The 144179-nt window shown below is 45.0% G+C and overlaps 2 protein-coding genes and 1 long non-coding RNA gene across 5 annotated transcripts in view; all 3 read left to right on the top strand.

Annotated features, from left to right (window-relative positions):
• neurl4 (neuralized E3 ubiquitin protein ligase 4) overlaps window positions 1-59531 on the top strand; it is a 127713-nt gene extending 68182 nt beyond the window's left edge. The window contains exons 13-28 of one of the 2 annotated variants that reach the window (XM_072258272.1): window positions 2517-2595; window positions 6455-6624; window positions 8314-8442; window positions 11488-11633; window positions 13528-13740; window positions 16568-16666; window positions 19417-19560; window positions 23473-23637; window positions 25396-25554; window positions 28648-28827; window positions 35537-35630; window positions 42020-42127; window positions 50610-50754; window positions 50945-51057; window positions 57483-57642; window positions 58641-59531. In XM_072258272.1, coding sequence (XP_072114373.1) covers window positions 2517-2595; window positions 6455-6624; window positions 8314-8442; window positions 11488-11633; window positions 13528-13740; window positions 16568-16666; window positions 19417-19560; window positions 23473-23637; window positions 25396-25554; window positions 28648-28827; window positions 35537-35630; window positions 42020-42127; window positions 50610-50754; window positions 50945-51057; window positions 57483-57642; window positions 58641-58845 — 2309 coding nt within the window. In that variant the 3' untranslated portion in view covers window positions 58846-59531. Of the gene's footprint in view, window positions 1-2516; window positions 2596-6454; window positions 6625-8313; window positions 8443-11487; window positions 11634-13527; window positions 13741-16567; window positions 16667-19416; window positions 19561-23472; window positions 23638-25395; window positions 25555-28647; window positions 28828-35536; window positions 35631-42019; window positions 42128-50609; window positions 50755-50944; window positions 51058-57479; window positions 57643-58640 lie in introns of both variants that reach the window. The other variant, XM_072258271.1, reaches the window with a different exon arrangement.
• Window positions 59532-71057: 11526 nt separating this feature from the next.
• On the top strand, window positions 71058-79645 carry LOC140197808 (uncharacterized). Its single transcript, XR_011886029.1, has 7 exons — window positions 71058-71201; window positions 71988-72133; window positions 73963-74032; window positions 74513-74580; window positions 76409-76476; window positions 77867-77925; window positions 79512-79645. It is a non-coding gene; the product is annotated as an uncharacterized lncRNA (long non-coding RNA).
• Window positions 79646-92998: 13353 nt separating this feature from the next.
• On the top strand, window positions 92999-140835 carry LOC140197285 (protein phosphatase inhibitor 2-like). 2 transcript variants are annotated; one of them, XM_072257220.1, is made up of 7 exons: window positions 92999-93264; window positions 95087-95194; window positions 103650-103718; window positions 110631-110728; window positions 112718-112834; window positions 116465-116521; window positions 140557-140835. In XM_072257220.1, exons 1-7 carry the CDS (start codon window positions 93179-93181, stop codon window positions 140652-140654), a joined length of 633 nt encoding a protein of 210 aa, XP_072113321.1. In that variant the 5' UTR covers window positions 92999-93178; the 3' UTR covers window positions 140655-140835. The 2 variants fall into 2 exon arrangements, with proteins under 2 accessions (XP_072113321.1, XP_072113320.1); XM_072257219.1 differs by lacking the exon at window positions 116465-116521 and adding an exon at window positions 127223-127324 and having other exon boundaries at window positions 93000-93264; window positions 140557-140645.
• The last annotated feature ends 3344 nt before the right edge of the window (window positions 140836-144179 follow it).

The raw sequence follows: 144179 nt of genomic DNA, 5'->3' as shown, positions 1-144179 counted from the left end.
GCCCCTGCACTAGAGGCATATTAAATTTGCATATACACAGTATTACCACCTGGAAGCATACAAGGCAGTTACTTCTATTTAATCAATAGCCGTAGCAGTTAACATTACAGAGAAACCCTATATATATAAAATACAAGCAGATAATTACAGTCAAATCTATCAATGGGAAGTGGGTGGGGGCCATCTTGGCTTGAGTTTCTCTCCCCATATCCATTTACTGGCACTTCGCTCTGTTGTAATGGACCATGTCCTGGAATGATGGTGGAAGTCGATTTTCTGAGGTACTACTCCTTGGAGATGTCTTGGATACTACGGAGGCTAGTGCCCATGATGGAGCTGACTAATTTTACAAATCTCAGCAGCTTACTTCGATCCTGTGCAGTAACTCCCCCCACTCCCCCCGCCTCCATACCAGATGGTGACGCAGCTTGTTAGAATGCTCTCCACCATACACCTGCAGAGGTTTTTGTGTGTTTTAGAGGACATACCAAATCTCTTCAAACTCCTGATGAAAAACAGTTACTGGCCACTGTCTAGCCGCCTTTCTAGCTGAATAAATACCTTCCCTTTTAATCTCCTGGGCAGGTTCAAGTAGTTTAAATAAAATGCTGAATTTTATTGTGCAAAACATACACAAAGTGCTGTAGGAACTCAGTGACTCAGGCTGAGGCAAATAAACAGTCAGTGTTTTGGGCTCAACCCTTCATCTGTGTTCAGATCCAGTCACCCCATTATACAAAGGATGTGGAAGTTTTAGTGGGGGTACAGAGGAGATTTACCAGGATGCTGCCTAGATTAGAGGGCATGCATTATGATGCCATAACCCCAGAAGACATAGGAGCAGAATTAGGCCATTTGGACCATTGAGTCTGCTCCACTATTTCATCGTATCTGATCTATTTTCCCTCTCAGCCCCAATCTCCTGCCTTCTCTCCGTATCCCTTCGTACCTTGACTAATCAAGAATCTATCAATCTCTGCCTTAAATATACCCTGTGGCAATGAATTCTATAGATTTACCACTCTCTAGCTGAAGAAACTCCTCCTCATCTCTGTTCTGAATGGACATCCCTCTGTTCTGAGGCTGTGCCCTCTTGTCTTAGTCACCCCACCATAGGAAACATCCTCTCCACATACACTCTATTGAGGCCCATTCAATGAGGAATGGTTGAGCAAGCTAGGGCTTTTTTCTTTGAAGCAAAGTGAGGCTTAGAGGTGACTTGATAAAGGTGTTTGAGATGGTAAGAAGCATAGATCAGTGGGACATGCAGTGCCTTTCTCCCAAAGTGGAAATGCTAATAAAAGAGGGCGTAATTTTATTTGGAGGAAAGTATAGGGGAATGTCAGAGGAAGGTTTACAGAGTGCGTGGAACGCACTGCTGGGGCGGTGGTAGAGGCGGATATATTAGGGACATTTAAGAGACTCTAGATGGCCACGTGGATGATAGAGAAATGGAGGACTATGTAGGCGGTGAGGGCTGAATTGATTTTGGAGTAGGTTAACTGGTTGGCACATCATCATGGGCCAAAGGGCCTATACTGTGCTGAGCAACACGCACAAAATGAGGAGCATTTGATAGCTCTGGGCCTGTACTCACTGGAATTCAGAAGAATGAATGACCTCATTGAAACCTACCGAATGCTGAAAGGCCTCGATAGAGTGGACGTGGAAAGGATGTTTCCTGTGGTGAAGGAGTATGAGACCAGAGGGGAAAGCCTCATTATAGAAGGGTGTCCTTTTAGAATGGAGAGGTGAAATTTCTTTAGCCAGAGACTGGTGAATCTGTGAAATCCATTGCCACAGGCGGCAGTGGAAGCCAAGTCATTGGGTATATTTAAGGCAGAGGTTCCTAAGTTCTTGATTAGTCAGGGCATGAAGGAATACGGGGAGAAGGCAGGAGACTGGGGCTGGGAGAGAAATGGATCAGCCATGATGAAATGGCAGAGCAGGCTCGATGGGCCAAATAGCCTAATTATGCTCCTATATCTTATGGTCTCATGGTCTAAAATGCCGGAGGACCTCAGCAGGTCAGGAGGCATCTATGAAAATGAATAAACAGTCCCAACCCTTCTTCAGTCTTGATGAAGGGTCTTGCCCCGAAACATCTACTATCTATTCATTTCCATAGATGCTGCCTGACCTGCTGAGTATCTCCAGTATTTTGTGTGTTGCTTTGGATTTCCAGCATCTGCAGACTTTCTCATATTTATGTTCTATGCTGAGCAGTCCATGCTTACACAAGGGATCAGTCTATATTGAACTAAAATCTATTAAATAACTAATCATAAGTTAGTTATTGAGATTCTATCTCCATAAATGTGGGAGATCCTAATGGATATATGTTTCTGCATATATCTATAGTGGATGTACTAATGAAGATAAGTCATTGATTAAATATCTGAGTTACCTACTTACACCAAATTATCTTGTGTTTATCTTGTCTAATTTTCCTCATATTGTCTGATTTAATGACATTTTTCCTGCCATTGTTAATATTAAACCTCTCCCTTATTTAGGTGTTACAGCAATTCGTCCAGAGGACCTCGAATTTCCCAGTACCATGACAGATATAGACTATGACACCTGGATGCTGAGGTAATGATAATATGTGCACACCGTCTGTGATAAGGGTGGGTTAAGATATTCTGTGATGACTCGAAATGGGCAGTAATTTCAATTCTCTCTCCTCCATGTCCAGAAGGGGATTCTGTTTTGGGTTCTATGCAGATCTAGTGTGCAACACTAATAAAACCAAGTTTACTACCTATCCATGGTTATCCTGTCTGAATAGTGGATTTAAGAAGTCCCTACAAAGAACTGTGAGTACGGCCAAGAGGATCATAGGGGTCTCCCTACCATCCATCTGGGACCTTTATCAGGAGCGCTGTGTACTTAGGCCCTTTATATTATTAAGGATCCCACCCATCCATCCAGCATCCTCTTTGACTTTCTACCATCAGGCAGGAGACTCTAATGCATAAGGACAAGAACAGTCAGGAAAGGAACAGTTTCTTCCCTCAGGCCATTGGCTTCAGATCTCCCTGCCGCATCACATTTGAAGTGTCACTGGTTAATTTGCTCTGTACTTTACAATATTTAATTTATGCACTTTAATTTGTTTAATTATGCATAATTCATTTGTAGATTTTATTCTTGCTTTCCCAAGATATTGTGTGTTATACATACTATTGTGCTTTACACCCTGGTCTGGAGAAATGTCAGGATTGACAGTATACATGTATATAGTTAACTGACAATAAACATGACTTCCAGTTGCCATGCACTGGGGCAGGATTTTGGGAGAGGCAGAGCTGGAGAGGTGAAATGTGCTTGACCAGGTTCAAATTCAGTCAAAGAACTTAAACTTACCCCTTAGATTTCTATTAAATCTCTAACCTCTCATCTTAAACTTTAACTCAAGGGTGTAACTTTTTGACCCAGAGAGCTTGGTCAGTATGTGCAGCAAGCTGCTAGAGGAAGTGGTTGAAATAGGTACATTAACAACATATAGAGCACACTGGGAGGTTTAGAGAATATGGGCCAAACAGGGGTAAATGAGACTGGCTTAGATAGTAATGTTGGTCAGCAAGGACCAGTTGTGCTGAAGGGCTTGTTTACATACTCTATGAATCGTAAAATAATATGGAATAAAAAGCTGGAATGTTGTCATGAAAATGCACCTCATCCACCGTGAAAGGACATCATTCCTGCTTACCTATAACTTGTAACATGATTTGTTGTGACTGTAGAGACATTGAAGCTGGTGGATATAGAAGTCTGTATCTGCCTGTTTTGCCAGATACCATACTGGAGACACTTTTCGAATAGGCACCGTTATCCAATATTATATGTTACTTTTATATGTATAGTCAAATGTAACAGCAGGACAATTCTGTAGTTAAAATGTATCCACAATGCTTCCTTTGAATTACATATAATTTTCAGATGCCTAGATCTTCACACCAACACTCCAAACACCCAAAATGAATGCTAATCACAGTTGTCTCTGAGATGCATTCATGCATATCCAGACATTGCAGGTCAATTAGTGATTTTTGGTTTGAAGTCGACCCTAGTATGAACACCATTGTTCTGAACTGCATTTTAAAATTCAATCTACAATCCACATTCAGATCTAAAGACTGGTTGTTGCTGAAATTAATATTTGCTGTTTACCATAACTCCAGAATACACTCTAACATGGTTAACTCTTGATAGCCTCCTCATTTCAGGAGCAGTGAGGGATGGTCAGTCAGTGCTAGCCTTGTCACAAACCACCTCCCACCTCCCTCCTTACCATGTTTAGGGGTATTTTGGAGATGCAATATAGCAAATATTTATTCGACTTCGACACCGACCAGTCTTCAGACCTGAATATGAATTGTGGATTGAATTCAAAATGCAGCTCAGAACAGTAAATTGCAGACCAGGAAGCGCCCAATAGACTGATGTATGTCTGCACATGCATGAATGTAGTCAACACCCCATTGAGTGAATAGGGCTCAGATGACAACAGGTGGAGTAAATTGTAGACTAGGAGACATCCAGTTGACTGACATATTGACATATGCATAAATGCAATCAACATCCCATTGCATGAATAAGTTTCAGATGACAGCAGTAATTAATACTCATTTTGGGTGTGTTGGTGGGAAGAACCAGGAATTTGAAAAGTACATGCAACTCAAAAGAAGCATTATGAATACATTGTAACTATAGAAACTGTGCTGCTACTTTTGTTCTTTAACATATAAAAATGTGTTGTAATGTTGGATCGTGGCCTCTCTTGAGTGACTCTGAAGGCTGTTAATTTGTGTGTGTCCTGAATTAAAAAAAACTATATGTACCAGCAATGTTCTCTTCAGTGACTTTGTTCACAGTTACAACAGCTCGATGCTGAAGGGCTAATTGGTCGCAGTGAGTTGTCCCTAGATTCATGGAGAGGTAGACACAGAGTTATACAGGATAGAAACAGTCCTTCAGCACAACTTGCCCATGCTGACCATGATGGGTATCTAGGTTAGTTCCGTTTGATCACACTTCAAAGGTCAAAGTAAATTGTTTTGTATATATCACCATATTCTACTCTGAGATTTATTTTCTTGTAGGCATTCATAGTAAAGTCCAAACTAAATTTTTGAGTGAACCTGGTGGTGTGAGTCCCGAGGCTCCTGTACCAACTTCCTGATGGCGGCAGCGGGAAGAGAGTGTGACCTGGGTGGTGGTGTCCCTGATGGATTCTGATTTCCTGCAACAACGCTTTGTGTGGATGTGCTCAATGGTGGGGAGGGCTGTACGTGTGATGAACAAAGAAATACAATGGAACCAATGAAAAACTAGAATCGATGCAGTTGTGTTGTCAGTGGAATAGAAATATATTGCCACTGCTCAGACAACAAGATTGTGGTGATCCATGTACCTTTCCACATATTTTTTTAATACATTGACTTCATAGGCATCTCTACTGCTTCCTCTGACAGCTTGTTCCACAAGCCCACCACCCCCTATGTGGACTAAGTTTCCCTGTAGGTCAGAATCAGGTTTAATATCACTGGCATATGTCATGAAATTTGTTATTATGTGGCAGCAATACATACGAATAGAGAAAAAACTGTGAATTGTAGTAAGTATATATGGATTAAATGTTTGAATTAAATAAGTAGTGCAGAAAATAGAAATAAAAAAGTAGTGAGGTAGTGTTCATGGGTTCAATGTTCATTCAGAAATCAGATGGCAGAGGGGAAGAAGCTATTCCTGAATCACTGAGTGTGAGTCTTCAGGCCTCTGTACCTCCTCCCTGATGGTAGCAATGAGAACAAGGCATGTCCTGGGTGATGGGGGTCCTTAATGATGGATGCCGCCTTTTTGAGGCACCACTGCTTGAAGATGTCCTGGTTACTATAGAGGCTGGTACTTATAATGGAGCTGACTGATTTTGCAACTCTCTGCAGTGTATTTCGATGCTGTGCCCTCCCCCCCCCACCCAACAACAGTAACAGTGTTGCCGCCTGTTAGAATGCTTTCTACAATACATCTGTAGAAATCTTCTCGCCCCTCAAATCTATGCCCTTAGTTTTAGACCTCCCTACCCTGAGCTAAACAGTGTGACTGTTCACACCTCATTATTTTATAAAACAGTATTTTTAGATTTTGATGACTGAAGTGTGAAGCCCAAGTGGATCTACAAATAAGCCCATTCAGCCCATGGAGGTCAGTCTTACCCACAATGGCTGAAAGCTGACTGAGGAGATGTTGCCAACCCAAGGTGGTTTGGCTGAGACCGAGATGAGTTCGCCCCACTGTCCCTGCTTGAGTGACAGGGACTGATTCTCCTTCCCACCCCTTTCAGCTGGGCTGTCACTTGACGACCTTTGGTAGTAAAGCAGGTTCCCCACCACTGACTCCTCTCTGGTTGACTTATTTTCTCCACCTCACTCCATCCCACCATTCCCAGTGGCACGGCCATCATGCAAGATGGGAACACGATGCGGAACAACTACGGCTGTGACCTGGACTCGCTGACCACCGGTTCGCGGATCGGGATGATGCGCAGCACGAACGGTGATCTCCACTATTACATCAACGGGGTGGACCAGGGTGTTGCCTGCTCAGGGCTGCCGCCAGGTAAGACCACAAAGAGTGCCGGACCTGAGTACTTTTGTCACATGTAGCAAGGTGCAATGGAAAGAATAGTTTTGCATACCATCCATACAAATCATTTCATCGCATCAGTCCGAAGGAAAACATAGCAGAATGGATGTTGCGTCCTAGCTGCCTCCACAAGCCAGGGCAGTATGCTGTCGGAGAGCTGTTGCCTGTGTAACAGGCTCCACCTCTCCATATAGCTGATGAATCCAAAAGCATTGCAGGAGTCGCCGGTCAGTTTTGAACTCAACGTAGGACTGCCTTAGGGATTCCAGCTCCAGATTTTTCCCTCGGGGGCTTCCTCCTGGAGCCTTCTGTATGAGTGGGTATAGCTGCAAGGCAGCAGAGGTTTGAGATCAGAGTTTTCCTTCTCCTAGTTGAGCTGCCAACCACAGCTGACAAGCCCCTTCTGCCTGAACCCACTTTGGCCCCTTCTGCCGGGCTTACTATCTAAGCTACACATTAAGGCCAGAAGCTGGACTTGGTTGTCAGAGGCTATTTGAGGAGCACGCCTTTGGGAGCATTTAATAGGTAGTGCGAACTTGTCCCCACTACTGATCCCCAGCTATGACAACCTTAAGGAACCACATCAAGGTAGTACAAGGGAATAGCAATAGCAAAATGCAGAATAAAGCGTAACAATTAGTGAAAGTGCATTGTAGGCAGACAGCAAGCACAAGGGCAATGATGAGGTGGACCACTCTCAGACTGGTCTCTACCCTTTGAACTATTTGGCATGGGAAGAGTCAAAATATAAAGCCCTGACTCCAGCCAACGTGGCTTTCCAGATCACTGAGACATGCAAGTCTTCAAACCCTATGACAAGGCTGTAGTCCTCTTAGAGGACTACTCCACCCTACCAGCATACCAATGTGATATAATGCTGGGTTTGAGTGCTACAGCCCAAACACTGACTGTTGGTGGATTGCCCTTGATCAAAAAGCCTGAGATGAAAGCACACACAAAATGCTGGAAGAACTCAGCAGCTCAGGCAGCATCTATGAAGCAGAATAAACAGTTGTCGTTTTGAACCAATACCAATTCATCAGGAATGGAAAGGAAGGAAGCAGAAGCCAGAATAAGAAGGTGGGGGGAGGAGTAGAAGTACAAGCTCATCATCACCCTCTGGTTCCCCACCTCCTTCCCTTTATTCCATGGTTTGCTGCCAATTTTATTAGATTCCTCCTTCAGTCCTTTACCTCTTCCACCTATCAATTGCCAGCTTGTCAGTTTATCCCACTTTTGCCCTCACCTGATCTCAACTAATACATCCCAGCTTGTACTCCTCTCTCTCCCCCCCCCCCCCACTTTCTTATTCTGACTTCTGCCCCCTTCCTTTCAAGTCCAGACAGAGGGTCTTGGCCCAGAGTGTCAACTGTTTATTCTCCCCTGTAGATGCTGCCTGACCTGATGAGTTCCTCCAGTATTTTGTGTGTGTAGCTCAAGATTTCCAGCGTCTGCAGATCAAAACAGCCTGCTCAAATGTACCTTCAGCTGCCCTGAGGGAGGGTCCCGATCCCAGATTCTCCTCACCCACTCAGATTCGAGTTGATATGATGACCCATATTCCCTGCTTCTGAGAGAGCTGGTGGAGAGAAGAGGGGAAAAGTATGTTTTGAATGCGGTGTGTGTATTGTAATGACTGCCTTCCTGTTTTCATCTTTGCAGAGCTGTACGCTGTGGTTGATCTATATGGGCAGTGCGTCCAAGTGTCCATTACCAGTGGCTCATTACCAGTAGACAACAGCCTGTCCCTGAGCAACGCCACTGAGAAATCTTTCCCAATACACTCTCCAGGTAAGCGCACACACTGTACTCCCCATATTCCCCTGACCCAGTGGTGTTGCCCTGCGAAGAAGTGTTCGCTCCCTTCAAAGAAGTATTAACTAAAATGTCTTTACCGTTTTCTATGTCCCGTACGTTTGCCTGCACCCCATCCACCCCTCCAACCCAGATTTAATGGATAGAGTTTCTCAAGTCCTCACCTACCAACCCATGAGCCTAGGCATCCAATGTATACCTACTGCCCATTAAACCGCTGGCATTTGGGGCACCAGTGAAGGTCCTCCATTTCTGGTGGTGTTCAGGGCTTCTTCATCGTGTCAGTAGCTTCCTCTCAGTTTTCACTCCTGTCAGTCATGCAAGTCCCTGTTGGAGATACAGAAATGCCGTCACACTCAGATGTGGAAGGATTCTTCATTACTGTTCCAGTAACAATTTTGTTTGACCAATCAAGGTTGTTAGCCCTGACCTGAACCTCCGAACCTGGAGGACCGGTGGACCACTCTTAGTCTGGCCTCTACCCTTTAACCTGTTTGGCATGGTGACCCTACCAAGAGCCAAAACACAAAGCCCCGACTCCAGCAACAAAGCAGCATTGAGGCATCCAAGCCTCCAAACCAAGACATGTCATCTGAGCAACTTCCACCCTCTCCAACAGGATGGAACACATCTTAGTCTCCCATCCTCTCCACTTTCCAGAGGGATTGATCTCTCTATGACTCCCTTGTCACTTGTCCCACCCCACTAATTTCCCCCTTCAGCCACTTACCTCTGCAACCACACTACGTGTGTTATAGCTGCCCCTGTATCACAGATCTGTATAGTACTCCCAGGTGAGGCATTTCTTTACATTTGAATCTATCAGTGTCATTTGTGCATCTGGTGCTTTCCAGTGCAGTCTCCTCTACATCAGTGAGACCCAGTGGAGAATGGGGAATCATTATGAGGACCTTTGCTCTGTCTGCTGTACCAGTCAGGATCTCCCAGTGGCCATACATGTTAACTCCATACATGACTCCCACACTAATATGTCTGTCTATGTTTACCTGTACTGCTAAGTTGTTGCTGAATGTAGGTTAAAGGAAAAGCAAACACGAGGAAATTTGCAGATGCTGGAGTTTCAAGCAACACATATAAAAGTTGCTGGTGAACGCAGCAGGCGAAGGGTCTCGGCCTGAAACATCGACTGTACCTCCTCCTAGAGATGCTGCCTGGCCTGCTGCGTTCACCAGCAACTTTTAAAAGGAAAGCATCTCATCTTCTGCCATAGAACTCTTCAACCTGATGGCATTCGCATTGATTTTGTTAACTTCTAGCAACCACTTCTCCATTCCCCCCCCCACCTTTTTCTCCTTATCCTACTTGCCCATATCACCTCTTCCCTTTTTCCCCTCTTCTGCCCAGTCTACCCATCACTTACCCATTCCTCTGTCTGCTCCCTCTCTTCTGTTTGCCTTTATTCCGTGGTCCACTGTCTTCCCCTATCAGATTCTATCTTCTTGCTTCCACCTATCACCTCCCAGCTTCTTGCATCATTCCTACTGTCCCCCCCCCCCCCCTCCCCGGTTTGGATTTGCCTATCACCCTCCTCAGCTGGATCTGCCTTGCTCCCTCTCCCGGAGTCTACAATCAGTTCCTTAGTCTTATTGACATTGAGTGAGAGGTAGTTGTTATTACGCCACTCAGCCAAATTTTCAATCTCCTTCTGTATGCTTGTTCATCACTACCTTTGGTGTCATCAGTGACCTGGAGTTGTGGAGCTGTGCATAAGCTGTACTTCTGGTGTTGGAGCTGTACTTAGCCATCAGACGTAGGTGTGAGGTGAGTGGAGCAGGGGGCTAAGCACACATCCCTGTGGTGGTCCTGTGCTGATGGAGATTGTAGAGAAGTTTTTGCAACCTGACCTGACTGACAAAATAACACTCCTGTTATTTAGAGGTACAGCACAGTTACAAGCCCTTCCAACCCAACAAGCCCACACTGCCCAGTTGCACCCATGTGACCAGTTAATCTACTAACCCATACATTTATTTATTTATTGAGTTGCAGTACAATCAGGGTCACTTGAAACCATGGGAGTAGGGGGTGGATGGCCGTATGAGCAGCTGGTGTATACCACAAGCCTTGGTGACACCAGAAAGACAATCTCTGAAGAGTATTGATAATGGCTGGGGTCACCCATCTTGTAAAGACACTGCCCGGAAGAAGGTAGTTCTGTAAAACCACTTCTGCAGAAAAAAAATTGCCAAGAGCAATCATTGTCGTGAAAAGACCATGACCGCCTACGTCATACTACATGGCACATAACAGAAGAATCTTTTCACTTTGAATCAGCAATGGAATGTTAGTCTGCAATGCTGGAGACACTCACTGCTCCTGTAGTCAGGGAGGGTAATTTTTTTTAATAATGACAGCACTGGGAAAACTCAGCAGGTCAGACAGCATCTGTGGAGAAGCAAACAGAGGTTTGAGAATAAAAGTTGCAGTCAGAGCTTCCTTGTTTAACAGACCAGGAAGTATGTCATTTAGACTTTGTAACAGCTGTTTTCAAAGATGGTAATATCATTAAGACATGTCCTTCATGTATGTTTTTCGTTGCTTGGGTTAAGAGATTGTCGTATACTTTTTGCTAGGTCATATCACAAAGAACCAAACAATTAGAGTGGACCTGTTCAAAAGCATGTTTATTACTTGAAAGGAGAAGCAGTTCCACTCCTTATGGATGGCAGTCAGCTTCTGTTATCCAGCTTTCAAAGTTCATTTTTCAGGCTATTCTTTGGCTGTTAACTGCTCTGGGAGTCAGCTCGTCCACTGAGCAGTTGCGGTATTCAAGGCCACACAGTACATCTACCTCCCTTAGTTACACAATGAACAATGATCAGGACATTGCTTGCCTGCTACCACATACACACTTAGCTTACAGCAAAGCATTTTGGGATCATACAGGTTCCATTTTGTCACATTACAAGATTAGATACATTAAAAATCTTAGTTTTGAAAATATTTCCACAAGATGCTTCATTGTCCCAGGGCTGACCTGGCCTTTCTGTTCCTTTCCAGTCCCCGGCATCACACACCGTTTCCATACCAACTGCGGGAAGTACGTGTCACTTCAGAACGACGGCTGCCGAGCAGTAAGAGTCCACGGATTCTCCCACGGGATTGTCTTCAGCATGAAGGAACTGAAGCCTGATGAAATCTTTGAGGTAACTCGATTGGTGCTGGAGAAGGGGAAGTTGGGAAGAGTGTCTGATAGAACCGCTTCGCAGTGGAAAGGGATTAGAAAGGGTTACCTGCACTAACTCCAGGTGAGTTTATTGTTATTTTGCACAGGTACGGGGAAGTATAGGTAGAAGGAAAACCTTGCAGGAGCATCATCGGCATTACTTGATAAAGATTCAAGATTTAAAGTAAATTTATTATCAAAATGTTTATACAAGGATGTAATGTTGAAGCTTTATAAAGCACTGGTGAGACCTCACCTGGAGTATCGTGAGCAGTTTTAGGCCCCTTTTGAAGAAAGGATGTGCTGACATTGGAGAGGTTTCAAAGGAGGTTTACAAGAATGATTATATAATTGAAAGGCTCATTATATGAAGAACGTTTGATGGCTCTGGGTCTGTACTTGCTGGAATTCAGAAGAATGAGGGGGTGACCTCATTGAAACCTATCAAATGTTGTGAGGCCTTATCAGTGCCTTATAAAGCTTCAACATTACATCCTTGCTTTTATGTTCTTGTCCCCTCAACTTCTGTATCTCATGCCTGGCGGTAGCAGTGAGAAGATGGCACGGCCCAAGTGGCAGGGAAGGCACAATGTATAACGGACCAGACTACCAGCAACCAGAAATTTCAAATGGTAAAAAAAATGTGTAGATGGTGGGTTAATTGGCCACAATAAGTTGTTCCTAATTTGCTGGTAGAATCTGGTGGGATTTGAAGATAATTTGGGGAGAATAAAATGGGGCTGCTATAAAATAGGTAGTTGACGGTTAGCATGGAGCCTGTGGGCTGAAGACTCTGTTTCTGTGCTGTATCTCTCTGTGACAAAAGAATCACAAGGCTAAGATTTTTTTTGTATGAAAATCTTCAATCAAACCCGAAAGATTCTGGACGAAGATGACCAAGGACACGGTCCTCCAGGTGATATAAGAAACTACTTCTTGTACATCTCTTTACATCAACCGAATGTGGTTGCACTGCTGTTGGAGCCTGTGGTCTACATTTTAGTGGTGTTCTTTTTGGGCTGATTGAGTGATTTGGTGCTTTGTTATCTGGAAGAAGGTTCCGTAAGGTTTTGAGCAAAACATGGAGACGGCGTGAGCCTATGATCGACTCCATTTCTTGTCGATCTTGCTGAGGAAGGTTGAAATCTTCGAGGCGAGTGTGGAAGGCAAGTCAGTGTTCAGTGCCGTCTGCCATACTCTCACTCGCTGCTCCCAGAGGAATGTGCCTACATTCGATTGGTCTCTCCCTCTTGCTCGATGGTGCAGAGGTCTTGGGCAAGGTTTAATCAATGCAGTTTGTGGAATGGACTCTATAGTTATGATGTGTTTCTGGTTTCTGATATTGCTCCTTTTGTTGCTATTTTGGGCAATTTTGGTCAGTGCAGTCTGCAGAAAACGAGCAACACAGCACTTGATTGAACGGCACTGAAAATGCCTTAACTCTTTTGAATTTGTGTTTTATATTCTATGTTTTATCGCCCTTTTGTTTGCAGGATTTGTTTTATTTTGTGTTGGGTTGGTGTTTTTCTTGAACGGTAATGGCTGTCTGTGGGAGGACTGCATACATACTTTGGTAATAAATGTACTTTGAATCTTTGAGCACTCAGTAGGTCATGTAGGATTTGCGGTGGAAGAAGCAGTTGGAAATGTTTTCTCTGCTCCTCTTTCCACAGATGCTACCTGACTTGCCAAGTCTTTCGAGCACCTTTTGTTGTTAATTAGCGTAGTGAGGCATTGTACAATCCCATTCTGACTGGAGTTATCGGAATCCAGGCTGCCTGGATCTGATGGGAAAAGTGCAGAGTACCGATTGTGATTAGCAATGTATTCCGCTTAGCGTCCCTCTCACAAGCCCCTGCTCTTGATGCCCACAGGTTAAGATTGATGAGATTGACGAGCAGTGGTCCGGCTCGTTGCACATCGGGCTGTCCACTCTTCAGCCATATGAGATTTGTGCCTCATCCGGGTTGCCCTCTTCATTGCTGGAGCTGAGGTCGAAGGTCAGCTGGCTGGTCAGCGGCTCGGAGGTCAGGCGTAATGGTGCTCTGCAGAAACAGAACTACGGCTTTTCACTGGAGCGGCTGACAGTGAGTGTGGATGGGGAGGGGGCGTTGGCCAGTGAGATTGGCATTGCTTACCATTATCCATCACGCTGAATGTGTGTACATCCCAAACTGAGAGTGAATCGAGAGACCTCACCGTCGGGCGTCTTACTGTCGCTCCCCGCTCACCATCGGACTCCTCGCTCTCAAACCCCTTCCCCTCCCCTTCCCCATCTGGCCCCTGGCTCTCTTCAGGCTTTGTCAGTGACATGTTGCTTCTCTGTGACTTAGTTGGGACATTTTGTTTCCTTTGATAAAGCCGCATGTTGAAAGTCCATTTCAAAAATTCAAGCACCCATCAGCATGATTCACAATGAATACTAGAGCCCTGGTGGGTGTTACAGAACAGAGGGATCTCAGGGTTACAAGTACACGGTTCCCTGCAAGTGGAGTCACAGGTAGACAGAGTGGTGAAGAAAGATGTCGGTACGCTGGTCTTCAGTCAGGGCACTGGCTACGGAAGTTGGGAAGTTATATTGCAGTTGTAGAAGACATCGGTGAGGCCCGATTTGGAATATATTTTGTTCAGTTTTAGTTGCTTTGTAATAGGAAAGATGTTGCTAAGCTGGAAGAGTACAGAGAAGATTTCAAAGTTCTAAGTAAATTTTATTATCAGATTATATATATTTCATCATTTCTGAGAACATGAGATAAAGAGTCCTTAAAGTGAGATCGTTGGTTGTGAGAACAACACAATGGATGAGCAAGTGAGTAGTTATCCCCTTTTGTTCAAGAGCCTGATGGTTGAGGGCTAGTAACTGTTCTTGAACCTGTGGTGTGAGTCTTGAGGCTCTTGTACTTTCTACAGTGAGAAGAGAGCATGACCTGGGTGGTGTTTGTCTCTTATAATGGAAGCTGCTTTCCTTTGACAGTGTTTCATGTAGATGATCTCAATGGATGGGAGAGCTTTACCTGTGATAGACTGGGCCAAATCCACTACCTTTTTGTAAGATTTTCCGTTCAGATGCATTGGTGATTTATAAGCGTGTTGCCAGAACTTGAGGGAAGGAGCGCTTTACATCTCCTTTGTTGAGACACATCTCTACCCACCCCCACCGCCCCATCTCAGCTGCCTGTGCATAGTAAATATCCCTCCGTTTCCTGCATATTTATGTGTCTGTCTAAGAGCTTTTTAAATGCCCTATCATATCTGCTGCCACCCTCAACTCTGGCAGCATAATCCAGGCACCTACCATTCTCAGAATAGCAAAAAAAAAACTGTCCTACACACCTCCAACTACCCACCCCCACCTACCACCTTGAATTCATGCCCTTCAGTTTTAGACAATTTAACCTAGGGTGTGGGGGATATACCAACTGTCTATCAATGCATCTCATCATTAGATAAGATCATTTGTTATATGTACATTGAAACATAGTGAAATATATTATTCGAGTCAGTGGCCTATGCAGTCCAAAGAAGAGCTGAGGGCAGACAGCAAGCACTGTTAATTTTATGTGGGAACCTCTTCATGCATTACACCAGTGTCCCTGCTTTTCTTGTGTTTCATTGGCTGGAAGAAGCGTGAATCATCCCAGGTTTGAGGCAATGCCAGATCTGCCAAGTAAGCAGTTAGGCACTTGGCGACACATTCAAAATGCTGTTGGAACTCAGCAGGCCAGGCAGCATCTATGGAGAAGAGTAAACGTTTCGGGCCGAGACCCTTCATCAGGACTGAAAATAAAGGAGAGAAGTCAGAGTAAGAAGGTGGAGGAGGGGAGGAATAAGTACAAGGTAGAGGTTATAGGTGAATCCAAGAGGGGGGAGGGGATGAGGTAAATATAAGGTGTTGCTCCTCCAACCTGTATGTGGCCTCATCGCAGCAGTAGAGGCAGGCAAGGACTGATTTGTCAGAATGGGAAGTGGAATTGAAATTTGGTGGCTACAGGGAAATCCCACTTTTTCAGACCGGCGGAGCATATGCTGTGTTCCTACGTAACCACACAAGTCTTAGATACTTGTCTTTCTGAGCCATTGAGCCAAATAGATCAAACATTCCCCCCAACCCCTCCCCCCTTTCTCCTCACACTGCCTAGCCTGTGGAAAGTTTGTGGATCTCTACAGAGGATGTGATGTTGGGGGAACAGAAGCTTGTGCTAAGGCTCCCTGCTCTGCTAACTATCCCTCAACAGCTCCTGCACAATCAGGGAGCTGGTGAGATGGTGTATACCAAATAAGGGAACTGTTAGGATCATGTATACGCTGTCCCACAGCTTTCCCAGCCAGCTGAGATGCTCTTCCGCACAATGATGGGATAGTTCACACAGTCTGGTCATGACTATGCCTTCTCGTATTAGCCATTCCTGCCCTGGAAAAAGGTGGTGGCTGTCTACTCTATCCTATACCTCTTACCATCCTTAAAGATGAAAGATTATCTTTTTTTGTAAGATGTACTTCGAAGCAAACGGTAAAATATGTCATTTACGTCAACAATCAATACAGTCCAAGGGTTTGCTGGGGGCAGCCTGCAAGTGTTGCTTCAGTCAACTCACCCTCTCACACTCTTGCACTCCAAAGAGAAAAGCCCTGGTTCACTTAAACCTTGGAAGGGATGTTCTCTAAACTAGGCAGCATCCTGGTAAGTCTGCTCTGTGCCCTCTCTAAAGCTTCCACACCTTTCCTATAATGAGGTGACCAGAAGTGAAGACTATATTCCAAGTGTGGTCTAACCAAAGATTTATGGAGCTGCAACATTACCTCACGGCTCTTGAACTCAATTCCCCTGACTAAGACACCTTTTTAACCACCCAATCGACTTGCAGGGAAACTTCGAAGAGTCACAGCTCTTATGCCACGTTTTTCCCTCCACAGGTAGGAAACAGAGTTGGTGTGAAACGGGGCGGCGATGACACCATGCACATCTTCGTTGATGGAGAGGACATGGGTGTGGCAGCAGCAGGTATTGCCAAGGTGAGTGTCCACCGATCAAAAGAGAGCCAAGGAGCAAGTAGGCAGCATGGTATGAGGTCCCCTTGGTTCTAAGTACAGAGGTACTGTGGCATGCAAAGGTTTGGGTACCCCGGGTCAAAATTTCTGTTACTGTGAATAGAAGATGAACTGATCTCCAAAAGTCATAAAGTTAAAGATGAAACATCCTTTTCAACATTTTAAGCAAGATTAGTGTATTATTTTTGTTTTGTACAATTTTAGAGTGGAAAAAAAGGAAAGGAGCGCCATGCAAAAGTTTGGGCACCCCAAGAGATTTGAGCTCTCAGATAACTTTTACCAAGGTCTCAGACCTTAATTAGCTTGTTAGGGCTATGTCTTGTTCACAGTCATCGTTAGGAAAGGCCAGGTGATGCAAATTTCAAAGCTTTATAAATGCCCTGACTCCTTAAACCTTGTCCCAACAGTCAGCGGTCATGGGCTCCTCTAAGCAGCTGCCTAGCACTCTGAAAATTAAAATAAATGATGCCCACAAAGCAGGATAAGGCTATAAGAAGATAGCAAAGTGTTTTCAGGTAGCCGTTTCCTCAGTTCGTAATGTAATTAAGAAATGGCAGTTAACAGGAACGCTGGAGGTCAAGTTAAGGTCTGGAAGACCAAGAAAACTTTCCGAGAGAAGTACTTGCAAGATTGCTAGAAAGGCAAATCAAAACCCCCGTTTGACTGCAAAAGACCTTCAGGAAGATTTAGCAGACTGTGGAGTGGTGTGCGACACCTGGATAAATATGACCTTCATGGAAGAGTCATCAGAAGAAAACCTTTCCTGCATCCTCACCACAAAATTCAGCATCAGAAATTTGCAAAGGAACATATAAACAAGCCTGATGCATTTTGGAAACAAGTCCTGTGGACTGATGAAGTTAAAATAGAACTTATTGGCCGCAATGAGCAAAGGTATGTTTGGAGAAAAAAGAGTGCAGAATTTCATGAAAAGAACACCTCTCCAACTGTTAAGCAGGGGGGTGGATCAATCATGCTTTGGGCTTGTGTTGCAGCCAGTGGCATGGGGAACATTTCACTGGTAGAGGGAAGAATGAAATCAATTAAATACCAGCAAATTCTGGAAGCAAACATCACACCGTCTGTAAAAAAGCTGAAGCTGAAAAGAGGATGGCTTCTACAACAGGAGAATGATCTTAAACACACCTCAAAATCCACAATGGACTACCTCAAGAGGCGCAAGCTGAAGGTTTTGCCATGGCCCTCACAGTCCCCCGACCTAAACATCATTGGAAATGGATAGACCTGAAAAGAGCAGTGCATGCAAGATGGCCCAAGAATCTCACAGAACTAGAAGCCCTTTGGAAGGAAGAATGGGTGAAAATCCCCCAAACAAGAATTGAAAGACTCTTAGCTGGCTCCAAAAAGCATTTACAAGTTGTGATACTTGCCAAAGGGGGTGTTACTAAGTACTGCCATGCAGGGTGCCCAAACTTTTGCTTTGGGCCCTTTTCCTTTTTTGTTATTTTGAAACTGTAAAAAATGGAAATAAAAAAAGTAATCTTGCTTAAAGTATTAAAGAAATGTGTCATCTTTAACTTTATGCCTTTTTGGAAATCAGTTCATCTTTTACTCGCTTAGCTATTCACAGTAACAGAAATTTTGACCGGGGTGCCCAAACTTTCGCATGTCACTGTATGTTCCATTTGTTGAAACAGCAAAACCAGGCTGGTGCACAAAGACTTGTTGGTTAAGTTTATTGCCAGCAATGCATTCCATGCACTCACCACATTCTGTGTGGGGAGAAAAAAAACTACCTCTTACATTCTCCCCCACCTAGACTTTCCTTCAATCACATTAAAAGTATATCCTCTCATATTAGCCGTTGCCCTAGAAATTAGCCTCTGACCTTCCGCTCAATCCATGCCTCTTATCGTTTTGCACAGCTCTATCAAGTCGGAATATCACTGGTATACATTGTGAAATTTGCTGTTTTACAGCTGCAGTACAATGCAATACATAATGAAAATGTTATAAATTACTGCAATTATACATTACAAATTATGAAATATGTATTTTTAAAAAATTAAATAAGTAGTGCAAAAAGAGCAAAAGGTTTAAAAAAAAAACAACAACAGTCGATATTTCAGAGATTATCTCTTCTATTTATCACCTCCCAGAGTTTTTTCTCCTTCCCCCTCACTGGATCTCACCGATCATCTGCCAGATTAACAAAATTCACGACATATGCCAATGATATTAAATCTGATTATGAATCTTCCCCCCCTTTTTCCACTTTCTTATTCTGGCTTCGTCCCCCTTCCTTTCCAGTCATGAAGGATCTTGGCCCAAAGCATCAACTCTTTATTCCCCTCCTTAGATGCTGCTTGGCTGCTGAATTTGTTCAGCATCTTTAGTGTGAGTCAAATACTGTAGTCTTGATCTCACTGTGTGAAGTATTCAGAGTTACAGCATGGAAAAAGCCCTTTGGCCCACAGAGTCCATGCTGACCACCAACCAACCAATTTCTTTTACCAAAACCAACAGGGTCTGTAACAAGGGTTCCCAACCTTTATGTCATGGAGCCTTACCATTAACTGAGGGGTCAGTTGGCCCCAAGTTGGGAACCCTTGGTCTCCAGTCATAGACCACCACAGCACAGAAGCAGGCCCTTTGGCCCTTCTAGTCTATGCTGCCCTGGTCTTCTGCCTTATCCCATCTACCTGCACCTGTTGTGACTGATTGCTGTTTCCTTATGTCCTCACCCCCACCAGAATGTTTTTGCAGTCGTGGACCTGTATGGGAAAGTAGTGGCTGTGTCCATCGTGAGCTCCAGCACCCTGGAAGAGAGCGAGGGCACCAAGCCGCCCTCAATGTCATCGGCCAGCTGCAGTGAAGAGGAGGAAGACCTGAGCCCGGTAAGGAAAGGATCGGCTCTGTTTTCCCTCCCTTCTCCCGTGAAGTCGCTGACTCTCACTTGGGTGTTATCAGGAGAGCTTCTGATCCCCTGCTGACACTTCCCTCTGAGAGACCTCTACTCTGATTTCAAAATTTAAAGTAAATGTTATTATCAAAGTACATACATGTCACCAAATAAAGCCCTGACATTCATCTTCCTGCGAGCAAATCTATAGAACAGAAGTCTGCGGAGATTCGGCATGTTATCGGAAATTGTGCTGACTGGCTGTGTTACAGCCTGGTATGGGAATACTGGTGCCTTTGGATGGAAAATCCTACAAAAGATAGTGGATTCAGCCCAGTACATCATGCATAAAATCCTCCCAACCATTTAGCAATAAATTACAAGCATGAAACAAGATAAGAGTCCTTAAAGTGAGACCATCAGTTGTGAGAACACCAGAAAGAGAATGAGTAGAGTTATCCCCTCTTGTTCAAGAGCCTGATGGTTGAGGGGCAGTAATTGTTCTTGAACCTGCTGGTGGAAGTCCTGAGGCTCTTGTACCTTCTACCTGATGGCAGCAGTGAGAAGAAAGCATGTTCTGTGTGATGGGGATCTTTGATGATAGATGTTGCTTTTCTACGGCAGTGTTTCATGTAGATGTGCTCAATGGTTGGGTGGATTCTACCTGTGATGTACTGGGCCAAATTCACTACCTTTTGTAGGATTTTCCGTACCAAGCCATGATGCAGCCAGTCAGCACACTTTCCACCACACATCCACAGAAGTTTGTCTAAGTTTTAGATGTGGTGCCGAATCTCCACAGACTCCTAAGGAGGTCTGCTTTCCTTGCAACTTCTGGTCCGTGAACTTCCCTCTCGTGCAAGGAGAGGACTTTCCACTCAAACACCTTGACTTCATAATGTGCACCAACCACAAGGCCAGTGGATGATAGACTTGAGGGCAAGAGCTATGCCTCCCAGTTCTTCAGACTGACCCATTCACCACAGAGCAAGCTTAAAACCCAATGCTGTTTTGGTGTTGCATAACAGCATCAGTGTTACCCTGAGGTTCTCCTGTCATCAGACTAGAATTAAAATAGAAAGGTTTAATCAAATGAATGTCTGTGTTGTGGTTAAGTTGCCCTTTATAAAGTCATGCTTATTAGCCCTTCCCTTTATAGATGTATATAAATTAAAAATTTCTCCAATAATTCACCCTCTTCTAACAAGAGGATCACTAGCCTGTAGTTACCTTGGCTCCAGAGTAGTGTAGTGGATAGCGTGACACTATTACAGCTTGGGGTGTTAAAGTTCAGAGTTCAGGTCTGACGTCAACTATACAGAGTATGTATATTCTCTTTGTGAAAATGTGGGTTTACCCCAGGTGCTCCGCTTTCCTCCCACATTCCAGAGATGTACTGGTTAATAGGTCATTGGAAATTGTCCCTGATTAGGCTAGGGTTAAATTAGTGGGTTGCTGGCAGTGAGGCTCAAAGGACTGGAAGGACCAATTTCTTGTTGTATCTTTAGATGGGTAGATGCTACCTTCCCTCCCTCCCTCCCTTCTGGTACCCCACCTATGACTGAATAACATGCAAAAATCTCTGCCCTGCGCATTAATCTCCTGACATAGATCTCCTCTGGCCCTGGATGGGTTGTCCCCAGGGACACACACAAGTGCAGATCACCAACTCGATGAAGGACGTCCTTCGGTCTGCCAATGCATTGAGATGCTCTTAGAGGAGGGCAGCCGGTTGGCACGTTCCAGGCTGCAGGAGTAGGTGCTGAGAGATGCCCTGAAGCTCGGTGCAGCCAGCACAGGGGTTCGGTGGGGGAAGGCCATGGTATAGAGTTCCTCTGCTACTGGAGAGGGAGGAGCCAGGTTGGGTGCGGAAGTCCCTCTCCAGGGGCCACATGGGTGGCAACAGTGCTAATAGTTTTTAACAAATGAACACCACTCAAAACATTGACTGTGAACGTAAAAATGTGGAGGCTATTTTTCATTCACCGTTTGTTGTAATTTTTTTCATTTTGAATGTTTATTTTAATACATAAATACAGCAATCTGGTTCCACACATGGATATCCCTTTGGTCCCTAAAAGCACTCACTCTTTCCCTGCTTACTTGTGGAGTGTGTGATTGGACAGTCTAAGGTAAGTTTTAACTCCTAGCTAATCCACATGTTCCACACGCTAGGAGCATGTGCTGAACGGTATTGTGGAAGCTTCACTTTTTATCAAACCTGTGCTGTCCCTGCCCTGTGTGTGTGTGTGAGAGAGAGAGAGGGGACAGTGTAGAGGGAGCTTTCGAAGATCGATGTAAAATTTATTATCTAATTACATATTTGTCACCATATGCAACCCAAAACCTATTTTCTTATGGGCATACTCAATAAATCTATAGAATAGTAACCATGACAGAATCAGTGAAAGACCACCCAACTAGGGTGTTCAACCAGAGCACAGAAAACTGTGCAAATACAAAAAGAAGAAATAATAATAAATAAGCAATAAGTATTGAGAATATGAGAAGAAGATTCCTTGAAAGTGAGTCTATTGGTTGTGGGAACATTTCAATGATGGGGTAAGTAGAACTGAGTGAAGTTATTTCCTTTGGTTCAAGAGCCTAATGGTTTTAGGGGTAATAACTGTTCCTGAACCTGGTGGTGTGCGTCTTCTGTATCTAACCCATGCTGTCCGTACCCTGTTTGTGAGTGGTGCGTTAGTGCAGAGGGAGATTCACCCTATTTCTAACCTGTGCTACCTTTACAATTTGACAACATAGGGGGGGCTTCACTCTGTATCCTTTGAATGGAAAATCCAACAAAAGGTTGTGGATTCGGCCTAGCACATCATGGGTAAAGCCCTCCCAAACATCAAGCACATCTACATGAAATGCCACGTCCATCATCAGAGATTTCCCCCACTGCCCAGCTCATGCTGTCTTCTCTCTGATGCCATCAGGTAGAAGAGTCAAGTGCCTCAGGACTCGTACCACCAGGTTCAAGAACAGTTACTCCCCTCAACCATCAGGTTCTTGAACAAAAGGGGATAGCTGCACTCACTTGCATACCCATTGAAATGCTCCCACAACCAATGATCTCACTTTAAGGACTCTTTATCTCGTTATCTCATGTTCTCATTGTTTATTGTTATTTATTTATATTTGCATTTGCACAGTTTGTTGTCTTCTGCACTCTGGTTGATCTTTCATTATTTCAGAATCTGATTTAATATTACCGGCATTTGTTGTGAAATTTGTTAACTTTACAACAGCAGTACAATGAAATACATGATAAATAAATAAAGAGAAAAAGCTGAGTTACTTTAAGTATATATATGTTAAGTTAAAAAAGTAGTGCAAAAAAAAACAAATAAAAAAAGTAGTGAAGGAGTGTCCAAGGGTTCAATGTCCATTCAGAAATCAGATGGTGGAGGGGAAGAAGCTGTTCCTGAATCGCTGAGTGTGTGCCTTCAGGCTCCTGTACCTCCTCCCTGATGGAAACAGTGTGAAAAGGGCCTGTCCTGGGTGGTGGGGGTCCTCCATGATGGACACCGCCATCCTAAGGCACCACTCCTTCGAGATGTCTTGGATACTAGAGTATTCAATTCCATAAAATTACTGAGTATGCCCGCAGGAAAATAAATCTCAAGGTTGTATATGGTTGTAAACACACACACACAGTCCCTGCCCAGGGAGTATGTGATAGTTTAAATGAAATATTTTATCTCCCAGGCTCTGACATTCCTGCATTCAAGGTCTCAGGCCCTAAATCCATCAGCCATTCACACAAAAAAGGCAGAGCATGCCTCTTCAAATTTAGAATGGGACAGAGTGGGGCTAGGAGTTGGTGCACTTTATTCTTGTCTGTTACTCTGCAAGAATCATTCCTACATACCTTAACGACTGGTTGTTCCTCCTCTTTCAGTGTGAGAATGAGGCATCAGTGTTCATGTCAACCATCGAGTTCATGGAGAACCATGGCAGGAACATCCTGTTGTCCAACGATGGGCACACTGCTACCCGTGTAGCCAGCTACAACCAAGGTGTGGTGGCATCCGCACAGCCATTGCCCAGGCAGCTGCTTTTTCAGGTATGGAGGACTGGGACAAGTGGGTAAACGAGCAGCATATTGCTTTTTTTTAAACGAGTTAATTGGCCATTAATCAGCAATGCCTTAACAGGAGAGGCGTGGGATCTGTGCTCAATCATGTGGACTCTCACAGTTCACAAATCCATCTATTTGCAGTAATCATAGAGCTGCGGGTTTCTCTAAGGATCGTCACCTTGTCATAGTGGAGAGGCTCGTGTGTTCCTGAGATTCCATCTGACACTTAGCTCCTGGAGGGGTCACACTTGGCAGTCAGGTGAAGAGGGGAGTTCCAGACAAAGAACAATCCAACAGTAGAGCTGGCAGAAGATGATGACACATCACAGTGACAGTGAAGATGGAGGAAGACCACAGTGATGAAGGGTCCCCAGTCGTCTTGCACTCCGTGCCGCTGGACCCTGACCCCGATCTGTCAAGGACTGTGCTGCCCATGCATCAGCCTCCACATGTTAAACAAAGTGAGACGTAGGCGTTCTCCATTAAGTGAATAACCCCTCAGGAGAGCATCATACTCGACTCGAGTGATCGACTTGCACCACTACTGGAGTTGTACAGATGTACAATATGTCCCAATTTGTCTAAGTCCTTCTGTAGCCTACCTGTTTCCTGAACACTACCTGCCCCTCCACCAATCTTCATATCATCTGCAAACTTGGCAACAAAACCATCTATTCCATCGTCTAAATCATTGATATACAGCATAAAAGGAAGCAGTTCCAACACCAACTCCTGCAGAATACCACTAGTCACCGGCAGCCAACCAGTAAAGGATCCTTTAATTCCCACTCGCTACCTCCTACCAATCAGCCAATGCTGTAGCCGTGCCAGTAACTTTCCTGTCATACCATGGGCTCTTAACTTGGTAAGCACACTCATTTGTGGCACCTTGTCAAAGGCCTTCTGAAAATCCAAATATACAACATCCACTGCAAGTATCAAGTATCTATCCTACTTGTAATCTCCTCAAAGAGTTTTAACAGGTTTGTCAGGCAAGATTTTCCCTTAAGGAAGCCATGCTGACTTTGTCCTTTCTTGTCCTGTTTCACTGAGTACTCCATAACCTCATCCTTAACAATTGACTCTAACATCTTCCCAACCCCTGAGGTCAGGCTAACTGGTCTATAATTTCCTTTCTGCTGCCTTCCTCCTTTCTTAAAGAGTGGAGTGACATTTACAATTTTCTAGACTTCTGGAACCATGCCAGAATCCAATGATTTTTGAAAGATCATTACTAATTCCTCCACAATCTCTACCGCTACCTCTTTCAGAACCCTAGGGTGCAGTTCATCTGGTCCAGGTGACTTGTGTATCCTTAGGTCTTTCAGCTTTTTGGGCATCTTCTGTCCTGTAATAGTAACTGCACTCACTTCCCTTCCCTCACACCCTTCAACATCTGTAACACTGCTAGAGTCTTCCACAGTGAAGACTGATGCAATATACTCATTTAATTCATCTGCCATCTCCTTGTCCCCCATTATTATTTCTCCGGCGTCATTTTCTAGCGTTCCTATATCGATTCTCGTCGCTTTTATTTTAATATACTTGAAAAAGCTTTTTCTATCCACCTTGTATGTTTTCTGTGTATTACTCTGGATTTCCAGCATCTGCAGAATCTGTTGTGTTTATCATATCCTTCTTATATTGTGACCAGAACTGAATGCAATTGGTTCAGAACTGCTACTTTGTCTCAACAGTGGCGGGGTAAATCAATAACTTTGCTTCATCTTTGTGACTTCTCAGATTAGGATTGACCGTTTAAACACCCAGTGGACCTCATCGCTCTCGTTGGGTGTAATTGGACATTGCCCTGAGCGGTTTAATTTCCCAGGCACCGCCTCTTCAATCAAACGTTCTGCTTGGCTGATTCAGCGAGGCTCTGTGTTTCATAATTCCTTAAAGGTGAGGTCCCATTTCCCTTCATTTCTCCTTCCTTGGACTACCCAAAGGCTGTAACCTGATTAGCAATCAACATTCATGCCTATAATGTAATCAGGAGTGTTGGATCATTCCCAGATAATCACTGGATTCCATTTTTACAGACATCTGTAGTTGATATATGTTCACAAGACAAAATTCACAAAAATCTCTTGGTATGGTAACTATACCTCCATAATATTGGTACTGGTTTATTATTGACCCTCCAGGAGGACCACCATGACCCAGAGAGCTATGTTGGCTGGAGTCAGGTACTTTATGTTTTGTCTCTTGGTAGGGTCAGCCATGCCAAACAGGTCAAGGGTTAGAGGCCAGGCTAAGAGTGGTCCACCGGTCCTCCAGGTTCAGGGGTTCAGCTCAGGGCTAACAACCCTGATATTCAAAAATACTTGCTACAGAAACAGCAATGAAGATGACCAAGGAAAGACAGAGATGGAAGACCTTCACCGCTGCCCTAAATGCCAGTGGCGTAATGAGCAGTAGCTAACTTACTATTGTCACGTCAAGATACAGTGCAAAACTTGATTTGAAAGCTGTTTTACAGATCAAATCATTACACAGTGCATTTAACTAGAATAAGCTAAAACATTGGATGGTGGGATAGGGCAAAGTCTACCAAAAGAGGTGTAAGGTGCTTCTTTCCGCCGCTAACCTTTAAGTCATCCTTGGGCAAGGTGTAGCACCCGCTTTGACCTCCCCTCCCCCCCCCCCCCCCAACCCGATCAGGGTCACGTGAAGCCATGGGAGCAGGTGGTGGATGGTCATATGAGCAGTTGGTGCAGATCACAAGTCCTAGTTGTGTGACCACTGACACCAGACAAACAATCTCTGAAGAGTATTGATAATGGTTGGGGTCACATGTCTTGTAAAGACACTGCCCAGAAGAAGACAATGGCAAATAACTTCAGTAGGAAAATTTACCCAGAACAGTTGTGGTCATGGAAAGACCATGGTCACCTACATCATGTGACACAGCACATAACAATAACAATGCAGAATAAAATGCAGCAGCTGCAAAAAAAGTGCCGTGCAGATAGACGATAAAGTGTAAGATCATACGGAGGCCAAGAGTTTATTTTATTGTACAAGTGGTTCATTCAAGAGTCTGATAACAGTGGGGTAGAAGCTGTCCTTGAGCGTGAAGTTACATGCTTTCAGGCGCTTGTATCTTCTGCCCAGTGAGAGAGGGAAGAAGAAAGAATTTCCGGCGTGGGTGGGTTTTTGATTATGCTGGCTGATTTACTGAGGCAGCGAGAAGCATAGACTACCCGTGGAGGAGAGGCTGTTTCCTCTGATGAGCAGTTGCCGTACCGAGTTGTGATGAATCCAGACAGAATACTTTCTATGATGCATTAATAAAAATTGGGAGGAGTCGACAGGGACATGCCGAATTTCTTTAGCTTTCCCAGGGAGTAGAGATGACTTGGCTGTGACATCAACATGATTTTAATGTGTGGAATAAAAAGCATAAAGTCAAGGTAAAATTTATTACCAGATTACATATGTCACCACATACAACCCTGAGATTCTTTTTCCTGCAGGCATACTTAGCTAATCTATAGAACAGAAACTGTAAACAGGATCGATCAACAACAAACTGTGCAAATGCAAATATAAATAAATAGCAATAAATAACAAGAGCAAGAAGTAACAGGATAAGAAGTCCTTAAAGTGAGACCATCAGTTGTAGGAACACCAGAAGTAGAATGAGTGTCGTTATCCCCTTTTGTTCAGGAGGGTAGTAACCGTTCTTGAACCTGACGGTGTGAGTCCTGAGGCTCTTGTATCTTTTATCTAATAGCAGCAGTGAGAAAAGAGCATGTCCTGGGTGGTGAGGACAAAGGACTAAAAGTGGAAAGAGTGGAAAAGAATTCCATCGAATACGTGTGGAAACGTAAAACAGTTCCTTACTCTCCCCATCTGGATAAAGAGTATTGGATCTAAAACAGTAGCTTGCGCTTTCTCTTCCACGCGCTTTCTCTCCATGGAGACAAATTAGTTTACCAACATCTGAATTCTTCTATGATTTTGTCTTCTAACAGCTTCTGTAACTAACAACCCCAATCCTCACATTATTGTCTGTCACTCCTCCTCCTCCTCCTCCTCCTCCCTCCTCTCCACTCCAGCTTTGTCTGTGTGATTCCCTGTCATTGTCCTCCCAGCATGGTCTGTCACTCCCCTCTCCTTGTCCCCCGTTGTGGCCTTGTCACACCTTCCTCCCTGTTCCTCTGCTGTGACCTGTCTCTCCAGCTTCCCTTACCCTCTGCCGTGGCCTGTCACTCCCTCATCGTTGTCCCATCCTTCCATTCGTGGCCTGTCACTCCCCTGTCCCTGTTCCATCCTTCCAGTCGTGGCCTGTCACTCCCCTGTCCCTGTCCCATCCTTCCAGTCGTGGCCTGTCACTCGCCTGTCCCTGTCCCATCCTTCCAATCCTGGCCTGTCACTCCCCTGTCCCTGTCCCATCCTTCCAGTCGTGGCCTGTCACTCCCCTGTCCATCCTTCTAGTCGTAGCCTGTCACTCCCCCGTCCCTGTCCCATCACTCCAGTCGTGGCCAATCACTTCCCCGCTCCCCACCCTTGCTCCCTGTCTTGGCCTGTCACTCCACTTCCCCGTCTGCGCACTGTGGCCTGTTGTTCCCCCCCTCCCCATCCCTCCCCCACCATGTCCTGTCACTTACCCCACCCCATTGTCCCATCGTGGCCTGTCACCACCCCCCCCCCATGCCCCCATCAACATGGTCTGTCGGTCCTCCCTCCCTGTCCCGTACATCCAGCCGTGGCCTGTCACTCCCTCTTCCCGCCATTCGTGGCTTGTCACTCCCCCTCTCTGTCATTCCATTGTTAGCTGTCACTTCCTCATCTTGCCCCTCACACCAGTGCCTCTAATTCTCACCCCTCTCCTCCCAGCATTTTCTGTCACTTCCACTCCCCCTCCTTGTTCTTGCGTTGTCTCTGAAATGATTTACTCGTTTTACATCTCCTGCTCTCTATTGTCAGCAAGGCAAAGGTCTGTGAACACATGGTTGAAAATCACATTTTTTTTCCAATTTTGATTAGATTTGTGACAATTATGGTCCCAATCTGGACACATGCCCTGAAGGAACTGTCCTTGGGCTCCTAGTGGACAACACGCAAGGTCTGCACCTGTATGTTAATGGGATGGACCAAGGCATTGCTGCCCAAGACATTCCTAACCCTTGTTTCGTAGTCGTCGACCTGTACGGTCAGTGTGAACAGGTGAGAGTCTCTACTGGAACATGGGGAGCCCTCTGGTTAAATAGACCAAATGAAAAGCTGTCTTTCATTGGATCAATATTTTACATTTACTCACTCCTTTTGTATGATATATAACTGGACAAATCCTTCATCTTACAGAGAAAGAGCTGTCCCCGATCACAACTCTTTTTCTATAAAATGTCTTTCCCCTAATTACACCTACACAACAGATTCTGCAGATACTGGAAACATAATCGACCTGAGTTACTGAGTTCAGAATCAGGTTTAATATCACTGGCATAGGTCGTGAAATTTGTTGTTATGCGGCAACAGTACTCCGCAATACATAATAATAAAACTGAGAATTACCACATATATCTTTGTCTGTCCATCCTGTCTGGGGAGGAGGAGAGTAGTGAGGTCAGCTCCATCATGACCACTAGCACCTGTAGTATCCAGGACAGCTTCAAGGAGCGATGCCTCAAAAAGGCGGCGTCCATCATAAAGGACCCTCAGCACTTCGGTCATGCCTTGTTCTCAGTGCTACCATCTGGGAGGAGGTACAGAGGCTTGAAGGCACCCACTAGCGATTCAGGAACAGCTTCTTCCCCTCTGCTATCTGATTTCTGAATGGACATTGAACCCATGAACGCCACGTCACTACTTTTTTTTCCTCTATTTTGCACTACTTATTTACTGTAATTGTTTGATACATATTTACTGTAATTCACAGTTTCTTTCTATTATCATTTATTGCATTGTGCTTCTGCCGCAAAGACGACAAATTTCATGACAATGCCAGTGAAGTTAAACCTGATTCTGATTTAGAATGAGAGCGGATTGTAACTGATACGTTCAGACGCCTGGTTGAGACAAACAGATTCACACAGATGGTCTTAAAGCTTATGGGAACAGAGAACCAGACGCCCAAGATGGGTGTTGTGAGGGCTGCATCAATCATCATCAGGTGCCATGCCCAGTTTGAGCTTTGACTGCCATGGCCCACACACTCCTGTTTCGGGTCAAGTGGATCAATTCATTGGTATTCATTTCCAGTTCTCTGGCTGCATCATCATTTGTCTTTGTCTTCCTCTTGCTTTCCTCCCTTCAGTCTTTCCCATAATTACCGTGCATTCTAACTCCTCTTTCCTAATCACATGTCCAATGAATTGCTGTGTCAATATCGTCATTATTAAGGTTGTCATAGCCAGGATGGTCATGGGGACAAGTTCCCACTACCTACTAAATGCTCCAAATGGTGTGCACCTCAAATAGTCTCTGACAACCAAGTCCAGCTCCTGGCCTTCACATGTGGCTTAGCTACTGAGCCCGGCAGAATCGTTTCGACGGACAGGAGAAGGGGCAAAGGTGGGTTGCTGGCACCTTAAAACCAGTCGCTTCAGGCAGATGGGGCTCATCAGCCATGGTTGGCAGCTCATCTTGGAGAAGGAAAACTCTGATCTCAAACCTCTGCTGCCTTGCAGCTATGCCCACTCATCGGGAAGGCTTCAGGATTAAACCCCGAGGGGAGAAATCCAGAGTTGGAGTCCCAAAGGCAGTCCTACATTGAGTTCAGTGGTGACTGGCAACTTCTGTGATGCTGCTGGTACCAAACTGTTTCAGTCCCTGCCATTTTTTGGGTTCGTCAAATGTGTGGAGAGGGGGAGCTTCCCACATGGGCAACAGCTTGCTCTCCATATCATACTGCCCAGGCTTGTACATCTGGACAGCTAGGATGCATATATCCATGGTCAACTCTGACCGACAGAGGCCCACACCTCACCGTAGATACAAATCTGTCAGTGGAGAATCGGCAGAGAGACAGATGGAATACAGTGTCGGGAAGTACATGGTCGTGCACCTTGGTAGAAGAAATAAAAGTGTAGACTATTCTCTAAATGGAGAGAAAATTCAAAAATCTGAGGTGCAAAGGGACTTGGGAGTCCTCGTGCAGGATTCCTTAAAGGTTAATTTGCAGGTCGAGTTGGTGGTGAGGAAAACAAATGCGATGTTAGCATTCATTTCGAGAGGACTAGGATATTAAAAAAAGGATGTAATGTTGAGTTTTATAAGGCACTGGTGAGGCCTCTCTTGGAGTATTATGAGCATCCCTACCTTAGAAAGGATATGCTGAAACTGGAGAGGGCTTAAAGGAGTTTACTAAAATGATTCCAGATTGAAAGGCATGTCATATGGGGAACATTTGATGGCTCTGGGCCTCTACTCACTAGAATTGAGAAGAGCAAGGGATGATCTCATTGAAACCTGTTGAATGTTGGAAGGCCTTGATAGTGTGGATGCAGAGCAGATGTTTCATATGGTTGGGGAGTCTAGGACGAGAGGACAGCCTCAGAATAGAGGGACATCCATTTAGAATTTCTTTCACCAGAGTGTTGAATCTGTAGAATTCATTGCTACAGGCAGCTGTGGAGGCCAAGTCATCGGGTATATTTAAGGCAGAGGTTGATAGATTCCTGATTAGTCAGGGCACAAAGGGATATGGGGAGAAGGCAGGAAACTGGGTCTGAGAGAGAAATGGATCAGCCAGAATGAGATGGTCGAGCAGACTTGATGGAACGTATGGCTTAATTCTGCTCCAATATCTTATGGTCAAATATGCCTATGAACATGCTTGATCAGCTAAGAGACAAGTTTTAGTCTGGTGTGCGAGCCCTCATGATCTTTGGAAGAATGATGCAAACTAACTTAGATAATGGGGCTATAGTTAATTGGGCAATATTGACCGAATCACCCACAGCTAATGTTGGGGCTTATGCAGGTGAGAACATCTGCTGGTTGAGGTTGGGATTCAAAGCATATATTGAGCAGCCAACCACCTGCTGTGGACCAGCAGCCTGTGCTCTGTAATACCTACTAATTTCAAAATTGATTACTGCTTGAAAGTTGCATTGAGAACTGGTTTAAATTGACATCTGCTATATTCACTTGTTTAAATTCCTGAATCCCTAACAAGCTCTCATCCAAACAAGTTGTCATCATCTTAAGCCCATCAACCCTACTGGGGCAAAGGCCATCGAATGCTGCTTGCCAGAGTCCTGTGTCCTGGGCCAGTCTTTCAAGTTGTCCCCAGGTGCAGCCAACCTTCTTGGTGTGGAAAATCCTTCCTCTTTCTGTAGCTCTGGGGCTTCACAGGATGGGGTTCCTAGCCCCATGTCCAACCCTCCTTTCACAGCCGGGCTTGGGACCGGCCAGGGCAGTTACTTTATAATTGATTTCAATCTCTCTATCCCCTCCCACTGCCAGCCTCCTCTGTTCAAGCACTTCTAATGGATCAAGTTCCTTCCTGTCCTTTCCATATTTATCTATGATGTATGAAATAATTTGGCTCATCCTATACACTCTGTGGCCATTTAACTATTCCTGGTCTTCTGCTCCTGTAGCCCATCCACTTCAAGTTTTGGTGTGTCGTGCCTTCAGAGATGCTCTTCTACACACCACGGTTGTAATGTGTGGTTATTTGAGTTACTGTCACCTTCCTGTCAGCTTGAACCAGCCTGGCCATTTTCCTCTGACCTCACTCATTAACAAAGCATTTTCACCCACAGTACTGCTGCTCACTGGATGTTTTTTGTTTCTTGCACCACTCTCTGTAAACTCTAGAGAATGTTGTGTGTGAAAATCACAGCTCTTCTGAAGCTACTCAAACCACCCTATCTGGCATGGTCAAAGTCACTTGCATCTCATTTCTTACCCATTTTGATGTTTGGTGTGAACAACGTATGAACCTTTTGACCGTGTCTGCAGGCTTTTATGCATTGAGTTTCTGCCACATGATTGGCTGATTAGATATTTGCATTAACAAGCAGGTGTACAGGTGTATCTATTAAAATGGTCACTGAGTGTCAGTCCTATTCCTGTAACTTGCTCCATCAACTCTGCTGTAAATCTTTTGCCACGTACCTTCAGTAAGGCACAACTTACAACAGATTATTCACCCTCCAGCACAGAAACACGTCATTACAGATGCTGAGAATCCAGAGCATCAAGTAATTCCACTAGAGGAACTCAGCAGGTCGAGCAGCATCTGTAGGAAGATGCATTCCAGATGCAGGGGAAAGGAATTCTGGACGGGGAGCTTTTCTGTGGGGAAAGGAATTCTGCACGCAAGGTTTTGTCCTGAAGCATGGACAGTACCGTCTGCCCTTAAGACCATAAGTCATAGCAGAATTAGGCCATTCTGCTTATCGAGTCTGATCCACCAAGGCTGATTTATTATCCCTCTCAACCCCGTTCTTCTATCTTCTCCCCATAACCTTTGGCACCTTTACTAATCAAGAACTCAATGACTTGGCTTCCACAGCTGACCGCAGCAATGAATTCCATAGATTCACCACCCTCTGACTAAGAAATTCCTTCTCATCTCTGTCCTAAAAGAACGTTCTTGTATTTTAAGGCTGTGCCCTCTGGTCCTACACCCTCACAGTGTAGACAACTTCCTCTTAATGTCCATTTTATCTAGGCCTTCCAACAGTGGATAGGTTTTAGTGTGATTTCTCCCTCCCCCATTCTTCTAAACTCCACCAGTACAAGCCTGGAGCCATCAAGCCCTCCTTGTACAATAACCCTTTCATTCCAGGAACATTCATGTGGACCTTCTGTGGACCCTCCCCAATGCCAGCATACCTTTTCTTAGATAAAGGACTCAGAACTGCTCACCATATTCCAAGTGCAGTGTCTGATTGATAACATTATAAAGTCTCAACCCACTGGGTTCGTCCAGCAGATAAGTTTATTTGACCCACTGTTGTGTACTTGACATCTGGAGGGAAACTGGAGCATGAGTGAAAACCCACATGATCTCAGAAAGGAAGGGAAAGACAAACTCTGCTCGGACAACAAGGTAGTTCAAATGGTTCAATTTAAAACAGAATGTGTATACAACCTGAAATTCTTACTCTTCAGACATCCACGAAACAAGTAACCCCATAGAATGAATGATAGAGACATCAGAACCTCAAAGTCCCCCGCCCCCTCCCATGCAGAAGCATCATCCCTCCTCCTCCCCACCATTTGCGCAAGCAGAAGCACCGGTCCCCCCACCCCCACCACCACCACCACCACCAATGCAAGTAATAACAAAACTCCCAAAGAGACCTTGATCGAAAGCCCCATCACAACCACCGTCTATAACCCAGCACTTCGGTACCTCAGACAGTTTCTCTCTCACCAGAGAGAGAGAGAGATTGTTTCTGTAACAACGGGAGCAGAGACCAGTGGCTCACTGTTCCCATGTTACAATCTTCACTGTCACTTCTCCATTTCAGTCTTCCGTGATGCCTCAGTCAGCTAAATCAGGAAAAAACCAGGCCATCCACAAGGCCACTCCCCAGAGGTGCATACCTTCTATGCCACTCCTGGGGATAGCGAGGCCCCAGGCTGCACAACTGATTCAAAGATCCACCACCTGCGAAGAACGTAGTTTGTTCTGTGGAACTTGGGGTGAGGCAGCAGCTTCTGTACCACTTTGTCTCCAGATCTGTAAGGTACTGGAATGACCGGAGTCACCAGTTTAGTACAGAATCCCAGTAATGCAAACTTGTCTCTCTAGAAGTTTATCACAAAGATTATATGCTTTCTTGAGTCAGTAGCAGGGAGCCGGTTCACATGATGGGCTGGGCTGAGTTCACAGCTCTGCAATTCCTTCTGGTCTTGGGCAAGTGCAGCTGCTGTGTATGATATTATCAAGGTACCTGCAGTTTATTCATAAAATGAGATTATACAGATGCTGGAAATACAGAGCAAAATGCAAGAGAAACTCAGTACATCAGGCAGCATCAATGGAAGAGAATAAACCTTCGCCATTTCAGGCCAAGATGCAGCCAGACTTGCTGAGTTCTTCCAGCATTTTGAGCGTGTTGACCTGCAATGCATTCAGCTTTTAAAAGCACTTCTCATCTTACACGAGAAAGTCTGCAGAGGCTGGAAATCCAAAGCAACACACATAATTGGTGCTCCCATTTCAGCCTACTCTACATTGAGAGACCCATTGTAATTCGTAGTGACCACTTCATCAAGCATTTCCACTCCATCCGCCGCAAGCGGAACTTCCCGGTGGCCAAACATTTCAATTCTGATTCCGATTGCCGTTCTGACATGTCAGTCCTTGCCGCCTCTTGTGCCAAGACGAGACCACCCTCGGGTTGAAGGAGCAGCACCTTACATTCCGTCTGGGTAGCCTCCAACCTGATTACGTGAATATCAGTTTTTTTCCTAACAGTAATTTTTTTTAACCTCTCCCTCCTTTCTTCTTCTGTTCCCCACGCCGGCCTGTTACCTCTTCTCACCTGCCTATCATCACCACCTCCTTCCCTTTCTCCCATGGTCCACTATCCTCTCCTATCAGATTTCTTCCTCTCCAGTCCTTTACCTCTCCCACCCACTTGGCTTCACCTGTCACCTAGCTATTCTCCTTCCCCTCCCCCACCTTTTTATTCTGGCATCTTCCCCTTTCCTTTCCAGTCCTGGAGAAGGATTTCGGCCCAAAATGTTTATTCATTTCCATAGATGTTGCCTGATCTGCTGAGTTCCTCCAGTAATTTAGATTCCATGTATTGCTTCTTATTTAACTTCAACTTTGACTGATTTTGACTCTGGTTAAAGTACTTTGTTTTCTTCCTGACCACTTTTGATTTGAGTCTCAAAGTTTGTAGAAATTGCCGAATCATTCCTCTGGACCAGTTCTCAGGACTAACACGCCTTACTCTGGCAGGTTACCATAGTGACCAACGATATCATGGCCCCGGGAGGTGATGGCAGCCACTTACGTTGCCAGGGTGATGTGGAGAAAGCTGACGTGGTTGATGGTGAGTGTAAACCCCATTGTTTTCTCCCCAGTGAGGTTGAACCCTTTTGGCATCCTGAACTTCATACAGGTTTGAATTGGCCGCACTAACTATATATTCTTTAGGCCGTGCCACACAACAATCTCCTGATTTAACCCTAGCCTAATACAGGGCAATTTAAAATAACCAATTAGACTATCAACTGGTACATCTTTGGAATGTGGGAGGAAACCAAAGCACCCGGAAGAAACCCATGCAGTCGTGGGGAGACCGTACTATCTCCTTGCAGACAGTGATGGGAATTGAACCTGGGTCGCTGGTACTGTAAAGCGCTGTGCTAACCACTATGCTACAATGCTGCTACATTTATGACTCTGGACCCCCTCAGAATGTGGTAGTTATTGAAAGTAGGACCAGGGCAGAGAAAGAAAGGCCTTTACAACTTCAGGAGCCGGAAGTTTCGAAGTGTTTGGAAGCCAGTGAATCCAAAGCTGTGAATAGGTAGGTTAATCAGTCCTAGTGTGTGGATAAGTGGTTAACATAGAAACATAGAAAATAGGTGCAGGAGTAGGCCATTCGGTATGATCATGGCTGATCATCCAACTCAGAACCCTGTACCTGCCTTCTCTCCATACCCCCTGATCCCTTTAGCCACAAGGGCCATATCTAACTCCCTCTTAAATATAGCCAATGAACTGGCCTCAACTGTTTCCTGTGGCAGAGAATTCCACAGATTCACCACTCTCTGTGTGAAGAAGTTTTTCCTCATCTCGATCCTAAAAGGCTTTGCCTTTATCCTTAAACTGTGACCCCTCGTTCTGGACTTCCCCAACATCGGGAACAGTCTTCCTGCATCTAGCCTGTCCAATCCCTTTAGAATTTTATACATTTCAATAAGATCCCCCCTCAATCTTCTAAATTCCAGAGAGTATAAGCCTAGTCGATCCAGTCTTTCATCATATGAAAGTCCTGCCATCCCAGGAATCAATCTGGTAAAAACCTGGAGATGGCAAATGAGACAGCAGATTATGACACCTCAGGATGCTGAAAGACCTAAAGGTGTCAAGCAGGAACTGTCAATGGAAATGAACAGTCAAATTTTTGCTTCAAGGCTCTTCATCTGACAGGGAGATGGTAACAGCCATTGCAAAGGTTGGGGAGCTGGCAGGTTGAAGGCAGTGGAGGGTTGAGATTTGTGATGGTATGAACAATGGGGGCCTGATCATCATTGGTGGTGCTGTGGTCCAGAAGGGCTGGGGAGCTATGAGGTGTCCAAGAGGTTCCACAAGATGGAGGTCAGTCTGCAGACTTGGTAAGGTTGAGATTGGTGTGCTGTAAGTAGAGAGTGTTACATCTAGGATGGGTGAAGGGAGAGGAGAGCTGAAGAGAAGGGACTAAGATGGGGTGAGTGTTGGTTGCGGTGAATGGCTTATTTCCATTCTTTGTGTCACCTTCTATTCTCCAAGCGGACCACAGCCTTGTCATTGGGTTTGGAGGCTTACGTGCCTCAATGACCCAGAGAGTTATGTTGGCTGGAGTCGAGGCTTTATGCTTTGCCTTCTGGTAGGAACACCCATGCCAAACAGGTCAAAGGGGTAGAGACCAGTTAAAGAGTGGTCCACTGGTCCTCTGGGTTCAAGAGTTCAGCTCAGAGCTAACAACCCTGACTGGTCAAAAAAATGGTTAGTGGTAAGTTTTTTACTCAGAAAACGGTAGATGCCTGGTATGGTGGTAGAGGCTTTTAAGAGATGTTCAGATAGGCACATGACTGTGAGGAAGATGGATTAGTGTTTGGGTGATTTGATTTGCTTTTTAAGTTGGTTTGGCACAACATTGTGAGCCAAAGGGCCTGTTCCTGTGCTGTACTGTTCTGTGTTCTATGTACAAGGTAAAACAATAATACAGTGGTTCCCAACCTTTCTTATGCCATGGTCCAGTACCATTAAGCAAGGGGTCTGAGGACCCTGGTTTGGGAACCCATGCAATAATAGAATGCAGAGTCAAGTGTAGCAACTACAGAGCAAGTGCAGCACAGGTAAACCATAAGGTGCAAGGTTTTCCTCTTTTTATGGAACTAATACATCAAGCAGAAAAAATACATACACTTCCAGAATCTTTTTCAACAGCGATTGTAATATTATTGCCAAAAAAAGACAGAGACCCTATGAAACCAGCATCATACAGGCCTATTTCTTTATTGAATACAGATTATAAAATAATAGCAAAAATTTTATCGAATAGATTATCTAAATATTTACCAAAATTAATACAAATGGATCAAACAGGATTTATTAAAAATAGACAATTGGCAGATAATGTAACCCGGCTACTCAGTATAATTCATTTGGCACAAAAAAGGGATGAGAAGAGTATAGTAGTAGCTTTGGATGCAGAAAAAGCATTTGATAGATTAGAATGGGATTTTTTTATTTAAAGTACTAGAAAAATATGGGTTAGGAACATCTTTTATAAATTGGATTAAAACTTTAAATTCTAACCCTAAAGCTAAAGTAGTGACAAACTCTCAAATTTCAACACCATTCCAGTTAAAAAGGTCAACTAGACAAGGTTGTCCACTATCACCTGCTTTATTTGTATTGGCGATAGAGCCATCAGCAGAACTAATTAGAATTGATCCAGATATTATGGGTTTTAGAGTTAATCAGGAGGAATATAAAATTAATCTTTTTGCCGATGATGTTTTGATCTATTTAACAAACCCACAACATTCGTTACATAAATTATCTTCTAGATTGGATGAATATGGGAAGGTATCAGGTTACAAAATAAATTGGGATAAAAGTGAAATTTTACCTCTTACTAAAGGAGACTATAGTCAATGTCGATTAGTAACCCAATTTAGATGGCTGGTAAATGGTATAAAGTATTTAGGTATAAGACTTGATAATGATGTAAAGAATTTATATAAATTTAATTATTTACCACTATTGAAAAAAATTCAAGAAGATCTTGACAAATGGATGATATTACCAATAACATTAGTAGGTAGAGTCAATGTTGTAAAAATGAATATATTTCCTAGATTACAGTATTTGTTTCAAACATTACCAATACAATTGCCACAGAAATTTTTTCAAGAGTTAAATAAATGTGTGAGAAAATTTCTTTGGAAAGGTGAAATGTCAAGAATATCATTGGAAAAATTGACATGTAAATTTGGGTTAGGAGGGTTACAACTTCCAAACTTTAAAAACTATTATAAAGCAAATCAACTTAGATTATTGCATCTTTCTTCAATGATCGAAAACTAGCATGGATTAAAATAGAACTAGACAAGATAGGAGAAAATAGACCTGAAGATTTTATATATAAATGGGAATCTAAATTGATACGGGAAAAGAAAGAATCTCCTATATTAACACATTTGATTGATCTATGGAATAAGATAAATGTTGATAATGAAACACAGAAATCTCTATTAGCAAGGAGACCTTTGTTCCAAAACAGACTTATTCCTTTTACAATAGACAATCAACTTTTATATAATTGGTACCAAAAAGGGATTAAATTTATAGGAGATTGTTTTGAACGAGGTATATTGATGTCATTTGAACAATTAAAGGATAAGTATAAAATATCTAATAATACTTTCTTTTGTTACTTTCAATTAAGGGCTTAATTAAAAGGTAAGCTGGGTCAAACAATGTTTTTGTCAAAACCTAATGAAATTGGAATTTTAATACAAAAAGGGAAAATTAAAAAATTTATTTCTTGTATGTATAATTTGATTCAAGAACAGACAATTAAACAAGGAACCCATAAGTCAAAGCAAAAATGGGAAACAGATCTGAATATTAATATTGATGAAACAAATTGGTCAAGACTTTGTCTTGACAGTATGACAAATACAATAAATGTTCGACTTAGATTAGTACAATATAATTTTTTACACCAATTATATATTACACCGCAAAAAATAAATAGATTAAATTCAAATCTATCTGATAAATGTTTTCAGTGTAATCAAGAAATTGGTACTTTTTTACATTCTACTTGGTCTTGTTTTAAAATTCAACCCTTTTGGATAAATTTAAGAATCTTATTGGAACAAATTACTGGAACTCAACTTCCACATAACCCTGTATTATTTCTATTAGGTGATATTGAAGGGATAAAACCGAAACTTAAATTCAATAAATATCAGAAAGAATTTATAAAAATTGCATTGGCAGTAGCTAAGAAGACTATAGCAGTTACTTGGAAATCTGATTCGTATTTAAGTATGGATCGTTGGAATAATGAAATGGCTAGTTCTATTCCACTCGAAAAAATTACTTATAATTTAAGAGACAAATATGTAACATTTTTGAATATTTGGCGCCCTTATTTACAAAAGATAGGATGGCATATTTAAGTGCTCCGATAAAGACTTTGGTCACTTGGGGAAAGTAACGAATAATTATACCAAATTTATTTTGAATCCCATGGAGCATGTGGAAACCTTCCAATACCCAGGCGGTTCTTTTCTTTCTTTCTTTCTTTTTTCTTTCTTTCTTTTTAGGTAGGACTATATATGGGGGGGGGGGGTTAAGGGGAGGGGGGAGGGTAGATTCTATTTTTTCATGTATTCTTTTTGAAAATTCAATAAAAATTATATTACCAAAAAAAAAGGTGCAAGGTCATACATGAGGTCAAGAGTCCACCTTAATATATTAGAGAACCACACAATAGTCTAATAAGAGTGGGGTAGAAGTTGTCCTTGACCCTAGTGGTATGTGCTTTCAGAAGGTTTGTATCTCCCTGATGAAAAAGGGGAGAAGAGTGAGTGTCCAGGGCTAGTGGAGTCTTTCATTGTCCTGGCTGACTTACTGAGACAGCAGGAGGTATGGACAGAGTTTATAGAGGGGAAGCTGGTTTCCTTGTCGTGCTGAGTTGTGACTACAAGTCTGCAGTTTCTTGTGGTCACAGGTGGTTGGTTATAGGGGCTCCCTGGATTACAAATGACCTCATTTACAGAATTCTGTCACTCAATTTTTCATGCTGATAATAACATGTCTGATGATCATTAATTTTATTTTTTTTTAAGTTTATTGAGATATAGCATGGAGTAGGCCCTACCATCCTTTGAGCTTTGCCACCCACTAACCTAGTCTAATCATGGGATAATTTACAATGACCAATTACCCTACCAACCAGTGCATCTTTGGACTGTAGGAGGAAACCAGAGCACCCGGAGGAACCCCCCATGGTTACGGGGAGAATGTACAAACTCCTTACAGACAGTGTCAGGAATTGAAGCCATGTAGCCTGCACTGTAAGGTGCTGTGCTAACCACTACTCTACTTCCACCCATGAGTGCAGTGTACATTCAGTTAGTTGACATTGAAGTGATTAGTCAATGAAAGATTATAACAAGTGTATATCGAGTGATTGTAACATGGGAGAGCAGGTTGGAAGATCCGACAAGTGAAACCAAAGACATTTTAAAATGGGTGCATTATGTATTTATTTAAAAATGAACAGTGCAACACTAATCCTGGCGTCTAGCTAAACAAGTATTCGTCTCAGCTACCACTGCATTGTACATTCAGTTACCTTTAATTGAACAGATAATCTGCTAAATCTTCCTGACTTATAAAACCAACAAACTAAACATGCTACAAACGGATACTTAACAAACGCGCGTCCTGTCTACATCTGCAGAGCTCTTTCTCAATGGATCTTCAGTGCTGGTTACGACTTTAGACTGTAGTGGGCCCCGTCAATGGCAGGAAAGAGAGCGAACTTCTCGCGCATGCTACTCTAGTATCCACCTCCCGCACCCCCCCCCCAACCCCAGGGGCCCAGAACTGGAATTGGGCACCATGGCACGCAAGCCAACCAATGGGGGGAGAAAAGCATTGCAAACTTTAAACAAACCAATTACTGACCAACATGACAGAAGCAGCTTTTGTCCGGCAAATAAGCCTTACCCCCACTCGACAGTGATACGGCATGGGTAGGTATAGAAGACATTTCTCACTTTAGGAGAAATCAGCTTTCAAACAGTTCTCATGGATGTAATCCAATCTGTTGCAGTGATGCTGAGCAAAAGATTTAGATTAGCCAGAGGACAGCTGGTACTCCTCAAGTGATGTTATGAGATCTTTTCTGAGATGGCAGATGGAACCTCGGCTTTTGCTCTCATCCAGAAAATAGCTGACAGTGTAACATCTTTCTTGGTGCTACACTTAAATGGTAATATTGGATTTTAATGTTCAAGTCACTTGAGTAGGACAAGTTGGTAACTTGATGAGAGTAAAGAGTGATATTCAGTGACAGCTAGCAGGCAAGCCAATGAGCTGAACTATACGATTAAGCCTTGTGTCCATCACACAGATCCTACTGTCACAGTTGCCCCCACTGCCCTTCTGGATACCCTACTGAGATCCCTGTTGTTCTTTCCCAAGGAATCAAGGAGAACCTGTGCTGGACGCCACCTCCTGAAGTGAATCCCAAGAAGACTTGCGAATATCAAGCCCTCTGTGCCAGGTTCAAGGAGCTCCTTCCTCTGCCAGGTGAGAAGCTTCTCTTCATTGTCATGCCTGAGAAGGGAAAGGACGTTGAGGTGTTGTTTGGCTGAAGTTAACAGTCAACATCTGGCTTGGATCCTACTAACAGATTTCGGGTTGGAAAAGTTGGATGCAGGAAGGGTGTGTGGAGATTTGATGGAACCAGGAAAACGGTTTTCCTGGTTTCTGTAAAGGCTGGTAACTGGGAACTCTGTGGCCTCCTCTCCAAATCCTTCGACAACTGAATCCAACAGATATCCTATCACAAATTGATCAGTTTAAGGTGAGTAGGAAAAGATTTAACTGGGATCTGAGGAGCACAGAGGATGGTGGGTATATGGAGCAAGCTGCCAGAGGCAGTGGTGGAAATGGGTATGGTTACAATTTACAAATGCTATTTGTACCGGTAATTGACAGGAATTGTTTAGAGCAAGGGTTCCCAACCTTGTTTATACTATGGAGCTTTACCATTAACTGAGGGGTCCATAGACCTCAGGTTGGGAACCCCTGGTATAGAGGGTGTTCGATTACTGTTATTTTCTGATCTTTGGGTTTCTTCTGGGAGTCAGGAATGGCAAGGAGTCTTAAATTCTTAATGATTGTTTATTTTAAAGTACAAACAAACCTACAAATACTAAGCAAACTAAATAAGAGCTGAGATGAATGAAAAGCAGTCAGAAGCTGAAGATAAAAGATGGCACCTGTGGAAAAATCCATCACATTTATAATTGAGTTAAGCAAAAAATTCCTTGGATAAAGAAAAAAAAATTCCTTAGTTAAGAATAAACCAATCAATATTTGTACAATTATATGACGTGGTTAATGTGCTAACACTTTGCCAATAAAAAATGAGAAAGGTGATAAACCGTTAGTTTAACTGCTGTACCACTTCCTGCTTGAACCACCAAATACTGTAGAAAAATACATGAGTTTGTTTAATAAGTACAAATGGTTAAACAACAATGTTAATCTTACAGTAATTAATTTTATAAAAGTATTTTTTTTTTTAAATCTGGTTTCCAACAAGGGATATGGGCCAATCGCTGGCAAGTAAGGTTAGCTTGTTTCGGCAACTGCCGTGGATGAGTTAGGCCAAAGGGCCTATTTCCCTTCAGTGTACCTCGATGAGTAATGGATCTTAGGAGAACCAATCAGCATCCAAAATCCATGGAGTATTGTGGAGAGGGTTCCACATTCTGTTCGTTTAGAGGTTTAGCCCAAGTTCACCCTTGAAATATCTGGTTAAGAGAGGAGATTGTCCCACTCTCCACTTAACCTTCTTCCATCCCTTATAACACTGAAATCACCATCTTCCAACTTCTGAAACACAAGAAAATCCAACGCCGGTGTATACTATGGAAAGTGTAGTGTACAGAATGCACACGTGATTAGTCTAGCCAAGGATTATACTCTTTATGGACTTGAGTAGAAATTTTCACTCTCATTCTGGAACCACTGATTCACACTACACCCTATTACAGTTAGACTGTTATCCTAGTACTGTCAATACACCAAATGAGTGTAACCATCACCCTGATCCTGACATTACACCCAGCTGCAGAAGATACAGGTGCTCGAAAGCCCGGATTCCCACACTCATGAACAGCTTCTTCCCCTGTTATCAGAGTCCTGAACAAGCCACCTCTCTCTCATCCCCTTCCCAGTGGTGCTGCCATGTTCACGGTTTCCTAACTCCACCTTTCTCGATTATTTCATTATTGTCACTTTAATCTTTCTTTTTACTCTTCCATCTTTGCACGATTTGGCTGTTTTACACTCAGTGTTGTTATCATTGTATTTATTATTGTCATGTACACTATTCTGAAAGCTTCATATGCCAAGAATTTCATTGCACCCTGATGTATATAAATTGGAATGCGGGGGACTTGCGGGTCATCAAGGGAATGGCGGCGTAAGGAAAAGGTATCTCGACAAAAAAGAAGGTAAACTGCCCCATAATCGAATTTAGACAAATACTTAATATTGCATAACTATATTAATAAAAGGGGCAAGGATGATGTCTAAGAACAAAATTAAAAAGTCCGCTCCGAAGGCTGATAAACATAAAGAGACGCAGCAAGGCGACGAGCCTAGCTCCCCCACGGCAAGCCAGGACGGAGATCATGAGGGGGAATTGGTGACTCTGTCCTTGATTCTCGGAGAGATTCGCGAGTTCCGACAAGATAACAGCAAACAGCTGGAAGATATTAAAGGAGAAATAGTAAAAACTAACTCGCAGATAGATGAAGCCGAAGCGAGGATTGTTGGAATTGAAGAGAAGCTACAAAACGCAGAGGAGGTGATAGCAGAAATGCTGAAGCTGCAAGACCAGCTCCAGTGGAAACTAATAGATCAAGAAGGCCGCTGGAGAAGGGAAAATGTGAGGATTTACGGAGTTCCCGAAGGAACTGAAGGTAAACCCGGATCGATGATTCCCTTCGTGGAGAAGCTACTTAGAGAGAACCTTGATATACGGGCCGCAAAAGACCTACAGATAGAAAGAGCTCACCGCGCGTTGGCACCACAGCCTCCAGCAGGCGCCCAGCCCAGATCGATTCTGGTCAGATTTCTCAGTTACAGAACGAAGGAAGAGGTGCTTAAAAGGGCATGACAAAAGAAAGGTTTCACGTGGAACAACTGTAAAATCAGTTTAGACCACGACTACGCACCGGGGATTCTTGCCAGACGGAAGGAATATACGGAAACACGGAGAGTCCTGAAGGAAAACAACATCAGATTCCAGACCCTGCATCCAGCTCGGCTGAGAGTCTTTTACGACGAAGGGACAAAAACTTATGCTACGGTGGAGGAGGCAACATTGGACCTGGCAGACCGGGGACTACCTATTAAAGTTATCACCCAACCGGAGTCGCTACTGGAGAGGATTCGGCAGAAGTCGTGGCAGTTAGTGCGGCGAGGACGCTCCACACGAACCAGAGTGTCAAACTACAAGGAAAAGCTGCAAATATTCAGAGGCGAATGTACAGAGAACACAGATTAATTAAGAGAAATGACTGAAAAGAGTAAATCGGACTTAAAGGTAAAATGAAAACTGGTAACTGAAAATAAACTAGACGGAATAACTTGAATGATAGCAATATGGTCGAGACATAAATAGGAGAAAATACTCTATGATTATTCAAACTGCTGAGGGCCCTCTAACACAGGGTGAAGGTAGAGGTTATCCCTCTGAACTGAGGCGGGTCGGTGCTCAGGCCTCACTGTGGGAAGTCGGGAAAAATTTTCAAATGTTGCACGTTCAAAAATGTCTAGGGTATGGTTATATGTCTTGGTTTACTGTTGAGAAGGGATTGCTTACTGTTTGGTTAGAAAAGGAGAGTTTTTTTTTCTACTAGAGAAAAATGCAAACTGAATTGGTAAAAATAATTTCCTATAATGTTAATGGGGTTTTGAATCCAATTAAAAGAAATAAGATTATGTCTAAATTGAAAAAAGAGAGGGCACAAATAGCTTTCCTCCAGAAAACACATATGAGCCAATCTGAACATGGAAAATTAAAAAGAATGGGCTTTAAGCATGTATTTTATTCATCATATAAATTGAGTCACAAAAGAGGGGTAGCTACTTTAATATCAAGTACTCTTAATTATGAACATATTTCAGAGACTAGAGACAAAGAAGGACAGTTCGCAAAAATTACAGGAAGAATAGAAGGTACAGAAATAACATTGCTGAATGGTTATGCTCCTCCAGGTTGTGAATGGTCATTTTATAGACACATTTTTGACCTAATGGTCAGTTCTCAAGGGGTAGTAATTTGTGGAGAGGATTTTAATATTAGATTAAATCCTATATTAGATTCTTCAAGAATAGTTACTCAGAATAAACCTCTGACTCGGAAAGTGAATTCATTGATGGAGGAGTTGGGAATTATAGATGTCTGGAGGGAATTACACCCTACTAGTAAAGATTATACATATTACTCTTTCCCTCATTCAGCCTATTGAAGGATAGACTATTTCTTTATCTTTAATACAGATAGACTCAGGATAAAAAACTGTAATATTGCAACAATTGATCTGTTGGATCATAGCCCAGTCTCTATGTCTCTAATCCTGGAAAGGAAAATGAGGAAAACACTATGGAGGCTAAACTCACATATACTCAATAACCCGAAAGTAATGGAGAGATTAAGGGGAGAAATCAAAGAATATCTAGACCTTAATGACACGGGTGAAACATCACCAGTGATCTTATGGGATACATTGAAAGCTGTACTGAGAGGGAAAATTATTTCCATTACCACTCACATGAAAAAAATCAATGCACAAAAATTAGCAGACCTTCAAGGAAAATTAAAACAACTTCAAGTTGTAGATAGCAACAAAAGTAATTCAAATCGAAAACAGGAAATTAGGAAATTGCAAAGTGAAATTGACGATATTTATATGTTGGAAACTCAAAAGAAATTTTCTTTACCTGAGACAAAAGAATTATGAAGTAGGAGGTAAATCAGCTATATTATTAGCATATAAATTACGAAAACAACAAGCAGACAATACAATTCATAAAATAAAGAATCCAAAGACAAAGCTTGTGGAGAGTACAATAGGGAAAATTCAAGAGAGTTTTGAAACATATTATCGAGAGCTGTACTCCCAACCCCGGGCCCCCAATAAGCCCTATATAGACAGTGTATTGAATTTTTTAGATCTACCTAAACTTACAGATTTACAAAATGAAAGTTTATTAGGACCAGTAACTGTCAAAGAACTGAACGTGGCCATCTCTAGGTTAAAGGCTGGAAAGTCCCCGGGTTCTGATGGGTTTACCTCAGAGTGGTACAAGTCCCTGAAGACACAGTTAGCCCCATTACTACTTAACACCTTTAATTGGATCTTGCAGAGAGGAGAAACTCCACCTTCCTGGAGAGAAGCGATTATTTCAGTTATTCCTAAAGAGGGTAAAGATAAACTAGAATGTGGCAATTATCGGCCAATTAGTGTTCTTAACTTAGATTACAAACTATTTACATCTATATTAGCGCGCAGATTGGAAAAGCTTTTACCTGGCCTAATCCATTTAGACCAGACTGGATTTATTCAACAAAGACAAACACAGGACAACATAAGGAGAACTCTGCACATATTAGAACAGGTTAATAAGAACGAGACAGAGACAATGGTAGTAGGATTGGACGCTGAGAAAGCTTTTGATTCGGTTAGTTGGGCATTCCTATACAGAGTGTTAGGAAGATTCGGCTTTCAAGAAAAGTTTATTAAAGTAATTCAGACTCTATATGACAGCCCTACAGCCCGAATTAAGATAAATGGGGACCTCTCTGACTCCTTCATCTTAGAGAGAGGCACTAGACAGGGATGCCCAATTTCTCCTCTCCTTTTTGCGCTATATATTGAACCGCTTGCCCAACTAGTAAGACAGCGAAATCGTAAAAGGTATCAAGGTGGCAGGGATTGAACAGAAAGTGGCGTTATTCGCAGATGATGTTTTGGTCTATCTGAGTGAACCAGAAAAATCATTTATAGGATTGTTTACACTGTTGGATGACTTTGGGAAAATATCAGATTATAAAATAAATGTAAAGAAAACGCAGGTTATGTCCCTAAATTATACACCATCCAAAAAATTGCAGGATACATATGATCTTAAGTGGGAAGCTAAATCATGAAAATATTTAGGAATAACCCTGCCGAAGGATCTTTCAACACTGTCACAGGTAAATTATGGGCCATTAATCTCAGAGATAAAAGCAGATATGCATAGATGGAATCCTTTCCCCTTTTTAAGTTTAAATTCAAGGATAAATACTATAGAAATGAATATTCTTCCTCGGTTATTGTATCTTTTCCGTACTTTACCGGTGGAGGTGGATGATAATCAATTCAGGGAATGGGACAAATGGATTTCCCGCTTCATTTGGCAAGGAAAGAAACCTAGAATTCGATATAACACCTTACAGTTAGGGAAGGAAGGAAGGAGGTATGGTTCTTCCTTGCCTGAGAAATTATTTTTATGCCTCACAGATAACCCCTCTGTTATATTGGTGTAATAGACAATATAAGGCTAGATGGAAGGAAATAGAATTTGGATTAGTTGACAGTTTTCCTCTTCAGGCCTTAATAGCTGACAAAGGATTGATGGCCCAGTTGGAAAAATTTTAAAACGCTTGGATAAATCTTACATTAAAAGTATTGCAGAAGGTGGTTAATTCATGTGGAATTAATAACATGTTAAAACTCTTTAGATGGTGTGCATATGATACCGAATTCCTTCCCAACAGAGGAGATAGAAGATTTGAGCTATGGATAAAGAAAGGTCTTACAACCTACCTCTCATTTATAGATAAAAGAGTATTACAAAGTTTCCAAATCCTGCAGGACAAACATGGCCTAGAACATAATGACTTTTTTAGGTACCTTCAAGTACGAAACTATGTTAACCAGAGTTGTAGATATATAGACCTATCAACAGTAGAATTAGAATTTTTCAAGATTCTGAATTCGGCTTGCAGTTCAATACCTAGTAATCAGTTTCTCGATTATATAATGCACTCTCCCATGCTAAAAATGTAAATACACTGTATATTAAAGAGAAGTGGGAGAAAGAAGCGGGGTTGGTACTTTCAGAGGAGGCTTGGGAGAAAATCTGCAGCTTTCAATGGTCCTCGACTAATTCTTTGACTTGGAGAGAACATTGTTGGAAAAACATTATAAGATACTTCAAGACTCCATATCAGGAAAAATATAAAGATACAAATGTGATGTGTTGGAGAAGGTGTGGCTCCAAGGAGGCAAATCATTTTCATATTTTTTGGGATTGCCCTAAATTAAGTCTATTTTGGGAAGGTATTCATAGAACATTAGTTAAGGTACTTAGGTCCCAGATACCTCTGAACTTTGAGATGCTCTATTTGGGGCATGTATTGTTTCTTGAACAGAAGGAAGATATAAAGTTGCTGCAGGCCCTCTTAGCGGCAAGTAAGAAATCAATCACTAGAAAATGGCTAAATCCAATACGACCTACATTAGAAGATTGGTACGAAATTATCTTGGAAATATTTAAAATGGAAAAGTTGACTTATTCCCTGAGAACTCAAAAAGAAAAATTTTATCAAATCTGGAATAAATGGATTGAATATATAACCCCAATGCGAGCAGACTTTAGATGACTGTCCTAATGATTTATACTGCTCTTCTCATCAACACAGTAATATTGCTAACGTAAGCACCCCTAGTCTAAATGTTTGTTTTTTTTTTTTTGTTTTCTTTTGGAAAATAGAGAATTAACACAAGTAAAGGGAAAGATTTGGGAAAGGGATAAAAAAAAATGAAAAAATTAAGTAAATAAGTACATAGGGATTGGATAATTATGTCTGCGGGCAGGAGCAAGCATGAACAAATTAAGATATAAACACCTACAATGGTTGATACATAGGCTTATATACAACATTTTGGACCGGTGGAAATGGTCCAGAAGGGTTATATGGAAACTATTATTACCATTTTTCTTAACAACTAATTCCATTACTTAGCCTAATAGGTTAGATTTACCACAGTACATAATTATCTATTTAAATGTTTATTTTCCTTTTATATCATCTCAATGTGTACTTAAGAATGTATAAATAATTGTAGTTTTATACATATAAAAAAATGGAAAAGGTTATATGTGTGAAAAAAGTACATGATATTTGTGAATTCCTTATCCAAATAAAAATAAAATTTAAAAAAAAATTGGAATGCATTTTTTATTGCAATGCAAAAAGTTTGTTTTGCATGCTGTACCCTGAGACCTCATCCTTAATAATTGATTCCAACATCTTCCCAACTATAGGTCAGACTAACTGGCCTATAGTTTCCTTTCTTCTGCCTCTCTCCCGTCTTGAAGAGTGGAATGACATTTGCAATTTACCAGTCTTCTGGAACCATTTCAGAAATAGTGATTCTTGAAGTAGTATTGCAATCTCTGTAGCCACCTCTTTCAGAACCCTGGGGTATACACCATCTAGTCCAGGTGATTTACCTATTTTCAGTCCTTTCAGTTTCCCAAGAATCTTCTCTCTAGTTATGGTAACTTCACACACTTGGAACTGCCACCATACTGCTAGTGTCTTCCACAGTGAAGAATCTGCCTCTAGCAAGGTAGATTGTGAGGTGAAGAATCCATCTTATCATACTAGGGAACCATTCAATAACAGCAGCGTAGAAGCTATCCTTGAGCTTGGTGATACGTCCTTTCAGACTTTTGTATCTTCTGCGCATTGGGAGAGGAGAGGAGAGAAGAGAAAATGTCTAGGGTGAATGGGGTCATTATGCTGGCTGCTTTACTGAGACAGTGAGAGATACAGAGAGAACGCATGTAAAGGAGGCTAGTTTTCGTGATGTGCCCACAACGCTCTTCAGTAAACTGGTCTGGCTGCGGGAGGTGTGTATGTAAGGCGTGCGGTGGGGCTGGTCGAGTGGGAAGCCAGTTGACTGCATGGTGACTCTTGTCCCATTGCCTGCAGATGGATACTTCAATGAGGAGCTGAAGTGCAACCTGTGCTACTGCGAATCCTGTCATAAGCTGCGCGGAGACGAGGCGTACTACAAACGGGGCGACCCACCCAAGGACTACGCCCTCCCCTTCGGCTGGTGCAGGTTCGCCCTCAGGTGTGTGTTCAGACTTCACTGTGCCATGGCTGGGGGGGGTACAGTGGTTTACGGACCATTCAGAAATCTAATGGCAGAGGGGAAGATGATGTTCCTGAAATATTGACTCCTGAGCTCACAGTGTTAGTCTTCCTATAAAGAGTTTGTCCTCTTGCCTCACCTCAAGTGTCTCCCCCATTGGGTTCTGCAGGTTGAATCCACGCTGCGAGGTCACCAACATTTACAAGAAGTGGCACACGGCTTATCATGGTACTTGCGTGGGGTCCCTGAGGCGTGCCCTGGACCATGGAGAGCTGGTGTCAGGTACGTGGAGAGGAGGACGGAAATCCTAAAGTTATAGCCCATTGGCAAGAGTTAATACCACATCCTGTCACGCGGCATCTTCAGATAACAGATTTAGGGATTTCAGGTCACCCAGATTGGAGGAGCAACACCATGTTACCTCGGGCAGCCTTCATCCTGATGGCATGAACATCGATTTCTTCAACTTTCAGCCATTCCTACCCCCTCCCACCTTCCCTTTTTCTATTCCCTGTTCTGGTTCCCCTTTCACCCCTTCTTTCTCACTTCCCTCTGAGACCCACCTTCTTCCCTTTCTCCCATGATCCAAGGTCCTTTCTTGTCAGTTTCCTCCTCCTCCAGCCCTTTACCTCTTACACTTATCACATCCCAGTCCTCCCACCCACCTTCCTCACACCTGATCTCACCTATCACCTACCAGCTGTGCTCTTCCCCTTCCCCTCTCCCCCCTATCTTCTTATTCTGGCTTCTGCCTCTTTCTTTTCCAGTCCCCATGAAAGGCCTTGCCCCAAAACATCAACTGTTTACTCCTCTCCATAGATGCTGCCTGACCTGCTGGGTTTCTCCAGCATTTTGTGTGTGTTGCTCAAGATTTCCAGCATTTGCAGAATCTCTTGTGTTTAAGAAGTTGGGATGTATCTTGATTTTCTGATGAGTGACACATTGAACTTTTCAGATGGAAGCAACACACACACACAGTGCTGGAGGAACTCAGCAGGTCAGGAAAAGAGTAAACAGTCAACACTTTGGGCTGAGACCTAACTTCAGGACTGAGGGGGAAGGGGGGAGATGCCTGAATTTAAAAGGTGGGGAGAGGGGAAAGGTTAGCTGGCAGATGCTAGGTGAAGCCATGTGGGTGGAAAAGGTAAAGGGCTGGAGAATAAGGAATCTGATAGGGGAAGAGAGTGGCCCATGGGAGAAAGGGAAAGAGAATGTAGGTGGATATGAGTTGATCCTAAACTCAACATGCTTAAGGCCTGATGGATGCCTTCACTCACCTGGAGCCGAGACTGGAGAGCTTGAATGATCAGGAGAGGCTGGATAGTCTGGGGCTTTTTTCCCTGAAGTGCAGGAGAGTGAGGGGTGACCTTAGATTCACGAGGGGCATTAATGACGTAGGTAATCACAGTCCTTGTCCCAGAGTAGGGGAGTCTAAAACTACAGAAGATGTGTTCAAGGTGAGGGGGGCATGATATGAAGGGCATCTGAGGAGGGAGAAGATTCAAGATTCAAAACAAACTTTATTATCATTCTAACCATACATCAGCTCTGCAGGGCAGAATGAGACAGCGTTCCTCAGGGGCAGTGCAATCATAACATAACAAACGCAACACTAAATAATAAACATAACAATAAATAGTAAAACACAACAGCCATATGTCAGTTAAATCAGTTATAAGTGTCCAGTGCAAGTTAAAAGTGTCCAAAGCAAAGTCAGGTGGAGCAGCTATTTAGCAGTCTGACTGCCTGTGGGAGGAAACTGTTTAGTAGCCTTGTGGTTTTAGTTTTGATGCTCCTGTAACGTTTGCCTGATGGCAGAAGAACAACCAGTTCATGGAGAGGGTGTGAGGGGTCTTTAATGATGTACCGTGTCTTCTGGAGGCATCGACTCTGAAAGAGGTCTTGGACAGAAGGTAGAGAGACCCCAATAACCTTCTCTGCTCCCCTAACCATGCTCTGCAAGGCTTTTTTCTTACACACACACACACACACACACACACGTGCGCGGGTATGTGGGACAAGCTGCCAGAGGGAAGTGGTTGAGGCGGGTAGGCTGCCCAGTACAATGCTTACTGATTTAATTTGACACAAAATGGTGCCTCTTCACTGTATGTTTCGCTGTACATCTGACAACTAAAGCTATCCTTTTATAATTACCACATTTAAAATCCGTTTAGGCTGGTAAATGAGCAGGAAAGGTTTAGACCTTGGTTAATGATATGGGTCAATAAAGGTTGGGAACCCCTAGTTTAGAGGGAGGCGGATCAAATGCTCAGATAGGTACGTCAGTCAGAATGGATGAGTTGGGCTGAAAGGCCTTTTTTTCAACATTCTGACCGTTATGTGTCTTACACAGAGGACAAAAGGCTGGTGTATCAAATCAGGTGGCTGAATCAGAAACCGATCAGGAATTAGACAAAGCATGATGGTTTAAACCCATTCATGGTGGGTGCTGATGGCACTTTGGGTATTGCCGCAGCTTTGTGCCAGCTCCTGGGCAACTTACAGTCTCCTCCATCCCCTCCACAAACAACGGAAACAGCAGCCCTTTGTGGTGAAGGTCCTTTCCCACTCACCGGGAGTGACTGTTCTGCTGAGTAAATAACCAGACGTTAAGGGGTGGAAAACCAATGGAGAAGAACAAGGATTGAACGGCTTGTCACATGAAGAGCATTTGATTGCTCTGGGCCTGTATTCATTGGAATTCGGAAGAATGAGAGGTGACTTCATTGAAACCTACTGACAGGTGAAAGGTTTTGATAGAGTGGATGTGGAGAGGATGTTTCCTGTGATGAAGAAGTCTAAGACCAGAGGACACAGCCTCAGAATAAAGGGACGTCTTTTGGAAAGGAGACGAGAATTTTTTTCGGTCCGAGTGATGAATCTGTGGAATTCATTGCCACGGGCAGCTCTGGAGGCCAAGTCTTTAAAAATATTTAAGGCAGAGGTTGATAGATTCTTGCTTGTCAGGGCATGAAGGGGTACGGGGAGAAGGCAGGAGTTTGGGACTGAGAGGAAAATTGGATTAGCCATGATGAAACAGCAGAGCAGACTTGGGCCAGATAGCTTAATTCTGCTCCTATATCTTCAGGCCTTACGGTTACGATTTTATACTGCTGTCTTGTATGTTCCTTGTGCTATGTGTGACCATTGGTTCTGTGTTTCACACCTTGGCCCCGGAATAGCACTGTTTCGTTTGGCTGCATTCATGTATAGTCGAATGTCAATTAAACTGGAACTTGAAGAACATCATGGTAATGAGAAAGGTTTACATGTGAAATACTATTCCAAATTTTACTTCAAGAGTAATGAGGTTCTGCAATAATTCAGTTAGAGCCAGGGTGATGTAGGGGACTTGAGGGAGTTGTTTATAAAGAAACCCATGGTCTAGATCGGGGTTCCCTGGACCCCTACCATTAACCAAGGGTCCATGGACCCCAGGTTGGAAAGCCCTGGTCTAGATAAAGTAGAAATGGAGAGGATGTGTCCAGTACTGGGGGAATCTAGGACCAGAGGGACAGCCTCGGAATGCAAGGATATCCCTTTCGAAAGAAAAAGACATGAATTTCTTTAGCCAGAGACTGTTGAATCATGGAATTCATTGTCTCAAATGGTTGTGGAAGTCAAGTCATTGAATATACGTAGATTCTGGTTAATTGGGACACATCAGGACCAATACATTTTGGTCCATTTAAGAGGCTGCCTCAATTTGCCAAAATTTCATGGAAATAGTTTACAAGATATAAAAAAGATGAACTACTATTTAACTGAGTAACAAATTAAGAATTTAAATGAAATTCAGAACAAATTAGAATGCTATCAATATTCCAGTCCTGACGAAGGGTCTCGGCCTGAAACGTTGACTGTACCTCTTCCTAGAGATGCTGCCTGGTCTGCTGCGTTCACCAGCAACTTTGATGTGTGTTGCTTGAATTTCCAGTATCTGCAGAATTCCTGTCGTTTGCTATCAATACTACTACAGTATATAAAACTGTATTATTTCCTAATAGTTATTGATGGAGGAATTCATCTAATCTACACTGCCAGGTTCTTTTGATGTAGATGAACAAAATCAACAGAGACACGTAGTGCAGATAATGGACTGCCTTCATCCCTCCAAATCTCCATGTTCATTGTAACATTCAAGATGACTGTCAATACTTTCAAATTCTTCATAGTTTCTAACTTGTTGGAGTAGCAAAACCGTTTCAATTTTACTCCTGACCATTTCTGACATCTCCAAGCTTGAATGTTTCAAACCGCAGTGAACAAAACAGTTCTAACTTGTCTTGTTGCTTATTTCTCATCAATTATCAGCGACAAATATTGCTGCTTTTTGAACACAAACGCACACAACTGATAGTATTTAAAAACTCTTCACTCTCTGTACAGTGTAGTGTCTAACGGCCACACAAGTCTACGCAACTGGCACTAGTTAGAAACTTCAGCAACAATCTTTTGTCCCAGTTAAGCAGCATAGTGTCCCAAATAAATGAAGGGAATCCCAACTATTTTGTCAATTGGTTTTTGTTCTTTAAGAGTTGTCCCAGATAAGTGGCTGCCCAATTAACTGATGGAATTCACTATATTTACATCAGAGGTTGATAGATTCTTAGTTATTCAGGGAGTCGAAGGTTATGGAGAGAAAGCAGGAGAATGGGGTTGAGAAAGATGATAAATTGGCCATGATGGAATGGCAGAGCAGACATGATAGGCTTAACTTTGCTCTTGTGTCTTATAAATTACTTGCCTGTCAATAAGTTTGATTACTACTAGCAGCTGGAGAATCCATATTTCCCCACAAAATAGGTGGCCACTTGGGCCCATCGAGTCGGTGCCAGCTCACAGAGCATTCCCATTCCCACCTCCCTGATTTCCTCTAACTATTTTCCAAACCTTCCCCCTCAGATTTTACCCTTCACCCACATATTAGAGGCCAACTAACTAATCTACCCGCACATTGTTGGCCTATGGGAGGATCTGGAGCACCTGGGAGGTCACAGGGAGAACATAGAAACTCCACATACACTGCACACCAAGAGACAGCACCTAAAGTCAGGATTGAACCCATGCTCACAGGGTTTACAGCCATTTTAGTGTAGTGTAGCTTAAATTATTTACTCTTTAATGAGTGTACTCATACTGTTGCTGAATAATCTAAAATGTATGTGATATGTTGACTGAATCGTCATCTGCAGCCCCATCCCAACAAATACTCCCTGTGTATAACAGGTAGGTTAGATAAAGAGTGAAGCTCCCTCTATCTACACTGTCCCATCACACACTCCCAGGGTCAGACACAGAGTGAAGCTCCCTCTACACTGTCCCATCACACACTCCCAGGGTCAGACACAGAGTGAAGCTCCCTCTACACTGTCCCATCACACACTCCCAGGGTCAGACACAGAGTGAAGCTCCCTCTACACTGTCTCATCACACACTCCCAGGGTCAGACACAGAGTGAAGCTCCCTCTACACTGTCTCATCACACACTCCCAGGGTCAGACAGAGTGAAGCTCCCTCTACACTGTCCCATCACACACTCCCAGGGTCAGACACAGAGTGAAGCTCCCTCTACACTGTCCCATCACACACTCCCAGGGTCAGACACAGAGTGAAGCTCCTTCTACACTGTCCCATCACACACTCTCAGGGTCAGACACAGAGTGAAGCTCCCTCTACACTGTCTCATCACACACTCCCAGGGTCAGACAGAGTGAAGCTCCCTCTACACTGTCCCATCACACACTCCCAGGGTCAGACACAGAGTGAAGCTCCCTCTACACTGTCCCATCACACACTCCCAGGGTCAGACACAGAGTGAAGCTCCTTCTACACTGTCCCATCACACACTCTCAGGGTCAGACACAGAGTGAAGCTCCCTCTACACTGTCTCATCACACACTCCCAGGGTCAGACAGAGTGAAGCTCCCTCTACACTGTCCCATCACACACTCCCAGGGTCAGACACAGAGTGAAGCTCCCTCTACACTGTCCCATCACACACTCCCAGGGTCAGACACAGAGTGAAGCTCCTTCTACACTGTCCCATCACACACTCTCAGGGTCAGACACAGAGTGAAGCTCCCTCTACACTGTCTCATCACACACTCCCAGGGTCAGACAGAGTGAAGCTCCCTCTACACTGTCCCATCACACACTCCCAGGGTCAGACACAGAGTGAAGCTCCCTCTACACTGTCTCATCACACACTCCCAGGGTCAGACAGAGTGAAGCTCCCTCTACACTGTCCCATCACACACTCCCAGGGTCAGACAGAGTGAAGCTCCCTCTACACTGTCCCATCACACACTCCCAGGGTCAGACACAGAGTGAAGCTCCCTCTACACTGTCCCATCACACACTCCCATGGTCAGACACAGAGTGAGACTCCAGCTACACTGTCCCATCACACACTCCCAGGGTGAGACACCGAGTGAAGTTCCCTCCACACTTTCCTTTCATGTACTTCCAGAAAAGGGGCAGTGCAGGATAGAAATGGTCCCCAAATGACCATTGTAACAGCAGCTATCACATATAACATTGTGCATTTTATCCTTACAAATTATTCTAAAGTCCTAATTTTTTGATGGCTCAATTTTTCTTCTTCCTGTCACACCTCCTCACCCTTCCTGGCCTATTTGGTTTCACACTGCCCACTTCCCCTCTCCGGTTCTGGTATAAACCCCTTTCCCAACATGAAGCAGGAAGCTCGTCAATATTCTGCACCAAGCAGAGGAAGGTGGAGCTACAGAATGGATACAACGAGCCTGAGGGGAACAGTACGCAGGAGAAGGATGCGGTGAAAGTCAGCCTCTCTCCCACAATGCGCTACATTGGGCTGGACCACTTCTGCCCCAAAATACGGTAAGTGCTGAGTTGAGGAAGGGTGAGTGGACATATTGAATTGGGGACATGCCCTCTTCTCATTGTTACCATCAGGGAGGAGGTACGGAAGCCTGAGGACCTGCTCTCAAGTTTTCAGGAACAGCTTCAGATTTCAGAATGGTTCATGAATCAGCATATGAAATGAAATTTGATGCCGTTGCGGCAGCAGTACAATGCAATACATAATAAAAAAAATGTGAATTACAGTAAGTATATATAAAGTAGTTAAATAAGTAGTTTAAAAACAGAAATAAAAAAGTAGTGAGGTAGTGTTCATGGGTTCGATGCCCATTCAGAAATCGGATGGCAGAGGGGAAGAAGCTGAATCGCTGAGTGTGTATCTTCAGGCTCCTGTACCTCCTTCCTCATGGCAGCAACAAGAACAAGGCATAACCTGGGTGTTGGGGAGAGGGTCCTCAATGATGGACACCACCTTTTTGAGGCATCGCTCCTTGAAGATGTCCCAGATACTATGGAGGCTGGTGCTCATGATGGAGCTGACTGAGTTTACAACCCTCTGCAGCTGATTTTGATCCTGTGTAGTGACTCCCCCGCAACCCCCCCCATACCAGATGGTGATGCAGCCAGTTAGAATGCTCTCCTCAGTACATCTGTAGAAACTTCCAAGTGTCTTTGCTGATAGACCAAACCTCAAACTCCTAATGAAATACAGCCTCTGTGGTGAGTTCTTTGCAACTGCCTCGGTAGGTTGGGTCCAGGATAGATCCTGGGAGATGTTGATACCCAGGAACACTATCTCACTGTTCCTGTCCTGCACTGTTTCATTTTTATTACAACTTATAGTGAATCTTTGTCTTGTTCTGTACTGCTGCCAAAAAACAATAAATTTCCCAACGTATGTTAATGATAATAAACCTGATTCTGATTCCTGCAGTCTGAAGCTGATTGTGATTCTGTTTTCTTGACTGGATTGTAATCAGAGTATGATTTTGTGTGCTCATACTCTCTCCCCTCAGGTTCAAGGACGTGAAATCACAGCGGCATCATCAGGCACAGGTGGCCTTTCAGGTGTGTGTGCGACCAGGCTCGTACAAGATTGGGCCTCAGTCCATCGGCGCCAGCGAGTCCATCGACCCCAGGTTCAGTAACAACGAGATCGAGTGGATCACCAAGGAGAGAGCCTCGACAGTCCTCTATGGCCTCCTGATCCGGGTGGAGTGAAGGACCTCTGCTTAAAGGACAGCAACTCCCACCCCACCCACCCCTCACTGTTCCGAGGAGAGATGGAGTGTGTGCAAGATCCCTGGGAGATACCTGACGTGACTTGAACTGAAGTGGCAGCAGCAAGTGGCTGACTTTGGCTGTTCAGGGTTGGGGAGTGGAAGTGCAGGTGGCGTGGGCTGAGGGATGGGTGTGGGCAGGACTGGAACTTGTGGGACAGTAGCATCTGCCCTTGCACACTTTTACACAGCTCTCGCACTACTGGAACACTGCACTTTTGACTCTTGTATCGACTGAATGACAAACAAGAAGAATTCAAGCTAAGCTGTTCATTTGGAATTACTGTTGTGCCTGAGGGAAACGCTGATGGGAAGTCTGGGGTGTGGGTGGGAGGTTGGGTGGGGTTTCCACTACAACAGTCCATTTTGTAGGTTTTTAAACAAGGAATTAATGAACTCTCTAATGGTTTCCTGGGCCAGCATCGGAGGCTAGAAACATCAGATATCAGTAGAAGTGGCTTCTGCTGCTGGCTACTTCCATTACCTCTTCTGGCGGAGTGTTGGAGAGGTTTGTCTTGCAATTACATTGTCAAGTCAGCCAGCAGAACTGACCGCCTGTGACCAGAGAAGTGCAGCGGCAGGCTTCCCTCGGCCAAACCTGCATGCCCGCTGTGGGGAGGTCTGCTGGGTGGGAATGGGGGGGTGGGGGAGGGTGTAAATGATATGGGTGGGGGGGGGGGCCTTGAATCAGCATTCTGCCATTAGGCAGTAAAAGAGCAAAGCTGAAGGAAGGCCAGGGCCAGGTTGCTGCCGGAGAGCCAGCTGGACGCCAAGGTAATACCTGGTCAGCCGCGGTGAGTTTAACCCTCCTGCAGGAGGGATTGTGGTGACTGAGAGAAGGCAGGCATCAGCCCGTCATGTTGATGCAACAAAGGAAAGGAGAAAGGCCAGTTCTACTTCCCAACTGTGAATCTGTAGCTGAGTTACAGCTGTCTAGGTACTGTTTAAACGTGGCGAGGATCTCTGCTTCAACCAGTGAGATGCAGACCCCTACAGCGCCACAGAGGGACGTTGCCTCAACTTCCCTTCTAATCCTTCCACTAACTTGAAGATGCACCCCTGGTCATTGTGTCCTCTGCTGGGAGGGGAGCCGTACTCTTCCTTTCCACCCTCTCAATTTTTTTACACCTCAGTTCCAGAATTGTCTGTTTCCCGGGGCAGGCCATGATGGTTTGCGATCTTGCAGGCCAGATTTTTTTTAAATCCCTTACAACCGTAAGGTTTTGATTTTTGCACTGAGCTGTCCAGCCAATCCCATGTAAATATTCCTCACCCCATACACTTTTGCCTTTTTTTTAAAAAAAAAAGAAGCATCTATTTTAATGGCAGCAGACTGAAGAGAGAGGAGAGCTCCAGAGACAGTAGGGAATCAACTTTGCTTTTCTGTCGAACCTGTGCCTCCACTGTGCAATTGTCCCTGTGTGCCAGAGGCTTGGTTGACACATGCCAGCTTTCTGCAGTAGTTGGTGAGGAAGAGGTCCGTGTTTTTTCCCTAGTGCCTGTCGTGCTTCCGATTGAACCTTCTCACTGAGTCTTTGTTTTGTGTTTTTGCCAGCCTTCCCATGCTGAGGTTTTGTGGTTTATACCAACAATGCCTACATTTGTTAAAAAAAAACGATGTTGAGTGAACGTACACATGCCTGTGTGTATGAATGAGTGTCTGTGTGAAGAATTTATCACTGGGGAAATGAACTGATGTTGCTTTTTTTTAAACACAAAAGTATTTGTAAGGTCGGACAGCATCCAAGGAAAGAAGAGTTAGCCATTCAGGTTGATGTTTTCCCACCCACTGGTGTGGTGGGGAGAGTCGTATCCCAGCACTTGTTTAGCCCAACGTCTGCAGAGAGTCTGCGCATTAAAGTTGTCATCGATTACCATGCGGCAATATTTTGGGGATCTCCTCTACACCCCAGCCCGCCTTTATCTTAATCCCCTGAAAGCCCTGAGCCGAATTTGTCTCGTCAATCGTGAACTTCATGGCTTGCGAGCCATTATGCATAAGAATAATAATTCTGGTTGAAACAACCATTCAGAAATTGGAAGTTAGCATTTTTGTATAAATAAATAAAGCTAATGATATTAATATACAAGTCAGTATTTATACAACTGAGATAGCGGTCTTTGTAAGCATAAGCTTCTTTATTTTTTTATTTTATAATTTATTGAGATACAGTGTGGAATGGGCCCTACCTGCCCTTTGAGACAGGCTGCCCAGCAATCCCCCAGTTTAATGCTAGCCTAATCATGGGACAATTTACAGTGATTAATTAACCTACAAAATGGCATGCCTTTGGCCTGTGAAAGGAAACTGGAGCACCCGGAGGCAACTCGCGCAGTCACGGGAGAGTGTACAAACTCCCTTCAGACAGCAGCAGGATATGAGCCTGTACTGTAAAGCGTTATGCTAACCACTACACTACTGTGCCTAGGGTAGCTTCTCCTGCCTCCTTCACATATTTCAAATTCCTTTTGCACAGCTCCTGTGTTCAGTCTTTAGGACCCACTGTATTTCTCAATCCCCTTACCATTCTGACCTTCCTGTGGCCGTCTCCACTGCCATAGTGAGGTTTCAAAAGTTCAAAGTATGTGTACATCATACAGCCTTGAGATTCATCTCTCACAGGCAGCCACAAAAGAAGAAACCCAAAAGAACCCATAAAAAAATCCAACGAACAATGTGCACAGGGAGAGAAAGAAACAAAACAAATAGTGTAAACAATAAATGCAAGCATATAAGCAATACAGAAAGTGGCAGAGCCCACAGACATGGAGCCTGGTAAAGGCCGACAGCAGAGCAGCAAGCAAAACCAGTCCAACCCTCACCTGCCCTGGTTTGCATTGAGGTCCAATACAAACAAGGGAAACAACATTATGTCCTTGGTCTGCACACTTTGCAATGTTCTGGAATGAATATTTAATTCTCCAAGTTCAAGCAATCTTATAAATTTCTGCTTGTGTCTCTACTTTCTATAAAACTTCATATTAACATATGTCAGTTGCAAATACGTATGGGATGGAAATGGCAGATGAAGTTTAATCCATCCAAGTGTGAGGTGTTGTACTTTGGGAGGTTAAGGGACGGTGCACTGTTAAAGGCAGACTCTAACATTTTTGATGTATAGAGAGATATTGTGTGCACAGGTTCATAGGGTGGTAAAGAAGGTGTAGAGGCAAAACTAATCCAGAATCAAAGCAAAACAATTGCCACTTGCTTGCGACCATATGGGCTGTTATACTTGCATGACACACGCACAGCTCTGATCATTGCTTCAAAAGTCGAACCCTCTATTCAGTCCTTTATTAGCAAATAACAAACACGTAACTAAGCATTATTGAGCATTATCTCAGCGGTCAGCTAAAGATATGATCTCTGTCAGTCCCAAGCTACAAACTGCCATGAAGTAAGCAAGAATACATAACTTAATCCCATCGCTTCTACCATGCTCCCCACTCATGTGACCATTTACAATAAACATCACAATACAGAATATAAAGCAGATAGAGAACAGATACATGGCTCCAACAGAAGATATATGGCATGCTTGCTTTAAGGTTCAAAGGTTCATTTTAATATCAGGGAAAATATACAGTATGCAACCTGAAATTCTTACTCTTCACAAATATCAATGACATAAACCTCAGAATGAATTATAGGAACATCGAAGCCCCCCTCCCATCGCACAAGCAATTAGTCGAGGCATTGAGTTCGAGTTACAAAGTTATGTTGCAGCTTTATAAAACTCTGGTTAGGCTGCATCTGAAGTATTGCATTCAATTTAGGGTGCCCTGTTTCAGGAAGGATGTGGAGATGTTTGGAGAGGGTGCAGAAGTTTACCGGGATGAATTACCTGTATTGGAGAGCAAGTGTTACAAGGAGAGGTGAGATAAAATTGGGTTGTTTTCTCTGAAATGGCAGCTTCTGAGGGAACATCTGATAGAAATTTATAAGATAATAAAAGACAGAATAGATAGTCAGCACCTTTCTTCCAGGATCAGCATATATATAAAATAGTGGGCATTTGAGGTGAGGGAAGCAAGTTCTAGTATGTGTGGGACAATTGTCTTTCTGAGGGGCTGGAATGCACTGCCAGGTGTGTTGGTGCAGGCAGACTGAATCGAGGTTCGTAAGAGACTCAGAGAGGCACATGAATGTGTAGCGAATGGAGTGATATGGACATTGTGTAGGCAGAATGGATAAGTTTTGTAACACACACACACACATAACGCTGCAGGAACTCAGCAGGTTAGGCAGCATCTATGAAAATGAATAAACAGTTGACGTTTCAGGCCAACACTCTTCTTCAGACAGAGAAGGAAGGGGAAAAGTGCTAGAATGAAAAGGTGAGAGGAGGGGAAGGAGGATAGATGAAGCCAAGTGGGTAGGGCAAACTCCATACAGACAACACCTCCATTCCAGAGGTTGGGATCTCACCAGGGTCACAGGAGTTGTGACTAGTACTGGCTGCCAAGTCACTGTGATGCCTCAATCAGAGCAACAGCATGAACAAGTTTCAGATTGTGTGGCAGAACCCAGGAAAACAGGAAGAATAGGTCACTTGGCCCGTTAAGATGGACCTGTTCAATATGATTGCAGTCGATCTACCCCAGGCCTGAATCTTTACTGTGTGTGTCCCCCATAGCCCTCAGTCCCTCAACCTTCCAAAAATAAATCGCCTCCTCCTCTTAAGCACCTCTTGTGAAGCCTCAAGGGAAGTGAATTCCAGAGATTCACCACTAATTGCAAGAAGAAATACCCACAGACTTCAGTTGTAAAGGAATGGTCTTTAGTCTTGACACCATGTCCCTATATTCAAAACTCTCCCACTGGTGGAAACATCTCAACATCCCCTCAAAATCTTGTGTGGCTCAGTAAGATCACTTATCTTTCTTCTAAATTTGTGGAAAAGAAATCTCCGAATCAGTTTAACTGACTCTGATTTGAAGGTTTTATACACGTATCTGAACTCCGGCTTATGAAAGCACTGGTTTCTATACTATTGCATGGGGAATTTGGGGGGTGTGGTGGGGAGGCTGAAGGAAGAATATCGACCAACTGCCATTATATGTTACAAGATCAGCCACTTCTGTGCTTTCATTGGTATCTGGTTCAGCGATTGAGTATACAACTAAAGACTTGAGAGAGAGCTGGGGTGCCGTGAAATTCTTTTCTCAAATGTGAAGCTCCCAAGGTAAACAGTATATCCATAGAAATAATAAGTACTAGTAGTAGGCTCCATTGGTCAGAGTGGGCCATGGATGTTGCACCCTAGCTGTCGAGATACACAAAGCCAGGGCAGTACGATACGGAGAGCAAGCTGTTGCCCATGTAGTTGTCCCTTCCCCACTGCACCTGATGAACCCAAAGGAATGACAGAGACCGATACAGTTTGACACCAGTGACATCGCAGGAGTTACTAGTCAGTGTTGAACTCAATGTAGGACTGCCTTAGGGACTCCAGCTCCTGGGTTTTTCTTTGAAGTTTATTCTCAAAGCCTTCCCCACAAGTGGGTATAACCATAAGGCAGCAGAGGTTTGAGATCAGTTTTCCTTCTAGATGAGCTGCTGATCACAGCTGATGAGCCCCATCTGCCAAAGCAACTGGTTTTTAGGTGTCAGTAACTCACCTTTGCTGCTCCTATCGATAGAAATGGTTCCAATGGGCTTGGTAGCTAGGCTACATATGAAAGTCAGGAGCTGGACTTAGTTTCTTGAGACTATTTGAGGTGTTTGTTAATTGGAGCATTTAATAAACACGAGTAAGTCTGCAGATGTTGGAAGTCCAAAGCAGCACACACAAAATGCTGGAGGAACTCAGCAGGTCGGGCAGCATCTATGGAAATGAATAAACAGTTGATGTTTCAGGTCAAGACTCTTCTTCAGGACTGAGAAGAAAGGAGTAAGATGCCAGAATAAAAAGTGGTGTGGGAGTGTGAAAGAGGCTAGGCAGAAGGTGATAGGTGAAGCCAGGTTTGTGGGAAAGGTCAAGGGCTGGAGAGGAAGGAATCTGATTGGAGAGAAGAGTGGACCATAGGAGAAAGGGAAGAAGGAGGGGACATAGCAGGAAGTAATAGGCAGGTGAGAGGAGCTGAGTCGTATTCATGCAATGGGATGTTGATTGCATTCATGCATATGCAGACATATCAGTCAATTGAATGTTTCCTGTTCCAAACTACATTTCTCACCAAAGCGGCATTTTAAATTTAATTGACAATCCATATTCAGATCTGAAGGTTAGTTACTGAAGATTAATATTTGCTATATTGCATCTCCAAAATACTTCCTAACAGCACGGTGTTCAGGCAACATGAACACCTGTTCCCCTCTGACTGTACAACGACGAATCCAAAACAACAGAATGGTGCAAAGATTGTTCAAAACGAAACACTAAAGTGACACGACTGAGAGAGGTGGAATTAAGAACGTGAGAAATGGAAGGGGGTGTGAAGGAGATGACTGGCTCAGGACTCTGACAGCAGAGAGGAAGAAGCTGTTCTTGTATGTCGTCATCTGGGCCATCAAGCTCCTATATGAAGTTCAAGTTCCATTTATTATCATTCAACCAAACATGTATATCGCCAAATTAGACAATGTTCCTTCAGACCAAGGTGCACAACACAGTACATTTAACACACACTTAACACATAAAATAAAATTACCACAAATAAGTTGATAAATAATGTGCATAAACTTAAAAAGTAAACAGTATAACGCTACAGGCACTTCATATGTAATTAGATCTGGGTGATGGCAGGGAGTTCAGTAGTCTTACAGCCTGGGGGAAGAAGCTGTTATGCTTCCCAACAGCTCTTGTTCTGATGGCAGGCGGTCAGCGAGATTGTTGGATGGATGAGAGGGATCATTGACAATGCTAAGCACCCTGTGTATACATTTCTCCTGATAAATATCTCTAATGGGTGGAAGAGAGACCCTAATCAGAACCAGAATCAGATTTATTATCACCAGCATGTGACGTGAAATTTGTTAACTTAGCAGCAGCACATTAAAAAATGTGCAAAAACAGAAATACTATATATTAAAAAAGTGAGGTAGTGTCCAAAGCTTCAAAGTCCATTCAGGAATTGGATGGCAGAGGGGAAGAAGCTGTCTCTGAATGACAGAGTGTGTGCCTTCAGGCTTCTGTATCTCCTACCTGATGGTAACAGTGGGAAAAGGGCATGCCCTGGGAGCTGGAGGTCTTTAATAATGGACACTGCCTTTCTGAGACACCGCTCCCTAAAGATGTCCTGGGTACTTTGTAGGCTAGTGCCCAAGATGGAGCTGACTAGACTTACAACCTTCTGCAGCTTTTTTCGGACTTGTGCAGTAGCCCCTCCATACCAGGCAGAATGCTCTCCACGGTACAACTGTAGAAGTTTTTGAGTGTATTTGTTGACATGCCATATCACTTCAAACTCCTAATAAAGAATAGCCACTGTCTTGCCTTCTTTATAAATACATCAATGTGTTGGGACCAGGTTAGATTCTCAGAGATCTTGACACCCAAGAACTTGAAGCTGCTCACTCTCTCCACTTCTGATCCCTCTGAAGATTGGTATGTGTTCCTTCGTGTTACCCTTCCTGAAGTCTACAATCAGTTCTTTTGTCTTATTGACATTGAGTGCCAGGTTGTTGCTGCGGCACCATTCCACTAGTTGGCATGTCTCACCCCATACGCCCTCTTATCACCGCCTGAGATTCTACCAACAATGGTCGTATTGTCAGCAAATTTGTAGATGGTATTTGAGCTATGCCTAGCCACACACTCATGTGTATACAGAGGGTAGAGCAGTGGGCTAAGCACACACCCCTGAGGTGTGCCAGTGTGATCGTCAGCGTAGAGTATATGTTATTACCAATCTGCACAGACTGGTCTTCTAGTTAGGAAGTTGAGGATCCAATTACAGAAGGAGGTACAGAGGCCCAGGTTCTGCAACTTCTCAATCAAGATTGTGGGAATGCTGAGCTATAATCGATGAACAGCATCCTGACATAGGTGTTTGAGCTCATCCTGTCAGCAGTCCTTGCAATCCTTTGTAGGGACTTGTGGTCAGATGCCTTGCAATTTCATACCAGGCAGTGATGCAGCTGGTCAGGACACTCTTGATAGCGTTGCTGTGAAAATTTGTTAGTTTTTAATTAACAAAAATTAATTTTTGAGGGGGGAGGTGGCTCATTTGCTTTAATCTCCTCAGGAAGTGGAGATGCTGCTGTCTTGACCAAAAAAAGTGGTGTTGAGAGACAATGTGAGATCATCCTGGGGTGGGGCAGGGTGTGTAAGAAAAGGAATAAAATTGGTATGACTGGAGGAGGATCTGAGGGGAAGGTGGGGGGAGAAAGAAGTTCCCGAAAATTAAAAAACTTGCTATACCCACCATTGGGTTGTAGACTACCCAGGTGGAATATGAGGTTCCTCCATTTTTTGTTGAAGTTCAGAGACACAAGCTACCTCACCTGCTCAGATCCTCCAGCATTTTGTGTCTTGCATTGGGCTTCATCCTGGCAGCAGAGATTGCCGAAGTACTAATAATTCCATGCGGGAGAGCTATTATTGTTTCCAGAATTTTGGATATTTCTGGAAGATCCCTGTCACTTTTTACACGTTGGCAATGCCAGGATGCTCTCCGCGGATCTAACAGACATAGCTTGTTTCTGAGAGCTGCCTGTCACTCTTTAGGATAACACACAAAATGGTGTCGGACAGTGGAGGGAAATGGAGAGTTAGTGTTTTGGGCCGAGATCCTTCATTAGGGCTGGAAAGGAAAAGGGTACAGGCCAGAATAAAAGGGTGGGAGGGAGGGTAATGGCGTGGGAGACAATGGCCTGACGCTTCTCGGTGGACCTGGTACAAAAGTAAGAGGAGGTGTTAGAGAGCTGCCATTTGGCCTCAGCGAGGTAGTGGTCAGCCAGTCAGTCGACCAACAGTACCACCATAGTCTGCAGGTATAATGGTGAGGTCAGAGAGCGTGGAAGGCAGTGCATTCAGGAGTGAGGTTGGAATATACTGTATGGAGGAAGTGGTTATGTTGAGATGGTTGGCAGTTGGATAAAAAGATCTAGATTGGAGTGTCCAAGAGGAGGAATTGGATTGTTATGGTCACATGTACTGAGATACACAGAAAAGCCTTTCTTGCCTTGTGTTCACACAGAACAGATTATTACGCAGTGCATGGAGGTGAGTGAGGCCTCTGTCAGTCAGGGCCAACCATGAATGCTGCATCCTAGCTGTCTACATTGTGTACGCAAGCCAGGGCAGTACAATATGGAGAGCAAGTTGTTGCCCATGTAGCAAACTCCACCCCCCACGTAGCTGATGAACCCAAAGGAACGGCAGAGGTCGATGCAGTTTGCCACCAGTGATGTTGCAGGAGTTACTATTCAGCATTGAACTCAACGTAGTAGGAGTGCCTTAGGGACTCCAGCTCCAGATTTTCCCAAGGGTTCAGGCCCGAAGCTTTCTCCATGAGTGACAACTTCCTTCTCTTAGATGAGCCACCCACCATGCCTGATGAGCCCCACCTGCCCAGAGCAACTAGTTTTAAGGCACCAGTAACCTGCCTTTGCCCCTTCTCCTGTTAGTAGAAGTGGTTCTGCCAGGGTTAGTAGCTCAGCCACACATGAAGCCCAGGAGCTGGACTTGGTTGTCAGAGGCTATTTAAGGTGCACACCATTTAATGGGTGGAGGGAGCTCATTCCCACTACCTCCGCTGGCTATAACAATCTTAAGGAACCAATGTGTCAATAGTAACACACTAAATGCTGGAGGACTTCAGTATGGAAATGAATAGATAGTCGATGTTTCAGGCTAAAACCCTTCTCCAGGAGCTTGTCCCCATTACCACCACTGAGGTGGTAGTAATAGTAATTAGTGCAATCAGTTGAGTTGGGTTTGATGTTCTCAGGGCAACATTTTTGAATGCCATGGACCCTAGGTTGGAGCTCTGCCTAAGGGATTGTCTATTAGTAGGTCCTCAGGTAGCTCTACGTATTCTGGTACAGTGTGGGCAAGAGTAAGTGGTGGCCAATGTTAGTGTTTGGGTCTTTTGGGCGTTGAGGTAGAACAATGCAGAATAAAATGGAAAAGCTGCACAGAATGTGAGATGCAGATAAACAATAAGGTGCAAGATGATAATGGGGTAGGTTGTGAAGTCAGGAGTCCAATTTAACGCATCATCACCATCATCATCATCATCATCATCATTATGTGCTGTGTCACATGCTGTGGGCGATCACGATCTGTCCAAGACTGTGATTGCTCTTGGCAAATTTTTCTGCAGAAGTAGTTTGCCATTGCCTTCTCCTGGGCAGTGTCTTTACAAGACAGGTGACCCCAGCCATTATCAATACCCTTCAGAGATTGTCTGCCTGACATCAGTGGTCACATAGCCAGGACTTGTGATACACACCAGCTGCTCATATGACCATCCACCATCTGATCCCTCGGCTTCACATGACCCTGATCGGGGTGGGGGTGGGGGGGGCTAATCAGGTGTTACACCTAGCCCAAGGGTGACCTGCAGGCTAGCCGAGGGAAGGAGCACCTTTCACCTTCTTTGGTAGAGACATATCTCCACCCTGCCACCCAGAGTAGGGAAGTATTCACTGTCTTACAACAGCTGAGTGAAAGCTGTCCTTGAGTTTGGTGGTACATGCTTTTCAGCCTCTGTATCTTAAAAAAATTCAGAAGTATATTTATTTTCAAAGTATGTATATGTCACCATATACCACCCAGAGATCAATTTTCTCATGACCATTCACAGTTGATAAAAGAAGCATATGGCATCAAGGAAAAACTACACACAAAGACAGAAAAACAACCAATGTGCAAAAGAAGACAAATTGTGCAAATACAAATTTTTTAAAAACCAAATAGAAATGAGTGATAGATAGTATTGAGAACTTGAGTAGTAGAGTCCTTGAAAGTGAGTCCACAGGTTGTGGAACTGTTCAGTGTTGAGGTGAGTGAAGTTATCCACACTGGTTCCGGTTGAATTGTTCCTGAACCTGGTGTTGTGGGACTAAGGCTCCTGTATCTCCTTCCCGATAAGAGTGCATGGCCTGGGTGGTGGGATGGTGGGTGTCCTTGATGATGGATGCTGCTTTCCTGTGACAGTGCTCCTTGCAGATGCGCTCAATGGTGGGACTGTTTTTCCTGTATTCCATTCATTATATCTGCAGGCTTTTCTGTTCAAAGGCACAGGTATTTCCAGACCTTTCATCAGACATTTGTAGAGGTTTGTCAATATTTTAGATGATGTAAAATCTACACAAATGTAATAGAAAGTAGGGGTGCAGCCACTTGTAATGACTGTTAAGATGCTGTGCCAGAACCAATCTGCTGAAATGATTACACCAAGGAATTTAAAGTTACCAAGCCTCGCCTGATCCCCTGATGAGAACTGGCTCATGAACCTCTGGTTTCCAGTTCCTGAAGACAATAATCAGCTCTTTGGTTTCGCTGATGTTGAGTGAGAGGTTGGTATTCTGGCACTATTCGACTAGCACTGTGGATATAAGAGTTGCTGGACTGTGGTCATTGAAGCAGGTTACCACGTCCTTCTTGGGCATCGGTATAATTGAAACCGCTTGAAGCAGGTGGCTACCTCAGGCTGCCGAGGTGAGAGGTTAACGATCTCTGTGAAGCTCCAGCCAGTTGGTCAGCACAGGGTTGGATAGGGGGCTTGGGCAAGGATAGGGGGTTAGAGCTGGGATAGGGGGTAATGGCAGGGAATTAGAGTTTGGTAGGGGTCAAGGGAATGGTAAGGGTTGTGGCTGATGTTTGGGGGAGCACGGGTTTGAGGAGTCAGGAATGAAGGGTTGACGAAGGGCAGGGGGCGATGTGAGCCACCTTGGGCTAGTTGGAGAGTAGTAGTGGTAGCGAAGGATCAGAAGGATGCCGCGCCGGCGTTGGAAGATCGAGAAAAGTCGGATCCGATCGGGTAGGTGTGAACGGTCTCAGTTCAGAGGTGGACAGAACGCTCTTTGGAGAGTCGGCAATTTCCGGAAGCTCCCGAGCGCGCTTCGTGCGGCGACTCGGCTATTTCCGGAAGTCACCGAGCGCTCTCCGTGCGGTGACTCGGCTATTTCCGGAAGCGTGTTGACCCGTCGTCGGAAATTACCGAACTCTCTTCGGCTGTGCCGGCAACTTCCGCTTCCGCTTCCTCTCTCTCCGTCTCCGCGCTGCAGCTGCGGTGCATTACCGGGCCGCGAGGTCCCGTTCGAAATCTACCGCCATCCGCCACCCTAAAGCTCTCTGTCGGACTGCACGGAGCAGGGCAGGACGCCTACAACACCCCTCGGTAAGCCAGCGAGAAAATGTAAAAGGGCGCTTTGCATTTAAAGAAGAATTTCTCACTGCAGTGTGTGGAGATTGTCTGTGATGAGTCCACTATCGTTAAATATACTGAACACACTGGAGAGAGTGCCTGTATCAGAGGGCCCTAGTTATGCGGACAGACTGAAAGGAGTTGGTGTTAATATCACGCGTACTGAGCTAAAGTGGGAAGACTGTTCTGCATGCCGGGCCACGGGCACCTTCAGGGTGGAGGAGCAACACCTTGTATTCCGTCTGGGTCTCCAACCTGATGGCATTAATATCCATTTCTCACTCCAGTAAAAAAAATCCCTCCCCTCTCCTATTCCCCACTCGGCCTCTTCTCACCTGCCCTTCACCTCCCCCGGGCCCTCTCCTCCTCCTCCTATGGGTGGCTCTCCTCTCCAAATCACATTCCTTCCTCTCCAGCCCTCCTCACCTCACCCATCACCTTCCAGCTATCCTCCTTCCCCTCCCTCCCACCACCTTTTTATCCTGGCATCTTCACCCCTTCCTTTCTAATCCTGAAGAAGAGTCTCGGCCTGAAATATTGTCTATTCATGCCAGACCTGCTGAGTTCCTCCAGCATTGATCCTGTTATAGTTACTATTCTATAGATTTGCTGAGTAAGCCTGCAAGAAAATCAATCTCAGATTGTATATGGTGAGATATAGGTACGTTGATAATAATATTTACTTTGAAATTTAGAAGTTTACAGGGTTATGAAATGCATTGATAGGGTTAATAGAATCTCTTTTCCCCTGCATTGTAGAGACAAAGAGGGCAGTACTCTTAAGGTGCCAGGGAGAAGTTTAAAAAGGATTCAAGAACCAAAAGTCCCCATGAAGGGTCCCGATCGTCCACAGATGCTACCCGACCTGCTGAGATCTTTGAGTGGCTGGTTCTTTCATGTGAGGGGTAAGTTTTGTTTTAGTGAGATGACTGGTTGAATTTGGAACGTGCTGCCAGGGGAGGTGGTGTGGGGGGGAGGCAGTTTAAATGGTTCGGCACTGACCAGATGGGCTGAATGGCCCCCTCCTGTCCTCTACTTTTCAGTGACTATAGTTTCATGGCTGTGAATGCCTGACTGCATACCATAAACTGTGTCCATCCACACCATTGTGTGGTTCCCTGTCGTCTTCAGTCTGGGCTGTTTTTTAAAAACCCATTCTCTTACCTCTGCTTGTTAACCTTTCAAATCAGGAACCTATCGATCTCTGCCTTGATTTGGCCTCCACTGCAAATTTGTCACTGGCTCATCTCAGTTCTAAAGGGGGTGTCCCTTTAATCTGAGGTTGTGCCCTCGATTCTTGGGCTCTCCCTTCCCTCCGTTCTGTCCTGGCCTTTCAGTGTCCAGGGGGTTTCAGTGAGATCCCCCTTCTGAATTCTGAGAAAATGGCTATTCCAAGGGGCATAATTTTAAGGTGATTGAGGAGAGGGGAGGTCAGGCAGAGTGGCGGAAGGCTCTGCTGGGGTCTGCTGGTTGAGGCCCGTACATTAGGAGCATTTAAGAGAGAGCCACGTGGATGATAGAAAATGGAGGGCTATGTTGAAGGGAAGGGTTAGGTTGGCACAACTTCGTGTCTGAAGGGCCTGTACTGTTATGTTTCATGTAACACATGCAAGATGTTACAGCAGCCTAGCTGAGGGAATGAACAGCTGATATTTCGGGCCTGGCGAACGCAGGGTCTCAGATGCTGCCTGACCTGCTGAGTTTCTCCAACTCTTAGTATGTGTGCTGATGCGTGCTGTGAGGTGAACACAGAAGAGTACAGCACAGGAACAGGCCCCTCGACCCATAGTGCTGTGCCGAACCAACTAAAAATCAGATCAAAAACACCCAAACGCTAATCCCTCCATCGTCCTCACATCCGTGAGCCCTTCCAAATGTTTCTTAAAAGCCTCTAATGTATTTGCCTCGCCCATCGTACCAGGCAGCACATTCCTGGCATCTGCCACTCACTGAGTAAAAAGCTTACCTCTCACATCCCCATTTGAACCTACCCCCTCTCACCTTCAATGCATGTCCTCTGGTGTCAGACATTTCAACCCTGGGAAACAGATACTCTCTGTCTACTTTACCTATGCCTCTCATAATCTTATAAACCTCTATCAGATCTCCCCTCAGCCTCCGACACTCCAGAGAAAACAGCCCAAGTTTATCCAGCCTCCCATAATGGTACTTGCCTTCTAAACCAGCCAGCATCCCAGTGAAATGTTGGGGCTAACTAAAGTATTGTGCCAGTTACTGGCAGAGATGTGTAGCCCTTTCTGTGATCTGTAATACAGGGAGCATGAACTGTAGATTCCCATCAACCAGAAGTTTTCTCTTGATCTTTCTGAAGTAACCCGTTAACACACAATCTTCTGTTGTGTTTTTGGGGGTCTGCTCTGTCCTGAGCAGGCGGGAATGGTCTGCTGCCTCTGGGTGAAATGAAGGGCTTGTACCTGAATGAACCGGCTACAAGCCTTGCAAACTTGGAGCCACGTTGCTTAGTTTATCAAAGTACGTATGCAGTGTACAACCCTGAGACTCGTCTTCTCCAGACAGCCACGAAACAAAGACCACCACAGAAACAATTCCAAGAAATGTTAAACCTCACCCACACACAGAACATCACGTCGTGCAAACAGCAACCAGAACATCTAACCCGTCCCCCATGCTGTTCTCAGTCAGGAAGGTCTGCGATGCACTGCGACTGTATGAAGTTTTCCAAGTGCTGAATTGTGTGACTTGACCTTTTCAGGACCACGGCTTCTGAGAACCCTGTCTGGGAACGTTTGAAGTACCCGAGCACCTTCTCACTGCATCCCCAGGTACAGTTGTATGTATTGCTGCGTTCTGTCCTGCTGCAGCCATTGACACGACACTTGCCCCTCTCCATGGCAAGGTGTTCGCCAGTTGTGGCTCAGAGCGACACACAAGCCCGGATGAGGAAGCAGTGGCGGTCTGACCTGTGACCCCTCTGTGCCAAAATTTTCCGGGACAAGTGCTTAGTGGGCGCTCTTATTGTTGGAGCTGATTAGAAGTGTGTGATTGATGATCAGTTTAGACATTGTCCGAGGCGTTTCCATGTAGTATCTGTACTCCCGAGAACCTCGTCTGTGCACTGGGAATCTTTGAAGTGTTTTGTCATCGCAAGGTGACAAAAAGTAGTGGATGCATCACAGGACAAGTGCCAAGTGTTCACCGTGATAACATATGCTGATCTAATCCCATCTGTCCTGGGGTGGGTGGGCAGGGAGTGAGTGCTTCACTCTGCCGGAGGGGCTGAATTGTATGACTTTCCTCTGCAGGGTGTCTGTGAAGGTGGAGGCTGAGATGGGAAAGTGTCTTGAGTCTGACGTTGGCGGCGTTGCTGCAGGTATGTATGGTCACATTTCATCCTGCTGCAGCCACTGACACGACACTTGCCCCTCTCCGTGACAAGGTGTTTGCCAGTTGTGGCTCAGAGCGACACACAAGCCCGGACAAGGAAGCAGTGGCGGTCTGACCTGTGACCCCTCTGTGCCAAAAATTCCTGGGACAAATGCTGAGTGGGCGCTGTTGTCATTGGAGCTGATTAGAAGTGGCAGGAACCGTGTGCTCTGGGTATTGATCATGCAGGGGTGCAGCAAAGAAGCAAGCCCTTCGGGCCATCGAGTATGTGCTAACCACCAGCCAACCCTTCAGCAAACATTTTTTTTATTCTCTTATGATCCCACTGGAGGAACTGGAGCACCTGGGGGGGTGGTTGGGGGCATGTGGTCACAGGATGAGTACCACCTCTGTACAGAGATGTGCTCAAGGACTGATTGGAACCTGTGTCACTGGTGATGTGAGGTGAAATGTCAGGGCTATTCAACAGAATGTTTTACCCGGAGTCGGCAGATGTGTCGACCTTTCTGTGATCTGTAATACGGGGAGAGTGGAGTGTAGGCTCACATTGACCGGGAGTTTATTCCTGATCTTGCTGTAGCGCAGGTTAATCATCATCTGTGGTTCTTGAGGGAAATGGGTGGGGTGGGGGTGGTTGGCACATAATGAACCTGCTACAAAGCTTGGAGGCTTGCAAACCAGGTCCTTGGAGCGGATGTTCTTTGTCGAGTGGTCTGGTATACACTGAGACTGTATATCAGAGGATTAGAAGGGTGTTTCCATGGAGTCCTATTTGCTGAATGTGGGTCAGTTCCCTGATAGGTGTGGTTCTGCACAGTGGGTAGCGATGCCTCAAGTTCTGGAAGACCCAGGTTCCATCCTGAGCTGAGTCATCCATGTGCGTGGAGTTTCCTTAAGGTATAGGAGCCAGAGTTTTGCCATTTGGCACATTGAGTCTGCTCTGCCATTTCATTATGGCTGATCCTTTTTCCCTCTTGGCCCCAATTTCCTGCCTTCTCCCCTTATCCCTTCATGCCCTGTCTAATGAGGAGCCTATCAACCTCTTTCTAAATATACCCAAAGACCTGGCCTTCATAGCTGGCAACAAAATTCATAGATTAGTCACGCTGGCTAAAGAAATTCCTCCCCATCTCCATTCTAAAAGGATGTCCCTCTATTATGAAGCTGTACCCTTTGCTCTTACACACTCCCATCATAGGAAACATCCTCTGAACATTGACTATCGAGGCCTTTCAACATTCTTCTGAATTCCAGTGAGTACAGGTCCAGGGCCATCAATCAGTGCCCAAATAGTAATGCTTTTTATTCCTGGAATCATTCCTGTGACCCTCTTCTGAACCCTCCCTCACGACAGTGCATCTTTTTTAGATAACGGGCCCAAAACTGCTCACAATACTCCAAGTGAGGCCTCGCCAGTGCCTTAAAGCCTCAAAGTTTACACTTTCTCCCGGTGGCAGTGTGGGTTTCCCTCGGGTGCTCTGCTTTCCCGCAATGTCCCAACAATGTGTAAAAGAGTCCCCTAGTGTGTGGCTGAGGGGTAGGATGTGATGAGAATGGAGGGGAGGGGTGTGAATAGAAAGTATGTGTAAGTGCGTCAGTGAGGACTTTGTCTGAGACATTTCTATGCTGAATCTCTGCCTCTGAGAGCCTCGTCTGCACCGGGAATGATTGAAGTGTTTGGGCAGCTTTTTGCTGCATCTTGCAGTGAAAGTGTTCACTGTGACAATGTACACAGATGTGATCGTGCCTGCCCGGGGGGGTGGGCGTGCTTCACTCCGTGTCTGAGGGCTGAATTGTGTGACTTTCCTCTGCAGGGTGTCTGTGAAGGTGGAGGCTGAGATGGGAAAGTGTCTTCAGTCTGACGTTGGCGGCGTTGCTGCAGGTATGTATGGTCACATTTCATCCTGCTGCAGCCACTGACACGACACTTGCCCCTCTCCGTGACAAGGTGTTTGCCAGTTGTGGCTCAGAGCGACACACAAGCCCGGACAAGGAAGCAGTGGCGGTCTGACCTGTGACCCCTCTGTGCCAAAAATTCCCGGGACAAATGCTGAGCCGGGCGAGGTGGTTACCTGGGGTGTTGTCGGCGGGAAGGGGTCTCTGAAGTGGAGAGAAATGTCACTGACACAGCTGTTCTCTGGTAGAACTGTGTATGTGGGATGGGGGGAGTCTGTATGTTCTCACTGTGACCATTTGAGTTTCTGTTGGGTATCCACCCCCATCCCAACTATGTGTAGGGTCGGGGTAATTGGACGTTGTAAGTATGTGGGTGAGGGTTTGGATCTGCGGTGTGTTGGTGGGAACGTGACGAGAGTAAAATGTGATTGGAGGAAACGGATGATTAATGGTTAGCACAGATTCACTGGGCCGAAGGGTCTTCATAGAACAGCACTGCGTAGGGATGGGCCATTTGGCCCACAATGCTGTGCTGAACCAGATAAAAAGCCAATCAAAAACACCCAAACACTAAACCCCCCTATCTACATAATGTCCATATCCCTTCATCTTCCTTACATCCATGTGCCTATCCAAACGTCTCTTCAAAGCCTCTAATGTGTTTGCCTGTACCATCGCTATAGGCAGTGCATTCCAGACAACTACCACTCTGAGTAGATAAAAAAGATCTTACATCCCCCTCTCACCTTCAATGCCGTCTGGTATTAGACATTTCTACCTTGGGAAAAAGATGCTCTTGGTCTACTCTATCTATACCTCTTATAATCTTGTAAACCTTTATCAGATCTCCCCTTAGGCTCTGCTGCTACAGAGAAGACAATCCAAGTTTATCCAACCTTTTGTGGTAGCACATGCCCTCTCAACCAGGCAGCACCTTGGCAAACCTCTTCTGCACCTTTCTGTTAAATGCCTTGCAGCACCAGAGACCATAAATGCCTTGCAGCGCCAGAGACCAGCATCAGATTCTGGCCTTGCGTGGAGTTTGCACAGTCTCCACAGTAACAGTCTCCTTTGGCCCAAGGAGCACGTCTGAAAAGTGGGAGGAAACAGGAGCTCCTGGAGGAGACTTCACGCGGTCACAGGGAGAACGTACAATCTCTATATTTACAGAAAATGGTGGGAATTGAACCCGTGTCACCGGTGCTGTAACAGCACTCTGCTAACAGCTTCGGTTTCTTCCCTCATCCCAAAGGTCTTCTGCTGAACTCCTCCTTTCTGTGTGTGTGTGGCGGGGGGGGGGTTGTATGTTCTCCCTGTGACCATGTGTGGGAGTGCATCACTGTCTGAGGGCTGAATTGTGTGACTTTCCTCTGCAGGTTGTGTATTGAAGGTGGAGGCTGAGATGGGGAAGTGACTGATAGCGCACCTGCTCCAGGTATGGCTGGGTGTATTGCTGCGTTCCGTCCTGCTGCAGCCACTGACACGACACTTGCCCCTCTCCGTGACAAGGTGTTTGCCAGTTGTGGCTCAGAGCGACACACAAGCCCGGACAAGGAAGCAGTGGCGGTCTGACCTGTGACCCCTCTGTGCCAAAAATTCCTGGGACAAATGCTGAGCCGGGCGAGGTGGTTACCTGGGGTGTTGTCGGCGGGAAGGGGTCTCTGAAGTGGAGAGAAATGTCACTGACACAGCTGTTCTCTGGTAGAACTGTGTATGTGGGATGGGGGGAGTCTGCATGTTCTCACTGTGACCATTTGAGTTTCTGTTGGGTATCCACCCCCATCCCAACTGCATGTAGGGTCGGGTTAAATGGATGCTGTAAATGTGTGGGTGAGGGCTTGGATCTGCGGTGCATTGGTGGAAATGTGGCCATTTGGCTCAACAGTGTTGTGCTGAACCAGCTAAAAAGCCAATCAAAAACACCCAAACACTAATCTCTCCTACCCACACCATGTCCCTATCCCTCCATCTTCCTTGCATCCACGTGCCTGTCCAAATGTCTCTTCATAGTCTAATGTGTTTGCCTCTACCACCATACCAGACAGCGCATTCCGGGCACCTACCTGTCTCTTGAGTAGGAAAAACTTACCCCTCACATCCTCTTTGAACCGACCCCCTCTCACCTTCAGTGCCGTCAAGTACTAGACATTTCAACCCTGGGAAACGGATACTCCCATAATCTCTCTATCAGATCTCCCCTTAGGCTCTGCTGCTACAGAGAAGACAATCCAAGTTTATCCAACCTTTTGTGGTAGCAGATGCCCTCTCAACCAGGCAGCACCTTGGCAAACCTCTTCCGCACCTTTCTGTTAAATGCCTTGCAGTGCGAGAGACCAGGGTCAGATTCTGGCCTTGTGTGGAGTTTGCACAGTCTCCTTTAGCCAAGGAGCCCGTGCTTCCTAATTATACACGTCTAACCAATTAACCTACTATGCCTTGTGTCTTTGGAAAGTGGGGGGAAGTGGGAGCTCCTGGAGGAGACCCCACACGGTCACAGGGAGAAAGTACAAAACTCCTTACAGGCAGCGGTGGGAATTGAACTCCGGTCACCAGCACTGTGCTAACAGCTTTGGTTTCCTCCCTCATCCCAAAGGTGTGCGGGTCTCTGCTGAGCTCCCCCTTTCCCTGTGGGTGATGGTGCTGTTCTCTCTGTAGCAGAGCCTGTACTGTTGTCTGTGCTGGGATGTCGACTGTGCTGCCAAAGGATGTCCAGGATAGCAAAGATGCTGTCCCATTCTTTAAGATGTTCCATGTTGGCTACAGACATGGGTGCCATGATGGTGTAGCCATTAGTGTGATGCTGTTACAGCTCGGGGCATTCCACAGTTCAAGTCCAGTGTCGTCTGTAAGGATCCCTGTGACGGCGTGGGTTTCCTCCCACAGTCCAAAGATGAACTGTATGGTCTGTCCTGTGATTACACCAGGGTAAAATCTGGCTCTGCTCGTTGGGCCGGAAGTGCCTATTCCATGTTGTATCTCTAAATAAACACTAAACAGTAACCTGTTACCTTGTGTTCACAGCACAGTTTCTCAAGTGGGGAGCAGATGAGAGGACTTGCGATTGGAATAGTCACAGCTTTGTACTAGAAAGACTGCTGAAGCCCAAATCCCGGAGTCTGTTGTTATTTTCTGTTCATTAAAACAAATACACACTGCTTGCTCTGTCTGGATATTGCAGTCAATTCCAAATTCACTATAGACTTCTGATTTATGAGAAATATCAGGAATGTTGCAGGATCTGCAGAGTTGCAGAGAATCGTTTAGAAGGCAGGAGTTTAGAGCAATGGGGGGGACTTTTTAGTTTATTTGCTGTGTGATACGTATTGTTATTAGCAAATATTTCTACAGAAGTCGTTTGCCATTACCATTGCTGCCCTTACGGCAGGTGACCTTACAAGGGTATGTAAAATCATGAGGGGAATAGATAGGGTGAATTCTTAAGTCTTTTCCCGGGGTCTGTTGTAATGTGAACAAAGTCACTCGAGAAACACTGAAGTTAGTGGATATATAAGTGTTTTATTCAACAAAATGAGGCACTCTGGAGGAAGAGACCTTTTGGCCCAATATTACATGACATTTTATATGCTGGTGTGTTGGCGTGTGGCCAAGTGGTTAAGGCATCGGTCATGTGATCAGAAGGTCGCTAGTTCGAGCCTCAGCTGAAGCAGCGTGTTGTGTCCTTGAGCAAGGCACTTAACCACACATTGCTCTGCGACGACACCGGTGCCAAGCTGTATCGGCCCTAATGCCCTTCCCTTAGACAACATTAGTGGCATGGAGAGGGGAGACTTGCAGCATAGGCAACTGCCAGTCTTCCATACAACCTTGCCCAGGCCTGCGTCCTGGAAACTTTCCAAGACGCAAATCCATGGTCTGTTATTATTTATATGCTGAAGATCAAAGGCCAATTCTATATTTACAATGTATCTACAATGCTTACTTTGAATTACATATAGTTTTCACACCCCCAACGAATGTTAGTCAGCATTGTCTGGTTTTTATTTTAATTGCTGTCCACAGCAACAGGAAATTTGTCCAGGACTATATTTTAAATTTAATCTACACGGTTGCTAAAGTTAGTATGTTGCAAATGTATCCTAACTCCAGAATATAATTAAAAGGCCCATCATTAAGGACCCCCATCACCCAGACATGCCCTTATTACTAAAATTAGCAAGGAGCCTCAAGACAGTCTCAGCGTTTTAGGAACAGTTTATTTTTCCTCGTCATCGGGCAACTGAACACTTCCTCGCTACTTTTGCAATTGTTTATTTTAGGTACTGCTGCCTCAAAGTAACACATGTCATAATTATAATTTAGTGATAATTAGTTTTTATTTATTGACATACAGCGTGGAGTAGCACCTTCCAGCCCAGCAAGTCATACCACACAGCAATCCCCTGATATAACCCTCTAGCCTTGTCACAGGACAAATTACAATGGCGGGAATCAATCCCGGGTTGCCTGTACTGTGCTGCCCCATAGTAAACATGATTCAGATTCTGGAATTAGAGGGCATTGGTTTAAGGCAAGGGTTGTTAACCTTGTTAGTGCACTGGACCACTGTCAGTTTGGTGATGGCTATGGATCCCTTCACTGAATAATGGTATTTAAATATATAACAAGATACACAGGATTATAAAAAATGAATTATTGGAGTATTAAAACAGATTTATGAAAAAGTAATATGTTTACTTAATGCATTAAATAACAAGACTATACATCTAGAATATAGGCGCTTTTCATTTTAACTGTCCAGTTTTGCAAAACTTATAACAAATAAAAACGATTTGCCGTCATGTGGATCAACAGGTAATTGTAACGGGATAATGGATAGTGATGTAGGTGTCTGGGTCACAAATCTGAGGACGTGCGACTTCACTGTTGGGGGGTGCAGCTCTATGGGCCTATTCCACACTGCATCTAGATAGAGCTAAGAATGTGAGTTGTAACTAGTCCTTAATTGCCTCAAACACACAGATTGTAACTGCACCACTTCTGCCAGTGTTCCAGATATAAACCACCTCACCCCGGATTCCTTCCTCACTCTTCATGGGAACAGTATTGGTTGCTGCCATTGCTTTGGGTTCGTCAGATGCGTTGTGATAGGTACAACTTGCTCTCCATATCGTAACACCCTGGCTTGCATACCGACTGACAGTGACAACGTAGACAACTGGGATGCAACACTCATGGTTGACCCTGACTAACGGACAATTAGAGTCAAGCTTAATATCACTGCCACGTGTCATCAGTGCTTAAGAAGGGTCTCGCCCCAAAACTTAAACTGTTTATTCATTTCCATAGTTCAAAGTAAATTTATTGTCCAAAGTATATACACATCATCATATACAACCCTAAGATTCATTTACCAGTGGGTATACTCAGCAAATCTATAGTAAATACAAGAGAACCAATGAAAGATCGAGTAGCGTGCATAAGAAAAAATTGCAAATGCAAGTATAAATAACGAGTCCTCAAAATAAGAATTAATTGTGGGAACTTCTGAATGGATGGGCAAGTGAGTGTAGTTATCCCTCTTTGTTCAAGAGCCTGATGGTTGAGGGGTAGTAACTGTTCCTGAACCTAGTGGTGTGAGTCCTGAGGCTCCTGTACCTTCTACCTGATGGCAGCAGAGAGAAAAGAATGATCTCTGATGATTGATGCTGCTTTCCTATGACAGCATTTCACATAGACATGCTCAATGGTTGGGAGGGCTTTATCCATGATGTACTGAGCCAAATCCAGTAATTTTTTGTAGGTGTTTCTCTTCAAAGGCACTAGTGTTTCCACACCAGGCTGTGATGCAGCCAGTCAATATGCTCTCAAACACATGTAGAAGTTTGTCATAGTTTTAGATATCATGTCGAATCTCCACAGACTCCTAAATAAGTAGAGGCAGTGCTGTGCTTTCTTTGCACTTGCATTCATGTTCTGGGTCCAGGATAGGTCTTCCGAAATAGTGACACGCAGGAATTAAAAGTTGCTGACCCTCTCCACCTCTGATCCTCTGATGAGGACTAGCTCATGGACCTCTGATTTCCCTCCTGAATTCTACAGTCAGTTCCTTGGTCTTGCTGACATTGAGTTTGAGATTATTGTTATGGCACCACTCTGCTAAATTTTCAATCTCCCTCCTGTATGCTGGTTCATCACCACCTTTGATATATGACCCACAACAGTGTGCCATCAACAAACTTGTATATGGTGTTGGAGCTGTGTTTAGCCACACAGTCATAGGTGTAAAGTGAGTAGAGCAGTCGGCTCAGCATACAGCCCCGTGGCCTGTGGTGTACCCGTGCTGATGGAGACTGTGGAGGAGATGTTCTTGTCAATACAATACAGACTGGACTATACAAGTAAGGAAATCTAGTATCCAATTGCACAAGGAGGTATTAAGGCCAAGATTTTGGAGTTTACTGATTAGTTTTGAGGGGACCATGGTGTTAAATGCCTAGCTGAAAGCAATAAAGAGCATCCTGTTGAATGCATCTTTGCTGTCCAGATGTACCAGGGTTGTGTGAAGAGCCAATGAGATGGCATCTGCTGTGGACCTGTTGTAGGCAAATGGGAGCAGATCCACGACTTCTCAGGCAGGAGCTGGTATGTTTCATCACCACCCTCTCAAAACACTTCATCACTGAGTCATAGTCATTGAGGCAGGTCACCACGCTCTTCTTGATGTAGGACTGAAGCCTCCTTGCAGCAGGTGGGTACCACACACTGCTGAAGTAGGAGGTTAAAGATCTCAGTGAACACACCACAGGTCTTTAGTACATGCTGCCTCACCTGCTGAGTTCTTCCAGCATTCTGTGTGTGTTGTTGCGAAACTTGCCTTGTGGCAGCAGTAAAATGCAGTACATGATAATAAAAACTATAAATTACCATAAGTAGTATGTATAAAAAAGAGAATTAAATAAGTAGTCCTAAAAGAGTGGAAAAATACTGAGGTAGTTTTCATCGGTTCAATGTCCATTCATTAATCTGATGGCGGAGGGGAAGAAGCTGTTCCTGAAACGTTGAGTGTGTCTTCAATCTCCTGTACCATAAGACCGTAAGATATAGGAGCAGGAGTAGGCCATTCAGTCATGGGCTGATTCAATTCTTCCAGTCATCCCCACTCCCCTGCCTTCTCCCCATACTCTTTGATGCCCTGGCTAATCAAGAAGCTATCTATCTCTGCCTTAAATGCACCCAATGACTTGGCCTCCACAGCTGCTCATGGCAACAAATTCCACAGATTTACCACCCTCTGACTAAAGTAATTGCTCTGCATCTCCGTTCTAAATGGACATTGTTCAATCCTGAAGTCTTGTCCTAAGCTCCCCTACCACGGGAAATAACTTTGCCATATCTTAATCTGTTCAGGGCTTTTAACATTCGGAATGTTTCTATGAGATTCCCCTCATTCTCCTGATCTCCAGGGAATACAGCCCAAGAGCTGCCAGATGTTCCCCATATGGTAACCCTTTCATTCCTGGAATCATTCTCATGAATCTTCTCTGAACCCTCTGCAAGGTCAGTATATCCTTTCTAAAATAAGGAGCCCAAAACTGAGTGCCTTATAGATCCTCAACATCACATCCCTGCTCTTATATTCTGTATCTCTAGAAATGAATGCCAACATTGCATTCACCTTCTTCACCACCGACTCAACCTGGAGATTAACCTTTAGGATATCCTGCACAAGGACTCCCAAGTCTCTTTACATCTCTGCATTTTGAATTCTCTCCCCATCTAAATAATAGTCTGCCTGTTTATTTCTTCCACTAAAGTGCATGACCATATACTTTCCAACATTGTATTTCATTTGCCACTTCTTTGCTCATTCCCATAAACCGTCTAAGTCTCTCTGCAGGCTCTCTGTTTCCTCAACACTACCCACTCCTCCACTTACCTTTGTATCATTGGCAAATTTAGCCAAAAATACATTAATCCATTAGTCCAAATCGTTGACATACATCATAAAAAGCAGCGGTCCCACTGACCCCTGTGGAACTCCACTGGTAACCAGCAGCCAGCCAGAATAGGATCCCTTTATTCCCACTCTCTGTTTTCTGCCAATCAGCCAATGCTCCACCCATGCTAGTAACTTCCCTGTAATTCCATGGTCTCTTACTTGTGTGGCACCTTGTCAAAGGCCTTCTGTACTACATCTACTGGATCTCCTTTGTCAACCCTGCTTTAATTTCCTCAAAAAATTGCAGTAGGTTAATCAGGCAGGATTTTCCTTTCAGGAAACCATGCTGGCTTTGGCCTATCTTGTCATGTGCCTCCAGGTACTTCATAATCTCATCCCTAACAATCAATTCCAACAACTTCCCAACACTGATGTCAGGCTAACAGGTCTATAGTTTCCTTTCTGCTGCCTCCCACCCTTCTTAAATAGCGGAGTGACATTGGCAATTTTCCACTCATCTGGTACAATGCCAGAATCTATCGATTCTTGAAAGATCACAGGTAATGTCTCTGCAATCTCTCCAGCTACTTTCTTCAGAACCTGAGGGTGTATTCCATCAGATCCAGGAGATTTATCCACCCTCTTAAGCTTCCTGAGCACCTTCTCAGTTGTAATTTTCACTGCATAAACTTCACTTCCCTGACACTCTTGAATTAACGGTATACTGCAGATGTCTTCCACTGTGAAGACTGATGCAAAATATGCATTCAGTTCCTCTGCCATCTCTGCTTCTCTCATTACAATATCTCCAGTGTCATCTTGTATCGGTCCTATATCTACCCTCAACTCTCTTTTATCCTTTATATACTTAAAAAAGCTTTTACTATCTTCTTTGATATTAGTCACCAGCTTCCTTTCATAATTCATCTTTTCCTTCCTAATGACCTCCTTAGTTTCCTTTTGCAAGTTTTTATAAGCTTCCCAATCCTCTATCTTCCCACTGGCTTTGGCTTCCTTGTGTATCCTCTCTTTTGCTTTTACTTTGGTTCTGACTTCACTTGTCAGCTACGGTAATGTCCTTCTTCCATTCGAAAGTTTCTTCTTATTTGGAATATATCTGTCTTGCACTTCCCTCATTTTTCACAGAAACTCCAGCCATTGCTGCTCTGCTGTCCTTCCTGCTAGTGTCTTTTTCCAGTCAACCTTGGCCAGTTCCCCTCTCATGCCATTGTAATTTCCTCTATTCCACTGAAATACCGACACAGGGAAGTCTCTCCTTCCTAATGGTTGTAATGAGAAAAGAACATGTCCTGGATGATTGGGGTCCCTAATGATGGAAGCCACGGGAATAAAAGTTCTGACTCCAACCTTGCCACTGCTTCCCCTAACCTTAACTCGCTCACATCAACGGTCAGCCTCCTTCACTCTGCGCAAAACAAGCCCAGCCCATTCCAGTGAAGTATAAGTCCTCCCATCCAGGCAACGTCCCTCCTGAAGCAAAAACAGAAACTGCTGCAGGAGCTCAGTGAGTCACCAAGTCATACAGCATGCAGACGGGCCCTTCTGATCCACTGGTTGATGCTGACCAAGTCTCCCATTGAAGATCAAGCAACAGGCGCAGAATGCTGGGGGATCTCAGCAGCTCAGGCAGCATCCTTGTCCAGCCCGGGTTCTTAATGGGTCAATACCTTTAAGCAATTCCCCTATTATAAAGGAACAAATGGTGGATGTTTCAGAACATTTACCGTTTATTCCTCTCCATAGATGTCGACCTGACCTGCTCAGCGACCCCTGACTTAATCCCAGCCTAATCGTGGGACAATTTACAATGAGCAATTAACCGACCAATCAGTACATCTTTGGACTGTGGGAGGAAACCCAAACGGTCATAGGGCGAACATACAAATTCCTTACAGGCAGTGGTGGGAATTGAATCCGGGTTGCTGGTACTACAAAGCATTGTGCTAATCACTACGCTACCGTGCCACTAGTTGTGTGTGTGTGTTACTGAGGATTCCCAGCATTTGCAGAATCACTTCTGTTGCCTGTTTCCCGCTTAGTCCCATTTGTCCCAGTTGTGCTCGTATCTCTGTAAACCAAGGATTCCCAAAATCCTTTACACCATGGACCCCTATCATTAACTGAGGGATCTGTGAACCCCAGGCTGGGAACCCCTGCTCTAACCCTTTCATAGAACAGAACAGAAACAGGCCTTTCAGCTCACAGTGTTGTCCTGAACCAACTAAAAAGTAAATCAAAAAGCTCCCAAAAACTAATCTCTCCTACTTACACAATATCCATCTTCCTGACATCCATGTCTCTTAAAAGCCTCCAATATAGTTGCCTCTACCACCATACCAGGCATCCACCACTCTGAGTGAAAAAAACTTACCCCTCACATCCCCTTTGAACATACCCCCTCTCACCTTCAATGTGCCCTCTGGTATTAGACATTTCAACCCTGGGAAACAGATACTCTCTGTCTACTCTACGCCTCTCATAATCTTATAAACCTCTATCAGATCTCTACTCAGCCTCTGACACTCCAGGGAAAACAACCCAAGTTTGTCCAGCCTCTTGCGATTGCACATTCCCTCTAAACCAGGCAGCATCCTGGTAAACCTCTTCTGCACCCCCTCCAAAGCTTCAGCATCCCTCCTATCATGGAGCAACCAGAACTGTAGGCAATACTCCAGAATGGCCTAACCAGAGTTTTATAAAGTTGCAACATAACCTGACTTTAAGATAATGCCTCGATTCCTATCCATTCACCTGTATTTAAAATGTTAACATATCGGTGTCTACTCACTGCCTCTCGCAGCTCATTCTGTATAAGGGATACTTTATGGGTGAAAGAATGGCCCCTCAGGTCCTAGTCATAGTCATACCTTATTGATCCGGAGGGAAATTGGTTTTCATTACAGTTGCACCATAAATAATTAAATAGTAATAAAACCATACATAATTAAATAGTAATATGTAAATTATGCCAGGAAATAAGTCCAGGACCAGCCTATTGGCTCAGGATGTCTGACCCTCCAAGGGAGGAGTTGTAAAGTTTGATGGCCACAGGAAGGAATGACTTCCTATGACGCTCTGTGCTGCATCTCAGTGGAATGAGTCTCTGGCTGAATGTACTCCTGTGCCCAACCAGTACATTATGTAGTGGATGGGAGACATTGTCCAAGATGGCATGCAACTTAGACAGCATCCTCTTTTCAGACACCACCGTCAGAGAGTCCAGTTCCATCCTCACAACATCACTGGCCTTACGAATGAGTTTGTTGATTCTGATGGATTCTCTCACTGTGTCACCTTAAACTTATGCCCTCGAGTTTTTGATTCTCTATCCCTGAGAAAAAAAAAGACTGTGTGCATTCACCTACCACTACCTGTGATGACTTTATACAACTCTACAACAAAGTTCTAAAAGTTGGTGTCCATATTTGGCAAGATCCCATTGGTGCTGCCCTCCAGTGTTCGATTGATGGAACATCAGGCTGATTACAGTGGCACTGCAGAGAACTGTACCGTCAATCAGCCGGACATGTCACTCACGGACTCGGACTATATATGTGTGACACGAGGAATTCTGCAGATGCTGGAAATTCAAGCAACACACATCAAAGTTGCTGGTGAACACAGCAGGTCAGGCAGCATCTCTCGGAAGAGGTACAGTCGACGTTTCGGGCCGAGACCCTTCGTCAGGACTAACTGAAGGAAGAGTGAGTAAGAGATTTGAAAGTGGGAGGGGGAGGGGGAGATCCAAAATGATAGGAGAAGACAGGAGGGGGAGGGATGGAGCCAAGAGCTGGACAGGTGATTGGCAAAAGGGATATGAGAGGATCATGGGATAGGAGGCCCAGGGAGAAGGAAAGGGGGGGGAACTCAGAGGATGGGCAAGGGGTATAGTGAGAGGGACAGAGGGAGAAAAAGATGAGTGAGAGAAAGAATGTGTCTATATAAATAACAGATGGGGTACGAGGGGGAGGTGGGGCATTAGCGGAAGTTAGAGAAGTCGATGTTCATGCCATCGGGTTGGAGGCTACCCAGACGGAATGTAAGGTGTTGTTCCTCCAACCTGAGTGTGGCTTCATCTTTACAGTAGAGGAGGCCGTGGATAGACATGTCAGAATGGGAATGGGATGTGGAATTAAAATGTGTGGCCACTGGGAGATCCTGCTTTCTCTGGCAGACAGAGCGTAGGTGTTCAGCAAAGCGGTCTCCCAGTCTGCGTCGGGTCTCGCCAATATATAGAAGGCCACATCGGGAGCACCGGACGCAGTATATCATCCCAGCCGGCTCACAGGTGAAGTGTCACCTCACCTGGAAGGACTGTTTGGGGCCCTGAATGGTGGTAAGGGAGGAAGTGTAAGGGCATGTGTAGCACTTGTTCCGCTTACACGGATAAGTGCCAGGAGGGAGATCAGTGGGGAGGGATGGGGGGGACGAATGGACAAGGGAGTTGCGTAGGGAGCGATCCCTGTGGAATGCAGAGAGAGGGGGGGAGGGAAAGATGTGCTTAGTGGTCGGATCCCGTTGGAGGTGGCGGAAGTTACGGAGAATAATATGTTGGACCCGGAGGCTGGTGGGGTGGTAGATGAGGACCAGGGGAACCCTATTCCTAGTGGTGTGATGGGAGGATGGAGTGAGAGCAGATGTACGTGAAATGGAGGAGATGCGTTTGATAGCAGAATTAATGGTGGAGGAAGGGGAGCCCCTTTCTTTAAAAAAGGAGGACATCTCCCTCGTCCTGGAATGAAAAGCCTCATCCTGACAGCAGATGTGGCGGAGATGGAGGAATTTGTGAGAAGGGGATGGCATTTTTAGAATGTGTGTATATAAATTCCTCACCTACCACCCCACCAGCCTCCGGGTCCAACATATTATTCTCCGTAACTTCCGCCACCTCCAACAGGATCCCACCACTAAGAACATCTTTCCCTCCACCCCCCCGCTTTCCGCAGGGATCGCTCCCATCGCGACTCCCTTGTCCATTCGTCCCCCCCATCCCTCCCCACTGATCTCCCTCCTGGCACTTATCCTTGTAAGTGGAACAAGTGCTACACATGCCCTTACACTTCCTCCCTTACCACCATTCAGGGCCCCAGACAGTCCTTCCAGGTGAGGCAACACTTCACCTGTGAGATGGCTGGGGTGATATACTGCGTCCGGTGCTCCCGATGTGGCCTTCTATATATTGGCGAGACCCGACGCAGACTGGGAGACCGTTTTGCTGAACACCTATGCTCTGTCCGCCAGAGAAAGCAGGATCTCCCAGTCGCCACACATTTTAATTCCACATCCCATTCCCATTCTGACATATCTATCCACGGCCTTCTCTACTGTAAAGATGAAGCCACACTCAGGTTGGAGGAACAACACCTTATATTCCATCTGGGTAGCCTCCAACCTGATGGCATGAACATCGACTTCTCTAACTTCCGCTAGGCCCCACCTCCCCCTCGTACCCCATCTGTTACTTATTTTTATGCACACATTCTTTCTCTCACTCTCCTTTTTCTCCCTCTGTCCCTCTGACTATACCCCTTGCCCATCCTCTGGGTCCCCACCCCCTTGTCTTTCTTCCCGGACCTCCTGTCCCATGATCCTCTCGTATCCCTTTTGCCAATCACCTGTCCAGCTCTTGGCTCTATCCCTCCCCCTCCTGTCTTCTCCTATCATTTTGGATCTCCCCCTCCCCCTCCAACTTTCAAATCCCTTACTCACTCTTCCTTCGGTTAGTCCTGATGAAGAGTCTCGGCCTGAAACGTCGACTGCACCTCTTCCTACAGATGCTGCCTGGCCTGCTGCGTTCACCAGCAACTCTGATGTGTGTAACTATGTTTTCTTTGCTCACTATTTTGAATGTGGCGTGTATGTTTTTCACCTTGGGTCCAGAGGAATACTCTTTCGTTCGGCTGTACCTACATATGATTAAATGTTAATTAAACTTCAATTTGATTTGATTTGAAGAAAGTTCACTTACTTTTACTACCCATTACGCCGCTGGTGCTTGGGGCAGCAATGAAGATCCATCTCTGGTGCTGTTCAGGGCTTCCTATGTCATGTCAGTACTTTTCTCTTGTTTTCACTACTGTCAGTCGTGCAAGTCCTGGGTGGTGACTCAGGAATACCGTCACACTCAGGTGTAGAAGGAGTTTTCATTGCTGTTTCTGTAACAGTTCTGTTTGACCAGTTGTTAGCCCTGAGCTGAACCCCTGAACCTGGAGGACTGGTGGACCACTCTTAGTCTGGCCTCTACCCTTTGACCTGTTTGGCATGGGTGACCCTACCAAGAGTCAAAGCATAAAGCCCTGACTGCAGCCAATGTCGCTCTCTGGATCATTGAGGCACGTGAGCCTCCAAACCCTACGACAAGGTTGTGGTCCTCTTGGAGGAAAAAATGTTCAAAGCAAATTTATATTTTGAACTTTGCTCCAGAGGTGTATAAAACCATTACAAGTGGGATGTATGGAGTATCCAGGGAGGGGTAGCGCCTCTGGTGAAGGGGTTTGTCACGTCCATTCCAGGGCAGCTTGCTCACCTTTGGGCTTCACCAGACACTCAGCTGTCACCTGTGGTTCCAAGCAGCTGTTTGCATGTGACAGTGGCCACATCCCGGTACACCACTTCGACAGGCAGGTTAAACCAGGTGAGGGTAGCATACCCTGGTGATTTAGGGACATGCCCGTCCTAGCAGGCGACGTCAACTCCGGTGGACCGGGCAGATGGGATCTACAGTGAGATCCATTGGCCAGGAAGGTGGTTCTACAATGTTCTATGGAGAGCAAAGGACATGACAAGGCACAGAGACGTCACGGTCATCCACTGCAACCAACGTAGACCCCAGTTTGTGACGCTTGTTCGTACCACTGGACCCAGACTTCTGAGATGGAGAGAGTGGAGCTGCCCCAGTGCAAATGCATTTCCACTTTAAAAACTCTCCCGCACAGGTCTCCCAGCATCACCGGACACGATGGACAATTACCACCACTACCAGTGGTCGGGTGAATACACTCAGTCTTTTTCTCAGGGTTGGGGAACCAAGATCTAGACGGCATGGACCTCACACCTCTCAAATGTTATTGATAAGTTTGCCAATGACACAAGTACTGTTGGTAGAATCTCAGATGGTGATGAGAGGACATACAGGAACGAGATATATCAGCCAGTCGAGTGGTGTCGCAGTGACAACCTTGCACTCAGCATCAGTAAAACAAAAGAACTGATGGTGGACTTCAGAAAGGGCAAGTCAAGGGATCACAGAGTCCTCACAGAGGGATCAGAAGTGGAAAGAGTGAGCGATTTCAAGTTCCTGGGTGTCCAGATCTCTGAGGATCTAACCTGGACCCAACATATCGATGCAGCTACAAAGAGAAACAGCAGTTATATGTCATTAGGTGTTTGAGGACACTTGGCATGTCACCAAAGCCACTTGCAAATTGCTACAGATGTAGCATGGAGAGTATTCTAACTGGCTGCATCACCATCTGGTGGTGGTGATGGGGGAGACTACTGCACAGGATCGAAGGAAGCTGCAGAGAGTTGTGAACTTAGTTAACTCCATCGTGGGCACTAGCCTCTGCAGAATCCAGGACATCTTCAAGAAGCGATGCCTCAAAACGACGCCATCCATCATTAAGGACTCCCATCACCCAGGACATGACTTGTTCTCAAGGCTACCATCAGGAAGGAGGTACAGAAGCCTGAAGACACACACTCAACGATTCAGAAACAGCTTCTTCCCCTCTGCCATGCGATTTCTGAATGGATATTGAACTCATGAACAACACCTCACTACTTTCTTATTTCCATTTTGCATTACTTATTTTAGTTTAGCTATTCTATATAGTTTTTTGGCTAACATTATGTATTACATCATACAGTACAACAAATTTCACGACATATGCCGGCAATAGGAAACCTGATTCTGAATCTCCTGTACTCCACTGAGCAGCATGGTTTTTTTGCAACAGGTTGCAGCATCCTGTGTCAAGCACTCACTCCGCTGAAACTCGTGTCATCAGGCTCCGGCAGAACTTTAACCCCTTGTTTGCCGGTGGCTTCCGATGGCCTTTTGGCCGTTGTTCCGCCGTCAGCGCTCCCTACCTGCAACTATTCAATACATTCCCGACTGGACTTTATTTTTACCACTGACTGTTCTACCCTCGTGATCGTCAGTTCCGCACGGATTCGTATCAGTGCAGAGTTGAAGGGTCTCGGTCCATTTCCCTTCACGGAGGCTGCCTGACCCGCTGCGTTCCTCCAGCATTTTGCGTGTTGTTGCTCCAGATTCCCAGCATCTGCAGCCCCTCCTGTGTCCTATAGTTTAACTCCCAGTTACCAAACAATAACGTTAACATTCTCTCGCTGGTTTATGCCCTCAACAACGCCTTTTGACTTGGAGCAAATTCGCTCTGCTTCCCGTGCGGGAAACGGCGTTGGTGGCGCGGATGCTCCCCGAGCCCCTCTGCCCCCAGCAACCCCTCTTCCGGGTGTTTGTTTCCCCCGACGCGCGCGGCCGGTGACGTCACGTCATGACGCAGACCCGCCCCATTGTATGACGCGAGGGAAACCAGGGGGACGCGGCGCTGCTCGACTCCGCCCACCGGGGGGGGGGCAGCCGGCGGCTGGAGGCGGGGCCTCACTCTCAGCCTGTCCTGGGAGCCGTGGGATTTGCCATGGACTCTCTCAGCACTGGGGGGAAGACCTGATTCTCCACCAACCGATCCTGAAGTCCTTCAAAGGAAAGGAGAGCCCCTCTCCTCTCCCTCCTTCCCTCCCAATGCAATCCCAGCCCAGTTCGTCTCAGGCAATGGACAAACCCATCAAGGGCATACTGAAGAGGAGCCGCAGACTCGCAGAGGACAGGTGGGTGAAGGTCGCACAGACCACTAGCGTCTCCCCCCCGCCCCCTCCACTGGGCTCAGTCCTGGTTCACCAATTTCAAACAGTGCCTCCCCGTCCTGCCCACCCATTCCCTAAGCAACGCCCAACAGAGTCTGCCCACCCGCGTAGATAGGCCCTCTCACCTTAAACCTCTAGTTCTTGATTCCCCAACAGTGGGAAAGAGACTGTGCATTTACACTCTCTGTCCCTCATGATTTTATATACCTCCATAATATCATATGTATATTTCCTGCATTCTAAGGAATAACAGCCTAGTCTATCCACCCTCTCTCCATAACTCAGTTTGTCAAGTCCTTTTCTGCTCTCTTTCCAGCTTAATGACATTTTTTCCTATCGTAGTGCAACCAAGACTGAACACAATACTCCAGGCACCGTCTCACCAGTGTCTTGGACAACCTCAACATGATCTCCCAGCTTCTACATTCCAGTGCCCTGACCGATGAAGGCCATCATACCAAATGCCTTCCTCACCACCATGTCCTGCCTGTGACACCACTTTCAGCGAACCATGTACTTGTACACCAAGGCCCCTCGTTCTCTAACAGCCCTGAGGTCCTTGCTGTTCACTGTGAAATTCCATAAGGAAATTCGCAGTGTGGGCAGTTCTATTATCATGTGAAAGTTGTGTCCCAGAGAAACCTCAGATAGTGGTGTCATAAGAACAATTGTGCAAATGGCGAAAAAGGAGATTAGGGATGAGAGGATTTCAGACTCGAGTAACAAAGTTATTTTTTCTAAGAATTTTCAAAATTAAAGGTGTTTTTAACAGGTATAAGTTTATGCAGTTTTTCAAAGGTAAAACTACTAAAGTCATTTTTTAATAGAGTATCATTGACAAGTCTGAATAGAAGCGATTGCTTGTCAGTTTCTAAAGAAACTCCCTCAAGTGGTGAAACAGACAGCCTGTGTTCTCAGTACACAGTGAGGTCTAATTACTGCTGGGACTTTGCATGTACACAGTTCTTTGTTTCCAAGACAGACAGCTTTTTAAATCTGCTTGTCTATTTCCAAAGTAACTCTGAAGTTGCTCTCTACTTCCCGATCTAAGTTGCATTAGAACCAAATTGACCCAGGTAGAACAAGTGGTGATTCCATAACATTTTTATAGCCGGGTGTGGTAATAGGGATAAGCTCCTGCTACCTATTCAACGCTCCCAATAGCGTGCACCTCAAACAGCCTTGGACAACCAAGTCCATCTCCTGGCCTTCACGTGTGGCTTAGCTACTAAGCCCCATGCAACCGTTTCTACTGAGAGGAGAAGGGACAAAGACCAGTTACAGTCACCTTAAAACCAGTCGTTCAGGCAGATGGGGCTCATCAGCTATGGTTGGAAGCTCATCTAGGAGAAGGAAAACTCTGATCTCAAACCTCCGCTGCCTTGTGGCTGTACCCACTCATGGGGAAGGCGTCAGGAGTAAACCCCCAGGGAAAAGGCAGTCCTACATTGAGTTCAACGCTGAATGGCAGCAATTCCTGCAACACTGCTGGTACCAAACTGTAGCTGTCTCTGCATGGAGAGAAGGAGCCTGCTGCTTGACAATAGCTTGCCCTCTATATCATACTGCCCTGGCTTGCATAGACAGCCCAATGCAACATCCATGGTTGAGCCCGACCAACGGAGGGCCCTCAGTACAAATGGTGGTCCCTAATTCATCAATCGTGTTATATCCGAATTGCTTTGTGGAGACGCACATTGTAGCAGATCTACCTGTATAGTAATGTCCATAACACTTGCCACAGTGGGCTGTCCTGAACCTTGCTCTGCTACCTTCTCTCTTGCAGTCAAAAGAAATCACAGAAATGGGATGAGATGAACATAATTGCTACCTACAAGCCTTTGGAAAAGGATTATGGGCACATGACCATCGACGAAGTTAAAACTCCTTTCAGGTACAGCAAGACGTCCATTTGTGCACCAGTTATCCAGTAATGGATCTCCACATTGCAAGTCAAGTTTATTGTCATTTAACTATATACATGTATACCGTCAAACAAGACAACGTTTCTCCAGTCCAGAGTCTAAAGCACAGTAGTGCACATAATACACATGTGACACACAATAACTTAGGATAGTGAGAATTGAATCAACAAATACATTACACATAGATAAAAAAGTAATGTGCATAAATTAAATATTGTCAGGTATAGAACAGATTCTTTGGTGACACTTCAAATGTGATGTGGCAGGATGTTCAGAAGCCTAATGGCCAGAGGGAAGAAACTGTTTCCCATCCTGACTGCTGCTGTCTTTCTGCATCGGAGTCTCCTCCCTAATGGTAGAAAGTCAAAGACTGGATGGATGGGTGGGATCCTTGATAACACAAAGGGTCCTGCGTACCCAGCGCTCCTGGTAAATGTCCCCGATGGATGGTAGGGAGACCCCTATGATCCTCTCAGCTGTTCTCACAGTACTTTGTAGGGACGATGTTTGGTTTTTCCCAAACCAGATGGAGATGTAGTTTGTCAGGACACTCTCAATGGTGCCTCTGTAAAATGCATTCGAGTGATCAATTTCCTTAATCTCCTCAAGAAGTGGAGACACTGCTGTATTTTCTTGTTCAAGGAGGTGATATTGAGAGATCGGATGAGGCCTTTGGTGATATGAAATCCCAGAAAGTGAGATTTAGAAGCAAGCAAATGGTAAAAGGAAATTATAAAGATTGTATAAGGGTTTCTGCCCCCCAATTCAGAGACCTCGGGAGCTGTGTGAGTGTGTGTGTGGGGGAACGGGGGAGTTTATTGTCTCTCTGTGATCATGTGGGTTTCCCTGGGCCCCAGTATTTGCCTACATCCGAACAACGTTCAGCATCGGTGGGTTAATCAGTAGCTGTGAATTATAGATGGCAGATTAAGGACTGTTTCCAATTGTCTGTGTTTTTCTGAGGGCAGAGTAGAAGGAGCTTCACTTTGTTTCTGACCCTGGGAGTGTGTGATGGAATAGTGCAGAGGCAGTCATGATACATGTCATGAAATTCATTGTGGCAGTGGTACAATGATATACATAACAATAGAGAAAAAAGCCATGAAATACAGTATATAATTATTATTTAATATATTCATATATTATTTATATCTAAATAGTTAAATTAAATAAGTAGTGTAAAAATAGAAATAAAAAAGTAGTGAGGTAGTGTTCATGGGTTCAATGTTCATTCAGAAATCGGATGGCAGAGGGGAAGAACTGTTCTTGAAATGCTGAGCTTGTGTTTTCAGACTCCTGTACCTCCTCCCTGATGGTGGCAATGAGAACAAGGCATAATCCGGGTGGTGGGAGTCATAAATGATGGACACTGCCTTTTTGAGGCATCGCTCCTTGAAGATGTCCTGGATACTACGGAGGCCAGTGGTCATGATGGAGCTGACTGAGTTTACGACTCTCTGCAGCTCACTACAATCTGATTCTGTAGCCCCCCACCCCCATCCCCATACCAGACGGTGATTCAGCCAGTTTGGATGCTCTCCCTGGTACATCTGTAGAAATTTGGAAGTGTCTTTGGTGACATACTAAATCTCGAACTCCTATTGAAATATGGTTGCTCTTTGTGTATCCATCGATAGAACAAGTATGAAGGGCCAAATAGCATATTTGTTCCAATTTTCTGGATATTAAAAGAATCTCATATTTTGTTTTATGGAATGAGGCCATTTGGCCTGTCAAGTCCATACCATCATTTCCATTCCCCCAGTTAGTACCCTGTAACTTATGCTCACCCACACATGACCCTTTCTCCTGAAGTTGGGATTGAACCTGAGCAACTAGTGCTGTGAGGCAGCTATTTTATTTAGAGATAGAGTACAGAATAGGTCCTTTTGGCCTATCAAGCCGCACTGCCCACAACCCATCATTTTAACCCTTGTCTAATTACAGCACAGTTTACAATGACCAGTTAACCTACTGACAGATACACCTTTGGACTGTGCGAGGAAACAGAACACGAGGAGAAACCCATGCAGAAAGAATGTTCAAACTTTCTTACAGAGGACACCAGAACTGAAGTCCAAACTCCAGTGCCCAAAACTCTTAGAGTGTCATGCTAAACACTGCAGTACAGTGGCACTGCACTACCTGCCGCTCCGCTGTTCAGCCCTGTTTGGGCAGGTGGGCATTCTGCAGGAAAATGGCACTGCCAGGCTCACTTATGATCTGGATGGTTGGTGGAATTTATTCCAATGGTGAGATGGTGAGGAGGTTCTGGTGAGATGGAGAAGGGATGGCGGTGGGATGGAGAGGAGATACAGAGAAAATGATGGTGAGATGATGAGTGAATGGTGGTGAGACGGTGAGCAGATGGTGGTGAGATGATGGTGAATGGAGAGGAAATGGTCGTGAGATGAGAAGATGGGGAGATTGAGGTGAGATGGTCAGGTTATGATGGTGAGATAGAGAGGGCGATAAGATGAGAGCAGACGGTGTGATGGAGAGGAGATGGCAAGATGGAAATGTGATGGTGGTGAGATGGTATGGAGATGATGGAGAGGACAAAGTGGTGAGATTGAGATGTAATGGAGGTGCATTGGAGAGGTTATGGTGATGAGATGGAGAGAAGATGCTGAGATGGAGAGGAGGTGGTGAGATGATGAGATCATGGTGAGATGAGGAGATGGTGGTGAGATGGAGAGGTTATGGTGGTGAGATTGTGAGGAGATAGATGGAGAGTTTATGGTGTGAGATGGAGAGGAGTTCATGGTGAGGTAATGAGAAGATGTTGAGAGGACATGGTGAGATGGTGGTGAGGTTGTGAGGAGATGGTGGTGAGGTGGAGAGATTATGGTGGTGAGATGGAAAGGAGTTGGTGGTGAATTGGAGAGGATGTAGTGGTGAGATGCAGAGGAGGGTGTGAGATGGTGATGAGATGGTCTTGAGATGGGGAGCAGATGGTGTGAGCCTGGTGGGGAGTTGAAACGGAGATGGTCAATTTGTGAGGAGGTGGTAGTGAGATGGAGGAGAGATGGAGCTGAGATGGAGAAGAGATGGTGTGAGATGGTGATGATGTGGTGATGACATGGAGAGCAGATGGTGTTGAGATGGTGAAAGCCTGGTGGGGAGATGGAGAGGAGATGGTATCAAGATGGTGAGGGGTTGGTGGGGAGATTGAGAGGAGATGGTGAGATGATAAGAAGATATCTTTGAGAAAGGGAGGAAATGTTTGAGATAGTGTGGAGATGTTGGTGAGCTGGAGAGGAGATAGTGCTGAGGTAGGTGATGGTTGTGAGATGGGTGGGAGATGGTGGTGAGGGTGCTGAGGGAGAGGAGAAGGTGGTGAGATGTTGATGAGATGATGGTGCCATGGAGAGGAGATGGTGATATGGAGAGGAGATGGTGGTGAGATGGATAGGAGGTGATGGTAAGATGAAGAGGTGATGCTGGTGAGATGGAGAGGAGATGGTGGGGAGATGATGAGAATGTGGTGGGGAGTGATGTGGAGATAGTGATGAGATGGAGATGTTATGATGATAAGAAGGTAATGAAATTGAGAGGAGATGGCAGTGAGATGGCGAGGAGATGGTTGAGATGGTGAGGAGATAGATAGAAGGTGGTGAGTGGAGATGTTATAGTGGAGAGATAGTGAGATGGGGAGGAGATGGCGATGAGAGGGAGAGGAGTTGGTGAGAAACAGAGGAGATGGTGATATGGTGAGGTTATGGTGGTGAGCTGTAAAGGTGATGGTGTTGAGATGATAAGTTGGTGGTGAGATGGAGAGGAGATGGTGTGGAGATGATGGTGAGATGGAGAGGTGGTGCGATAGTGAGATGGAGAGGCTATGGTGGTGAGATGTTGAACAGATGGTGAGGTTCAGAGGGGAGGATGGTGCAATGGAGAAGTGATGGTAGTGAGATGGGGAGGTTATAGTGGTGAGGTGGAGAGGAGATGGTGATGAGAAGGAGAGGAATTGGTGAGATGCAGAGGAGATGGTGAGATGATGAAGTTATAGTGGTGGTAACATGGAGAAGGGATGGTGGTGAGATTATAAGAAGATGTTGAGAAGGAGAGGAGATTGTGGTGAGATGATAAGGAGATGCTGGTGAGATGGAGAGAAGATACCACCAATGGAGTCATAGAGTCATCCAGCACAAAATCAGTGCCATCAGCACATCTTGTTCACGCTGACCAGGATGCCCATCTAATCAGCCACATTTGCCTACATTTGACCCGTATCCCCTTCCTCATAAGGACCCTCTCCATTGGTAAAGCAAGCTGAAGGGCCAACTGGCCTATTTGTTCCAATATTCTGGAATATCATATATTAGGTTTTGTGGAATGAGGCCATTCGGCCTGTCAAGTCCATGCCATCACTCCCATTCTCCCCACTTATTACTATGTAACATTTGCTCACCTGCACATGCCCCTTTCTCCTAAGTTGGGATCAAACCTGGGTAACTAGAGATGTGAGGCTGTTATTTTATTTAGAGACAGAGTGCAGAATAGGCCGTTCTAGCCCATCGACCCACGCAGCCCAACCCACTGTTTTAAGCCTCATTTATTCACGGCACAGTTTACAATAACCAATCTTCCTACAAACCGAGATGTCTTTGGACTGTGCGAGGAAATTGGAGCACCAGGAAGAACCCACAGTTACCGGAAGAATGTACAAACCTTTTTTTTTTTTTTTTAACAGAGGATGCCAGAGTTGAAGTTCAAACTCCAATGCCCCAAGCTGTAATAGCGTTGTGTTAATCACTACACGACTGTAGTATTGTGTTACCTGCTGCTCCACAGTGCCACCCAGTTTGGGCACATGGCCATTGTGCAGGAAAATGGGACCGCGGCCTAAGGTCAATCATGAACTGGATGGTCAATGGCTTGCGTCCCAAGAGTGAGATGGTGAAGAGATAGTGGTGATATGGAGAGGAGATGGTGAGGAGATTGTGGTTAGATGGAGGAGATGGTGGTGAGATGGTGAGGAGATGTTGGTGAGGTGGTGAGGTTATGGTGGTGAGGTGGCGAGGTTATGGTAGACAGATGAGATGGTGGTGAGATGGAGAGGAGATGATGGAGAGGAGATGATGGAGAGAAGATGGAGGTGAGATAGTGGTGAGATGGAGAAAAGATGGTGATGAGATTCAGAGGAGGTGGTGAGATGGTGATAAGATGATAGTGAGATGGAGGGGAGATGGTGGTCAGATGGTGAGGAGATGGCGATAAGATGGAGAGATCGTGGTGAGATGGACAGGAAATGGTGATGAGGTGGAGAGGTTGTGGTAGACAGATGATGAGGATATGGTTGTGAGATGGTGGTTAGGTGGAGAAGAGATGGTGAGATGGAAAGGACATCGTGAGGAGAAGATGGTGAGATGAGGACATGGTGGTGAGATGGAAGGAAGATGGTGGTGAGATGGAGAGGTTATGATAGTGGGATGGAGAGCAGATGGTGGTGAGATGATGAGAAGATTGTGCTGAAAAGAAAAGGAGATGGTGAGGGTATGGTGGTGAGATGGTGAGGTGATGCTGGTGAGATTCAGAGGAGACACTACACATAGGGTTACAGTCATACAGCAGGAAAACAGTTCCTTCAGCCCAGCACGTTCATGCCAACCAGGATGCCCATCTGTTAGCCCTATTTTCCCACATTTGACCCACATCCCCTTCCTCTCATTAAGGACTCTCATCATTCAGTATGTGCCCTCTAACGGAAGGGAGGAGGTACAGGGGCCTTGAAGACCCACACATTTATGAACAGCATCTTCCCCTCTCCCAAAAGATTTCTTAATGGTCCATAAATGTATGAACTCTACCTCACTGTTCCTCTTTTGTTCTATTGATTTTTGTTTATTATAAATAAGATTTTTGTCTTGCATAGTAATGTTGCCACTAAACAATAAATTTCACAACATGTGGCAGAGATAATAAACTTGATTCTCATTCCATGTACCTGTCTAAATGTATTTCAAGTGTTGATAACGTACCCACCTCAGTCTTATCGTCTGGCAGCTCATTCCATATATGAACCACCCTCTGGGTGAGAAGTTGCCCCTTGGATTCCTATTAAAACTCTCCGCTTTCACCTTAAACCTTTTCACTCTAGCTCTCGATTCCCAAAGTCTGTGCGTACCTCTTGTGACTTTCAAGGATCAGGGGTCAACTTTATGAACACTACATCACTACTTTTTAAATTACTATCTGGCACTACTTACCTTATTTAACAATTTTATATAGGGTGCCTAGGACTTTTGCATAATACTGTAGTAATTTTATATATTGCACTGTTACTGCTGCAGCAAAAAAAAAACAAATTTCATGACATTTTTGAATGATGATAAGCCTGATTCTGATGTGGGTCTCTTTTGCAGACTGAGAGTGGGGAGAGGGCAATGAGAGGGGAATCATGCTTGGGAAAAAGGGAAGGTAGAGATGTTCTGTCATGATCAATACTGTAAATCAATTGTTTGGAGTCAAATGACCTTGCCTGGCACCCCTTCTCTGCCACCTGGCCCACACCCCTCCCTCGGTGCTTCACCCTCGTCATTCCCAACATCTTTTCCTCTTGCCAAACCCAGTCTCTGCTCCACGTTGACAAATACAGTACAGTGTAAAAGCCTTAGGCTATACATACACCTAAGAATTTTGCACGGTACTGTACAGCTGTGTGTATTAAGAATTTGCTGTGATACGTTAGCACAACATGAAACTAAAACACCATTCAAAAATTATGAAGAATAATCTTAAGACCAAAGTTATGGAACAAATTGAGCATAAATTATAAATACCAGCATGTATTTATCATGTAAACTGCCTTATTAAAAAGTGGTTTAAAGTGTATACAGTGTAGTGACTAAGGTAATAATTAGAGAGGAGGGCAGAGGTCTAACTGGAATGCTTGATCAGATAAACTTCTTGGGGGAAGAAACTTAAGATGGTGTGAAGTTATAGTCTTAATCGCCCCATATAGCTTTTTGAAAAGGAGATTTGTCATGTGGGTAGTTTTTGTAATGTCAAGGACTGTGTGGTGGCTCCCCACATCAAACAAAGTCATTCCCAAGCATTCTCCATTAAGGGGATCCATCAATAGACAAGCCCTTAGCAGAACATCATATCCAACTCCAGTGATCGTATCACCACACTACTATCTCTGTAAACCTCTATTTCATACAGAGTTACAAGGTCACCCCTCGGGGTCTCGGTTTATTTTCAAATTCAAAAGTTCAAGGTAAAATTTATTATCAGAGTACATACGAGGGGAGGTTGATAATTTTGTGGCCTAAGGTAGAAGGAGTCAATTTTAAAAAACCTAGCACATTTATTTTTCCTACATTTACACACTTAGTCCAGCGGTCATGGAGCATATGGATCCCTTCTTTGTAGAAGTCGGTGTCTTGGACCTCCAGAAGTGGTCCACAGCAGGAGTGGTTGATAAGTTCGTGGCCTAAGGTAGAAGGAGATGAGTTCTTAACTTCAAACTTTCTGCATTTTCACTCAAAAAGTTGAACTGCATGTGCCTGTGATGAGAGCTGTACAACTCATCTCCTTGTACCTTAGGCCACAAACTTATCAATCACCCCTGCTGTGGACACTTTCTGGAGGTCCAAGATCCGTATGCTCCACGACCACTGGACTAAGTGTGTAAATGTAGGAGGGGACTATGTTGAAAAATAAATGTGCTAGGTTTTCTAAAATTGACTCCTTCTACCTTAGGTCACGAACTTATCAATCACACCTTGTACATGTCACCATATACATCCCTGAGATTCTTTTTTCTGTGGGCATACTCAGCAAAACTATAGAAGAGTAACCGTAAACAGGATCAATGAACAACAAATTTTACAAATGTAAATAAATAGCAATAAATAATGAGAACATGAGATAACAAGATACAGAGTCCTTGAAGTGAGATCATTGTTTGTGGGAACATCAGAAATAGAATGAGTGTCCTTTTGTTCAAGAGCCTAATGGTTGAGGGGTAGTAACTTGTTGAACCTGGTGGTGAGAGTCCTGAGGCTCTTGTACCTTCTACCTGATGGCAGCAGTGAGAAGAGAGCATGTCTTGGGTGGTGGGGATCTCTGATGATGGATGCTGCTGTCCTGCAACAAATCATGTAGATGTGTTCAATGATTGGGAAGGCTTTACCCGTGATGTACTGGGCCAAATCCACTGTAGGATTTTCCGCTCAAAGGCATTGGAGTTTCCAAATCAGACTGTAATGCAGCCAGTCAATACACTTTACACCACACACCTATAGAAGTTTGTCAAGGTTCTTGGTGACGTACCCAATCTCCACAGATTACTAAGGAAGTAAGGATTCCTAAAAAGTTGGGGGATACCATGAATTGCAAATGTGATTGCACTGAACTGGATCTTGTCCAGAGGATAGGGTGACCTCTGTGTTATCTAACTGTCCTTTCCTTCAGGTACAACCCTGACGATGAGGCAGGAAGCAGCTCAGGACCTGCTTTCTCTGTGGATGAACTGAGAACAAGGTACAATTATCTTCTGGTTCACTCTGTTGGATCTCTGTTTACTTTCTGATCCTTAGGGTTCTTCCGGGAGTCAGGAATGATGAGCAGTCTTAATTCCAAGATTTCAGTTTATTTTAGAGTACAAACTAAAACACAAATACTAAGCAAACTAAATACTGTAAAGAGCTGAGAGACGTTGCTGAGGTCAATGGGAAGACAAAAGATAGAAAAGAAACCAAATTGGCACCTCTGAAAAATCCATCACTTTTATAGACAAGATGAGGAGAATTCCTTAGATAGGATTAAACTAGTTAACAGGTTATATAGTTACAACAAGTACATCACGTGGTTAATATACTAATACTTAGCCAATGAAAAATGAGAAAGGTGAAAAACCGTTAGTTTAACTGCTATACCACTTTCTGCTAGTGAGTGTAAAAATGAGTTTGTTAAAAAGTAAAAATCTTATAAACTGTATTATTAAAAAAACCAGTAGTTTTCAACAATTCCTTGCTTTGTGGACAGATTAATGGGATGGGTGTGTTTGATTGCAAAATTGGTGGGATAATTGTGGGTTCAGATGGAAGTTGTCTGTGAGCTCAGATGGAAGTGTGAAGATGTAAACCGGATTGAAGTGCATGGGATTGCTAGCACCTTGGGAGTTCGGATTCAGAATTGGCTTGCCCATAGAAGGCAGAAGGGTGGTGGATGTGTTTGGAGGTCTGGGTCCAGTGGTGTTCCTCTGGGACCTCTGCTGTTTGTGATACATTGTATGTCAATGATTTGGATAAAAATGTAGCTGGGTGGGTTCATAATTTTTCAGATGACACAAAGATTGGTGGAGTTGTGGACAGAGTACAGAGCTATCAAAGGACAGAGAAGGTGGTGTTGTGTATAGTGTAGAAGGTTGTCATAGGTTACAATGGGATATTGATAGGATGCAGAGCTGGCAGATGGAGTTCAATCCAGGAAACTGAATTGATTCACTCTGGAAGGTTGAACTTGAGGACAAAGTACAGGGTTAATGTAGAATTCTGAGCAGCGTGGAGGAACAAAGGGATCTTGGGTCCACATTGATACATTCCTCAAAGTTGCTGCACAAGTTGATCAGGTGGTTAAGGAGGCATATGGTGTGTTTACTTTCATTATTCAGGGGATTGAGTTTAAGTGACATGAGGTAATGTTACAGCTCTATAAAACTCTGGTTAGACCACACTTAAGAGTATTGTATTCAGTTCTGATTCCCTCATAAGAAGGATGTGAAAGCTTTAGAGAGGGTGCAGAGGAGACTTACTAGGCTGGTTCCTGGATTAGAGAGCATGTATTATGAAGAAGGTTGGATTGAGCTAGGGTTTTTATTCTTGGAGCAAAGGAGGATGAGGGACACATGGATAGAGGGATGCAAGATGATTCGATTAGATTAGATTATGAGGACACTCAGTCCTCGTTTATTGTCATTTAGAAATGCATGCATTAAAAAATGATACAATGTTCCTCCAGAATGATATCACAGAAACACAGGACAAACCAAGACTAAAACTGACAAAACCACATAATTATAACATATAGTTACAACAGTGCAAAGCAATACAGTAATTTGATAAAGAGCAGACCATGGGCACGGTAAAAAAAAAGTCTCAAAGTCCCAATAGACTCATCATCTAACGCAGGCGGCAGAAGGGAGAAACTCTCCCTGCCATGAACCTCCAAGCGCTGCCAACTTGCCAATGCAGCACCATTGGAAGCACGCGACCGCAGTGGACTCAGAGTCCGTCCGAAAACTTCGAGCCTCCGACCAGCCCCTCCGACACAGCCTCTCTGAGCACCACTCTCTGCTGAGCGCTTCGACCTCACCCTGGCTGCCGAGCAACAAGCAAAGCCGAGGACTCGGGGCGTTACCCTCCGGAGATTTTGGATCACACAGTAGCAGCGGCAGCGAAGCAGGCATTTCAGAAGTTTCACCAGATGTTCCTCCGTACTCTCACATCTGTCTCCGTCAAATCAGGATTGTGCATGGCATCCTACTTGACAAATAACAGACATCACCACTGGAGTGGCCGCTGCGAGCTGCGTCGCGCCGCCATCTTCTCCTCCCGCCTCCCGCCTCCCGATAAGAGGCAAAGATAGAGTAGATAGCCAGCTCTTTTTTTTCCCCAGGGAAGAAATAGCTAATATGTGAGAGCATAATGTTAAGGTGATTGGAGGAAAGTTTAGGGAGAATATCAGACGTGTTTTTTGCATAAAGAGTAGTGGGTGCGTGGAACACCCTGCCGGGGTGGTGGCAGTGACTGATACAGTAGAGACATTTAAGAGACATATAAAAGCAAGGGTGTAATGTTGAGGCTTTATAAGGCACTGGTGAGGCCTCACTCCGGGTATTGTGAGCAGTTTTGGGCCACCTATCTAAAAAAGGATGTGCTGACATTGGAGAGGGTTCAAAGGAGGTTCATGAAATGATTCTGGGATTGAACAGTTTATCATATGAGGAGCGTTTGATGGCTCTGATGGCAATGTACTCATTGGAATACAGAAGAATGAGAGGTGACCTCATTTAAACCTATTTAAATGTAAATGTCGAAAGGCCTCGATATAGTGGACGTGGGGAGGATGTTTCCTGTGGTGGGAGAGGACACAGCCTCAGGATAGAATGGAGATGAGGACAATCCTTTTAGCCAGAGGGTGGTGAATCTGTGGAATTCTTGCCACAGGCAGCTGTGGAGGCCACGTCAATGGATATATTTAAGGCAGAGGTTGATAGATTCTTGATTAGTCAGGGCATGAAGGGATAGGGGGAGAAGGCAGGAGATTAGGGCTGACAGGGAAAATGGATCAGCCATGATGAAATGGTGGAGCAGACTCGATGGGCCAAATGGCCTAATTCTGCTCCTATGTCTTATATAAGGATATAAGGATATCCATGGGCCTAAAAAGAAAGGATTATGGGCTGCTTAGGAGGGAGGAGTTAGATTGATGGTGGAATATGTTTATAGAGTATGGGTTGGCACAGCATTGTGGGTGAAGGGTTCGTACTGTGCTGTACTGTTCTGTGATCAGAGAGGGTGGAGAAGTGGGCTGCCAGGTGTAAGGTGCTGTGATCTCGGAGGTCCAATGTAAGGGAACACGTTCAAATGCAGGGTCCTTAACAGCTTTGTCCATTGTGGTCTGAAAGTGGCCACACAAATCGATGGGATGGTAAAAGAGGTGTATGGCATATTTGCCTTCATTGGTCGGGGACAGTGAAAATAGGGGTCAGGAAGTCAGGTTGCAGCTGTGTGAAAGTTTGGTTTGGCTGCTCCTGGAGTGTTGTCTGCAGTTCAGTCCTCTCTGCTACCGGGAGGAATTAACGGTTTTGGAGAGGGTGCAGAAGAGGTTCACCAGGATGCTGCCTGGATTAGATATTTACCTTCCCTCCACCCTCCAGCTTCTGCAGGGGCTGCTCTCTCCATGATCTCTTTGTCCATTTGTCCCTCCCCACTAATCTCCCTCTGGCACTTATCCCCGCGGATGGCCAAAGTGCTAGACCTGCCCATTCACCTCCTCCCTCACTTCTCTTCAGGGCCCCAGGCAGTCCTTCCAACACCTCACTTGTGAATCTCTCGACTGGCATCGTCAGTTGTGTCCAGTGCTCCCGATGCAGCCTTCTCTACACCAGAAAACCCATCATAAATTGAGGGACCGCTTCATCAATCATCTCTGCTCCATCCACTAAAAGCGGGACTTCCCGGTATCCAAACATATTAATTCCCATTCCCATTCCTGTTCCGACGTGTCAATCCATAGCCAACTCTTGTTCCAAGACAAGGCCAACTCAGGTTGGAGGAGCAGCACCTTATATTCCATCTGGGTACCCTCCAACTGGATAGCATGAATATAGATTTCTCTTTCCCGTAAAAAAAAAATTCCCTCACCTTCCCCTCTTATTATGGTGGAGGCAGATACACTAGTGAAGTTTAAGAGACTACTAGACAGGTATATGGAGGAATCTAAGGTGGGGGCTTATATGGGAGGCAGGGTTTGAGGGTCGGCACAACATTGTGGGCCGAAGGGCCTGTACTGTGCTGTACTATTCTATGTTCTATGTTTATTCTATTCCCCACTCTGGCCTCTTAATTCTCACCTGCCTATCACCTCCCCCTGGGTCCCCTCCTCCTCCCTTTTCTCCTGTGGCCCGCTCTCCTCTCTTATCAGATTCTTTCTTCTCCTGTCCTTGACCTTTCCCACCCACCTGACATCACCTGTCACCTGTCACCTTCGGGCTAGCCTCCTTCCCCTCACCCCCACTCTTTTATTCTGCTGTCTTCCCCCTTCCTTTCCATTTCTAAAGGAGGGTCTCAGTCCAAAAAGTCGACTATTTATTCATCTCTGTAGATGCTGCCTGACCTGCTGAGTTCCTCCAGCGCTTTGTGTGTGCTGCCTTGGATTAGAGGGCAAACTTAGGTTGTTTCCTCTGGGGCACTGGGGGTTGAGGGGAGATCTGATAGAAGCTTATAAAAATGTAGGTTGAGTCGATAGTCAGAATCTTTTTCTCTGGGTGGAAATGTCAAATATTGGAGGGAATGTATTTGCATGGGAGGGGCTGGGGAAGAACCTTAGGGAGATATGTGGGACAATTTTCTTTCACACAGTGCTGGGTGTCTGGAAGGGCCAGGGGTGGTGGTGGAGGCAGATATGACGGGCATGTTTGCAGGAGTAGAGGAAGAGGAAGAGTGAAAGAGTGAGCAAGAGAGAACAATGGAGGGGGGGACTGTGAGATAGAGAGATGGGAGGAGGGAGGGAGAAGGAGAGAAAGAGAATGACTGAGACAGAGAAGAGGGGGAGATAGAGAAAAACAATGGAGGAGAGAAAGATAACTGAGAGAGAAGATAGAGTGAGATAGAGAGAGAGAGGGAGTCATGCAGGGAGGGGGAGACAAAACAATGGATGGAAGGGAGAGAGGAGGGAGTGAGAAGAGGAGGAGGGAGGGATAGGGAGGAGTAGAAAAATAGGTAGGGGGAGAGAGGGAGGAAGGTGGAGAGAGAGAGGGGAGGGGAGAGAGAAAGAGAGGGAGAGAGAGGAGGGTGAGAGATAGGGAGGAAGAGAGAGATGGGGAGGGAGGAAAGAGAATAGACGGGGAGAGAGAGATGCGAGGGAGAGGGAGAGAGAGACAGAAGAGAGAGAAAGAAAAAATAATGGAGAGAGCGATAACAGAGACAGAAAAGAGAGAGAGATAGAAAGAGAGGGAGTTAGGCAGGGAGAGAGAGAGGGGAGAAAAAACAATGGATGGGAGGGAGAAAGGGAGAGAGCAAGACAGGAGAGAGTGAGAAATGGGGAAGGGAGGGAGAGTGGGAAGGTGGAGAGGGGGAGAGAGGGAGGGTGTGAGACAAGGAAGGGTGGAAGAGAGAGATGAGGAGGGAGGGATGGAGAAAGAAAGAGGGTAGACAGAGAGGGGAGACAGAGAGAGACTGAAGGAGAAAAAGAGAGGAGAGAGAAAGAGAGAGATACAGTTGTCCCTCGGTACCCACAGGGGATTGGTTCCGGGACCCTCCGGCGGGTACCAAGCTCCGCGGATGCTCAAGTCCCTTATATAAAATGGCGTAGTATTTGCATATAACCTCCGCACGTCCTCCCGTATACTTTAAATCATTGCTAGATTACTTATAATACTTAATACAATGTAAATGCTGTGTAAATAGTTGTTATACTGTATTGTTTAGGGAATAATGACAAGAAAAGAAGGTCTGTATGTGTTTAGTACAGACACAACCATCGTAGCCCTTCTGGGAATGCTGGCGCTGCCTCAGCATCAGCCGATGCCGACTCTCCCGTGATCTTTAAGTTCTTGAGGCTGTAGCGCTTTACATAACTAGCCAGCCATCCCTTACTAGCCTTAAACTCCTTCCTCTCGCTCACAACACAAGTAGCGAACGAACGAGACGCAAGGTGAACAGTGCTCAGACAACGAGTGCTGGAGAGAGACTGAGGATCTGTGAAATGGCGGGAGGCTACAGCAGGGTATGCCTACACATCACTTCATTCGCATGGATTCAGCGTAGTGCTTGGTGCGCGGCAAATTCAAGTTTTGTTTTTTGGAACTTTCTGGAATTTTTTTCCCGAATATTTTCGATCCGCGGTTGGTTGAATCTGCGGATGCGGAACCCACGGATACGGAGGGCCGGCTGTATAGACAGACAGAAAGGGAGGGAGAGAGAGAGAGAGATTGCCATTGCTAATAGACTCCTAGATTGTAGAACGGCCCTTTAGCCCAACAAGTCCATGCTGGCCATCAAACACCCACTTACAGTAATCCAACATTTCTCCCGAAAGTCATTCTTTCCCATATTCCCCTCAGCTGCCTTCAGGATCTGTCCCTTACTCTCACACTGGGGGGCGGGGGGGGAGCCACAATTGATAACAGCCAATTAACCCACTGACTCCGAATGTTGTTGGGACATTTGGTGGAAACTGGGCGGGGGTAGCGTGGAACCCACGTGGCCACAGGAAAAATGTGTAGACTCCTTACACACACAGACTACATTCACAATACACACACACACACACACACACACACACCACACCAACACATAGTCATACACTGACACATACACATGCACAATACACACACACCCGCAATACACACACACGTATGCACACAGTCACACTCACTCACACACACCTGTGACACAGTCACACTCACACACACCAACAGTCTCAGTCTCTCTCTCACACACACACACACACACACAGTGACAGAGGTTGGAATTGAACTGTGACCGGTCTCACTATGCTTCCCAATGACCCTGGGACAACCTCCATGCAAACTGAACAATGAATCACCAATTGGCTTTGAAAAGGCCAGGGTGAGTTCTCAGGTCAATCACCTCGCCGCTGGCAGAGGGAAGCTCAAGGGGGCCACAAGGCATGTCTGATGGATGTTACTATCCCTTCATGGTTTAGGATAAGCTCTCTGACCACAATGAACAAAGGCAAACATCAGCAAGTGAAGATGAAGAACATGGACAATGACAAGGATGATATTCACCTGGTCGAGAGAGGTGAGGCACTGTTCCCCCACCCCCACCCCTCAGGCGTGCTGAGGCCATTCAGCCCCTCCTGTGTAACCTGCACCTGCAATGCTAATCAAGTGTGTTGGAGATGGGAGGGGAACAAGGTGGCCAATCATCTCTTCAGACACATTCCAGCATTGAGTTCAGTTGCGACAAGTAGTTTTTTGTAAAGGTAATCATTCCTCTCCCATCTCCAACACTCACTGGCAACGTTGGTTATGCCATTTGTAAATGAAGAGCAGATTTATCCACCATCACTCGAAGGACAAAGTATTTTCTGAAATTAGCATGGCTCCAGATTACTGGCGAGGTCTTTGCTTGACCCTCAGACTCCACACTTACTGGTCACCTAGTTACGCTGTCAAATTCCCACACATCTTCCACACTGTGTGTAACACTGGGAGTGTGTGATGGGACGGTATAGAGAGAGCTTCACTTAATATCTGACCCTGGGATTATGTGATGGGACAGTGTAGAGGGAGCTTCACTCTGTGTCTGACCCTGGGGGTGTGTGATGGGACAGTGTAGAGGGAGCTTCACTCTGTGTCTGACCCTGGGTGTGTGTGATGGGACAGTGTAGAGGGAGCTTCACTCTGTGTCTGACCCTGGGAGTGTGTGATGGGACATTGTAGAGGGAGCTTCACTCTGTGTCTGACCCTGGGGTTGTGTGATGGGACAGTGTAGAGGAAGCTTCACTCTGGAGTCTGACCCTGGGAGTGTGTGATGGGACAGTGTAGAGGGAGCTTCACTCTGTGTATGACCCTGGGTGTGTGTGATGGGACAGTGTAGAGGGAGGTTCACTCTGTGTCTGACCCTGGGAGTGTGTGATGGGACATTGTAGAGGGAGCTTCACTCTGTGTCTGACCGTGGGGGTGTGTGATGGGACAGTGTAGAGGGAGCTTCACTCTGGGGTCTGACCCTGGGAGTGTGTGATGGGACAGTGTAGAGGGAGCTTCACTCTGTGTCTGACCCTGGGAGTGTGTGATGGGACATTGTAGAGGGAGCTTCACTCTGTGTCTGACCCTGGGGTTGTGTGATGGGACAGTGTAGAGGAAGCTTCACTCTGGGGTCTGACCCTGGGAGTGTGTGATGGGACAGTGTAGAGGGAGCTTCACTCTGTGTCTGACCCTGGGAGTGTGTGATGGGACATTGTAGAGGGAGCTTCACTCTGTGCCTGACCGTGGGGGTGTGTGATGGGACAGTGTAGAAGGAGTTTCACTCTGTGTCTGACCCTGGGAGTGTGTGATGGGACAGTGTAGAGGGAGCTTCACTCTGGGATCTGACAATGGGAGTGTGTGATGGGACAGTGTAGAGGGAGATTCACCTGTGTCTGTCCCTGGAAGTGTGTGATGGGACAGTGTAGAGGGAGCTTCACTCTGTGTCTGGCCCTGGGAGTGTGTTTAGTTGTGTGTTTGCCCGGTTTAGTCGTGTGTTTGCCCGGTTTAGTCGTGCGTTTGCCCGGTTTAGTCGTGCGTTTGCCCGGTTTAGTCGTGCGTTTGCCCGGTTTAGTCGTGCGTTTGCCCGGTTTAGTCGTGCGTTTGCCTGTTTTAGTCTTGTGTTTGCCTGTTTTAGTCGTGTGTTTGCCTGTTTTAGTCGTGTGTTTGCCTGTTTTAGTCGTGTGTTTGCCTGTTTTAGTCTTGTGTTTGCCTGTTTTAGTTGTGTGTTTGCCTGTTTTAGTTGTGTGTTTGCCTGTTTTAGTCTTGTGTTTGCCTGTTTTAGTCTTGTGTTTGCCTGTTTTAGTGGTGTGTTTGCCTGTTTTAGTGGTGTGTTTGCCGTTTTAGTGGTGTGTTTGCCCGTTTAGTGGTGTGTTTGCCCGTTTAGTGGTGTGTTTGCCCGTTTAGTCGTGTGTTTGCCCGTTTTAGTCGTGTGTTTGCCCGTTTTAGTCGTGTGTTTGCCCGTTTTAGTCGTGTGTTTGCCCGTTTTAGTTGTGTGTTTGCCCGGTTTAATTATCTCCCATTTTTTCTCTCTTCTCCAAAGAAAGCAAACGGCAGTTTGAGCAAAGACGGAAGCAGATTTATGACGAGGGTTGGAACATTAAGCGTGCCCGAGAACTGATTGCTCGCGAACAGCTGGATGACAGTGACGATTCCGACTGTGAGTACTGTCACTATCGGCAAGCCCCTCTCCAGTACACAGACCGTGAGGCGGCTGACAGATGCCAAGAGAGGGGAAGGTACAGACAGATGGGCAGAGAGAGACAGATATATAGAGATGGACAGAGAGGGATATTGACATACAGATATATATATATAGAGAGAGAGAGTCTGACATAAGACATAGGAGCAGAATTAGTCATTCAGCCCATCCAGTTTGCTCTGCCATTCCAACATGGCTGATCTATTACCCTCTCAATCCCATTCTCTTTCCTTCTCCCCGTAACCTTTAATGTCCTGACTAATCAAGAACCTATTGACCTCTGCCTTAAATACACCTAACGGCCTGGCCTACAGGGCCATCTGTGGCAATGGATTCCACAGATTTACCTCCATCTTGCCCAATTTTCGCCATGTCTCTGTTCTAAAGGGACATTGTTCTCTTCTGATGCAGTGCCCTCTGGTCCTAGACGTAACTCAAATCTGAGTAACTCAACTCAAAGCTGAGGACAAAATCGTAATTAATCAGACTGGATTTGTTCTACTTTTTGTTCGCTGGACATTCCTGGAAGACGTTCCAGACCATTGGGCAGAAGCCATTGAAGTGTATTGGCATGGATGTTTTTGGAGCGTAAGTCTCCAGTATCTTAAAGATAGATGACAGTTACAAACACTGCTCGACAACTATTTCATGGCCAGTTCTTTTCACAGAAAAATGTGATTCAGTGCAATTCGAACATCCTTCTGCACACTGACAGAGTCAAACCAAGACTTTCTTAAATAACTTTATAGAGGATTCACCTACCCAGCTTGGTAAAACTCCATAGATGGAGAAACAGTTAGATATCTGCCCGAATGAGAGGGATAAAGAGAGAGAGAAAAGGAGATAGAGGTAGAGGGAGAGAGAGATAGAGATAGGGTTGCGAGAGAAAGAGAGAGAGAGATAGGGTGCAAGAAGCAGTGTGAGGATTCCTTTTACTCTGCAGATATCTACGAGAGAGTGAGAGAGAGATAGAGATAGGAAAGTGCATCTGAGAGACCCTAATTCCTGTACAGATATCTCTGGGACAGACAGACTGTGGGACAGTGGCTTATGTACAGTGATGCCCGCGACTGAAAGCATTTATCATTGTATAGATCTCTTGCCGAATGACTGATTGAGAGACCTCAGTGCACCGATATCTCCTTCTGAGCACGTTTGAGAGACCCGAACGAACAGACATATCCCCGAAAGTGTAGGATCTGAGAGTCAGACCCCAGGGTACCAATATCTCCCTCTGACAACGTTCGAGAGATCCGAATGAAGCAACGTACCCCTGAGAGAATAGGGTCTAAGAGTTTGACCTCAGGGTATCGATACCTCCATTCGATCAAATGCATTGAGTCTAACTATTATTAAGCGGGTTTGTTCACTGTACTGATTTTTCGTCACTCCCTGGTTATGTCAAACCCAGTGAGGTCAAAGCTTTTAGACCTTTACTGTTGACGGTTCCTACGCCTGCCACGTTGCCTGGGCATTACAGGAGATATCTCCAGTGTTATTACCCAAAATTGGGTTAGCATTGGATGATACCCTGAAGATGCTGGGTCAAGGGTCAGACCAGGCCTGCAGTCCAATCACCAATGAGCTCCCTTACCCCAAACATCTTTTAGTCTTTTCTGAAGTCGACTTGTGTCACTGGAGTGAGGAGGGAAGGGGGGGGGGGTGGTGGTGGTCAGAGAGCAGCCAGCGATGATTATGGGGAAGGTAGTTGTTCTGAACAAGGACTGGATCCGGGTTGGCTGCTGCTGTCACTCTCACGGCTGAATAGGGACCGCCGCGTGACGAGGGGTGGGAGGTTGGAAGCGGAGATGGGGATAATGAGGTAGGACGTGGTCCCTCCTCAGCGAGAAGGCAATGGGGAAACATAGCTGGGTGTCAGAGCAATGAACACAAAATGCTGGAGGAACTCAGCAAGTCAGGCAGCATCTATGGAGGAGAATAAGCAGTCGACGTTTCGGGCTGAGACCCTTCATCAGAACTCAGGTTGGAGGAAGAACATCTCATATTCTGTCTGGGAGCCTTCACTCTGATGGCATGAACATCGATTTCTTCAACTTCTGGTAATTTCTCACACTCCTTCCTTCTCTAGTTTTCCATTCCTTGTTCGGGTTACCGTCTCACCTGATCTGTTCTCCTCAGTTGCCCATCAGCCCCTCTGTTTCCACTCCTCCTTCCCTTTCTCCCATGGTCCACTGTCCTCTTCTATCCTTCTTCTTCAGCCCTTTATTTCCTCTACTTGTCCCTTGCCAGCTTCTTCCATCTTCACCCACATTCCCCCTCCCCCCACCCCACCCCCATCACCAATCACCTATCACTTGTCAGCTTGTTCTCCTCCCCCTCCAACAACGTTCTTATTCTGGCCTCTGCCCTTCCCCCATCTTTTCCAGTCCTCTCTCCATAGATGTGTCGGGCACGTGGCCAAGTGGTTAAGGCGTTCGTCTAGTGATCTGAAGGTGGCTAGTTGGAGCCTCAGCTGTGGTGGCGTGTTTGTGTCCTTGAGCCTTGTCCTTAACCACACATTGCTCTAGTCTGTGCGAGGAGTGGTGCCCCACACAGACTTCCACTCTGCGCCTTGTAAGGCATGAAAATGCCCGACACAGGCCTCTCAAGGTCTGAGTCGACATTCCCTCCCCTCCCTCCTCCATATTTGCTGCCTGACTTGCTGAGTTCCTCCAGCAGTTAGTGTGTGTTGCTCAAGATTTCCAGCACTTCGTGTGTATGCATCAGAGGTTGGGACTCGCACAGAGAGACACCTCTTGGAGAGGCTCTTGGTATTGACAGAGGTTGACTACGGGCTCACCCACAACGCTGGGAGTTACATGATGGGTGAGAATGACTCACTACACAGGGCCATCTCCAGAGTCTGATCCTTGTGGAGAACCCTGCCGAGGGTACTGTAGTGGTTAGCATGACACTGTTACAGCTCGGAACGTTCCAGAATTCAGAGTTCAGTGCCGGCGTTCCCTCTGAGGAATCTGTACGACCTCCCCGTGGAATGCGTGGGATTTCCCTGGGTATTCCGGCTTCCTCCCACCGTCCAAAGACGGATCAGGTGGGTTAATTGGTCATTGTAAATTGTCCTGTGATTAGGTGAGGGTTAATTGGGGTTGCCAGAGCAGTGTAGCTGGAAGGGCCTCCTCAATCGCGGGTTGCAAAATAAACATACAAGTATGGTAGTCTCCCTTACCTTGACCTGGCCGGAATAATGCAATGTTCCTTTCACCGAGCCTGCTGATTCCAATACCTCAACATTCTCCGACTTAACTCCAAATTTCTGGACGACCAAGTCACTATGCGCTGCTGATAAAAAAAACAAGGGTTTAGAAACCTCTGTAGGGTGAGGTTGCTGGGGCAACATTGCATGGCTCCTGCATGAGGCACCTACAGTGCAATACGAGTGGAACAGGTGCTCTGACAGTGATATTAATAACCTAGAGATTTAGACCAGGAAACTGTATCAACTGCAATCAGATTCATTTCTTAAACTTCTGAAGCCAGTGATAAGAGAAATCCTGAAAATTCATCCCAGAATAGTACACAGTGTACTCCAATCATCTAATGTGTGCTTTTGCTCTGATTTTCCCCCAGCCGATCACGATGAGAGTTATCATTACAGGGAAATGGATGAGCATCAGACACTCCCAGGTCAGGTACAGCATGGGTCAGACTCAGAGTGAAGCTCCCTCCACACTGTCCCAATCACACACTCCCGGGGTCAGACACAGAGTGAAGCTCCCTCTGCACTGTCCCATCACATGCTCCCAGGGTCAGACAGAGTGAAGCTCCCTCTACACTGTCTCATCACACACTCCCAGGGTCAGACACAGAGTGAACCTCCCTCTACACTGTCCCATTACACACTCCCGGGGTCAGACACAGAGTGAACCTCCCTCTACACTGTCCCATCACACACTCCCAGGGTCAGACACAGAGTGAAACTCCCTCTGCACTGTCCCATCACACACTCCCAGAGTCATACACAGAGTGAAGCTCCCTCTACACTGTCCCATCACACAGTCCCAGGGTCAGACACAGAGTGAAGCTCCCTCTACACTGTCCCATCACTCACTCCCAGGGTCAGACATAGAGTGAAGCTCCCTCTGCACTGTCCCATCACACAGTTCCAGGGTCAGACACAGAGAAAAAGGTCCCTCTACACTGTCCTATCACACACTCCCATTAGAAATGCAGCAGGAATTACAGGAGATAGGCTGTAACATTTATTTGGACCAGTTTAAATGATTGGCCTTTGCTCATATACTCTTCATGCACACTCCTTGTGGCCAGTCCCAATTACTCAGTCTTCTGATGGTCCTCAGTGCTTCTGCTGACTTCCTAGGTGAACTTGTCGCTCTCCCCTCTTGCAGGCTGTTCTTCCTCTGTGCTGTCCTGTGCACAGGTCAATGAACCACCAGCCACCTCAGTTGGTTCAGCACTTCATAGTCGTTAAGTCTGCACTGAGAGGAACATTATGAGTTCTGTGCCTTCCACCACAAGCTTTCTCGTTGACTGGGGCTCTCCAGTTTTCTCAGCCTCCTTGATCTCCACTTCACTGAAGGCTTCCTAGCAACACAGAGTCAGAGAAAAGTACAGCAGGAAACAGGCCACTCAGCCCATCTAGTCCATGCCAAACCATTTAAACTGCCCACTCCCACTGCCCTGCACAGGGACAACAGCCGTCCACACCCCTCCCATCCATGTACCTATCGATACCTCTCTTGAATGTTGAAATTGAAATTGTATCAACCACACGCACTGGTGGCACATTCTCACCACCCTCTGAGTGAAGAAGTTTACCTTCATGTTCTCCTTAAACATTTCACCTTTCAACCTTAGCTCATGTCCTCTGGTTGTAGTCCCACTCAATCTCAGTGGAAAAGGTCTACCTGTATTTACCCTATCTATACCCCTCATAATTTTCTACACCGCCATCAAATCTCCCTTCAGTCTTCTACAATACAAGGAATAAAGTCCTAACCTGTTCAATCTTTCTTTGTAACTCAGGTCCTCCAGTCCCAGCAACATCCTTGTAAATTTTCTCTGTACTCTTTCAATGTTATTTACATCTTTCCTGTAGGTAGGTGAACAAAACTGCATGCAATACTCCAGATTAGGCCTGACCAACGTCTTATACCACTTCAATATGGCATCCCATCTCCTGAAAGGAAGTTCCGTGAGGAACTTCAAAAGTAAAAAAAAGGTGTTTTTTGTTGTTGTGCCTTTGTATGAATGAATGTTCCCCCAATATGCTTTGCTGATTACATAACCACTTGTTTTTGAAAATATAAATATTGTAATTAGGGGGCGGTGAGCGTGTGGAACGAGCTGTCAGCACAAGTGGTGAATGCAAGTTCAGTTTCAATACTTGAGAAAAGTTTGGATAGGTCCCTGGATGGTAGGGGCATGGAGGGCTATGGTCCAGGTGGAGGTCGATGGGAGTAGGAAGTTTAGATAGGCATTTATCACCCATCCCTCATTGCTCCTTGAGGAGGTGGGTGGTGGAGAGGTGTGGACCCACCTCCTTGACTCGCTGCAGTCCCTCCAGTGAAGGTGGTCCCACGGTGCTGTCGGGAAGGGAGCTCCAGACTGGGAAATGTATCAAGGTCAAATGTTTTGTCATCTGCACAAGTCTATGTGTGTACAGTGTGTAATGAAAAACTTCTCTGCAGCAGCATCACAGGCACAGAGCATCAGATCCGCAACTTTCACAAGGAAAACATCAATTAAACACAATTTTTATAAGGAAGAATGCAATTAGATTTGGGTGGCGGGGAGGAGATACGCCTCTTTCAAAGGGGGTGTAAGGTGCTCCTTCCCTCCACAAGCCTGCAGGTCACCTTGGGCTGGGTATAACACCTGCTTAGACCCCTGATCAGGGTCACATGAAACCACGGGAGCAGGTGGTAGATGGTCGTACGAGCAGCTGGCGAATATTACAATTCCTGGTTATGCGACCACCACCACCAGGCAGACAATCTCTGAAGAGTATTGATAATGGCTGGGGTCACCTGTCTTGTAAAGACACTGCTCAGAAGAAGGCAATGGCAAACCACTCCTGTAGAAAAATTTGCAAAGAATAATCATGGTCGTGGAAAGACCATGATCACCCACGTCATACGACACGGCACATAACAAATGGAGAAGCAATTAGAACAATAACGAAGTCCATTACAGTGCAAATGGTTAGAGAGTTGCAGTACTGAGGTGGTGGTTAAAGTTCTGCAGGTTGGTTCAAGATCCAAGTCATTGAAGGGAAGTAGCTGTTCTTGAACCTGTTGGTGTGGGACTTCAGGCTTCTGTAGCTCCTGCCTAATAGTACCTGTGAGAAGGTGGCATGGCCTGGATGGTGGGAATCTTTGATGGATGTCCTGATGAAGGGACTTGGCACGAAGTGTCGACTGTTTGCTCCCCTCCATAGATACTGCCTATCTCTCTGAGTTTCGTTTGCACTTTGAATATGTTGCTCTGGATTTCCATCATCTGCAGAATCTCTTGTGTTCAATGGAAGATGCTGTCTCTTGTAGATGGGGAGGGATTGCTTTTGAGTCCACTACTCTCAGCGGTTCAGTCCATGAAACTCTTCCAATATATATCTGTGGAAGTTTGTTAGAGTGTTCAGTGACAAGCTGAACTTCCTTAGTCTCCTCATTCCGATATCAAATAAGACTTAGGTATCATTGTTGTGTCAAATTTTTGGACCTCCCTCCAAGAAGAGCACTGTGGGAGCATCTTCACCAGCGGTTCAAGGAGATGGCCACAGTTAGGGGCTGTCCTTGACAAAGATGCTCACATTGCCTCCCTTCACCCTGCTCTCCTTCTACCACATTCTCCCTTGGCAAGTTCTCTATTTCTGTTTTTTCAGATGTTCCCCATGAAGCCACCACTCCACCGCCATTGTACTTAGCTGAGGTGCTGGGGGTGAGGGATTAGACCGTAAGCCATAAACGTGGGATCAGAATTAGGCTGTGTGGTGTGGCCCATTCGGTCATGATTGATTTACTTCCCCTCTCAACCCCTTTATCACACCTTCTCCCTGTAATCTGCGCTACCCTGACTAATCAATAACCTGTCAATCTCCGCTTTAAATATGCCCATTGAACTGGTGCGGCAATGAATTCTACCAATCCCTGTAACCTAAACTGTCTGCCAAAAGAAATTCCTCTTCACCTCAGTAATATAGGGACATCCCTTTATTCAGAGGCTGTTCTCCCGGTCCTAGATTCTCCCATTACTGGAAACATACTCTCCCATGCTCACTTTAAACAGGCCTTTCAGTAATTGGTAGGGTTCAATAAGATCATTCCCTGTCATCGTTCTGAACTCCAGTGAGTGCAGGCCCAGAGACATCCAGCACTGCTTATACATCAGGCCTTTCAATCCTGGGATCATTCTTGTAAACCTCCAGTAAGACCCTCTCCAGTAGCAGCACATCCTTCCTTGTACGTGGAATCAAAACTGCTCACAATACTCCAAATGTGGACTGATGAATGTCTTATAAAACCTTGGGATTGCTATTTTACCCAACTGGTATACCGAAAGACTTCGATAATTGATAGGACTTCAGATTCCTACAATAGCTAATGGGGAGTTAGTCTTTTCCAAAGATGCTGCCTGGCCTGCTGAGTTCCTCCAGCGTTTTGTGTGTGTTGCTCTGGATTTCCAGCATCTGCAGATCTTCTCATGCAGGGAATTAGAATTCAGTTAATTAAATAAATTGGAAAAAAAAGATTTTAAATGAAGGATGATGATCTTGAAATTGATATTGTTAATCAGCTGTATAAAACTGTAGTTAGGTTATTTGTGAAATATTATGCACAGTTCTGGTGATCCCATTATAATAAAGATGTGGAGGTTTTGGAGAGGGTGCAGAAGAGCTTCACCAGGACACTGCCTGGATTAGAGTGTTTGAATTTCAGGAGACATTAGGTAAACATGGGTTGCTTTCTCTGGAGTGTAGCAGACTGAGGGGAGGCCTGATAGAGGCATTTATTATAAAAATATGTTGGCATGTGGCCAAGTGGTTAAGGCGTTGGTCTAGTGATCTGAAGGTCACTAGTTCAAGCCTCAGCTGAGGCAGTGTGTGTGTGTCCTTGAGCAAGGCACTTAACCACACATTGCTCTGCAACGACACTGGTGCCAAGGTGTGTGGGTTCTAATGCCCTTTCCTTGGAGAACATCGGTGGTGTGGAGAGGGGAGACTTGCGGCATGGGCAACTGCTGGTCTTCCATACAACCTTGCCCAGGCCTGCGCCCTGGAAACCTTCCAAGGCGCAAATCCATGGTCTCACGAGACTAATGGATGCCTACTTTTAAAAATAAAAATATAAGAAAATAGACTATAAAATTTATTTTCCCTCTCAACCCCATTCTCTCGCCTTCTCCCTGTAACTTTTGACAATCAGACCATAAGACATAGGAGCAGATTTAGGCCATCTGGCCCATCGAGTCTGCTCTGCCATTCAATCATGGCTGATTTATTTTCCTTCTGAACTTCATTCTCTTGCCTTCTCCCTGTAACCTTTGGTAATAAGACCATAAGACAAAGGAGCACAGATGGGTTACAGTCAGACTTTTTTTTCTCTTTTAGAAGATAAGAGTATACTTTAATGGTAGGAGGGAGAGCATTTGAAGGAGATTTGCATGTTAGGAGTTTTACACAGGTGATGTACCTAGAACATGCTCTCAGAGATGCTGGTGGGGACAAAGGCCGAGATAGAGTGGATGTGCAAAGGATTTTTTCTAGAGTGGGAGAGTCTAGGACCAGAGGGCATAGTCACAGAATACAGGGACATCCATCTGGAACAGAGATGAGGAGGAATTTCTCTAGTTAGAGGGTGGTTTGATGTTTGATATTCTACGTGTTGTTTGCACGCTTTTTGCTCTTTGCGCAATTTGTTCTTTTTTTTCTGCGTGTTGGATGTTTGATGTTTTCTCGAACGGGTTCCATGGTGTTTCATTGATTCATGGCTACCTGTGGGAAGATGAATCTCAGAATGGTATTCTGTATCCATACTTCGATAATAAATGTACTTTGAATCGGGGGAATTTGTTGCCACGTGTGGCTGTGGAGGCCAAGTCACTGGGTGTATTTAAAGTGGGGGTTGATGGTTCTTGATTACTTGGGGTGTCAAAGGTTACAGGAAGAAGTCAGAAGAATTGGATTGAGAGGGCTAGTAACAGCCATGATGGAATGGGCTAAATGGCCTAATTTGCTTTTATGTCTTATGGTATAAATATGATAGAATTATTAAAGCGGCAGTTAGACGGGCACATGAATATACAGAGGCATGCAAAAGTTTGGGCACCCCTGGTCAAAATTTCTGTTACTGTGAATAGCTAAGCGAGTAAAAGATGAACTGATTTCCAAAAGGCATGAAGTTAAAGATGACTCATTTCTTTAGTACTTTAAGCAAGATTACTTTTTTATTTCCATCTTTTACAGTTTCAAAATAACAAAAATGGAAAAGGGCCTGAAGAAAAAGTTTGGGCACCCTGCATGGCAGTACTTAGTAACACCCCCTTTGGCAAGTATCACAGCTTGTAAACGCTTTCTGTAGCCAGCTAAGCGTCTTTCAGTTTTTGTTTGGTGGATTTTCACCCATTCATCCTTTCAAAAGGCTTCTAGTTCTGTGAGATTCTTGGGCTATCTTGCATGCACTGCTCTTTTGAGGTCTGTCCGCAGATGTTCAATGATGTTTAGGTCGGGGGACTGTGAGGGCCATGGCAAAACCTTCAGCTTGCGCCTCTTGAGGTAGTCCATTGTGGATCTTGAGGTGTGTTTAGGATCATTATCCTGTTGTGGAAGCCATCCTCTTTTCATCTTCAGCATTTTTACAGATGGTGTGATGTTTGCTTCCAGAATTTGCTGGTATTTAATGGAATTCATTCTTCCCTCTACCAGTGAAATGTTCCCCATGCCACTGGCTGCAACACAAGCCCAAAGCATGATCGATCCACCCCTGTGCTTAACAGTTGGAGAGGTGTTCTTTTCATGAAATTCTGCACCCTGTTTTCTCCAAACGTACCTTTGCTCATTGCGGCCAAAACGTTCTATTTTAACTTCATCAGTCCACAGGTCTTGTTTCCAAAATGCAATAGGCTTGTTTAGATGTTCCTTTGCAAACTTCTGATACTGAATTTTGTGGTGAGGACACAGGAAAGGTTTTCTTCTGATGACTCTTCCATGAAGGTCATATTTGTGCAGGTGTCGCTGCACAGTGGAACAGTGCACCACCACTCCAGAGTCTGCTAAGTCTTCCTGAAAGTCTTTTGCAGTCAAACGGGGGTTTTAATTTGCCTTTCTAGCAATCCTGCGAGTAGTTCTCTCGGAAAGTTTTCTTGGTCTTCCAGACCTCAACTTGACCTCCACCGTTCCTGTTAACTGCTATTTCTTAATTACATTATGAACTGAGGAAACGGCTACCTGAAAATGCTTTACTATCTTCTTATAGTCTTCTCCTGCTTTGTGGACATAATTTATTTTGATTTTCAGAGTGCTCGGCAGCTGCTTAGAGGAGCCCATGGCTGCTGATTGTCGGGACAAGGTTTGAGGAGTCAGGGTATTTATAAAGCTTGGAAATTTGCATCACCTGGCCTTTCCTAATGATGACTGTGAACAAGACATAGCCCTAACAAGCTAATTAAGGTTTGAGACCTCGGTAAAAGTTATCTGAGAGCTCAAATCTCTTGGGGTGCCCAAACTTTTGCATGGTGCTCCTTTCCTTTTTTCTCACTCTAAAATTGTACAAAACAAAAATAATACACTAATCTTGCTTAAGATGTTGAAAAGAATGTTTCATCTTTAACTTTATGACTTTTGGAGATCAGTTCATCTTCTACTCACTTAACCATTCACAGTAACAGAAATTCTGACCGGGGTGCCCAAACTTTTGCATGCCACTGTATACGCAAGAAACGGATGTACGTGAATGATGCACTGGCATGTGGATAGGATGCAAGGTCTACCTTCCCTCCATGCCACATCAGTTTGGCAAGCGGATAGGAAAGGTTTAGAGGGATACAGGCTAAAAGTCTGCAAATGGGACTGGCTCAGGTGGGCAACTTGGTCAACGTGATGTTGGTCCAAAGGGTCTGGTCCTGTTCTGTGTATAACTCAGTGACTCCATGATTCTGTGACCGTGGTTTACTGTCAAACACCTGCCTTAACTCCTCCCTCTTTCCCTGTTCTGCGCCAGAAGGAGTAGGTAAACAGGGCTCCCCTAAAGCTCTACCTTGGCCATTCACCCGTTCCTCCAGTATGAAAGGCAGCCTCACCACACAACCGAAAGCTTTCCAGAAATGTGTAAAAGGCAGCCTGCACATTTCTTTTGTACTTCATGTTAAAGTTCAAGTTCAACTTCAAGTTTATTGTTGTTCATTCATACACATGTATACTGCTAAACGAAATCCCATTCCTCTGGACCAAGGTGAAAAACGGCAGGGCACTGAGGAGTGCAGTAGAACAAGGAAATCTGGGAATACAGGTCCATAATTCATGGAAAGTGGCGACACAGGTAGATAGGATTGTAAAGAAAGCTTTTGGCACACTGGCCTTCATAAATCAAAATACTGAGTACAGGAGTTGGGATGTTATGTTGAAGTTGGATAAGAAGTTGTATAATTTGGAGAACTGTGTGCAGTTTTGGTCACCGACCTACAGGGAAGATGTAAATAAGGTTGAAAGAGTACAGAGAAAATTTACAAGAATGTTGCTGGGACTGGAGGACCTGAATTATAAAGAAAGATTAAATAGGTTAGGACTTTATTCCTTAGAATGCAGAAGATTAAGGGGAGATTTGATAGAGGTATACAAAATTATAGATAGGGTAAATGCAAACAGGCTTTTTCCACTGACGTTGGGTGGCACTGCAAATAGATGTCATGCGTTATGGGTGAAAGGTGAAAAGTTTCATGGGAACATGAGGGGAATCTTCTTTGCTCAGAGGGTGGTGGGAGTGTGGAATGAGCTGCCAGCACAACTGGTGCATGCAAACTCAAGAGAATTTTGGATAGGTACATGGATGGGAGGTGCATGGAGGGCTATGGTCCCCGTGCAGGTCGATGGGAGTAGGCAGTTTAAATGGTTCAGTATGAACCAGATGGGCCAAAGGGCCTGTTTCTGTGCTGTACTTTTCTATGACTCTATATAGTCACACAGCACATATAGTTGCAATCCAACAGGGTCTTGTGATCATAAGTGAAATGTGTAACATTTTCACCATTTGTTGGACCCAGAGAGGTCACTGTGACTAAATATGCAATCAACTAACTTACCTCTCTCTCCTTAAATGCATGCTCTCTAGAATTAGAACTTCAACCCTGGGGAAAGGTTGTTTACTTATAAACTTCTGTCAGATCTCCCCACAACCTCCTCTACTCCAGAGAAAACAGCCCAAGCTTGTCCAACCTCTGGTTGTAGGGAACAGCAGATGGGAACCCTATCTGTATCTGACATCTGTATCAAGGCTCCTTCCCGTCGCTGTCGGAAAAGAGTTTGTACATCCTCCCTGTGACCGCGTGGGTTCCTTCAGGTCCTCCAGCTTCCTCCCATATCCCAAGCACGTACTGGTTACAGTTAGTAAGTTGCAGGCATACTATGTTGGCTCTGGAAGCATGGCGACATTGCAGGCTGTCCCCTGCACATATTTAAACGGGGTGGATGTTGATCAGTATCGCAAATCATACATTTTACTGCATGTTTTGATGTCCATGTGACAAGTAAAGTTAATCTTTAATCTTTACTCTTTAACTCTTTCCCCAATCCCACACCCTCCCTTCCATTATCTCCACCTCCAACCGTCTCCCTATTGTGGTGCTCCAACCCTAACCCTAACCCATTGACACCCTGCATGATCTGAACTCCAGGCATCAGCAGATCCTTCCCCCTTATCCCTCCATTCTAAGACCATAAGACATTGGAGCAGAATTAGGCCATTCAGCCCATCAATTCTGCTCCAACATTCCATCATGGCTGATTTATATTCTCTCTCGGCCCTGTCTCCTGCCTTCTCCCCTGTAACTTTTGATGCCCTTAGCAATCAAGAACCTATCAACTTCCGCTTTAAATATATCCAATAACTTGTCCTTCACAGCTGACCATGGCAATGAATTCCAAACATTCAGTACCCTCTGACTAAAGAAATTCCTCCTCATCTCATTTTCTGAGGGGACGTCCTTCTACTCTGAGGCTTTGCCTTCTGGTCCTAGACTACCCCACCACAGGAAACATCTTCTCCATGTCCACTCTAGCTAGGCCTTTCAATATTCAGTTAAGTTTCAATTTCCACCATTCTTCTAAACTCTAGCGAGTACAGACTCAGAACTATCAAATGCTCCTCATACATTAACCCTTTCATTCCCAGGATATTTCTCTTAAACCTCCTCGGGTCCCTCTCCAAATACCAGCATATTCTTTCTCAGATATGGGGCCCAAACCTGCTCCATATGTGGTCTGACCAATGCCCACTTAATTCTCAGGACTTGATTTCATTTTTTTTTTTTTACCAACAACGCCACACCATCCCATCTGCCTGCCTGCCTGTCTTGTCAATACAATGTGTATGCTCAGATGCTAAGCTCCCAGCAGTGACCTTCTTTCAAACACAACACTGTGATACCCACAACATCACACCTGCCCCACCAGATCATCTACCCAATTTCATATACGTTCAAATCTAACAACTTCAGCCTTGTATTTTCAATATTGTCTTCATGTTACCTGAAGCTAAATTCTTATCACTTATCCACCAGACATTTGGCCAGCAAATAGTCTGTTTGCTGAAAGGCAGATTGACTACAGTAGGCATCATAGTTGAACCTGGGCTTTTCCCACTGATGGATTTGGGCTCAAGGACTGACTTATAGTGGAAAGGTTGGAGGGGAATAGAGTTCCTTCACCCATTCACAGTGGGCAACAGGGAGAGAGTTGGACTGGTCAGCAAGCCCAGCCTAGGGCTTTAAGGCCATAAGACATAGAAGCAGGATAAGGCCATTTGGCCCATTGGGTCTGCTCTGCCTTTCAATCAAGGCCGATTTTATTAACCTTCTGAACCCCATTCCCGTCTTCTTCCTGACTAATCAAGAACCCATCAACCTCTGTTTTAAATATACCCAATAACTTTCTCCCACTAGATGGGAACTGAAGATCAGGAAGGTGTATGGCACCAAGAAGCGTGTGTTCCACCAACCACATGGCAAGGTCTGCTTTGTTCCGAATGGGGATTGGGATGGGGTATGGTAGTGGGGAGATGCTAAGAACCTAGTTGTGGGAGCCCAGTCCTTTCTTGGGAAGAATGGTAGAGGACATGCCACAGACTGAATCTGACACTCTCTCTGTCACTGCCACAGCCCCAGGTATCCAGGTGTCGGGATATCTCAAGAGCTGGTTCCACTCCCTAATCAGGAAGATGGCCAAGTGCTGTGGTCTACTGTGAGAGCGACAAATGTCAAGTGAGAAATGAGAGGAACATATGTGCGGCTGGTACAGGGTGGTCTGCCATTCTTTGCGAGGAGGGGCTGGGGCCCGAATGACTGGAAGGGGTCCTTATTAACTTAGAGGGTGAGCTTTCATTTAGACAGTGCCTTTCATATTCTTTGCAAATTCACTCAGTGAAACCATTCTGCTGGTGGTGGTGTGGGATAAGAGCCAACGAGGAGTGGTAGGGCCTCCCTAGTTCAGCAGGGTAGACAGTACTGTGCAAAAGCCTTAGGCACACACCGTATATGTAGCTAGGATGCCTAAGATGTTTGCACAGTACTGTATTTGTCAATGTGGAGTGGAGAGTGAGTTTGTAAATCTGGCGGGAGCAAAGGATGTTGGGAATGGCGAGGGTGGAGCACTGCGGGAGGGGTGCAGGACAGGTGGCACAGCAGGAGTGCCAGGGCAGGCCGGATGCAGTTACACTCCAAGCAAGGTCATTTGATTCCAAACAATTGGTTTATTGATTGTTAAAGATTGTCTCTCTGGTGCTTCCCGCTCCCTCCCCTCTCCCTTCACCTTTTCCCAACCACGATTCCCCTCTCCCTGCCCCTTTCCTACTCTCAGTCCGTAATAGAGACCCATAATCAGAATCAGGTTTATCAACACTTACATATTTCATAGTTGTTTTATGCAGCAGTACAGTGCAATACATAAAATTACTATTGTACTGTGCAAAGGTCTCAGGCAGCTGAGGCATCTAGATGTGCCTGAGACTTTTGCACAGGATTGTAAGTGTTCACTTTAGTCTTTGAGGAGTCTTATTCTCTCTCTCGTTACTCAAAAACTTTTTTGATTCTCCTTCATCTCCTCTGCCAGAGCTAACTTGTGGCATGTTTTTGCCTTCTTGATTCCCTTACCCAGTACAATTCTGCAACCCCTCTGACCCTCCAGGGGTTACTTTGAGTCCAGCTGAACCATGCCTCCTCCTTTTGGTATTGGTTTATTACTGTCACCTGTACTGAGATACAGTGAAGAGCTTGTCTTGAACGCTGTCCATGCAGATCAGATCGTTACACAGTGCATCGAGGTAGAACGGGGGAAAACAGAATCGGGTTTAACATCACTAGCCTAGGTCATGAAATTTTATATGTTGCAATACATAATAATAGAAAAAAACACAATTAATGTAAAGTTCAGTAGATATCATCATTATGTGCCGTGACATACAATGTAGGTGATCGTGATCTTGACCAGGATTGTTCTAGGCAATTTTTTTTCTACAGAAGTGGTTTGCCATTGCCTTCTCCTGGGCAGTGTCTTTACAAGACAGGTGACCCCAGCCATTATCAATACTCTTCAGAGATTGTCTGCCTGGTGTCAGTGGCCACGTAACCAGGACTTGTGATGTGCACTGGCTGCTCATACGACCATCCACCACCTGCTCCCATGGCTTTACGTGACCCTGATGGGGGTGCTAATCAGGTGCTACACCTTGCCCAAGAGTGACCTGTAGGCTAGCGGAGGGAAGGAGTGCCTTACACCTCCTTTGAAAGAGACATATCTCCACTTCACCACCCATATATATCTATATTAAAAAGGTCAACTAAGTAGTGCAAAAACAGGAAAAAAAAAAGTAGTGAGGTAGTGTTCATGGGTCCATTCAGAAATTGGATGACAGAGGGGAAGAAGCTGTTCCTGAATCACTGAGTGTGAGTCTTCAGGCTCCTGTACCTCCTCCCTGACGGTAGCAATGAGAACAAGGCATATCCTGGGTCCTTAATGACAGATGCCACCTTTTTGAGGCATTGTTCCTTGAAGATGTCCTCAATACTAGGGAGACTAGTGCCCATGATGGAGCTGATTAAGTTTACAACTTTCTGCAGCTTATTTTGATCCTGTGTAGTGTTCCCCCCCTTCCCCATACCAGACAGTAATGCAGCCAGTTAGAATACCCTACACGAGTATTTGCGAGTGTCTTTGGTGACATACCAAATCGCAAACTCCTAATGAATGTAGCCTTTATCGTGCCTTCTTTGGTGACAGCAGAATGCAGAATAAAGTGTAACAGCTACAGAGAAAGTGCAGGTAGACAATAAGGTGCAAGATGATAGACCTAAGATAGATTTTTTTTAAAAGATTAGCTTTATTGGTCATGTGTACATTGAAACATGTCAGTGGAATGTGTCATTTGCGTTACGGCATGGTCCTAGGATTGTGCTGAACTGCCCACAAGTGTGGCCATGCTTCCAATGCCAACATAGCATGCCCACAACTCACTAAACCTAATCTGTATACCCTTGGAATGTGGGAGGAAGCTGGAGGAAACCCACGCGGTCACAGCGGCAGAAAATGGACCTTGATCGCTGGCTGTCGTGATGCCCATGTAATTGTCATGATGAGGTAGTTTGTGAGATCAAGAGCCCATCTTATCGCACTAGGGAACCATTTAGTAGTGTCGTTACAACATGGTAGAAGCTGTCCTTCAGCCTGGTAGTATTTGCTTTCTGGCTGTTGTATCTTCTGCCTGATGGGAGAGCGGAGAAGAGAGAATGTCTGGGGTGGGTGGGGTCTTTGTTTTTTCCTGAGTAGGGCCTCAATATCCCTCTATCAGCTCATTTCACACATTGATCACCCTCTGAGGGGAAGGTTTTTTTTACATAGAGAGTGACTAGTATTTAGAGCTGACTGGTGAAGTCAGATATATTTACTACGTTTAAGAGATATTTAGACAACATACTCCTACCCCTCCCAGCCTGGATGGGCAGAAAGGTCAGCAATGAGCATAGTAGTCAATGCTCATTTCTGTGATGTTAAACTCTAAGACTTAACATAAACTCCTTGACAGACCTTGCCATTCAACATTTGTGACCTTTAAGACATGGGAATGGATTGAGGCCATTCAGCCCATCAAATCTGCACCTCCATGGCTGACTTATCTTCCCTTTCAACCCCGTTCTCCTTCCTTCTCCCCATAACCTTTGGCACCCTTGCTAATGAAGCGTAACCTTAAGCGTAACCAGTGATTTGGCTCCACAGCTGTCTACACAATGAATTCAACAGACTGCCCACCATCTGGCAAAAGAAATCCCTCCTCATCTCTGTTCTAAAGAGATGTTCTTTTTTTTTCTGAGGTTGTGCCCTCCCCCACTACAGAAAATCTCCTCATCTACTCTGTCCAAACCTTTTAATATTTGATAGGTTTCAACGAGATTCTCCCTCCCCTATTCTTCTAAACTCAAACAAGTACAGGCCCAGAGCCATCAAATGCTCCACACATGTTAACCCTTTCATCCCTAGATCATTCTCATGAACTTCCTCTGGACCCTCTCCAACGCCAGCACATCCAGCATGTATGAGGTCCAAAACTGCAAATATGGTCTGACAGACACCTGGATTATTATCTCACTGCTGAGAGAGAGTGTAAATGAGTAAAGTTCAGAGGGATCTATCTGTTCTAGTGCATGAATCCCAAGAAGTTAGCAGGCAGGTCTAACATGAAGGTAAATGTCCTGTTGGTATTCAACAACAAAAGATTTGGAGTTTAAGAACATGGAGTTTTCCTTACGATTGCAAGTGTTAGTGAGACCACACCTGGACAGCTGTGTATGCAGTGTATTTAACTAAAGGAGGTTCAAGTAGCACTGGAGACAGTCCAAAGGAGATGCACCGGGCTGATTCCTGGGACAAGAGTGTTGTCCTATCAAGAGAGGCTGGGGAGTTTGGGTCTGTGTTTCTAGGAGTTTAGAAGAAAGAGAGATGACCTTATTCAGAACTATGGGATTCTAAGGGGGCCTCAACAGGGGAAGATATGCAGGAGTCATGAAAAAGGGGACGTAGTTACAGAAAAGGTGACTGGTCATTCACAAGTGAGGTGTGTAGAAATTACTTCTCTAAGATGGTGGAGGCCAGTTTATTAGATATATTTTAGGTGGGGATAGATAATATCTGAAAGATTGGTGATTTGTGGGCGATGTGGAACAGGCACAGAAGAGGAGTTGAGATCAGCCTGGACCAGGCGTGATCGCATTGAATGGTGGGGTAGTCTTGAAGAGCCGATTGGTCCACTCCTGCTCCAGTTTTCTTGTACCAGTGGGGTGGCAGGAATGGGTGGTGTCACAAATACCAAACCCACCAAGTGAGAGACCTGGCAGCTTGGAGCACCCACCAGCGATCAGAGTGGATGGAATGGTTATCTGGAAATTACTTACTGGCGTTTAGAGCAAGAATGAAGGTCCTCCATCTCTGTCTGTCCTTGGCCATCTTCTCTATCGTTCCCCAGGTGTGGCTTGGGGTCTGCACTTCTGCCTCTACAGTATGGCATCAAGTTGCCTTTGCTCTCCCGCTTTTCCTCTGCCTTTCAGGGGGCCGGTGGAATACTGTCCTGATGGTGCAGTTGGTCTCCTCATCTTATTGGAAATGTCCCCAGCCCAATTACTGTGCTGCCATCCTGCATCAACTCCCCCCACCGTCCCTCACTCACCTGCACTCCCCATCCCAACCCACTCCTGACCTCTCAGTGAGATCTCAAAGATTAAAGATTAGCTTCATTTGTCACACGTGCATCAAAACATACCGTGAAATGCGCCATTGGCGTTAACAACTAACACAGTCCGAGGGTGTGCTGGGGTCAGCCCTTAAGTGTCCTCGTACTCTCACCGCCAACATAGCATGCCCGCAATTTATTAACCCGTACGTCTTTGGAATGTGAGAAGGACCCCGAAGAAAACCCATGTGGTCACAGGAAGAATATGCAAATTCCTTACGGACAGTGGCGGCAATTGAACCTGGGTCACTGGTGTTGTAAGGGGTCACGCTAACCACTACGCCACCCCATTGACGTACTGTGCACACCCAAAAAACAGTTGGCTGCCATTACAGGAGCTTCACTACGCTTTCCATGTCGGTTTTTGCCCGCAGAGCCGAACTCTCGCTAAACACCAGGAATCTTCCCAATGCTGGAGGAGGACCAACATCTTCGCTTTGAGGGACGGAAATGGTCAACCAAGGGTTAAATTAAGGGAGCTCCTCAGAGGAGGCAGAACGAGAACATGTGGCCAAATGTCTCATCCTGTGCTGTCGATATATAACCTTGCAGTGGAAGTCACAGTCGCAAAACGCTTAATAAAACTGCTTGAATTCCTAACACTTTGAAGATAAGATCCTGTCCAAATCCAGGAAGAACATCTCAATGGGTGGTCACGGGAATGAAAGGAGTTGCCGTGGTTGCAACCCTATCCATCAGACCAAAAGAGAATAAGATATAGGAGCAGAATTAGCCCATTCCATCCATCGAGTTGTCTCCACTGTTCGATCATGGCTGATTTATTTTCCTTCTCAACCTCATTCTCCTGCCTTCTTTGATGCCCTTACTAAACAAGAAGCTGTCAGCCTCTGCTTTAAATGTATTATGAACAAAGCGGATGAGCTCAGAGTGTGGATCAGTACTTGGTGCTATGATGTTGTGGCCATCACAGAGACCTGGATGGCTCAGGGACAGGAATGGTTATGTCGAGTGCCAGGCTTTAGATGTTTCAGAAAGGACAGGGAAGGAGGGAAAAGAGGTGGGGGCGTGGCATTGTCGATCAGAGATAGTGTCATGGCTGCAGAAAAGGAGGCAGTCATGGTGGGATTGTCTACTGAGTCTCTGTAAGTGGAAGTTAGGAACAGGAAGGGGTCAGTAATTTTACTGGGTGTTTTTTATAGGCCACCCAATAGTAACAGGGACATCGAGGAGCAGATAGGGAGACAGATTCTGAAAAGGTGTAATAATAACAGGGTTGTCGTGGTGGGAGATTTTAATTTCCCAGATATTGATTGGCATGTCCCTAGAGCGAGGGGTTTAGATGGGGTGGAGTTTGTCAGGTGTTTTCAAGAAGGTTTCTTGACACAATATGTAGATAAGCCTACAAGAGGAGAGGCTGTACTTGATCTGGTATTGGGAAATGAACCTAGTCAGGTGTCAGATCTCTCAGTTCGAGAGCATTTTGGAGATAATGATCACAATTCTATCTCCTTTACCATAGCATCGGAGAGGGATAGGAACAGACAAGTTAGGAAAGCACTTAATTAGAGTAAGAGGAAATATGAAGCTGTCAGGCAGGAACTTGGAAGTATAAATTGGGAACAGATGTTCTCAGGGAAATGTACAGCAGAAATGTGGCAAATGTTCAGGAGATATTTACATGGTATTCTATATAGGTACATTCCAAGGAGACAGGGAAAGGATGGTAGGGTACAGGAACCATGGTGTACAAGGGCTGTTGTAAATCTCGTCAAGAAGAAAAGAGAAGCTTATGAAAGGTTCAAAAAACTAGGTAATGATAGAGATCTAGAAGATTATAAGGCTAGCAGGAAGGAGCTTAAGGATGAAATTAGAAGAGCCAGAAGGGGCCATGAGAAGGCCTTGGCAGATAGGAGTAAGGAAAATCCCAAGGCATCCTACAAATATGTGAAGAGCAAGAGAATAAGATGTGAGAGAATAGGACCAATCAAGTGTGACAGTAGAAAAGTGTGTATGGAACCAGAGGAGATAGCAGAGAAACTTAATGAATACTTTGTTTCAGTATTCATTACAGAAAAGGATCTTGGCGATTGTAGGGATGACTTAGAGCGGACTGAAAAGCTTGAGCATACAGACATTAAGAAAGAGGATGTGCTGGAGCTTTTGGAAAGCATTGAGTTGGATAAGTCACTGGGACCGGACGAGATGTACCCCAGGCTACTGTGGGAGGCGAGGGAGGAGATTGCTGAGCCTCTGGTGATGATCTTTGCATCATCAATGGGGACGGGAGAGGTTCCGGAGGATTGGAAGGTTGTGGATGTTGTTCCATATTCAAGAAAGGGTGTAGAGATAGCCCAGGAAATTATAGACTAGTGAGTCTTACCTCAGTGGTTGGTAAGTTGATGGAGAAGATCCTAAGAGGCAGGATTTATGAACATTTGGAGAGGCATAATATGATTAGGAATAGTCAGCATGGCTTTGTGGAAAGGCAGATCATGCCTTACAAGCCTGATTGAATTTTTTGAGGATGTGGCTAAACACATTAATGAAGGTAGAGCAGTCGATGTAATGTATATGGATTTCAGCAAACCATTTGACAAAGTACCCCATGCAAGGCTTATTGAGAAAGTAAGGAGGCATGGGATCCAAGGTGACATTGCTTTGTGGATCCAGAACTGGCTTGTCCACAGAAGACAAAGAGTGGTTGTAGACGGGTCATATTTTGCATCAAGGTTGGTGACCAGTGGTGTTCCTCAGGGATCTGTTCTGGGGCTCTTTGTGATTTTTATAAATGACCTGATGAGGAAGTGGAGGGATGGGTTAATAAATTTGTTGATGACACAAATGTTGGGGGTGTTGTGGATAGTGTGGAGGGCTGTCAGAGGTTATAGTGGGACATTGATAGGATGCAAAACTGGGCTGAGAAGTGGCAGATGGAGTTCAACCCAGATAAGTGTGAGGTGGTTCATTTTGGTACGTCAAATATGATGGCAGAATATAGTATTAATAGAACCATAGAACATTGCAGCACAGAAACAGGCCTTTTGGCCCTTCTTGGCTGTGCAGAACCATTTTTCTGCCTAGTCCCACTGACCTGCACCTGGACCATATGCTTCCATACACCTCTCATCCATGTACCTGTCCAAATTTTTCTTAAATGTTAAAAGTGAGCCTGCATTTACCACTTCATCTGGCAGCTCATTCCACACTCCCACCACTCTGTGTGAAGAAACCCCCCTAATGTCCCCTTTAAACTTTTCCCCCTTCACCCTTAACCCATGTCATCTAGTTTTTTGCTCCCCTAGCCTCAGTGGAAAAAGCTTGCTTGCATTCACTCTATCTATACTCATCATAATTTTACAAAGTGTATATACCTCTATCAAATCTCCCCTCATTCTTCTACGCTCCAGGGAATAAAGTCCGAATCTATTTAACCTTTCTCTGTAACTCAGTTTCTCAAGTCCCGGCAACATCCTTGTAAACCTTCTCTGCACTCTTTCAACCTTATTAATATCCTTCCTGTAATTTGGTGATCAAAACTGCACACAATACTCCAATTTTGGCCTCACCAATACCTTATGCAACCTCACCATAACATTCCAACTCTTATACTCAATACTTTGATTTATAAAGGCCAATGTACCAAAAGCTCTCTTTACGACCCTATCTACCTGTGACACCACTTTTAGGGAATTTTGTATCTGGGATGGTAAGTCTCTTGGCAGTGTGGAGGATCAGAGGGATCTTGGGGTCCAAGTCCGTAAGACACTCAAAGCTGCTGCGCAGGTTGACTCTGTGGTTAAGAAAGGTGCATTTGCCTTCATCAATCACGGGATTGAGTTTAGGAGCTGAGAGGTAAAGTTGCAGCTATATAGGACCCTGGTCAGACCCCACTTGGAGTACTGTGCTCAGTTCTAGTCACCTCACTGCAGGAAGGATGTGGAAAGCATAGAAAGGGTGCAGAAGAGCTTTACAAGGATGTTGCCTGGATTAGGGAGCATGCTTAAAAAAATGAGAATAGGTTGAGTGAACTCAGCCTTTTTTCCTTGGAGTGACTTAGGATGAGAGGTGACCTGATAGAGATGTATAAGATGATGAGAGGCATTGATCGTGTGGATAGTCAGAGGCTTTTTTTTCCAGGGCTAAGGGCATAGTTTTAAGGTGCTTGGAAGTAGGTACAGAGAAGATGTCGGGGCAAGTTTTTTTACACAGAGAGTGGTGAGTGTGTGGAATGGGCTGCCGGCGACGGTGGTGGAGGCGGAAATGATAGGGTCTTTTAGGAGACCCCTGGACAGGTACATGGAGTTCAGAAAAATAGAGGGCTATGGGTAATCCTAGGTAATTTCTAAAGTAAGTACATGTTTGGCACAGCTTTGTGGGCCGAAGGGCCTGTATTGTGCTGTAGGTTTTCTATGTTTTTATGTAAATACGCGGCCTCCATAACCGCTTGTGGCAAAGTATTCCACAGATTCAGTACCCTCTGGCTAAAGAAATTCGTCCTCATCTCTGTTCTGAAGGGACGTTCTTCTACTCTGAGGCTGTACCCGCTCATCCTAGACTCCCCCACTATAGGAAACAGCCTTTTCACATCCACTCTATCCAGGCCTCTCAATATCCAGTGGATCTCAATGAGATCCCCTCTCATCCTTCTAAACTCCGGTGAAAATAGAGCCATGAAATACTCATCATACATTAGTGTTTTCATTCCTGGAATTGTTCTTGTGAACCTCCTCTGGACCCTCTCCATTGTTAGCTCATCCTTTCTTAGATAAGGAGCTCAAAACTGCTCAATATACTCCGTGTGGTCTGACCAATACCTTATAAAGCCTCAGCATTACATCCTTGCTTAAATATTCCGGTTCTCTTGAAATGAATGCTAACATCGCATTTGCCTACCTCAGCATCAACTCAACCTGCAAGTTAGCCTTTAGAGAATCCTGCACGAGGACTCCCAAGTCTCTTTGCACACCCAATTTCTGACTTTTCTCTCCATTTTGAAATTAGTCTGTGCTTTTATTCCTTCTGCCAAAGCGCATGACCATATACTTCCCTACATTACAATCCATCTGCCACTTCTTTGCCCATTCTCTTAATCTGTCCTTCTACAGACTTCATGCTTCCTCAACATTACCTGCCCCTCCATCTATCTTTGTATCGTATGTTTCCAAAAAGCTACCAAGATCTGAGTAATCGCAAGCGCCACAAGCTCGAGTTCAAGTTTAATTATTATCCGACCATACATGAATATAGGCAAACAAAACAGCATTCCTTTGGGACCAAGATGCAAAACATATTACCAAAAGCACACAGCACACAACACACTGCACATAGCACATATGGTTATGATTTCAGAAAAACATACAGTCACAGAGAAAGAAGAGTAACTAGTTGAAGTCCCTGAGTGGCATGACTGTAGAACTGATGATAAGTTGTCCTGGTCCAGCCTCTCCTTCCACCGAGCAAGCTTCCACGGTGGGCAGTACCGTGCAAAGACTGGAGATTGGGACCAATGGGAGGGGCCAGTCCCAAACCCAAGTATGGATTCCAACACTGCTGAAAAGCAGGGGCTCTCCCACACCACCTGGGCGTCTCATCTCATAGTTGGCTGCAACCGGCGACCCTACGGCCTCAGCCTAGTCCTTGCCGCAATCAAGGCAACACAGATCCCCTGCCGTCAGTCTGACCAGTAAACCAGTGAACCGGATTTGACGTATTCTACATTCCCAGTGTCCAACAGGGTCTTGCAATCACAATAATAACATCCAAGTCGATCACTTGCACTGTGCACCATCCAAGACCAGGCGACAACACAACAACGGTACACAGTGGGTCCTCCTCCATTGCTATCGAGTAACTTGCTGATGGGATAGTCCTGCAGTACTTAATGTCCTTTGTATCCAGCAGTGACTTACAAATCACATGTTAAAAGAACAATTACACCTTTGATTGGACCCAGAGTGGCTGCTGTGTCCTAGCGCTCTGTCATCTTACGCAAATTACAACACACACAAAATGCTGGAGGAACTCAACGGGTCAGGCACAGGTGAATAAACAGTTGATGTTTTGGGCTGAGACCCTTCATCAGGACAAGAAAAGGAAGGGGGTAGAAGGCAGAATAGGACCATAAGATCTAGGAACAGAATTAGACCATTTGGCCCATCGAGTCTGCTCCACCATTTCATCCTGGCTGATCCAATTTTCCTCTCAGCCCCAATCTCCTTCCTTCTCCCCATATCCCCTCACGCCCTGACCAATCAAGAAACTATCAACCTCTGCCTTAAGTATATGTAATGACTTGGCCTCCACAGCCACCTGCGGCAACGAATTCCACAGATTCACCACTCCCTGGCTAAAGAAATTCCTCCTCATCTCTGTGCTAAAAGGACGCCCCCTATTCTGAGGCTGTGTCCTCTGGTCCTGGACATAAGGCTGGGAGGTGTAGGAGTATAAGTTAGCAAGTGACTAGTGACACTAGGTGAGGAGGTTGTTGAGTGGCTGGGGGAGGGAGTCATTATGAAAAGCTGGAAGGTGATAGGTGGAAAAGTTAAGGAAAAATGAATCTGATAGGGCAGTGGAAGGAGGAGGGGAACCAGAGGGAGGTGATGGCCAGGTTATCAGGGCAGGGCAGGGTGAGAGAACCAGCAGAATGGGGGGTAAAATTTTTAAAAAGTTGGTGGAGGGTAGGGGAGATACAAAGGTTACCAGAAGTTAGAGAAATCAATGCTTATGCCATCAGGTTGGAGACTGCCCTGATGGAATATGTAGTGTTGATCCTCCGACCTGCATTTGACCTCATTGTGTCAGTAGAAGAGTCTACGGACAGACATGTCAGTGTGGGAGTATTGTTCAAGATTCCCAGCATTTACAGGGACCTCTTGTGTCACCAAGTAATCTCCAATTTCCAGCATCTGCAGAATTCCTGTTGTTTCCATTGGAATTCTCGCCTGCTTGGCTTGGGACACTCGTTGTGACAATCTTCCTGATCATTTTTATTTCGGGCTGCCGCTTAAGTGGTTCAACTTATGGAGACTGCTTTGGTCACTACCCCCTCACCATCCCTCCCCGCCCCCCCCCAATCCCTCACTGGCTCAGTATAGCTCCTCTCCAGCTTATGTTCTGGTTCCAGCCCCGAGAACGTTTCGTAACACAGTTTGCGAGTCGGAAACTGAGTCTCGAATCAGCAGAAGGTGCCTGCAATCTTGGGGAAGCTGGCAAGCCTCGTCCCTGCCGGCTTCCCAGAGGCTTCCTCATATGTACCGGCTGCACAGGAATCGAGGAGGACCTTTACTGAGAGCTGCTGGTGGAAGAAAAAAATATAGAACGATCTAGGACACTGAATTAGAGTCATACAACGTAGAAACAGATCTGTCAGCCAACCTGGTCTATGTTGACCAATCTGAGCTAGTCCCATTTACCTGTGTTCAGCCCATACAGCACAAAAGCAGGCGCTGCACCCCACCTAGCCCATGTTGATACCATTTAAACTACCTACTTCCATTGACCTGCTCCGGGACCACGGCCCTCCAATGGAGCTCACGGGCACATTCCACACTCTCACAACCTCTGAGTGAAGAAGTTTTCCCTTGTGGTCCTCTTAACTTTTTACCTTTTACCTTTAACCCATGATCTCTGGTTGTAGACCCACCCAACCTCAGTGTATGAAACAGCTGTCATTTAGCCGATCTATACCCCTCATAATTTGGAATACCTCCATTGGAAAATTTCCTCTCAATCATCTATGTTCCACGGAACAAAGTCCTAACCTATTCAATTTTTCCTGATAACTTAGGTCCTCCAGACCCGGCAAAATCCTTGTAAATTTTCTCTGTACTCTATCAACCTTATTTGCATATCCCTCTGAACCTTTCCAATCTCTAAACCCATACCAAATGTCTTTTAGAAGTTGTTTTTGTACCTGCCTCAAACACTTCTAGTGGTATCTCGTTCCACATACACATCAGTATCTGTGTAGACAAGAGTTGCTCCATACGTTCTGATTTCCCCTCACACCCGAGACCACAATCGGGCAGCGACACCTTCACCATGACTGTCCTCAACACTGGTACCCCTCAAGGCTGTGTCCTTGCTGCCATAACATCATAAAATATAGGAGCAGAATTAGGCCATTTGGCCCGTCGAGTCTGCTCCACCATTTCATTATGGTTCATCCATTTCCTTCTCAGGCCCAATCTCCTGCCTTCTCCCCTGACTAATCAAGAATCTGTCAACCTCTTGCCTTAAATATACCCAAAGCCTTGGCCTCTGCAGCCACCTGTAGCAACAAATTCCACAGATTCACCGCCCTCTGGCCAACAAATTCCATAGATTCACCGCCCTCTGGCTAACAAATTCCTCCTCATCTCCATTCTAAAAGGACACCCCTCTATTCTGAGGCTGTGTACTCTGGTCTTAGACATCCCCACCGTAGTACACATCCTTTCCACATTCACTCTATCCATGCCTTTCAACATTCGATAGGTTTCAATGAGATCCCCTCTCATTCTTAATTCTGGGATGAAGCCTTGCTCTGCTTTCTGTAGCTCATGACTGTATGGCTTGGTTCTGCTTTAACTGCATCAACAAGTTTGCAGATTGTACCAACCGTAGTCCGCCGTATCTCAAATGAGGATGTGTCGGAATACAGGAAGGAAATAGGGAGCCTAGTGACATGGGTGTCATGACAACAACCTTGAATTGAAATTGCTTTGCATACATGTTTGCCTTACCTCACAGATCTGACATGCTTTCTCTCTTCTGCAGAACCCTTTCAAGATTCCAGCCCAAACGAGGGGAGGCAGCAATTTCTAGACTCCCAAGATTTGCATTTGCTAGCTCTCATTGTCTCCTGGAGTTGTTAAATAGCTACTTTATGTAATTGCCTCACTATGATGTTGTGCCCATAATTTCTTTGGCTGCTTGGATGACAAAAAAACCACCATTTATAAATGTTTTACTGATATTTAAGGATTTTGTAAATATTGTTGAGTTTTTGGAATGGTGTTTTTAAATAAATAGCCTTCAATAAACTGAGCATCAGAATCTTGTGACCTGAAGCCTTTTTTAGTAGGCCATAAAGAGGATACCAAAAGTTTGTTCAGATACGTACCATCACCATACCTTCTTGGTCCTCTCAACTGGTGCTGCAGTCTTCAGTCTCTAGTCTCTGTGTATAACAAGAGAAGTCAAAATCAGCATAAAAGCCAAAGAGATGGCATATAATAGAGCAAAATTTAGTGGGAAGTTAGAGAATTGGGAAGCTTTTAAAAACCAAAAGAAGAAACTAAAAAGTCATCAAGGAGGTAAAGATGGAATACAAAAGTAAACTAGCCAATAATATTAAAGAGAATACCAAAAGTTTCTTCAGATGCATAAAGTGTAAAAGAGAGGTGCAAGTGGATATCAGATCGCTGGAAAACGATGCTGGAGAGGTAGTAATCGGAGACAAGGAAATGGCAGATGAACTGAATAAGTACTTTGCATCAGTCTGCACTGTGAAAGACACTAGCAGTGTGGTGGGAGTGCCAGGGGGCATGAAGTGTGTTAGGTTACCATTACTAGAGCGAAGCTTCTTTGGAAACTAAAAGGTCTGAAGGTAGATAAGTCACCTGGACCAGATGGTGAACACCCCAGGGTTCTGAAAGAGGTAGCTGAAAAGATCATGGAGGCATTAGTAATAATCTTTTAAGAATTACTAGATTCTGGAATGGTTCCAGAAGACTGGGAAATTGGATGTGTCACTCCACTCTTCAAGAAGGACTAGAGGCAGAAGAAAGGAAACTATAGGCCAGTTAGTCTGATGTTAATGGTTGGGAAGATGTTGGAGTTGATTATTAAGGATGAGGTCTCAGGGCACTTGGAGGCACATGATAAAACAGTTCACAGTCAGCATGGTTTCCTTAAGGGAAAACTTTGCCTGAAAAATTTGTTGGAATTCTTTACCGAAGTAACAAGCAGGTTAAACAAAGGAGAATTAGTTGATGTTGTGTACTTGAATTTTCAGAAGGAGTTTGACAAGGTGCCATACGAGGTTGCTTAACAAACTACGAGCCCATAGTATCACGGGAAAGATTCTAGTGTGGATAAAGCATTGCTTGACTGACAGAAGGTAAAGAGTGGGAATAAAGGAAACATTTTCTGACAGGCTGCCACTGACTATTGGTGTTCCACTGAGATCTGTGTTGGGACCAACTCTTTTTACGCTATTTATCAATGATTTGGATGATGGAATTGATGGCTTTGTAGCAAAGTTTGCAGATGATATGAAGATAGGTGGAGGGGCAAGTAGTTTTGAGGAAGTAGAGAGGCTACAGAAGGACCTAGACAGATTAGGAGAATGGGCAAAGAAATGGCAGATGGAATACAGTGTTGGGAAGTGTATGGTCAAGACTTTGGTAGATGAAATGAAAGGGTTGACTATTTTCTGAATGGAGAGAAAATACAAAAACTGAGATGCAAAGGGACTTGGGAGTTGTTGTGCTGGGTTCCCTAAAGGTTAGTTTGTGGGTTGAGTCTGTGATGAGCAAGGCAAGTGCGATGTTAGCATTCTTTTCAAGAGGACAGAATATAAAAGCAAGGATGTTGAAACTTCATAATGCACTGGCGAGGCCTCACTTGGAGTACTGTGAGCAGTTTTGGGCCTCTTATCTTGGAAAGGATGTGCTGAAACTGGAGAGGCTTCAAAGGGGGTTCATGAGAATGATTCCAGCATTGAATGGAGTGTCATATGAAGAGTGCTTGAAGGCTCTGGCCCTGTAATCACTGGAATTCAGAAGAATGAGGGGTGACCTCATTGAAACCTGTTGAATGCTGAAAGGCCTTGATAGAGTGGGTGTGGAAAGTGTGTTTCCTATAGTGGAGGAGTCTAAGACCAGAGGACACAGCCTCAGAATAGAGGTGCGTCCTTTTAGAACAGAGATGGGAAGGGATTTCTTTAGCCAGCGAGTGGTGAATCTATGGAATTCTTTGCAACAGGCAGCTGTGGAGGCCAAGTCTTTATGTATATTTAAGGCAGAGGTTGACAGAATCTTGACTGCTTAGGGCATGAAGGGATACTGGGAGAAGGCAGGAGACTGGGGCTGAGAGGGAAAATGGATCAGCCATGATGAAATGGCAGAGCAGACTCAATGGGCCAAATGGCCTAATTCTGCTCCTACATCTTATGGCCTTACAAGCTCTTAGTTACAGGGTAGGGAGACTCAGCTTTCTTCATCACATTGGAAAAGTTGACTTCATCACCATAATACTTTTTACCTGATCCCTATAATGTTTGAAGGTACAACATCAACAATATGACTTAAGAGACATTTCACACAGTACATGGATAGGATAGAGATATGGGCAAAGGCAGGCAAACTAGCGTAGATGAGCACTTTGGTCAGCATCGAACAGTTGGGAAAATGGGCAGTGTCTCTGTTGTATGCCTCCATAATTCTATAAGACCATGAGACACTGAAGCAGAATTAAACCATTGTGTCTGCTCTGACCTTCCATTTTGTCTGATTTACTTCCTCTCTCAATTCCATTCTCCCTGTAACCTTCGACTCCCTTACTCCCTTACTGTCATGAAACTATCAATTTCCCCTTTAAATATACCCATTGGCTTGGCCTTCACAGCTGCCTGTGGCAATGAATTCCACAGATTCACCACCCTCTGGCTAAAGATATACCTTCTCACCTCTGTTCTAGAGAGGCGTCCTTTTATTCTGAGGCTGTGCCCCAGGTCCAGGACTCTCCCACTATTGGAAACATCCTCTCCACAGCCATTCAAGGTCAATCAATATTCAGCCATCAAATGCTTCTCATTCATTAACCCTTTTATTCCTGGAATTATCCTCGTAAATCTTCTCTAGACCCCTCCTATGCTGACACATCCTTTCTTAGATACGGGTCCAAACCCAACCCCCCCAGCCCCCACCCCCTCACGATTCAGGTAGGAGATACATACCAAAAGCACACAGCACAAGGTTCAAGGACAGCCTCTGTCCTGCTGTCATAAGACTATAGAATGGACCTGTTGATAAGTTAAGATAGACTCTTGACCTCACAAGTGTCCTTGTTGATATTTTCCACTTTGTCCCACTACATTACTTAAAGTGCCTATAAAAAGTATTCACCCCTCTGAGAAGTTTTCATGTTTTATTGTTTTACAACATTGAATCGCAATGGATTTAATTTAACTTTTTTGACTGATCAATAGAAAGACTCTTCAAATGTCAAAGTGAAAACAATTTTCTACAAATTTGTCTAAATTTATTACAATTATCAAACACAAAATAATTGATTGCATAATTATGCACCCCCTTCAAGTCAGTATTTAGTAGATGCACCTTTGGCAGCAATTACAGCCTTGAGTCTGTGTGGATAGGTCTCTATCAGCTTTGCAC

The sequence above is a fragment of the Mobula birostris genome, chromosome 5, assembly GCF_030028105.1.
Source record: "Mobula birostris isolate sMobBir1 chromosome 5, sMobBir1.hap1, whole genome shotgun sequence".
NCBI lineage: Eukaryota > Metazoa > Chordata > Chondrichthyes > Myliobatiformes > Myliobatidae > Mobula > Mobula birostris.
Note: the sequence above shows the minus strand (reverse complement) of the source record. Positions and strands in the feature narration are given on the sequence as shown.

Excerpts from the sequence above, each read along its gene's own strand:
- LOC140197285 (XM_072257220.1), top strand. The coding sequence starts at position 93,179 with ATGCAATCCCAGCCCAGTTCGTCTCAGGCAATGGACAAACCCATCAAG. Across the intron at positions 93,265-95,086 it reads CGCAGACTCGCAGAGGACAG|TCAAAAGAAATCACAGAAAT; the intron begins GTGGGTGAAGGT and ends TCTCTCTTGCAG. Across the intron at positions 116,522-140,556 it reads TGAGCATCAGACACTCCCAG|AACCCTTTCAAGATTCCAGC; the intron begins GTCAGGTACAGC and ends TCTCTTCTGCAG.